Genomic DNA, 129499 nt, shown 5'->3' with positions numbered 1-129499 from the left:
ATAAATATAAGGGAATTAAGAAAGGATTCTTGGAGATATTTGAGCAGGGTTTTGGAAGATAATTAGGAGTTTGTTAAGTGGGAAAGAGAGGCAGGCGTTTCCAGACAAAGGGTGGAGTTTATAGAAATGCATGGAGATGTGAGGATTGATTTGTTAAGGAAATTCAAAAGAAGGACTAGTTCCAAATATCCAATGAGGCTGTTATGGGAATATTGTGTGAAATTGTCCAAGAAAAATATTATGCTAAACACCTTGGACCATTAAACAGGAGAAGGTTGTCCATTGCTCCAAGCCAGTGACATCAGCAGAGTTTCAATTTTAGAACATTTATTCTAACAAAAGCCTGGAAAGGTCTGAGACTAGAAGCGAGAACACCAGGTAAGAGAAGTGGGCAATGGGTGGAGCCCAAGGACACCCATTCAGTGACAAAGGGGAGATAAGGGCTTTGAAGAGGGAACAGAGGGGGGTAACTGAAGAGACCGAGTTTACAGGTTTTGTGATGGAGAAGAGGGAAAGACCTGTGCTACCCAAGGCTGCACAGAGGACAAGGGGAGCTGGAGGGGCCTGGAGAAAACTAGACCAGCTCTGGATGCATTGAAGTTGAAGGCCTGAGACATGCACCCATGGATTCCAGGAGCGAGGAGGAGACAAGAAATTAAAAAGTTAAGTTTCACCTATAGGTAGAAACTGAAATCTTGAAAAAGTCTTATAATTTATCTATCACCCAGGGACAGGTTTCTGGGGACAGAGGGACAATGGTGAAGAACGTGAAGGTATCAGTGAGGCCCAGAAAATGAGGAGATGCTGAGCGAGAGGAAGGGTGAGGAGGAAGAAGCTTGGTGGGATGGGAGACAGCCCAGGACGGGAAGCGGGGCTGAGACCGCATGAGAGGAGACTGGAGGAAAGAGCAGAACGCCGTCTGTCCCCACATCTCCTCAGCCATGTCTACCTGAGACTGGGCTTCAGAGAGCTCTGGGTCTAGATCAAGTTCATCAGCAGAACAGCCGTGGCTACTACACTTGAGGATGGCGGAGTCTCCTTCTAGGTGATGGGAACAAAAACTTACTAAAGGAGGTTTTCTGCTTGTCTTTGGGGTTTTTTTGTTTTGTTTTGTTTTTTTGGTGTAAGGGTTAAAATAGTGATGAACTATAAAACCCAAGTGGGGGGTTAATGTGTCTGTGAGGGGAGGATTTGAAAGAAAGCCCTAAGTTGAGGTGACAGAGAAAACCAGAGCCCTCCCTGCAAATACGTCACCCTTCTCCTTCAGTCCCACTAATGGTGACCTTGTTATCCTCCACTCATTCATTCCCTCATTCATTCCTCCAGTCCTTTATTCCACAAGTAGGCAGCAAGCACGCACAGGCTCCAGGTACTGTGCTAGAGACAGAGATCCAGTAATGAACCAAATCCCCCATCCTCAGGCAGCTCACACTTGAACTAGGGAGATGGATGATAAGCAAGATACGTAGTAAAATGTATGATATATTAGAAAGTGATCAATGATACAGGAAAAATGTTGAGGAGGGGATACGGATTGTCGGCAGAGGGCTGCATTTGGAGGCAGGAATTAGAGGAGGTCTCATCGAGAGGTGGTTGAGTCAAGACTTGAAGGAGGTGAGGGGTGGCCCTCCATGGTCTGTGTCTGGTGGGCAGTGACATTCCAGGGAGAGGAGAGGACACATGAAGAAGCAGCAAGAGGCACCAGTGTGGCTGCAGCAGCAGGAGCCCATGGCAGACAGAGGGGAGGGGAGGTCAGGGCATTCTATACTAGATGTAAGTTGCATCAAGAAAGTCGTACATTGAACAGAAGAAGGAACTTCCTGGGCATTAAGATGATAAAGCAGTAAAACAGTGCCCAGAGAGATTTTGGAACCTATTTTGGGATTCATAAGAAACAGGTAAAAAGGGTTTTTTTCTACCATTCCATGGTAATTTTGGCATCTCTGCTTGCATGAGCCTCGTGGGCTGTCCAGGTCAGGTCTGGGCCAGCAACTCCATTAGTTACCCCATGTTGCTCTTGGCTCAGGAGAGCATGACCCTGGGCTTTATGGACACCTGTCGTACTCCTGGTGGGAGGAGACCGTTGGGGCAACAGGTGGCTTCAGGTCATTGCAGAGCCAATGACATCTCTTTCTGCCCTCCAAGCCACCAGCCTCACAGGGTACACTGCGTTCCCACTGCCCCCAGGCGCCTTCAGGTGCTTTGATCCCTCTGACTCATCCACCCCCCAGAGCCTCCCTTCCCTCAGAAAGTCTGTTTCTCACAGCCTGACTTATTTCACTTAGCATACCATATGATCTCACCTTTAACGGGAACATAATCAACAAAAGAAAAAAGCAAACAAAATATAACCAGAGACATTGAAATTAAGAACATTGTAACAATAGCCACAGGGGGTGGGGAGGGGATAGTGAGGAGAGGGGTCTATAGGAGCTACTATAAAGGACACAAGGTCAAAATCAAGGGGGAGGGTAGAGGTGGGGGAGGGAGGTGGGACTGGCTGGGATGGGGTGGAGGGATGGGGAGAAAATGCAGACAATTGTAACTGAATAAAAATAAATTAATTAATTTTTTTTAAAAAAGAAAGTCTGATTCCTCCTCAGTGCCTAAGACCTGCTGGGGCAGCACAGGTGGGCAGGCTCAGTCAATCATATCCCCACTCTGCTCCTAGGACTTTAATAATGACCAGACCTATCCTTGTATTCCTGTGCACACAGGTGTAGTCCCTCCTGCAGGCCTGGCTTGCTCAGAGATAGTTCACCTGTCCCTCTCAGGTCATAGGAAGCAACCTGACTGGACCCAAGGGTCCCTTAGTAATAAGAACACAAATGAAAATTTATCTAACCAAATGAAGAGAGACTGAGGTTATTAACACACCATCTGTCCCTTTCTCAGTAGAGCAGGAAAATCCCCAGAGTCAGAGAGTGACATGAGGACATCAGGGATGGGGACTGAGCCTGGCCATGGGGAAACCAAGTGCAGCCGCAGGTGAGGCAGAGTCTGAGGTCCAGGTGTGAGTGCACAGCGTGTGCTGCAGTGGAGCACAGGGCCAGCTGTACGCGTTCAGGAGTGGGAAAGCACCCCTGCTCTCTCTTCCACCTGCTGTTCTCTCTCTTCCCCCCCTCCCCGCCTCCTGTGGGCTCCTGCCCTGACTTGCCCCCACTCTGCTTCTCCTTCCTCTGAGGCCTCCGAGAATGTCCTTGAAGAACTCTCATCGTTACCTCCTCCCTGTCTATATGGGCACCTGCCATGGGCCAGTTATAATCCCTCTTTCGCTGCAGGAAAAATTAAGGGCCAAGGGCCTAAGTCAGGGGGAGATCAGGTGATATATCCGGGACCCTGACCCAGCTCGCGTCAAGCCAGAGACTCAAGTGCGAGCTGCTTTTGGCTTGCACGACATCAGTATTTCTAAAAGAACACACGTTTGTTTGCAAAATGTTTCCCAGCAGCCCTTCCCGGAGCTAGGCACTGGACGAAACAGGGGTGACAAGCTCCCTGACAAGCTCTGGGAGAGGAGTTGTCCCCACAGGAAGGCAATGGCTCTGTACCCACAGGTGGCCCTGTATGTGAGTGTGTGAGCAGAGGGAGTCAATCTCCCTGCAAAAGCTGATACTTGGGTTCTGGTCCCAACCCAACAGTCACTGTGTTGGTGGTTCATGTAGCCCCGGAGGAGCACAGTGAACCAACATGTCCTCTAAACCCAAGCCCTGGGGATGATCCGTGAACTGTATTCATATGAATGAGGAGTTCACCCTGGGGAGCAAGCGGCAAGACCACAAATTAAACAGAGGTCTGCCCCCGAGAGTGTCACACGAGAACCTCAGCTGACAAAGGAAATGTGGTTGCAGAAGCCCGGTGACGCACCCTGTGAGGAGTTGTGGTGAGCCTGGAAAGGAAGGAAGACCCGTCACACAAACGAGACAAGAATCTGGGGTAGGACTCTGGGGAAGAGGTGAGCGGTTGCCCCAGCCTTCTCCCTGGCTGGGCCAAGGGTCTGGTGAGGAACGGTGAGCTGCCCTGGGGTTATGAACAGGGCTTCATTGGAAGGAATGAGTTGAGTTAGGACAGTGGGAAGAAAGGCCCGAAGCAGTTTCCAAGGCTGCAGGAAAGGAGGCTGGTAATGCTGATTAGTCAGTTTGGTCTTTATTTGAAGCTGCAGGAATAAAAACAAAAGACCCATGAGAAACAACCCGTGTGGATTCTCTAAGAGGAAGTCAGTGGGAAAATCTTTCAAAGGGATATTGTGGTGAGACTCCTTAGCCAAAGAAAAGAACGACTTCGCCCAGACAAAGTCAGGCGGTGGGGACCCAGTTCACTCTGCCACTTGGCCTAAATCCAAGGGCTGTGTTGTGTAATTCAAGGGGCTGGGGACCACTTGAAATAGACCACGGTGAGGTGAGAAGCGCCGCAGCGATGTGAAGAGCCGGTCTGGAGTGAGGAAATGTAAGTGTGGGGGTGAGGACAACTTTCAGAGGGGAAAGGTGAACTGAGTCACCTGCTCTGTGCTTTTCACCCGCAGGTATGACCTCAGAAAGCAGCACACTGGCGAAGCCAGAGTTTGGTGTTGAAGGGCACAGCCACGCTTTCTGTCCTCAGGACACACAGTGACCTTTGCGACAAGGACACCTGAAAACGGCTTTGAATGTGCCACACAGAGAGAAAATAGCACCTGGCGTTCCTTCTCTCAAACAAAAGGCAATCCACCCAGCATAGAAAAAAGTAAATTCTGTGATATTTCTGATGATGGCATTCGGATGAAATATTTTCTGGGTCCTTGCATATTTCCGAATGAATTTCTTTTTTACCCATGGAAGATAATCAGCCACAAAACCAAATCTTGCAACATAATTTTCCTCTCACAAACTCAAAGATGCAGTGTTCTTCTAGCATTGGGTGGAGGGTGAGAAATATGGAAGGCAGGGATGCTTTTGTTTTCTTATAAAATGCCTGTTTTTGTAGGTTTCTTTTTTCTTTTTGTTTATACCTCTAATATGTCACAAAGACATATTTAATTGCAATTCTCATTTTATTGGTTTTATCTGAAAATTAGTAAGCCTTATGAACTGGCTCATTCTGCTAATTTTCTAACTCATAAATGTTTTTAAAATTGCATTTCCCTTCATTTTTTTAAGGTTTAATTGTCGCGTGATAAGAACTCCAACGGTATCTGTCCTTGGAACAATTTTCAAGTGTGCACCGGGACTGTGGACTATGGTCCCAGCCCTGCACGGCCGATCTCTGCTGAGTCCCCCCCCCCCACCTCCCTCCAGCCCCCGGCAACCAGCACTCAACATTCTTTCTTCTCAGCAGATGGTCTGTTTGCAGCCCAGGAATTCCCCGGCCTTTGGGTGGACTGTCCTCCTTCTGACTTCCACATTCTCACGTGAGCTCTCAAGCCTGTGGCTTCCTTCTCCTTCGTCGGGAATATCAGCTCAAGTTTGACCCTGACATTAGTAATTCAGCTTCCAGAATATCAACCTCTCCTTGTTACCATAAACATTTCCTTTCTCTTCCAACTTGTTTTTTTTTTTAATCTTAGCCTGCTGTGGGTAAGATTATTTCACCTTGTTTTGTCCTTGCTTGCTTGCTTCTAATTAGTAGGTGCTGTTTTTTTAAAAGATGTGAGACAGAATGGTTTCCTGATTCCTGCAGGGTCTTCTTCACAGCTCAGGTCTTTTGCTCAGTCATCTCAATAACACTTCCTTATCTTTATTTTTTAGTATTTTCTCATGCACTCCAATATCGACTTGAGGTCTGTCTCTGCTGGAAAACATGGACTCGTTTTGCAGATTTTAGAGAGCACCTGTTATAAGACAAGCACTGCCCTAGCAGCTAAAGATACGGTAAAGAACCAAGCACACAAAATCCCTGGCTGCGTGGAGCTTACGTTCTAGTGGGATAAATAAATGAATGGAAGGGGCAAATGGCTCTGCACACCGATTCTTGGAGACCAGCAGAAGCTTGACTCTGAATGGCAGGTGTGTGGGAGCCCCAGCCCAGTTCTGTCTCCAGCCATTCGTTTACTGAAATGGTCAGACCGAAAGCGGGAATGAAAACTCGAGAACACATTGGGCAGCAGCCCTTCAGCCTCAGGCCCCCCCAGCGGACCCTAATGGAAAGTGGGCAAGACCTTCTCCCTCCTGGGCTGCAGAACGCCACCGCGCATCGGAGCCTGGAGGCTCCAGTGCTTTGCGGCTGTGTCCACCAGAAGAAGAACAGTGTCTTTCTTTCAGGAGACTGGCGTGAGGCTCCGATTCACCATGCTGTCCCCAATAGCTGCCTGTCATTTACCAAACACACGTCTTTGCAGATGTGGTGCTCAGAATTTCACTTACTGCATTTACTGACCCCAAACAACTTCCCGAGGCAACTCTTATTGTTTCTCTTGCCCAGATAAGGAACCGAGATGGACCTCAATGGCCAATTTAACATCTGGATTTTTAATGAATGGGAGTTCTCTTTTGAGGCCCCACAGCAATAGAAACAGGCCTGGACTGGGCTTGTTAAGAGCGGGCCAGTGGGGAGGCTGTCCTTTCCCACCGGGTTTTATACTGATTGTGCATCACGCCCTTCAAATGAAGTGCAGGATAGTGACATCAGCCAACTCGGGAGAGTTTCTCTGCCCAAGGAGCTCCCAGGTGCTCCACTGTTAATATTAAACGTCTGTGAGTTAAGTGACAGCTTAAGTAGCAAAATCATGACCGTACGTGACTAATACATATGAAAGAAGGTAGATTTGAAATTATGACCAAATATGGGGAAACAAAACCTCCTCCTACAAACTGGAGCTGTAGGGCTCCTCGAACCTGCCCCCCTATGCTCGGTTTCTTAACTATTAAACTGGAATCATGACCGACCTGCTTACATTCAGGAGTGGCTGAAGAAGAGACAAAATTTGTGAAAGTTAATTTTCAACTATAAAAAAATGCACAAAAGCAAGGTATTATGATTACTTGATTCTATGAAAAACAAATAAAGATTTTTCTATTTGATCATCATTATTTAACTTCTAAGTCACTGCCTCGTGTTTCCCACAAAGCCAAATAAAAAGCTCAGAAAAACTGTGGAAATACACACCATTTACTGTGTAAATCCACGGTACCATATTATTACGATGGGCTTTTTCCAATAGGAATTTTTCTGGCAGCTCAGTCATATGTCAATTTCATTGTTATTTATTACTATCAATACATTCTATACATTGAATCAAAGAACTGCATGACATTCTGCTTCTAAGGGACCTAAAACCACCATAATTTATTCTGCAGGTGGAAATGTCCCACCCCTAGAGAGATGAAGAATCTGGCCAGTGAGCCTATCAAGTTTATTAAGATTTTAGAGACTATTGCATTGGTTTTGATACATTCTCCACTTTTTAAGATTAGTGAAATATTTTTTATTTTGTTTGGAAATGTGGCTGACACCCAGGCCTTTTCTCTTTATGGATTTTTAAATAATGGTCTCAGGGAGGCATTTGTCCCAAGCCCAATAAGAATTGTGCATTGCCTGCCACCTATAGGCAGGAAGGTAAAAGTGACAGAGTTTTACCTTGGATTGCAGAACTCCCAGCAGAGTGTATTCTCTGGTCCGTGGTGGTGGGTATCTGTGTGTGCACGTGTGTGTCTGCATAGCATCACAACCCGTTACCTGAGAAACACCTTGCATCGGGGCAAAGGTCTGGTTCCTGTGTCTTCTGGTGCATCAATTTCTTTAACATGAGGAAGATCGTAACAGCTCCTTTCTGTTCTGATATTATACCATATCAAAAATCCTCAAGGTTTTTTCTTTTAGTTGTAGTAAAATACACATGTACACAATACAAAATTTACCATTTTAACCATTTTAAAGTGCACACCTCAGTGGCATTACGTACGTTCCCGACGTTGAGCAACCACCATCACTACCTAGTCCCACAACATTTTATCGCCCCCAAAGGAAACACCCAGTAATCAGACACTCCTGGTTCCCCCCACTCCCAGCCTTTGGCAACCACTCATCTACTGTCTGTCCTCATAGATTTGCCAGTTCTTCCCATTTCATATCAAAGGCATCACACGTGGGGCCTTTTGTGTCCCTCTTATTCCACTTAACAAAGTTTTCGAGGTCCATGCATGTGAGAACCTGTATCAGCACTTCATTCCGTACTGTTATTGAATGATGCCCCATTGTGTGTCTGTACCATGGCTGTTGATTTACTCATCCACTGATGGACACGTGGGTTACTCCCCCTTTCTGGCTTTTGTGAACAGGGCCGCTATGAACATCCAGGTACAAGTTTTTATTTGAATACTGTTGTCATTATGTATATGAACACATGCATATATTTGTAAATATTTGCTCGCTTATATGATAACTCTGTATTTAACTTGCTGAGGAAGCAGCAAACTTTTCTATGGTGGCTGCACCATTTGACATTCCCACCAGTGATGGATGAGGGTCCAATTTCTCCTCATCCTCGCATGCCTGCTATTTTCCAATCTGCTGCTGCTGTGGTTTGTGGCCACCCTCGTGCATACGAACTGGTATCTCTGTGGATTCAACCACATTTCCCTAAAGGCCATGGATGTTGTGCGTCTTCCTCTGTGTCTGTTGGCCATCTGTATTTCTTCTTTGAAGAAATGTCTATTCAGGTCCTTTGCTCACGTTATTTTTTAATCGGGTTGCTTGTCTAATAATTGTTGAATTGCATCAAGATTTTCTTTTAATATGTACGAATTTTTGCTGCTGCCACATGTTTGCAAACCCTAGTGTACCTTTTCTGTGTCCATATTTTGTCCCCTTTGATATGAATGTGATGCACCTTGGAACAATTACCTTCTATATTGGAACAAACAGAGCTGTAGCTCCTTCCAACCCTGCAATTATAGGAATTTATGAACCTATGACCAGATTAATGAGCTTACCCAATGGGCTTGAATTTCTAGTTTGTCATCCTTTGGAATGGCATGCCTGAGTCTCCAGAACTATTAATGAAAGCCTTCCTTAGCAGTTGCCTTTCGAGTCTGTGACTTGGAATTAAATTCATGTAAGATATTTATTGGTGATAAATCCTGATAGTATTAATTTATTTCTCCCCCAAATGAGCTGATTTTCCAACATAGCTTATAACACTTCCAAACGATACAGAAAACAATTTTCAAACTCTTATTTCACAACACTTGAGCAGTGGCTTTACTGCTAAAAAAAAATAATACCTTAAATCTTTTTGAAATCAGTATAAATAGAAAGAATGAATACAAAGTATAAAACACACTTTTTGTGACCTCATCTACCAAGGTGACTTTTAAAAATGGCCCGTGTATTTGGATATAAGCATTGTGTTATTTTATCAAACAATAACTCTCATTTCTGGTAGCTACGCGTTCTCCCTGCACAGGGGAACGTGCAGAGTCATAATTATTCGCTGGCACCCTTGAACATGGGCTGTCATCTCGCTGTGGAAGCCAGTTTTCCAAGGGTGGAATCTAACTGCTTATGCCCTTTTTACCAGGGGAGATTTCAGAGATGTATTGAGAACAAATGCTCCCTGGAAAAAGAATTTCATATTTTAACAGACTTACTATTTACTGTTTGGCTCTCATACACACACACACACTCGATATCTATTTTATAATTACTTAATTCATGGTTACATACAAGGTGACCTGTTGATTGCCAAAGAGAGAAAAGTAACTTTTAGTTCCCAAATTACTTCCTCTTAAGTCCAATTTTCATATATATTTTTTAACAAGGTAGAGAAAGGCCAGTGAATCAGGGTATTCTTTGTTAGGGCCCACCATCTTTGCTTAATCTTTTTTAATTTTAAAATTTCTTAGTCTGTAATCTCCAAACTGAACACCTGGCCCTCACCTCTTCTGGTTGGAACACAGCTCCCCTGAGTCCTTGCTCACCTGCAGAAGCTTAGGCCACGCCTGATATCTTTTTGTCAGTCAACATCCATGTTCTAGGTGAGCATCATGGGCAGGTATGCTTGTTCCAGACAGGACTGGTTAAACAAGGTGGGAGACCACCTGCACCTGCAATGAAGAATGAGGAAGCGCTCCAGGCACCTACTTCAAAAGAAAAAAGCAAACAAAATATAACCAGAGACATTGAACTTAAGAACATTGTAACAATAGCCACAGGGAAGTGGGGAGGGGATAGTGGGGAGAGGGGTCTATAGGAGCTACTATAAAGGACACAAGGTCAAAATCAAGGGGAAGGGTAAAGGTGGGGGAGGGAGGTGTGACTGGCTGGGGTGGGGTGGATGGATGGGGAGAAAATGCAGACAACTGTAACTGAATAACAATAAAAATAAATAAATTAATAAATTAATAAATATCTTTAGACAAAAGAAAAAAATCTCCAAGATATTTCAAGTAAAACAGGGCAAGTTGAGAATAATAAGTATAGCCTGTTACTGTTTATACAAAAAGGAGGCATAGACTCCTGTGTGCTTATGGGCACAGAGACAGCCTCTGGAAGGACTGGCAAGAACCTGGTGGCAGCCTTTGTGAAGGTCTGGGGTTGGGACAGGACGGGAGGGAGAGTTGGCTCTCCCTTCTGAGGAGTGAATTGCAACAGAAGTAAATCAGAGGGTCTCCAATCAAGTCGGGCGAGTGTGTAGCTACATCAGCTGGGCACCTCGGCATCCGTCGTGAACTAGACCTACGTGAAGCTGGCCTCCCAGACCCTGCTCTGATGCCAGCCCCCTTGAAAAGACCTGCCTCATGTCCCCTTCTCTGCAGGGCCCCACCCGGCGCCCCCCGCACCCTGCAGAGCTCTCCCCAGTGCCTGCCGACACAGCCCTCTGTCCCCCACTGCACCGCCACCCCGTGGGATCAGGAAAACCTGGTCGAATGAGAGAAGAGTCTACCCTCTTCCCCTGAAGAGACAACTTCCTGATTTTTAATACATAGATTTGGTTTGCCAAATTTTAGAAATAATGCTGTATGTTTTATCCAGCAGTTCCCCTCCTTTTAAAATACAGAATGTTTGTCAGGACCGTCCGCGGTGGTGTTCTGTGTCTGCTGCTGTGTGGGAATGTTATTGTCCCATACTCTCTTGTGACACACTTCTGTTCTGTTGACCGCTGTGAGGGAGGAAGCTCCGACAGATGGCCTTGAACCTGTCTCTTGGTGCCTGCGGGCCTCTGTCCGCTGGGAGGGCATGTGAGAGTGGGCCCGAGTGTTTAGCTTTTTGAAGGCAGAGACGACGTCTCTGCCCCTCTGTGTCTCTGTCCCCTGGCACAGAACTGGGGCTAAGTAGCCGTTCCCGGTGGCTGGTTCCTTCTCCACTTCAGCCTCAGTTTCCTGGGTTACTGGGCACATCCTGCTCCTCTGAGCAGAAAAGCCTGTCTATTTTTAGGCAGAAGAGTATTCAGAACCTTCTGCCCACAGCCTTACTCAGTAGACCAGATAAATGTGCTCATGCCTGATTAGTGTTCCCAAAACCCTATAAATGTCCCTTTTTCATGCTGTCTGCTCTCCACTCCACTGCACCCGCCGGCAGATCCGCTCTCCTGCCCAGGAGGACCGGGCGGGCCAAGGGAGACTGCACACATGAAGGTCCTCTTTCTGTTCGCGCTTCTCCACTGTTTGGTCCCAAAGACCTCAGGTAAGTGTGTCCCAGCCAGGGTGGGAGCCGCCTTTGGCCCAGAGAGAGGAACCGGGGAGGCAGGGGGAGGTGGTGCGGGAACTCAGGCACGTGCGTCAGTGCAGGGCTGCAGTGTGTCTGCGTGCTGTCGGGGTGCAGGGGACCCCTTGGGGCTCAGCTCCGGGCTGTTTACATCTCCCCCATGGATTATCAGGGTCCTAGTAAAGGCAAAGGGGTGCCTGTGCTCTGGGACCAATGGGAAGCGCTCTTGCAGTGTGAGGAGTCCTTAGAAGGGGATGGCAGTCACTGGGATGTCAGAACTGGAAGGGACTGGGGGCCTTCTGTGGCAGCTCCACACTCTGGAGGGAGAGGAGACCGCCCCGGGGAAACGCTTTGCTGGGCCAATGACAATCACAGTCCCCGGAGGTGGTCTCATAGAGCCCATTTGACAGGTGAGAAAACTGAGGCGTGGCCAGTGAAATGCATTGTCCAAGAAGGAATAACTCGTTACTGGAACAAGTGAGGCTATACCCCTCATCTCGAGATCACTAGGCCGGCAGCCCTCCCTCCTGCATCGCATGTGGGGCCGTCCCTTCGCCTCGCTGTCCTCCCCAAGCCTGAAAAGCTGCGGGATCCGACGGTGGCCTCATCTGTGGCTGAGATAGGGTGCACGGTTGTTAAACTCATGCAGGACCGACACTGTGGGTGTTTGGGGGCTAAAAAGCAAGGAGTTTTTGCTTTTTTTACTCACCACAGTTGGCATTTGCAGACCTGACATAAGACCTTTCTTTCAATTCTCTCATTCCCATATGACAAATTTTTTTTAATTGATGTATAATTGACAACCAACATTATATTAGTTTCAGGTGCACAATGTAACGATTTAACATCTATATGTATTACAAACTATTCATCACGTACATCTAGTTAACATCCATCAGTTCACGTAGCTATAATGTTTTTCTTGTAACAAATATAAAATATTCTCACAATATTTGGGTTCCCCAAAACCCTCCTGGCCTTCCCTAATGCCTTCACTCACATCTGCCCCCAGGAAGCTGGAGAGCCCTGACGTTGTGTAACAATGTAGATTATCATTCCTGATTTAGAGCTAGGGGACCAAAGCTCAGTTGCTCTTGAACTTGTCCAGAGAGAGTCAACACTGTAAGAACAGAGTCAACCCTTGGAGTTGGGCTGTGGGCTGGGCTTCACCTTGATTCTCTGCACAAAGGAAATATCAACTCTATTCTCTTGGACCCACAGGGGACATTCCGCCTGGAATCCGAAATACTATCTGCCTTTTGCGTCATGGGAACTGCAGGCTTTTTTTCTGCCGTTCTGGTGAGAAAAAGGGGGACATCTGCTCCGATCCGTGGAACAGGTGCTGCATATCACCGGAGGCGGCGACCTGAACCTCGGGCTTCTGGAAGGCACCGGGGCCTTCAAGGGCCCCCAGGGCTTAGCGGCATGTGTGGCTTACAGTAGGTGCTCAATAAACCTTTGTGGATTGAATCCAGCCCCAAGGGCGAAGGTCTAATGAAAGAATTTTCCTAACAGCTTGCTCATTTTGCCTTCCTCAGTTTTTTTTAAGAGTCTCAGAATTTTGTAATATTCTATTCTTTTCCCTGTTCCAAAGAGGATCTCTTACCTGCCCACAGATGAGGGTGAACTTGAAACCACGGCTAAGCTATCTCACCTTTGGAGGGACAGAATTACAGCCAGCCCCCTCGCCTCTCGTCCGCCCATTTCTGACACCTCATCAAAGCCAAACACCTGGCCTCATTCTACCTGTCCCCAGACCCCAGTGAGCTGGCCTCTTTCCCCCGGTCACCTCCAGTAATAACCCCAGTAGGCCACATGGTCACAGGATTTTATTGTTTTCAAACATTTACTCTTAGTAATTCCACTTGGTTAAGACAACAATCCCTTGTAGGGATGGAAGGAAAATGGAAGTCAGAAGGTTAAGTGCACTGCCCCGGGTTAGCAATTTGTAAGTGGGATTCTTGGCATGCCTCCTCAGTCAGGTGCTGGTTGTCCTGTGTCACCTCTAAAGGACACACTTCTGAACAATTAAAGCAAGGTAGGGCCCCTGTTCATAAGATGCCTTGAGCTATCCACCCTCCCCTTGTTTTCCTCTGGATCCCACCCAAACATGTTCTTCACACCGTACTTTGAGCCAGTCATCCCAAGAGCAGGGAATATCAATCCCAGGTAAGAAATGTGAAAAGGTAATAAAAGCAAACGTGCTAATGTATAAGACCACATGCCAGTTTTTCCCACACTCACAGCTGCATAAGACTCCTTGCTTCCATATTCCAGCTCACTGCCTGAACCCAGGGCTCATGAAGAAGCTGAGCTTATGGCCACAATCCCCTAGAATACATGCTAGGCTCACTGGTCTGAGTCCCAGCTCAAGTTCAGTGAGTGTTTAGAGTAGTATCTGGGGCCTTTGATTTTGTGAGTATATCTCAGACCAGCCCACAGGCTTTCGGGGAGCGGAGCCTCCCAGAGCCACCGGCCCAGCGAGGAGCCCTGTGCCATGATCCCGGAGGGCAGGGCAGAGGACCCGCTCCAGACCTGGTGTGCGGACCCAGCAGGAGCGCCTGCTCCCCAGGGAAGCGCAAGTCATGTCAGGTCAGGCAGACACAGACCCTGCCAAGAGTGCCAGCAGTCCGCATCCAACACCTCTGTCCACGCAGAGTGAAAAAACAAAACTGTGGGGAAGGGCAGGGGCCCGGGCTGGGAAGCAGGTCTGGTTCACATCACCCACTGCGCCTGCGCCGTGGGCTAGCTGGTCCTTTCTCTTGGCCTCATTTCCCTTCAAAACCAAAGGAGGGAGCTGGTACAGACGTGCGAGACCCCATCACGACCCACCAGGCTGCTGGCGTAGGCTTGGCGCTTCATCTGCAGCACTAGGTGGGGTCTCCACCAGGTGATGTCAGGGGTGGTGGGCAAGAGGCCCCCACAGCACCGTGCGGCACAGGGACACTGGATGAGGCTTGGGATGGGGGTGAAGGGCCAGGTAGGAAGGGCAGGGAATGAAGGCCAGGTGAGGGAGGGCCGTCTAGGTGTCTTCAGTGACCCTATACGATCTGATCCTTTGTTTATTCCATCCCGTGACAAAGCGTCCCCAAGACCTGAGTGCAGGGTTTTGCGCTGCCTCTCTGAAATATGGAACAAAATACTTCGTCTTCGCAGCATTCATCTCCCCATTTTTAAAAGCATCGCGTTGGACAGGGCCCTAAGGACCTTGGTATGGTCCTAAGAGAACGGGAAGCCCCGAAGGCAGACAGAGCAGTTTTCACAGCGAGCAACTACCTGGGCCACAGGCAGCTGCCGATCCCGACGGTGACCAGCAGAGGGCGCGCTGCCGCCTCCCACCGGTTTCCATAGTGACTTGTGGAGCCGGTCCAGGGGCTAAAGAAAGAAAAAGGGGGAGGGCTTGAGAGGTACAGATTGGTGCTCACAGGGCAGTCAGGGGGTGTACAGTACAGCACGGAGACTACAGCCAGTAGGATTGTAACACCGACCTAGGGCGTCAGATAAGTACTGGAAAATTTGGAGGAACCACTTGGTAAAGGATATGAAGGTCCAATCACTGTGCTGCACACCGGAAACGAATCTAACATTTTATGTCAAGCGTAAATTAAAAAGAAAGATGAAGAAAGCAGCCGCTGGGGGTCGCAGTCGGGTTGGGCCGAGGGAGCCTGCCTTTGCTGGCACGGGTCAGAGTGCAAGGTCTCAGACAGCCCCGCCCTGCCCGGAGTTCCAGCGCAGGTGTGTGGGGGGGTGAACTGAAGTCGCTGAGGACAGCGGGGTCAGGCTGCTTACAGAAGCATCACTGTGCATCTCTGCTCACTGGAGAGCCAGGCCAGGCCGGCAGCAGAGCTGTGCATAGTGAAGGCCCAGCCTGCCTGCTTCCTGCCCCTGCTGACTTCTGCAGTTTGGACACCCCTGGGGCCCAGCGCCAAGCACCCTCCCCTGCGGGGGCGGGGGGCGGTGGAATTCAGGCAGCAAGCAGAATAATACTCTGTTGTATGTAGGAGGGGACCCAAAATAACCCAGAATTATCTTCTGGAGGGCGGGCCCCTTGCAGTACAGACTTCCCCCGCTAGGTGAGTGTTCTAGGAACCCATCTGTAATCATTGTGAGAGGCTGCGCTGGGCTTCAGGGAAATTCTTTTTGAAGATCCAACGCATTTGCGCATTTCACGGTGGGTGATTTACGAGCGCACCTGCCTGCACCACGCACTGAGTGTTCAGCAGTTTTGAACCAGAAATGTCATGACCCCCATGCCCAGCCCCAGAGACAGCAGGTCCCAGTCCTGTCCGCCCTCAGCAGGGCTGGATGCCAGGGGAGCTGCGGTTTCCAGGTCTCCTCCCCGTGGGACGCTGGTGCAGGTGAGGTGAGGGCGCTGCAGATAGTCACATGTCTCCCCTGCAGGGGAACGTGCCTGTCCTGGATCAGTCTGAGAATTCATGCAGGGAGTGGCCCGCCCCACAGACAAGCTGGGGGGGGAGGGGCGCGGGGTAGCTTGCAGGTCCCCCAGGGCATCCAGATCCGAAGGAATTCTGGTGTCAACACCGAGGGACCCAGGGGGACGCTCTCAAGGTTTCCTTGCAGTGCTCCCTCTCCCCGCTGCCTGGTGCTCACAGAGCCTCCTCTGCCCCAGCGTCAGGCTGAGCACTTTGCCTGCATCCGGCTCAGTCAACTGCGAAGCAGCCACCAGTGTCCACGTCACGCACGAGACACCTGGGGCTCAGAGGTGTGAGGCTACTGGCCCAGAGCCACAAGCTCGGAGGGGGGGGGGGGGAATCTGTTCACGCCTGCCAGAGACTTTCTCCACGCCGATTTGAAGGTTGCAGAGGCCTGCCTGTGGTTGGGTAGCAAGTCCAGGGCGAGCCCAGGTAGGGCCCCAGAGTGGCCTGCAGCCTCCCACCTGGGAAATAACCAGGAAGCCATGTTTGCCCAATGTCCTTATAGCTCTCCGCACTTCGTAAGTGACCATGTGACAGTCAGCATGGTCACAGCTGTGTCAGGAGGAGACAATGGATTGCTTTTCCCATGACACCCTTGATCTGCAGTGGGGGACGGGGGGGCGGGTCAGTGTCTGGGCTCTAGAGACAGGTGAGGAAGCCAGCCCAGGCCCACGCAGCTCAAGGTGGGCAGGAGGGGCTGCAGCGGCTGTGTGAAGCGGTGGGGCCTTCTGCCAAGACTTCTGCAACCCTAGATTTGGGCAAGGAAGGAAGAGAGGTATGGGATTCCCACGGCCACAGCGCGCATGAGAGGAATCCCCTCGACATGGTGATGTGTCAGCCAAAGACTGAGCATCACTAAGAGATGAAGGACAACTGTCCTCCCGTGGGGGCAGGAGGCAGGCAGGCTGGAACAGGTGTCTGAGGATGTGGGGCCACCATGTCTGTGGCGCGTTAGGTGTGGGAACACCTGCCAGTCGGGAATTCTGTCTACAGCCCCACGTCCCTCTGTCCCTTGGTAGCGTGAACAGGTGGCAGCCCTTCTGCTGGGACACCAGGGAGAGGTTTGAATCTGCTGTTTGGATCTCTCTGCCTGAAAACCTGAGAGGAACTGGAGACACAGAAGCCTGGCTCACACCAGCCGCACAGGCCTTGGCCATGGTCTTATTGGGCCCTGGGACTCTGCAGGCTCCCGTGGAGCTGGGGGAGGGTCAGGCTCAGGAGCCAGATCTCCCAGAGGGCAAAGGGTGGGGCAAAGCACGCCTGACCCCACGGTGGGTCCACGTGGTGCAGGAGGTGGCAGCGGAAATGATAAACTTGATGTAGCCGGGGAGTGGCTCTGTGCCTCTCCCCCCCAAGAATGGGGCTTTGCACAACGAGTGGGTAGCTGGGGCCCCAAGCAGGTGAGATGCACTAGTGGGAAACAGGGAGGGCTGGCGGAGCCTGGGGTCTGCTGAGAGCCAGCCTGGCCTCAGCCCCTGGGTGCGGATTCATACCAGGTGAGGGTCTAAGAGCAGAATGGAGAAGCTGGGGCCAAGGCCAGCTGGCCCGGGGGACCAGCACCACCTCACCTTGCTTTCTGCAGTCAAACCAGATGTTGCGAAGCACCAGTCAGCACCCTCCACCGCAAACCTGCCTGAGGCTGCCCCTTGCCCCCATGGTGAGCCCTGAGCTCCCCAACATGGGATATGTTTTCTGAGATCCCTCACACCAAACTCCTGGGAAAGCCCCAGCTACAACTGTCTCCTCCTTGGCGCCAAGCAGCCCTCGCCATCTGGAATCCCCCAGCTCCCTGGGCTCTGTTTCCTGGACCCACCACACCACTGAACTTCTCACGGCGTCCACCCCTGCTGTCCTGTCTCAGGAGGTGGGAGTTGCCCCTGTGGGCTGGACATTTCCCCTGTGCTCCCTGCAGCTGGTGTCCATCACCTGCCCTGCACCTGCTGTCCCCTCATCCATCACCCTCACCTGCCTCCTTCACAGCCCTGAGCCTGTGTTGTGGGCATCACTAGTTCTTGAATGGTTAGCTCAATGTCTACTGCACAACTGTGGAAGGAGAGAGGGAGGAGGCAGGGAAGGAAGGAAGGAAAGGAAACAGGGATGAAGAAATGCAGGAAGTGAAGAGCAAGCCCAGTGTGTGGTGTCAGGAAGGGTGGCTTAGACCAGCCCTCCCAGGATGCAGTCAGGGCCCAGGACTCAGGCTGGCTCCACTCGGGAGCAGGGGTTGGGGCAGGGAAGGGAAGGGAGGACTGGCTTCGGTGAGACCCCCCTCTATGGGTGGTCCTGGGTGGGCACCAGCACCTGGAGGCAAGAGCATTAAAACTGAAGGAATCCCAGAAGGAAGGACCATGCTTCAGCACCCTCTGCCTTTCATGACGAGCTGTCTGTCCAATTCCTTTCATAAAACTCACATCTCTTCCTTCCACGTGAGCAAAGCAGGGCAGGAGCCAGAGTCCCTGGGAGAACAGGTGGGGGTGGTAGGGGCAGATGAGGCTCCAGGGAGGCCAGTTCCCACGGTCAGGCAGAGCAGGCGAGGCAGAGCAGGGGCCTTTCCCGGGGCTGCCTGCCCGAGCTCCCGGTTCCCGATCTCCTGAGCAGCTGACGGCCAAGAGCCACGGTGACTCACGGAACTGAGTGTTGGGGCGTGGAGCTCAGCACTAGGTGTGGAGCCCCGCACAGGGGAGCAGGGTGAAGGAGCCAGAAAAGCGGCACGTTTCGCTCGATTGCGTCACCGTGGTGCTGCCAGGAGAGACCCGTGGATCGCGGTCGGGGACCAGCCTCCGGGCTGGGCCTGCGTCTCTCAGCCAGGTGACTGCCCCCACCAGTAGGAGACCGGCTTCCTCTGGGCCCGTGGTCCTCCTTCCAATGTGGCAACTCTCAAAATCGCCTGTGATGCCCCAGACTCCCCCCACAGGGGTCTGACGGGCTGGTCTGGGTGGGCCCTCAGCTGTGTTGTCTACAATAGGAAGGACAGTATCTTCTACAGCAGGTGCCAGAGCTTAGATGCCTTCAGGCACCTGTCAGACACATAAATGCCGCAAAGCAGGGCAAATGGGATGAAGTGCTCCGCTGACGTTTAAACGTCAGGAAGGCCTGGCACGCTGACGAGACAGAATGTCTGCCTCCGTCTATGGTGCCAACTAAAGGCCTTCGGTGCGCCACCCTTCCGGGAGAAAAGGTAGTTCGTGGTTATAGTTGGGGAAAGCTTCTGTTTCTCCTGTTTCCTCACCTACATCATTTTTTTTAGAGACATAATTGAGCTCAAACAACAGTGACAAGTCAAAGAGCTAGGAGGCATCACACACACTGGTGCAGGCAAGTGCAAACCAGCACCTGAACAGGTTGGTAGCAACCAGCGGCTCCACGCCATCATCTCGAAGATCCTGCTTTAAGCTCCATCTTAAAGAAGCTGATGAAGAGTACAGGAGGACATGTGGAGCAATGCATTGTCCTAGCCATCGGCAGTACGGGTAAGTTACTGCAAGGGGAAGAATTCACACAACGTTAACATAGGGACGGCTGGTGTCCAGCCTGCAGGCCACATGTGGCCCAGGACGGCTACAAATGCGGCCCAACACAAACTCACAAATTTACTTAAAACCTTTTCTTTTGCTCACCAGTTTTTGATTGTGTTTGTGTATTTAATGTGTGGCCCAAAACAACTCTTCTTCTTCCGGTGTGGCCCAGAGACGCCAAAAGGTTGCACACCCCTGGTGTAGAACATGACCTTGCAAGACAGCAAAGGCCAGCAAGGGAAAGTGAAATAAATGTAAGAACCCCAAAATGGGGGGTGTTTAATGTAGACAATTGGCTTCCAGGTGATAGGAGAGTTGAGAAGCCAGGAGTATGGTGAGTCATCTCAGAACTGGTAACAGCAGGAAGGTATGACAATCCTCAGAGCCACAGGACAAAGAGGAGGGCAGCAATGGTCCCAGGGGGATGTGGGCCACTCCACAGATGCCAGGGTCATGCCAGACCTGCCTTGGGGCCACAGGGACCCTGAGCAAAGCGGCTTTTCTGGGAGGAAGTAGAGACACAGAGAAGATACCTCCTGAAGGGCAGGAAGAGAGACACCTGGCCTCTCACCAGTGCCTGCCTCCCCCTCTCCGGCCAGGGCGTCCCTTTGGCCAGGTCTCCACATATGGCAGCTGGAGGGCAGAGGTGCCTGGGAAATGTATGTAGATCCCTATCCCTACAGTTCAGCGGTGCCCCTTACTGTCTGGGTGGCCAAGGACAAAGCACCCAACCTCTCTCAGCCTCAGCCTCCTCACACATAAAGCTGAGATGATGCTCGCTGTGGCATGTGTAATGCATACACCAGGCTGGTGACACCGTGAAATGGCTGAGCCGTCCCCCCGACACTATGTGACGATGAAGAGCTGGAACCTGGGATTCCCTCACTGGGAGCCCAGGGTCACGATCTTTCAGCCACCTTGCAACTGCTGAGCAGCCCTCACGAGTCGTTCTTGCTGAGGACCCCTGGTTGCTGTGTGGGCCACATGGCAACTTGCGGTTCACAAGTCAACCTCGCTTCATAAACTCACAGGGCTTGCCCTGCGGGCTACACAAGGCACACAGCACCTTCTGCGCTTTACTGCTGAGAACAGACTCCATAAGTCTCCGGTCCTCTATCCCAGCAAACGCAGATAACACATGACAGAGCTGCAAGTGGATGTGGGGGAAGGTCCCACTCCAACCTGAGTCCTCTGCCCCCCACCCCCTGCGCAGAGCTAACCCCGACTGAGAACTGGGATCAGCCAAACCTCTGCTCCATGTTATGACAACCACCTTAAAAATTAGAGGAACGTCAGACAGGAACAAAGAAGTTAAGTCTCTCCTCTCAACCTAATGGACATAGAAAAACACCGACTCGGGCCTCTGTCCCAGGAGCTTGCCGGCCCGGCACGTAGGACACCCAGCGACTCCAGGGGGCTGGGAGTGGGCCAGCTCTGTTGCTGTCATCACGCTGTCCAGACACGGTTAATTCCCAGACAGCTACACGTGACTGCTATTACTTGAGAGGCTGGAAGTAGTTTTCATGTGGAAAGAAAGGTATACGGTGCTGAAACGAAGGCAAACCGGTTTCCAGGTTCCCCAAGGGAGAGGAGAAGCAGGGACACTGTCTCGTCCTTCTGTGGTTTGAAGTTTCACCACAAACCTGCATGACGTTTCAGTATTTTTGCAATACAGGCATGCTCCAGGGGGCTGTGCCACAGTGCTGTCTGCAGTCCCCAGCTCCCAAATTAGCTGACGTGGAAAAGGGGCTTTTCTTCCCAAAGATCCACTGGTGAAATAGGGGCATTGCCTTAGAAACGCCACCCAGTCTTGGAAGGAGCAGTTTAGAGCAAGGATTCCCCGGGAAGTCTGTTCTCCAGGTGGAAAGCAAATGCCCAGCAGGGGCCTGAGGCTCTGTGGACCGCAGCCCTGCACCCGGCCAGCAGCTGGTTCTGACGCTCCGCAGCACCCTCCCCACCCCCCTCATGTCTCCTGTGGAAGACGGGGGAGGACTTGCCCACAGTCAGAGCCCAGCCTACCCCATACTCACTTCCTTCCTAAACTTAGGAGGAAAGTTCTATTTCAGAAAGACAAAGGGTCTACAATTCCAAATTCTTAAATCTGCTGCCTGAATTCACCCTTCGGCATGAATTGCCTTCCTGCCACGTTTCCACAGCCCTGCGCGTGAACCCTCAGCACGACGCTCATCAAAATTCACCCCATGCGGTTCATTTGGCTGTGGGTCCACCTGCCTCTCCCTCCATGGGAGCTCCTCGAGGGAAAGAACCAGGCCTGGTCCCTCGTCAACCCCCATCGACCCCAAACACGGCACTTGTCTCTCTCTCCAGCAGGTGTTCAGAGTTTGCTTACAGACGCCGACCGGTGCGCCAGGCCCTGAGCACCCACTCCTGGGACCAAAACACCCTGGTACGGCTGGGGTGGCGGCGGGGCCCTTGGGGTTGCATTCACACAAGGCAGTGGCCAGGCAGCGTCAGGGTGGTTCAGCTCGCAGTGAGTCTGTCGACAAGATAACCCGTTGATTGGATTCCTTAATGTGTAAGTCTAATCATTAATGAAATAAAGAAAGCAGTTGGCCCACTAAACATTGACTCTGTGTCCTGCTTCCTGGTCTTCCTCGAATGGTCATGAGCCATGAGCTGTGAGTAACCAGACGTCTTCAGTGTGTCTTCTTATTTGCATAGGAAGTGTCACCCACAAGGAGGAGATGCCCCTCATTTGCATAGGAAGTGTCACCCACAAGGAGGAGATGCCAGGCCCTCCAATATATCATCCCAGCATTCTCTTTCTCTGATGAAGGAAAATGAGACACCTTCTTGACTCATGAATTTGGCAATTTCAGACAACGATGAAGGGGAAGCTGTGTTTCACCCACGTCACAGGACCCCGTGACGGCTAAGGGGCATCGGCTCAGGGCCTCGGGAATGCAGTCCATTTCTCCTCCCTTTCTTCATCACTCAAAAGTTGATCCTGTTTTACCTCAATTTCAGGTGTACCTGGGCAGCCTCAGGGTGTGACCCAGCCTGAGCTTACACATAGTTCTGAATATGTCCAGGGCTAGACCAATGAGGTTCCCAGGTGGCTGCAGACACTCCCGGGGCTTTAGAAAGAAGGCAGAAAGCTTGGAAGTACCGTAGCAGGGACCAGTCAGCTCCCAGAAACATTCCCCACCCGAGAGGAAGCAGGGCCTTCCCATCTATACCTGCCCCCAGATCAGTGTCAAACCTGGGCCAGCTCCCAAAGCCCAGAGGGCATGAGGACAGCTGTGTGCTCATGTCAAATTTTGCTTCACCCCTTAGGTTTGTGGTTAACCTCCGGCTTGGTGGGTGTGGCCTGTGAGGTAAGAGACATTGGCATGAAGCACCAGGAACTACGTCATGTTGTCATCACTGTGATATTACAGGAATTGCGGCCCTGGCTCACTCTGTGTACGGCTGTGGACCTGCAACCTCTATAAAGTCAGCAAGCACATCTTCCCAGCCAGTCTCCGTGTGCTGTGAAGCCGTCAGCCATGAGGATCTACTACCTGGTCTTTGCATTGCTGCTCTTGTGCCTGACACCTGTTCCAGGTAAGACAGGCTGGGAGGGAGAGGGTGGGAGGGATGGGTAGCGTGTCATTCAAGTCAGTCCCTCCTCATTCCTCAGGAAGGTGTAGACCAGGTGGGTTTGTTGCGTGGGAAGGAGACACCAGGCTTCTTCCTGGAAGGATCAAGAACCTGAAAGCAGGTTTCCCAACCTTTTTTGATCAACTTTTTTTTTCTGTTTTTTTTTTTTCCTTCATCTTTGTTTTGGTTTGATTTTAAGTGTACAAGACAATTATATACTCTACAAAGTGATCCCCTCGATATTTCCAGAACCCCCACTGGTACAACACATAGTTACTGCAATTATTTTTGACTTTATTTCCTATGCTTTACATACTTCCCCATGACTGTTTTGTAACTACCAGTTGGGGTTACCTCTTTCCCCCAGCACCCAACCCCTCCCCTTCTTAACAGACTAAGTAGTTCACAAAAGACACCTGTTTATGGAAAGACATACGTGTTAATGAAGCATGAAGGACATGACACTGACATTTTAATACCAACAGAAAAGCTCGACTTGATCTGAGGACAGAAGCACAGGCTTCTGTTTTAGTAGCTTAGTGGTTGGAGGCGGTGTCTTTGGGGCCCTGGAGATGTCCTGGTGACCAAGGCCGGCCCGGCCCTTCCAGGAGTCCCTTGCTGTGGGTGCTCCCCATGGGCACACTTGCCAGTGTAGGGGGCTTATGGCTGAGCTGTAGCCCTTAAGATTGACTTAGATTAACTTTGTTGATTGGATGCCTGGTGCTACCTACTACTTGACTCCTGATTTCATAGAACAAGGAAAAAAGAAATAAAAAGCATAATAAAAGAAAGACAAATCGGTTACTTGAGGAATTCCAGAAGTCCTGTATTTATACCCACAGCCTCCCTAGAACCTGCCCATATATTCCACTGTCTCTTTGCAGGTAATGCAGGATTCATAACTAGAGTGCAAAGGTATTTTTGCAAAGCCAGGAACGGCCGCTGCGCTGCGCTGAACTGCCTCCCGAAGGAGGAGCAGATAGGCACCTGCTCTCTCCGCGGCCGGAAGTGCTGCCGCAGAAGGAAGTGACAGACCCCTGGACATGAGGAGAACATCGTTGAGTGCGAAGATGCCTGCTTGAAGTTTGTCAAAGCCAAGTTCAATTAAATATTTTTTCAAAAAGAAAATCACAAGTTTGACTGTTTTTAAAGTCCTGGTTATTTTGGTGGTTGTGCCAAATCGGCTACGTAGAAAGTGTTCATGACTCACCTATAATCCAGGTCAAGTACAATCTCTTAGAAAAACCCCAAGGGGTCCTGAATGGGTTTCTAAGGGTTTCTCCTCTTTTGTTAATTTTATTCCCCAGGGAAATTAGACCACTTATTTGTCCTGAAATACTCTTTGCTGTTCTGCCACCCACGCCTTTGAGCTTTCCTGTTCCTCTACCTGACCCAGCATCTCCCCACCAGATCTGTCTCTAAGACATCACTGCATCCCTCGGGGGTCACCCCAAGTCCTTCAGAACACTTTACACCTCAGAGAAAGAGGGGCACCTGGCTCTTCCGCAAACGATCCTTCCATTTTCCTCTCACCCGTGCCTCCACTCTGGCCAACCTCATACCTGGTGTGGAATCTCTCTCCTAGCTTTTCTCCAAACGTTAACCTGCCCCTCAGAAGCCATCTCAAATCCTTCCTCCTTCTTGAAAACACAGCTCACTTTCCAAGGAAATATTGTCTCTCCTCTGATCCAGCGCACGGTCCTGACTTGAGTGCACTGTCCACGAACCTCCTTGACTTTTGCATCGTACACATCTGCCTCTTTCCAATCACAATATCCGACACATCGTAAAGGGCAAGGACCTCGTCTTCATCATTTCTGCCCCATCTAGCAAAGTGCCTTGCACCAAAAAATGGTTAACTTCTCTGCCTCCTTTCCCTCTCTCAAATAAATAAATGAATAAATAAATAAAATATTTTCTTTTTTAATGTATTTTGATTAAAGCTATTACAGTTGTCTCATTACCCCCCCCTTTATTCCCCTCCACCCTGCATCCCCTCCCTGCAGCATTCCTTCCCCCGTAGCTCATGTCCATGGGTCATACATATAAGTTCTTTGGCTTCTACATTTTCCATACTATTCTTAACCTCCCTGTCTATTTTCTACCTACCATTTATGCTTCTTATTCCCAGTACCTTTTCCCCCATCCCCCCCTCCTCTTCTGTGCTGATAACCCTCCATGTGATCTCCATTTCTGTGATTCTCTTCCTGTTCTAGTTGTTTGCTTAGTTCATTTTTGGGGTTTTTTTAGGTTCTGTTGTTGATAGTTGTGATTTTGTTGTCATTTTACTGTTCATATTTTTTATCTTTTTCTTAGATAAGTCCCTTTAACATTTCATATAATAAGGGCTTGGTGATGATGAACTCCTTTAGCTTTACCTAACCTGGGAAGCATTTTATCTGCCCTTCCATTCTAAATGATGTCTTTGCTGGATAGAGTAATCTTGGATGTAGGTCCTTACTTTTCATGACTTTGAATACTTCTTCCCAGTCCCTTCTTACCTGTAAGGTTTCTTTTGAGTCTTCACTTTTTCTTCTGTTTTGTGACCATTCTCAACCAATTCTGTGAGCATCCTGATTACGAGTGTTTTGAACTGTGCATATGATAGGTTAGCTATCTCTTCATTGCTTAGTTGTATTTTTTCTGGAGCTTTGACCTGTTCCTTCATTTGGGCCTTTTTTTTTTTTTTTGTCTCAGCGCACCTGTTACCTAATAAGGGGTGGAGCCTTAAGTGTTCACCAGGGTGGGGCAACCCACCTCGCAGCATTGTGATGCTGTACATGGGGGAGGGTCTGAGAGGGAACAGTGCCACTTGCTGGGCTCTCTGCCAGTTTTCAGTCACTTCCCCCTCTACCCACAAGCAAACTGGGCCCTTCTGGTGCTGATTCCCAGGTGGGTGGGCTTGTGTACATTCTGGGACCCTGTGGGTCTCTCCAATAAACTCTCCTGTGAGGCTGGGAGTTTCTCCCGCTGCCGCCTCAACCCCCACTGGTGTTTTCAGAGGTTTGAGGCTTTATTTCCACGCTGGAACCCTGGGTTGCTCAGTCTGTCTTGCTCCCCAGTTGTTCTTCCCAGTTTATCTGCACATGAATGTGGGACCACCTGCTCTGCCAGCCACTGCCTCCCCACCCCAACATCTGGCCACTGCCTTGCCCCAAGTCCTCTCCACCGGCTGCTCCTCTCCGCCCCTCCACCAGTCTGGATGAATGTTTCTACTTTAACTCCTTAGTTGTCAGACTTCCATACAGTTCAATTTTCTGTTAGTTCTGGTTGTTTTTTGTTTTTAAACTGAAAGGTCACCAGTTTGAGTCCCAGTCAGAGCACTCGGCTAGGTTTCAGGCCATGTCCCCAGTTAGGAGTGTGTGAGAGGCAACCAATCGATATTTCTCTCATACATCAATGTTTCTCTCCCTCTCTTTCTCCCTCCCTTCCCCTCTCTCTAAAAAAATATAAATAAAATAAATAAACAAAATCTTATAAAAGGAGTAACTGCTGTGGGAACTGCCCTCCCACAGTACGCAGCCAGAGAACCAGACACAGGTGTGAAGCAGTGTTTCAGACGCTGGGCAACAAGCAGGGCAGAGCTGTGATTGAAGAGACACCTACAACGTCTCCAGCCCACTAGGTTCCGGGCCAACAGACCAGCTATCTTCCAAGTCGAAGTGACAGAGGTCTCTGACAGCAGGAGGCACCCTCATTTCAAGGGCAGACAACCAGAAGGGGCGTCTGGCGGGTGGAGCTCCTGAGGGCTGCAGAGTGGGCCCTGTGAGCGCCGATGGGAGCACACTTAGGGTGAAAGTCCATGAGGAAAACACCACGCAGGGGCTAAAGGAACAATCCCAGGAGCACATACAAGGCTGGGAAAGATGTGTCTCCACCAGCAGAGCGGAGAGGCCACAAGAATGACCTCAGAAAGGAATTGCATGAGTCGGCGGGCCGTTGAGCTCTAGATTTAACTGTTCTGAAACTACTCTGACAAGTTTTTGTTTTAATTCCTGAAAGAATCGTACTGATCTACAAACAACTTAAACATGAGCCAGAATAAATCTAACATTCTTTAAAGGAAAACAACAAAGTCCATCACTCAAAAATATAAGCTTTATGATATACTGATGTATACTTGGTACACCTAGAAATAGTAGGTGCACCAAGAAGCAGGAGAATGTGGTCTATAACCAATAGAAAAATCAGTTAGTACAAACAGACCCTGTGATGACAACGATGATAGATTAGCCACAAGGGACTCATCAGAACTGTTACAAATCTTATAAATGTCTCCAAGTTTGAGGAAAAAAACGCATCATGATGAGGAGATGAGTGAAAACTATACAGAACCAAAAGGAATCTTCTACAGATGAAAAATAGTATCTGAGTAAAAAATATACCGAATTGGGTTAACGCACATGACATTACAGAAGAAAGGATAAGTAAGCCTCAGCCCGTGTTAACACAAACAAATGAAGAAATGAAGCAGAGAGAGGAAGGAAAGACTGAAAGCGTGGCCTGCAGGAAAACATCCAGCATCCATGGTACACGTGTTTGGAGTCAGAAGGAGGGTGGGTGAGGGAAGATGTAGTCGAAGAGAGAATGGCCTTCTATTTTCCAAATCTGGTGAAGCCATACACCAAAAAGTTTAGTGCTCAAAGAAATTAAGCCAAGTAAACATAAAGAAAACCACGCTAAGCACATCGCAACCAAATTAACCAGCGGATCAAGAGAAAACCTTAAAAAGCAGCCTAAGAGAAAGATACTTTAAATTCAGAGGAACAAAAAGAGAAATTACAGCAAATGTTTCACCAAAATCTATGAGAGCCAGAATGAAATGTGGCAATACTGATAAGTAACAAAAGAAAAAAAAGTGTCAACCTAGAATTCCATACCAGAAAAATGTATTTCAAAAATAATGGGTCCTGGCTGGTGTGGCTCAGTGGACTGAGTGCCAGCCTTCGAACCAAAGGGTCGCAGGTTCTATTCCCAGGCAGAGCACATGCCTGGGTTGTGGGCCAGGTCCCCAATGAGGGGGCATGCAAGAGGCAACCACATGTTGATGCTTCTCTCCCTCTCTTTCTTCTTCCCTTCCCCTCTGTCTAAAAATAAATAAATAAAATCTTTTTTAAAAAATGGTAAAATGGACTCTGGGTGATGATGATGCATCAGTTTTGGGTTGTGGGTTTTCACAAGTGTCCCTACCGTCTGGTGGGGACACTGGCTATGGGGGTCTGTGCAGGTGGGGGCAGAAGGTACATTGGGGATCTCTGCACCTTCCCTTCAATTTTGGTGTGAACCTAAAACTGATCTAAAAAAGTGAAGCCTATTCTTCAGAGAAGGTAAACCCTTTTAAACAGCAAAAAGAAATCTTAGAAAAATCCTCACTGGCAAAAACTGGCACTATTAAAAAAAGAAGGAGAAAATGGAGGAAGAGGAAGATGGAAGAAGGAAGAAGAAGGAGGAGGAGGAGGAGAAAGGGGAGAGGAGGAGGGGGAGAACAAGAAGAAGAAGGAGGAGGAAAAGAAGAATTACTATTCCTTTAGGCAGAAGAAAAAGTGAAGCCAGGTGGAAATGTGGCTCTACATGGAGAAATGCATTCAGCTGCTAAGAGCCTAGACACTCGATCTTAAAGGGAGAAATTGTAAAGTCAGTAAAAAATGAGACTCAGATGCATGCTATTTATTTTTTAAAAAATCACTTGAGATATCAAACATAAAGAGAGAGATAGATTAAAGATGAAAGAATAGAAATTGATAGGCTTTGGAAATATTAATGCAAAGAAAGAAAATACACTCTGGTGGCTAACAGACTATAAATCACGTAGATCTGGGGATGAAGAGTATTACCAGAGATAAACAGGTGGCGGGATGAGGAGCAGTTCCCAATGAGAAAGTGGTTCATTCACCAGGAGCACACACTAATACTAATTCAGAATGCACCTGATAACAGAATTTCAAATATTTTAAAGAAACACTGATAGGAATGAGAGAAGAAACAAATTAATAATTACAAGTGGATATTTCAACATTTATCTGCATGTAAGGAAAAATAGAGCAGACAAAATATCAGTATATCTGTAAAGATGTAGAAGATTTGAACAACCCTATCAGCCACTGTGACCCAAGGGGAAGTAACATTAAAATGTTGCACAATATAGCCCGTACTGAGCTATAAAGCAGGTCCCAAAAATCAAAGCAATTTAAAATCTTCCAGTGTATGTCAGTATCTACAGAAGAATTTAAAAGATATCAGTAACAGAAAAATATCTGGGAAATCTCCAACTTTGTGGAATTTAACCAACATGTTTCTGATGGGCCAGGGGACAAATCACATGAGAAATTAGAAAATATCGTAAACGAATCAGAAATGAAAACACAACATAGAAAAATCTGTGGCCACACCGCTTACGCAGCGCTCAGAGAAAGATTTATATCAAATGCTTGTATGGTGGAAGAGAGAAACGCTCACAAATCAACAGGCTGACTTTCTACCATCGACAAACCAGAACTGAAGGAGATAAACCCACAGTAGACACGGGTGAAAAGAAAACACACACACACCGCAGGGAAAGAAAAGCAAGCGCTGAGTCTTTGAGAGGATCGATACCACTAGTAAGGGCCCTCACTGGGTCACTGAGGAGAAAGAAAGAACTCACAGGATGCCTTGGGTGTTGCCCAAGCTTTGGGGAAGCAAGACAGCAGCTCTGTACCTTAGGGGACATAGACAAAGAGCTGCCACAAGGTGGCACTCATCGGCACCCTCATTCCTGACCTCCCGCAAGGTCAGGCCACGCTTTTTTAATTAATTTATTTTTTTAAGTTAATTTACAATTTTTTAATTTTTTTAAAATTATTTTATTGTTGTTCAGTTACAGTTGTCTGCATTTTCTCCCCACCCCTCTTTGCGACAGCATGGATGGAACTGGAGAGCGTTATGCTAAGTGAAATAGGCCACACTTTTTTTAAAGAAATTTGAGGTGTACTACCAGAAGCAACTATGAATTCAGGGCAATCGCTATCAGAAAGTCCAGTGACCACGGGTATGTCTTCTTTGGCAAAATGTCTCTTCAGGTCCTCTGCGCGTTTATCAGGGTTTTTTTGTTGTTGTTGTTATTGAGTTTGATGAGTTCCTTTATATTTCAGATATTAACCCCTTGTCAGATACAGGGTTTGCAAATATTTCTCCCATTCCGTAAATTGCCTTCTCCCGTGGATGACGGTTTCCTTTGCCGCGCATGGCCGACAGGTGTGTGCAAAGATGGTCAATGTTGCTGATCACCACGGCAATACAAATCAAAACCTCAACATCACCTCACACCTGTTAGGACAGCTGCTAAAGAAAACAGAAGATCGAAGATGTGGAGAAAAGGAAGCGTTTTGCATGTTTGGTGGGACTGTAAATTGGCACAGCCACTGTGTCCCTGGCACAGCCAAGGACAGCATGGCGGTTCCTCCAAAACCTAAACATACAACTACCATACGATTCGGCAATCCCCCCTCCCGAACACGCACCTAGAGGCAAAGAAATCAGGGCCTCGAAAAGGTATCTGTACTCCCCTGGCCGCTAGAGAATTATTCACAATAGCTAAGATACGAAACCAACTTACATGTTCACTGACAGACAAGTAAATAACGATCGTGTGACTTGTACGTGGAGAGGGGGCGGGTCTAAGAGGTACCCAAAATCACTCCCGTCTGGAGGAACGAGAACACTGCCCACGAAAGGTATCTGTGCCCTATGCCCCCCGCGGCACATGGGGACGACGGGTTTTCCCCCACGGATGAGTAAAGAAAAACAGGCACCTGCGCGTAGAACATGACTCAGCCAGGAAAAGGGAAACCTTGCCCTTTGCGACACCCTGGAGGCAACCGGAAGACACTGTGCTCAGTGGCGTAGGTCAGGCAGAGAAAGACACATTTGTATGTGGACTCTTAAAAAACTGACTCAGGTGCAGAGAACAGACTGGTGGCTGCTGGGGGTGGGGGTTCGGGGTCTGAGACAGTACAAACTTCCAGTTATACGGGCAACAAGCCAGGGCATGCGAGGCACAGCACCGTGAGTACGATTAATAATACCGTGTGTGTGTCTGAAACTTGCTAACAGAGTAGATCTGCCAAGTCCTCATTACAAGGAAAAATAGTTCGACTGCTTGTGGTAATGGATGTTAATGAGACTTACTGTGAAAGTCATTTTACAAAATATAAATGTAGGAGATCTTTATGTGGTAACCTGGGACTCACATACTGTGATATGCCAAGGATATCTCAATAAAAATTCATTTAAAATGCTCTTTCTGGTTCTCTGGCATTGGAATATGGTTGCAGGAGAACTTTCCCCTCTTCCACAGTGGACTTCTAAATAACAATATACCAGTATTCCTTTTATAATAAAAATTGTAAGCAGTAGGAGTCGGAATTGATACCAAACACGAAAAGTCTGAAAACCTCTAACTCCCTTCAACTTCCTCAAAGGCCCTGAGCGGCGTGTGGAATTTCCTGAAGGAAGCTTCCTTAAAGCAAGGCAGACAGGGCCCAGCTTCCTTCCCTGTGGGTCCAGATCAAAAATGGACCAGGAATGAAACCGACAGCTGTAAAGCTAATTCCTGGAACCCCTGGGGAAATGAGACTGTTCCCTACACCCTAAATGACATTCAGTCTCACTTGGTAAAAACGACTGTCATTATTGGGTGTGTGTAAATGGCACTGGGACTTCGCGGGGATCGTCCTCACTCTTCAGAGGCGCACGATGCGATCACCAGGGCGATGTGCATGGTGTTGGCCGCATCCCTTCACGAGATCAGAGAAATATCTTTGAAACGTGATGAGTCCAGGCAGAGCGCACGGAGGCCCCCTTGCACGCCCAGCTTTGCTGGAAGCTCGCCTGGCCTGGAAGGGACAGCGCTAGGGTCAGCATGGCAGGGACGGGGTTCCAGGGCAAACCTGGTCACCACGTGGGGAACGAAGGGACCGCCGGTAACAGGAACGTCCTTCACGACGTCCTTCCATGCCTGTCCAAGACATTTGCCACAGCCCACCAGAAACTCCCCTGTGAAGGCCACCCTCGCCCTGACACCTGATGGCACCCACAGCTTCCCTGTGAGTGCATCTCCGCCCAGCCGTCACCTTGGGCCTCCGAAGCTCGGCATTTTAAGGAGCACACAGAGTGGACCGTGACAGATTCCACATCTCTCCAGCATCTCCTTAGAGCACTGGTCAAAAATGACCCTGGATTATGGATGTTTTCCCACCACATCTGAAATAAATTCATCGATATATTCTCTATAGAGGATTATAATCTATGTAAGTACGTGTTTATCTCTCTCAAACATCGGACTGGAGAGAAAGGAATCACGATGGATGCGCCTTCCTTGGTCTCTGAAAAAGCTATCCTCAGGGCATGGGGCATGGGGCATGGGGCTATTCCAGTCCTGGGGCCACCGTTTACTCGGCTGGGTCTCAGAGCAATGGGGGGATTCTGGGTGACACCCGCAGACCTTGCAGTGCCTGAGATCATGGGTGCCTTCAGAACCAGGTCCCCTTGATGACAGAGAGGGTGTGGAGCACCTGCCATTCCCTCAGAGAGCCCCCATGGGATCCAAGTGACAGGGAGAGCCCAGCTTTGACATGTCTGAGGACAGGACAAGTCACTGGCTCTCAAGCACTGATGTTAGGTACAGCAGGATGTCACCTGAGTGTCTGAATGACCCTAAGCTGCAAGGGCTGCCCTTGCTTTATGATACGGAGACTCCGAGCAGACAGGCTGGGTCATCATTTCACCCTCCATTTTTTCTCTGAGGGAGAGAAACAGAGCGTGCACCTGTTTCATCACCTGCCACGTGGGCTGATGGTAAATTTTAGGGGATTTTCCACATGAGTGTCACCATCCATGGGAATCTGCAGAGGCTCAGACCCACCTGTCTCTTGTCCCTCACAATTACTATAGAAAGACCTGGTTCCCAGTGTGACCTGAGACTGCACAGGGAACAGCATTGGCAGATTCAAAGTCCCACGGCCAAGCAGATGACTCCAGAAAGTCTATTCCCGCACGGAAACAGCCCTGTCCTGGTTCTGCCCAGGCCCCACCTGAACTGTGCAAGAAAGGAAGTCTGTTCCCACAAGGAGACAACCCCGCCCTGGTTTTGTCCTTGCCCCACCTGAAGGTTTTCCGGGTGTTTCCCCATGATGCACAGGTGAGATGAACAATTTAATTACTCTGAAGTCACCCAAGTTGCAGTCCCTGCTGATTCTGCTGGAACCTGGAACCTCATATAAGGAGCAAAGCTCAGCTTCCCTTCCAGTCATCTGTTCAGCTTCCCAGCCGCCAGCATGAGGTTCCTTCACCTTCTGTTTGCATTCCTCTTCGTGTTCCTGCTGTCTGTGCCAGGTGAGAGGGGCAGAGCCAGGGGCCCACACAGGTGGGAAGGGCAGGGCAGTCCCTCTCTGTGCCCTAATCTCTCTCCCTTGCCTTCTCTCTCTCCTTCTCCTCTCTCTCCACACTCCTCACTCTTCTTCTGTTTCCGTCCCCCCCAACCCCCACCTTCTCTGTCTTTTCTCTTCTACTCATACTTTGAGACCAAAGAGAGCATCTGACTTGTTCCTCAGATCCAGGCACCCTGCCCATTGCCGCCGCGGAGGGAGGTTCAGAGCCTTTCCTCTCAGCCTCCCCGAAGGGGTCCACCGGCTGTAAACACCATCTACTCACCGTGCTCCACGGTCACATGCTCCCAACAGAGGAAGCCTCTTTTGGGTAGCTTTTCTCTTTTCAAAAAAGAAAGAAATTTGATTTTGTCCAAGAACAGAAGTGTAGTGTCACTTTCTAAGTCTTATATTGAAGGGTGGAGTCTCTAGTAACCTAGAGAATAACAAAGGCCATCCTGGACATGGGCAGCCACTTTTTTGGGGGAGACATTTGTGCCTTTGCCTTCTCAACTTGAAGGTCTCTGAGGACACAGCCCTGACAGAGCTGCTCGTGGCTCAGGCCTGGGAGCTCTGACAGCTGGGTGCCCACATCTTTGTCTTCAGGGTCACAGAAATGGACGAGGAGGAGGAAGGAGGAAAGGAGTGAGGAGGGAGAGAGAGCGTGAGGCAGAGACGTGAGGTCACCGATTACGTATCAGAAACTATGTTGGAAAGTTGTCGTTTTATTGGTTTTGACCATGGTTGTATCCCAACACAGAACAGTATCCAGGAGGGAGGCGGGAAGGGCAGGAAGATGGGAAGGAAGGCAGGAAGGCTGCAGGTGCCCTGAAGAGAGGGTCGAGGAAGCGTGAGGACTGAGATGCTTCCCAGAGATTAGAAGCGCTGCTACAAAAGTAGTCCCAAAAGCACTTTATTTTCAATTGTCCGTTACTTAGCTATTAGGTTCTCCTTAAACAATCTCTACTCTTTAAGCTGCATCTCAGCTCCAATACTTCACTGAGGAAGTGATTTGGAAAACAAAGATCAAAAATAGACACCTGCTGGCTGTTTCTGATTCTGAAACCACTGGCCTGTATGTGGCCCTGACCTCACAGGGCTTCCCGGTGACTTTCTGTTGGAGGACCTGAACTGGCACAGGCTCTGTCTAGTCCCGCCCGTCCCTCGGCCACAGCTCAGATCCTTTAATGAGCTGGTTCTAGAAACATAAGGAACCTCTTGAACCTCAGCAGTTCTCATCTGTCTGGAAAGTGGATCCTAACATTACAGACTCATCTCTTATTATCATAACGGAGAGACCACGACCTTGAGGGTTCACTCAAGGACACACAGATGCAGATTGCTTCCGGAAATGGTGCTTTGATATCTGACACTCTTCTTCCCTTTTATTTTCCTTGTAGGTTTTTCTGCGCTTGAAACTCCTAGTACATGCAGGAGGAAAGGAGGTAAATGCTTTCCATTAGGTTGCCCTAGAGGCAGATCAATAGGAAACTGTGTCGTGCCGGGAATAAAATGCTGCAAATAGAAGGAATTTGAAAGCGAAGAACCAGTTGTCACAGAGGAGGAGTCAGAAATGTGCCATTTGCGAAGACATCGAATTTAAATAAAACTGAACCTCTTGGTTCAAAAACCAAGGATCTTGCCCTTTGGTCATGGTGGTTATTGTGCAGAGATGGATCATACAGGCCAATCCCAAAATCCCTTGAGGACCCCTTTGAAGCCCCCCTACTAACCTTCAGGGACCCCATGCTGGTATCTTTCTCTGCTTTTCAGGTTTAGGGGCCCCTTTGGGTTACCTGAGCTCCCCAGTGACCCCCGGGCTTTCCTAGTATGCGCACTTCGCTCTTGCTTCCTCCAGCCTGTGCGCCCTCACCTGCCCCATGTCACCCCTCCGATAGGTGCCTCCTTCACCCAGTCCCCACAGAGCTCCCACTCCTCAGGGGCCCCTCCGCTGCTCCCCACAGGAAGGGACCCCTCCCTCTTTTATGCTTCCCAAGTCCTCCCTTCTTTTTGGGTTCTGCAGGTCAACCTCTAACTCTCCCTTTGGCTATAAAACCTCTATGGGAGTGGACTGGGTCCTCTTCATCTATGAACTGGTCTTTGAGGGGAACATGGCTTCATGGATTGTGACCCGTTCAGTGGCAATGCGGAGTCGGACACAGTGTGTCTCTCCAGGGGGACGTAACATGAGGCAGGTCAGAGGTGCAGCAAAGCAGTGCTTTTGAACGTACACGTACAGGAAGAGAACCGAGCATGGGACACAGAAGAGGGGACCAAACACCACAAGGAAGACAACAGAGATGGCAGGGGGAGCACCGAGATGCCAATCTCTTCTTCCTCTTGTCTTCACTTTGTTGTTTGAGCAACACTCTTTGGAGGGAGTGTCTACAGTCCTCACCTCTCACCCTCCTCTCGGGGGTGGGGGGTGGTTGACATCACTCTAGTCTGGCCCATTCCCACCTCTCCACCAAACTGACTGCTGTCAGGAAGGAATCATAATGCATGCTGACCTCACTCAGCCCTTTACCTGCGCACTGTGACCTGACCCCACCCCTAATTGTGTGGCAATGGGCAGCTGCTCTTAGGTGTCCCTGCCCAAAAGGACAGCAGCAGACAGCCTATGAAGGGTGAAGGAACCTATTGCAAGGTGGGTGCACAGAAGACAGCCATATGTGGTAGAAGAAGAGGTAGGAATAAATCATCATATTTAGGGAGTCAATAAAAATGACTGCTTTCAGTATACAAGCATAGGAGGTAGGAATGTAGACAAAAGCTTTCAGTCTATACTTTCTGTTCTATTATTATTATTATGTTATTATTATTTTGCTAGGGTCAAGGAAGTAAAACCCTCAGAGCTACTATGTAGAATTAAGTGTGACTTATTTAAACAGATTACTACACTTACCCTATTTTTAAGTGAATATCACCCAACTAAAATAGGTCTCTACTTAGTGAGAAATTCAAATGCTGATGCAAAGATTCAAAACTCTCCTTTAACCTTTGCTCCAGCAAGAAAGAAAGGAACAAATTACGTGAACATATTAATCTGTGGTGCCATTTAATAAGTGAAATGCAGAAGAGAATTGTGTGAACTTACCTACAATTCTAGTTTCTTTTGAAGATCATCTTTCTTCCATCCCGGAAATGACAGAAGTTTCACTACCAGCTTCTAACTTCATGGGCTCAAAAAACAACAACAACAACATACAATTTAATCAAATTCCAGTTTTAAATTTCAGTGTTTCTCTGAGACATTCCAGCCCTTGATGGAAGAAACCAACAGCTTATGTGATTTCTGAAACCCAGAGGTTGCCTTCGAAGCCTGCTTGCATTGGGTTGGTTCCCTAGCAGGGACATCAGCTACAGCACAACTCTGCATAGAGAGGTACCAGCCAGCCGCTCACTCCTCCCATGTCCCTGTTTCTAAGATAGGACACAGGAGCGTGGGTCTTGATTCCTCATCAAAGGTACAGGTAGAACTGGAGCTTCAAAAGGCTATTTCAAAATCACTGAGCTAATAAGTGGCACATGAAGGGCTGTGAACCAAGGTCAATCTGACCCCAAAGCTCGTTAACTATTAAGTGAAATTCCTTCTGTTTTTATTCCCCCAAAGGTTACTGCTTACTTCATGGATTGAATGAGTTCTTTGATATCTGTATGTTAGTCATAATGTACCTTTCTCCTCCTTAATATTAGTGCTTATTTTTAGTTAAGTAGGGAAATCAGGTTCCCTCTGTCCCCTTCTTTCCCTTCCTTCCTTCCTTTCTTCTTCCCTCCATCCTTCCTTTTTCCCCTTCCTCCCCTCCCTCATTTATTTCCTCCATGCATCCATTTTTTGATTCACTCACAAATCAGTTCTTCTATACTAGTACTAATTCATTTAAACATATATTTGACTACTTTCTCTATGCTGGGCACACTGTTCAAGGTGCTGAGAATGTGAGATAATAACAGGACTTGTTATTTTAGAAATTCATGGCATAGTGAAAAAGGGAGATATATAAGCAACAACAGTAGAACTGAGATGGAGAGGCAGAGATGGAGGAGAATTTCAGTGCACTTCCTTGGATTCTACCATGCTTTATCACAATAATGCATTGATGTAAAACCTGCATTAAAAAATACTGTCACTTGTGACGACATGGATGGATCTTGAGAGTGTCGTGCTAAGTGAAATAAGTGAGGTGGGAAAGGACAAGAACCATAAGACTGCACTCACATGTGGGACATAAAACATAAAGCACAAACAAACAAACTCACAGACACAGACAACAGCATGGTGGGTACCAGAGGGAAACGGGGTTGCACGGAGGTTGAAGAGGGCAGAGGGGGTCAAACATGTAGTGACGAAGGGACACTGCCCTCTGGGTGGTGAGCACACAGTGTAGCATACAGATGGTTTATTACAGACTTCTATGCTTGATGTGATCTTATTTAACCAATGTCACCCCAATAAATTTAATTGTTTAAAAATTAAGAAAGAAGAAGAAGAAGAAATACTGTGTTCCCCAAAGTCTCACCTGGTTGTGACATCTGTGAGAGTTTGGCATGGTAAGAGCCTGTCTAGGATGCATCAGTGCTCTTTTAAATAGGTAGCCAAAACAAAAAAGACTAAGAGTAAAAAAGAAGAGATTATTTTCATTTACAAAATTTCACCTCATTTGCCTCCTAAAAAGGGACATGGTCTTCATATTCCTAAACAAGAAACTAACTTGCAATAAAGGGTTATAGACATCTGCAATAAAGATGAATGAATGACTGGGTAATTTGCCAAAACAACTCAGTTTTTAAATTATTTTTTTCTCAAGCAGAAAAAGTACCAAACCTCAAAGTCATAAGCAGAAGTGAGAATCAACGAGGAAATGCTAACTTACTCTAAAGGTCTTCCTTTTTGTCAGGCAGCAACTTGGATCTGTACCCATGTGTCTATAGAAGAAACTCCTCAAATTGCAGCCGAGCCTCAACTGAACATCTTCATTAGGAAGACAGGCTTTTTCTCTCCGGCCAAACGTTTCAAACTCTTTTGCAGATCACCTGCCTGTGCCGATGTGCACTGAAGAAGGAGCCACCACCAGACACTGCCAGTTCTTCCTGTAATCCAAGAATTCTCTTCCCATGATGCGGCTCCTGTTCCTTCTCTTCCTCCTCCTTGTATGTTTTACGCAGATGGCATCAGGTAAGCTGTAGATCCCACTGGTAGGATGAGCCAGTGGCGGACCTAGGACTCCAGACTGGAGGGGGCTGAAGTGTCTCGTAATCCACTGAGGCACTGAAATATGTAACAAGCAATCAGCATCATAGCTGAAAAAGACATAGTGTGCACAGGACGAATAAGGAAGGAGAAGCGTGAAGAAATTAAAAAGGTTTTCCCAAGACTGCCCACCAGCAGTAATGACGATAGATTAACATTTTCCCAGAAAAACAAGTTTATTTATTAAATTACATGTAAGCCCTGGCTGGTGTGGCTCAGTGGATTGAGCATTGGCCTGCGAACCTAAGCATTGCCGGTTCGATTCCCAGTCAGGGCACAGGCCTGGATTGCGGGCCAGCTCCCCAGTAGGGGGCGCATGAGAGACAACCACACATTGACGTTTCTCTCCCTCTCTTTCTCCTTCCCTTCCTCTCTCTGTAAAAATAAATAAATAAAACATTTAAAATTTTTTTAAAATAAATTACATGTAAAACAATGAACACTTTTTAGTATGACTATGATCCATGCAATACTTTTTGGAACATACTTATTATACTAAAACACTTTTTCTTGTGTATCTGAAATTCAAGCTTAAATGGGTGTCCTGCATTTCTATTATTTATTTGTATTACAACTGTAAACCTACTTTTGCCCACCTCTATATATGAATGTATATTCATATTTATATTATAATAGAAATTATATCAATTATAAATACATCTCCATAGTTATAATATGAATATAAATACATGTGAATTACATATATAATCAACAATTATTTTTACCTTACGAAAAATTTTTTCCTTATGAAAAATGAGGAGAATCTGCGGCTTCCAAAGGAAAGCGCTAGTTAAGGGGGATCCAGAATTAGAAGCCGGGAACCCTAATCCCTGGCAGAGTTTGCTTTCCATCCTAACACGGGGCCTTTCCACAGCTATGAACTCCAACAGAAACACTCCTTACCAGTGGCTTCCTTGCGCCTGCCAGTCGGCCTCTCTCGTGCTCTCTTTAGACAGGACTCCGACTCTGTTCCCTCCCACGATGCCTTCCGAACTGCCAGGGTCCCCCCCCCCAGATCCCCTGTCGTTTCAGCTGGCACAGGAGCCTGAGCACACATGCGCACCACGGGCCGCGACTGCGGCCTCAGGGTACCCAGGAGTGAGGATACACATTTCCTGTCACGCTCACCTGGGCTCCGTGCTTGTGGCATTTTGCCCTTTGGACGAAGAAGAAGGCACTTTAGGAAGCTTTTTAGACAAACGTGGAAAATATACCTCTGATCTAAAGTTTCTTCATCTGAAAAGGAAAGACCCCTCCTGGCAGAGGTGGGCCAGCTGTTTGTGTGAAGGGCCAGGTGTAACACACACCCTGGGCCTTGTGGGCCATAGGTCACTGCCACGACAACTCGCCTCCACCTCCGTGGCCCTAGACGGAAGGCAACCACTGGTGATGTGGAAACGAAGGAGACACTTGTCTTCCTATAAAATTAAATTAGTTACAGGCACTAAAATTTGAATTTCATACCATTTTCATAAATCATCCGATATTTCTCTTCTTCCGTTTATTTTCCTACCACTTAAAAAATGTGAAAGCCATTTTCTCAGCTCCCAGGTCACACCCAAGCAGGGAGAGGATTAATTTTGTCCCATGAGTAATGATTTTCAGATTCTTCCTGCACAAGACGACCTCGTAGTTTGGGTTAAACATGCCTTGATTTCTTTTTGTGGGTTTTTTTTCACCTCCCCTTCCTTTGCAGGACACAAAAAAGAAAATAAAAAGCAATGTGAAAATATGGGCGGCGTCTGCAAACACCAGAAAACGCACGGCTGCTCCATCCTGCCGGCCGAGTGCAGGAGTCGGAACAGGCACTGCTGCCGAGTCTAGCGTCGGCCGGGCGACTCCCCGCAGCACCAGCGATGCCGCCACCGCCCTCTAATAAAATCCCCCCCCTCACGTGGGGCCTGTCCAGGGTCTTTCTGAGAGCATGCTTATTACAGGGGCAGGTCATGGAACTGGAGGGGAACTCATAAGTTCAAAGTTTGCTCACACCGCTAATGAGCTGATTGACTTCAGACAAGACCTCTCCTTTTCTAAGTCTGAGGTCCCGTACCTGAACTATTGAAACCTGTTCTCCATGCCACCTGTAATCCGCTCACGTCTGTCTATAAACCTCTGGCCTGAGGAAAAGAGCTTTGCGGGGTGGAGGGGAATGTGGATTGCATGTGGAAAGGTTGCTGAGATTTTGTCCTCATTTTTATGTCCCTTAAAGGCTCTTGGGTATCAAGCAATACTGAAGAGCCGGGGGAACAAGTTAGTCGGAAGGCCCCAAGGAGCAGAAGGATTTCAGTAGGCACTTAGGCGTCAGCCCCTAGAACCAGAACTCGGAGACTGCAGAAGTGACTGGAAGTCTGAACGAGGAGAAATTTGGCCCCGACACCCCCTTCCCTAGCTTGTTACGCTCTCTCCCCACCTCAGTTGCAGGTGGAGAGTTTACTTTTTGGAAATGCTGAACCAGAAAGGTAGTGGACTTAGAACCCTGGGCAAGGCAAAGAGGTGGATGAGGGTGTGAGCTGAAAACAGATGAATTAAAGGAAAACGTGCAAACACTAAGGTGAAATCACCAGCTTCCTTCCTCCACTCAGCCCTCAGGACCCCGGCACCTGCTCCTGTGCCACCCGGCCGAGCAGAGTCAGAGACACGGACAACTTCTCCTCCTGCCATCACAGAAGGTCTTCACTCACTCTTGTAGTAACAGAGTGTGTCTCCGAAACATCAACCCAACAAGGAATAGGAGAGACCGCTGACTGACAAGCCAAGTGCTATTTGGAGCCCTACCAAGTCTCACACGAAAAACATGGAGCTTATCACGGAGGAGGGGACTGAAGTTGGGATGGGGGCATTTGGGTAGATTCTGATCCTTACAATACCTTGAACTCCCAGATCTTAGCATCCCTTGCTGAGGGAAGCCTCCCCCTCCTCGAGCTAAGGATGTGAGCCTCCTGTCACCCAAAGTCTCTGCGGTGACCTCACCCGATGGAGAGGCCTCCAGGCCGCTTCTGCAGACACACCTTGTCGATGTCTCATTGCTTCTAGGTCCCAGCTGGACAGCAATCTGAAAGACTGCGGAAGGTCTGTGCACATCAAAAGAACTGCAAGGTTTTGCAAATGTTGACCCAACTATCACATTTCTGAATGCAGCCCAAGGGTACTGGAACAGAAAGGAGACATGAGGTCGCTGGATCAGGCCAGTGTATGGGCACGGGCACATGTAATCAGTGATTCTGGGCTAAGTAATTTCGCTCGAGCTGCTAGGAGTGCCTTGAAGAGATGCTCGGTTGGCTTCAACACTGATTTAGTGACACACGAAAGAGAGGTGAGGTGTCAGGGTATCTGAAACAAGGACAAATGTCAGAATTGGTTTATGACGTGTGACCACAGAGGTACGTTCTGACTGACCCCTGCCAGGACCCAGAGGACATTCCCCTCACAGACAGAGGCATGACGCCACTCATCAGGGAGGGGAGCCCCAAGTGTGTGAAAAGTTGTATAATGCTTGTCCTCTGCAATCCGGGGACAACAGGGAAACCCCACCATCAAAGTCATTGCAGAAGTTACACTATCAGAGGACAAATAGTAGTATTTAGTGACCCGGATAATGTATTACTCTAATAAGTCGACTTAATTCATTATTGAGTTAATAGGTATAACAAATCTAATTAGTTATTAAGTTAGACGTGACCTTGCCATAGACATTAGAGCTGGAGTGGTCCTCAGGATAGGTTTAACCCCAGAGATCTCAGGCGACTTTGAGTTGATGGTGGTGTTGCTGGAATGGAAATAGGAGCATATTTTCCCAGAATGGCTGCAGGTGCAGCCCCTCCAGGTTGCGTCTCAACCTGCCGGCCTCCTCGGCCTCTCCACCTTCTAATCCTCTCTCCTCTATTGCCCACCAGTCCCTGCTGGAAGCCTGGCCTGGGGGCTTCCGCCATGGCCCGTGCCAGTCCTACTGTCAGGAATCACCATTTCTCTCCCAAACTCTAGACCAGCCCCACTGTGGGAACTCCCCATCACCCCGTGAGTCCCACAAAGTGGCAGCCTTCTTCCTCCTCACTCCCCACCTCCCGGGACCAACTCCTCCTGCTGCTCCTCCCAAGGAGCTTTTCAGTAACTGACCTCCAAGTCCTGTCTCTGGTAGTGTCTTCATTCCTGCCCTTTCACCTCCCACTCTGACACTTCCGTTCTTGCATAATATCCTAAATGGCATTTAAAATTCTTCAATGTCTCCCTGTAGCTTAAACAATAAAGTAAAATTCTCTGGAGAGTCGCAAGTCCTCCATCCACAGGCCGTGCCCCTGAGTCATGTCTGTGGCCAGGGACCCTGGTCTCTTTTGTTCTCTTCCTATTGGCACCCTAACGCTTGTCTCCTTCAGCTTTCCCTGGCTAATTCTCTCTCATTGTTTTTTAAGATTCAGCTCATATTCACTGGGCACCCAACTTGGAGAAGATGCCCGTGTCTGTGTGCACCTTCAAAGGGACCTCGAACCCGTACCCCAGCCACCCCTACAGTTCCTAGCCCAGAGCAGGTGGCCAGTCGGTGTTGACGAAAGAAATGAGTCAGTGAATGAAGAATTAACTCAGAGTAGACACGTTAACCATGAGCTCTGCAGTTTACTGAACACAGGACCAGGCCATGAAATGTGGATTCTCGGGTTCACTTGATTCTCATACAACAGAAACTCCTTCCAGGGCACAGGCCAGGCATGCGCTTGGTGCAGTTTATTTTCCTCCTCAGGCACACACTTACATTCGAGTCACACCAAGCACCGTGCCCATAAGCTGTAGAAAGAACAAAAACACTTGTTTGGGGGAAGGAAGGCCCAAGCTCCCTGTTCAGGGGAAGAAATACTTCAGTCCAGCCAGGAATCCCCAAACTTCACTGCTCATTGCTCATGAGGGAATTTGGTCCTAGGCACCTGCTTGTCCCCACCTTGTCCCTTCTTGTTCATTCTACAGGAGGACCATGCCAGTCTTTGAGAGCTGGTTATGGACAGAAAAGCTTGTGCTGCTGTTTGGAGGCTGGGATGAGACACTTCAAATGTTCCTCTTGGGTTGATATGCCACAGACCCTGAGTGTCCCCACAGGTGTCATTCCAGAGTTGTCAGATACTGTCCTTTAGAAGCAGACACTGAAATCGAGGAGCTACATATGTGTTTATTCAAACATGCAAACATACATGATGTCCCCAAGGACTTTGAGGAGTGTCAGCAACCCTCTGAAGTTTACCCACATTCCCCAGGTGCAGAAGCCCTGCCCCCCAGGTTTAACAGCTGTCTTAAAAGTAAAATCAAAGATCTAAATTCAAGACTCTGAAGAAAAAGACCCAGAATAATCAGGGGCACCAGCTGAGGTGCTTACCTGACTCAAGGCCAGGCTTGAAAAAGACTCCCCTTCCTGCCTCTTTAAAGGTGAGAGTCTGCACTCAGCCCCAAGAAGGAAGGGTCTCTGCAGTCCCCCTCATCCAACCTGTCTGTCCCCCAGGGTCATTAACAGATGTCACTGACTTTGGAGCCCAGGTACCAGAGCCCCCAGAGGCTGGCTGGCTGTCACTGACCCCAGACTGGCCGTAGAGCCATGCCCACCCCTGAGGAATCAACGCCAGGGCTGCTGGGGGCAAGCTCATAGCCCCCTACTCCACCAACCCATGGAGCTCAGCCCTGTGTCCACTTTATTCAACCGGCCCTTCCCAGCCACACCGTGCCAGAGAAGTGGGAGGATTGGGCTTCCTGCAGAGAGCTTTCCCAGACTCACTGGCAAAGGCTTCTTGTGGCCCATCCTCACACCAGATGCCAAGGCTCTCAGGAGAGGGCCACCCCCCTTGTCCTGGGCTTCATCAGAGCCACTGTGCCCAAGGAGCTCGGACAGGTGGGCCACCTGTTGCTGGGAATCACTCCAATCCCTGTGCCCTGGGGATGTGACCAGCAGGGTGTCCTGGGAGGGTCCTGCCAGCCCTCTCCCTGTGCTTCTCCATAGCCCCCCATGATCTGCCCTTCCCTCTCTCTGATAGAAAAGCAGCCCAGGGAGGGAATCGGTGGGGGCCACCACTCTGAGTGTTGCAACCAAACAGTCCTGACTCCTAGCGAGTCATAGTGAGCAGGCTCTTGTGAAGCCAAAGCAGAGAGGACAGTGCTGGGGGCATACCTCTCGGTCCAGCTGCTGTCCCCTTAGCACCTGTCTGTCAGTTTGTGAAGTGGCACAAGGAGCCCTGAGCCAGGAGACATGGGAGGGAAATGTCTGACTAGGTGAGTGGATTTAACGCAGCATATCAGAGGAGGGAAAGAGTTGGGATGAGGGGACAAAGACTAAGATGGGTGAGCACAAAGCACAGCATGGCAGACAGGAGAGTCACTGTCTGCAGGGTGACAGGTCTGGCCCCCTCGGTGCCCTGCCAGACCCCATGGGGCTCATCCATACAAGCCACCTTTTCTCGCCCCAATCCAGGTGTAAACCCTGAGCTGCTCTATGACACTTGGCCCTTCCACCACATAGGGAGAAGAATATACCTCTACTTTTCTTCCAAACACCATGGTTCTAAGTGTATGCATTGCTGGCTCCTATGAAACCTGTAAGCTTCTTCTTTTCCTGCTCCTAGAGCCAGCCAGGAAACACAGCATACGCAGAATGAGGGAAAGGGTGAACTAGAAATTGCCACACGTAGGTGGAAGCTTTAAGAGAGGAGAGCACGTTTGTCAGAGCATCATCTGGTAGACAAGAAAGCAGGTCAGTTTTTCCCATTCCTGCTCACAGATCAGTGGGGGCTTCTCCATGCTTCAGATGCACACCTGAAGGGGCTAACCCAGGGACCCACTCAAGAAATTTCCCTTGTCTCGTCATTCCTGGATGAACATTCCTACATGGGCCCTGGAGAACCGGGGGTCCTTGGGGGAGTGCAGGAGATGGACGAAGGAAATAGCATTCAGAGAGGAAAAGGAGATGCCAACGAGGAGAGCATACCTGGCATCACTTGAGACGTGAGGAAGACAACGAAGATGAGAATGTACAACAGCTTCATGGGGCCGGTTCCGTGGAGACCTCTTTTGAAACTTCTGGAAGGGAGAAAATAAATAGCTTAAGAATGTTGTTGAATGAAAAGTAGTTTCAAGCGTCACCTGATAGGTCTCTTCAGGGTGACTACCTGTGGAAGAGAATGTCCAAGGGTGACGAGTTCTAGTTAAATGATATACTGAACAATGAATGTGCAGGAAGTGAGCAAGAACAATGGTGCAGAGATGGAGGAGTTTCTTTAGTTAACCCTGAAGACTCTGGGAAGAACAGTGGTGGTAAAATAGTAAAAGTAAGACTGACTACACTTGATGGACACTCGATCTATGAAGAAAACCAAGACGAGTTTATATGACTTTTTTCCTCATTTACTCTCATACAACTTGTATTATGACCTGCTGTTTGAACTCGGGTACACTCACAGTTACAAAATAACCTTTTGTTTTTCCACTCATCGCTCTAGTGCTGTGTAGAATGAAACCTAGTAGAGTGGAAACCATCACCTACCTCTTAGGGCTCACCTCCCCAGGCTCTGTTCTGTCTCCAGATGTCCGGAATGCTTCCGAAACCTCTTAAATGCACGGCCGTGGCTGTGTCACCAGGTCATGCGCTCTTACTGGGGACAGGTCCTGTCTGGTCTGACCAGTGAGATTTGCCTTCGGTCCCAGGGTGACCCTGCTGATTCAAGTTCCCGTCCAGGTCACGGTGCTGTCTCATGACTGATAAAAGCCTCAAGTTCTCAGCTCCACTGCGGGTTCACCCAACTGAGCTCTGGTAGGTGAAGCTGAGGGGCTTTCCTCCTTGGCCAAAGCTTGAACAAAAACAAGTCTTCCTCCAAAGTCAGGTCTGGTCTTCAGTCAGGGGCTTAACCTGCTGTTTCTGTCCTCTGTCACAGGGGCACGGCCCGCTGACCCTAACTTAGGGTCCCAGAGAGCCCGGGGGGGGGGGGGGGAGGTTGCTGGTTTTCCTCACCCATCTGCATAATCTCGGGCTCCTGTGAAAAATGATGCCCTTCGTACTGAATGAACCATGAACTTGTGTACAACAAGCAGCTTCCGAAGAGGCCAGTGCAGGGATTTTTGTGCCTTTCCCTCTTGCCTCTAGATGACAGTTGTGTCCGTTTTGGTAATTAAGCAGGACCTACCGAGAAGAGCACACAGGGGTGATTTGTCCGGCCTTCCTTCAGCCAGAAGCAGATTAGTCTTACTTTACGCAGGCCCTAACATTATTCCTAAATGCACACATGAGGAAAACAAGACAAGAGCCATTCGGCATGGTGATCAAGTTCGCACATGGTAAAACCCAGATTAGAATTAGGAATCTGGAACTTAAGAGTTCTTTTCTCTTGTGGAATATCCTGCCAGTCTCTGTACACGGGCAGAGACTGTGTACATTGGCTGTTAGAATTCAGTGACTATCATTTTACATTTAAAGAGAGTAGTACTTTGGCTAATAACATTCCACAGATTAGCGAGAATTCAGAAAATTCAGGTTCAAAATACAGGTTTTTTGTGATATCCACTAGCTGATTTAAACACTTACTGTAGAGGGAAAACGTGCAAGAGTCAACAAGTTGTATAAGAGCAGCCAGCGTGACATCCTCTGCCAGTTATTATAATTTACAACGATGCTGAGGCTTGAACTGTGTGGCACTGGCCCAGGAAGAGAAAAAGTATCGGGTGCCCAAACAGGCTCCTGCAGAACTACCGGTAATCTGGCCCCTGGGGAGAGTCCCCTCCCTGGGCTGTTTCTTTCTGGGTACACGTGTCCATGGGCAGGCCCTGGGGCAGGACTGGAGCATTCCTGTGGCAGAAGGCAGGTTCCCATAACTATTCCTCATTGTCCTGCCTGTCCTGTGCCCCAGGCACTAGTGACTTCGGTCCTTGCACGTCAGCTTGCTTCTGGTATCACTAAGAGGAGTCACATAAGTACACAGGTGGATTTGGCATTACCAAAAGTGGTGAATACCTGTGAACCAGAGGCCAGCGAATGGGTGGTCGGTCTACCTCCTTAAACAGTTTCTTACTGGAGTGCAAGAGCTCCCTGCCTGGGCTGCTGGGCCTCTGTCCCCGGATGCCAGCAGCTAGTATTTCTGCACAGGTGGCTGCCCCCACTACACGATGGCAGTTGAGGAATCCCCTGCGTCATCTGTGGCGTAGTAGAGAATTTAGCGTACATCCTTCTGAGTGGCTCAGAATGTCGGTGGGTCCCAGCAGATTCCAGAATCTATGAAATGCAGGAATAGAGGGAAGGTGAAACTGGAATGCTGGGAGTAGGGCTTTAGTGAATTATTTGAAGCAATTGCCTCTGAGACTAAAAATGGCTCCAACTATTGCAGCAGGAGGCTGTACTGGAGAGCGAGCTATTGGGCAAGTTTCCACTTAGAGAGGTAAGTGCACTTAGTAGGTGGGAGGGGAAGGAGTGGCATCTAACGCGGAAGATGGGACCAGGCAAGACCACAGGTAGGTGTGCCCCAGAAGCAGGCGCTTGTTGTGAACGCCCCAGTAAGTACCAGACACTCCAGGGTGAGCACAGTAGGAGGTTCAGAACAACAAAATATGAACACCCTGCAGTCAGAGTTAGAGTATGCCTTGTGCCTACCCCAGGAAGCCTTCCCGGGACACCCCACCCCATCCCACTCAAGGCTTCACACCCCTCTTCTCCAGCCTGTTCTCTTCAAATGTTTTAAGTTTTATTAAATTTATTGGGTGACACTGGTTAATAAGATTGTATAAGTTTCAAGTGTACAATTCTTTTTTTAATATATTTTATTGATTATGCTGTTACAGTTGTTCCATTTTTTCTCTCCTTTATTCCCCTAAGCCTTGCACCCCCCTCCCACCATCATTCCTCCACCTTAGCTCATGTCCATGGATCATGCATATAAGTTCTTTGGCTTCTACATTTCCCACACTGTTCTTAACCTCCCCCTATTTTCTACCTGCCACTTATGCTACTTATTCCCTGTACCTTTCCCCCCTTTTTCCCCCGCTCTGCCTCCTTGCTGATAACCCTCCCTGTGATCTTTATTTCTGAGCCTGTTCCTGTTCTAGTTATTTGCTTAGTTTGTGTTTGATTTTGTTTTATTTTTAGGTTCAGTTGTTGATAGTTTTGAGTTTGTTGTCATTTTACTGTTCATATTTTTAATCATCTTCTTTTTCTTAGATAAGTCCCTTTAGCATTTCAGACAATAAGGGCTTCGTGATGATGAACTCCTTTAGCTTACCTAGCCTGGGAAGCACTTTATCTGCCCTTCCATTCTAAGTGATAGCTTTGCTGGATAGAGTAATCCTGGATGTAGGTCCTTGTCTTCCATGACTTTTAGTACTTTTCTCCAGCCCCTTCTTGCCTGTAAGGTTTCTTTTGAGAAATCAGCTGATAGCCTTATGGGAACTCTTTCATTGGTAACTGTCTCCTTTTCTCTTGCTGCTTCTAAGATTCTCTCCTTATCTTTAATCTTGGCTAATGTAATTATGATGTGCCTTGGTGTGTGCTCCCTTGGGTCCAGCTTCTCTGGGACTCTCTGAGCTTGCTGGACTTCCTGGAAGTCTATTTCCTTGGTCAGATTGGGAAAGTTCTCCATTATGTTTTCAACAAAGTTTTCAATTTCTTGCTATTCCTCTTCTTCTGGCACCCCTATGAGTCAGATATTGGAATGTTGAAAGGTGTTCTGGAGGTTCCTAAGCCTCCCCTCATTTTTTTGAATTCTTGTTTCTTCATTCTGTTCTGGTTGAATGTTTATTTCTTCCTCTGGTCCAAACTGTTCATTTGAGTCCTTGTTTCCTTCCTGTCACTGTTGGTTCCCTGTACATTTTCCTTTATTTCACTTTTCATAGCCTTCACTTTTTCCTCTATTTTGGGACCATACTCAGCCATTTCTGCAAGCATCCTCACGGCCAGTGTTTTGAACTGTGCATCTGATAGGTTGGCTATCTCTTTATTGTTTAGTTGTATTTTTTTTGGAGCTTTGAACTGTTCTTTCATCTGGGCCATATATTTTTTTTTTGTCTTGGCGCACCTGTTATGTAGTAAGGGGCACAACCTTAGGTGTTCACCAGGGCAGGGCAACCCACATAGCTGCGTTATGGTGCTGTATGTGGGGGAGGGATCTGAGAGGGAACAGTGACACTTGCTCGGCTCTCAGCTGGCTTTAAGTCACTTCCTCCACTACCCACAAGCAAATTGGGCCCTTCTGGTGCTGATTCCTGGGTGGGTGGGTTTGTGTACTTTCTAGGACCCTGTTCGTCTCTCCAACAAACTCCCCTGTGAGGCTGGGAGTTTCCCCTGCCATAACCCCCACAGGTTTTTTCACTCAGAGGTTTTGAGGCTTTATTTCCCCACACTGGAACCCTGGGTTGTGCGATCTGTCCCACTCCCCAGTTCTTCTCTGCTCATCTGCACGAGAATGTGGGACCACCTGCTCTGCAAGCCAGGTGGCTTGCCCACCCTGGTCCTACAGCTGCTGCCTTGCCACACATCCTCTCCACCTCAGCTGCCCATCTCCACCCCTCCTACTGGTCTGGGTGAATGTTTCTTCTTTAACTCCTTGGTTGTCAGACTTCTATACAGTTCAACTTTCTGTCAGTTCTGGGTAATTTTTGTTTTTTAAATTTGTTGTTGTCCTTCTTTTGGTTGTGTGAGGAGGCACAGTGTGTCTACCTATGCCTTCATCTTGGCCAGAAGTCCTCAAGTGTACAATTCTATAATACATCACCCACATATTGCTTTTTGCACTTAATGTGTTTTGCATGTAATGTATTAAGTGTTACTTATTTATATTTTCTCCTCCATTAGAATATATGCACCATGAAGTGAATTATTCCCTATTGGCTCATAGCTCGATACATAATTTATTGAGAAAAAATGAATGAAAGAAAGTTGACATAATTGGTGAATGTTCTCAGAGTCAAGCAACACAGGCAGTCAAATCAGAGGGACATGTCACTCTACTGATTCACCATGACAAAGAGCATCAGAGCTGGGACCACAGCACCAGCCACGCCTTTGCTCAGTGTCTCCACCTCTCCTCTGTCTTCACCCCTGACCACCAGGGCTCCTTCCCCTCCCTGCCTCCCCTCTGAGGTTCACTCTGCTCATCACAAGTCAGACCCCCATGTTTGGATCAGGAAGAAAAGGGAGGAAGAGGAAGACCTAGAGGCGTGGGGCTGGAGCTGGGGTTTTCCAGAGACTTTAGAAGAGAGAAGTGTCAGCGAATCTGTAAATGCTGGGAGAATTGTATGGGAGAGCAAAGAAGGTTTTTACTTTGTGGTGAAGAAATGCAAATGAGAAAATGAACTATGTTTAAATTACTCACTGGTTCCTAAGTTCACCTGGTGTGGGGGGTGGACTGTGTCACCAAAGGACAGGGCCCACAGATACCAGGAAGAGGCAAAACCCTGCGAGGATGCCCATACCCAGATTCTGGAAGATGACAGTGCTGATGAGGGACAGTGGAGAACTGGACACTTGTGTCTGTGTCCAGATGGGAGCACCCATTGTCCTTTAGTTAGTGACAGGGACCCAGTCACACAGTTGGCCCTCATTGTCCCTCATGACAATGCCAGCCAAGCTCTGTTCTCTTCCACGGGTTTCTTTAGGTTGTAGAAGCATGTAAGCATACGTTACCCTTTCTCTTTGTCTCCCACCTTCCTGGCCACCTTGGACTACTTTCTGCCACCTCCCTCCCCTCCCCTGACATGCATTGTAAATCACAGGAAGCAACGCTGATCTCTAGGCTGGCTCCTCCCCCAAGGCAGGACAGTGACAGAGTAGAGACCACTTGCTGAGGAGACTCCAGTGGGTGGCATGCCTGGACAGGAAAAGTGAATGAGGAAGACACAATGGTCACAGGACTCCAGCCTCATACGTAAGCCTTCCGACCTGCAACTGCAGTTCCCTTCTGGATACTCTCCAGACAAGTGTGCTTTCGTCCCGCACGTCCCCAACACCACCCTCCTTAGCCCTGTGCCGCCCCCACAGCTCCTTCCCACTCGCACTTGACCCACAATGGTGGCAGGACCCAGGGCCACACCCTGTCCTCACGGTGCCTCGCCCTCTGTAGTGAATTCCTTCCTGTCCAGATGCCTGAGACGGTGAAGGGAACCTTAACTTCCTGTCTGTACAGAGAATTCTGGAACAGAACGAAGCCTTACATTATACTCCTTCTTCTATGACTGCATCATCTTGGGGGAGTGGCTGAATCTGGCTGAGTTTTGGTTTCTACATCTGTGAAATGGGGTTGATGACAGTGTGATGTGCATGAACATGATTTGCAAAATTTAAAGCATAATACAAATTTAATTCTTATAATTGTTCCCATCCCCCTACTACCCCTTCATGTGGCAGGTCCCTGAGCTGGGATTCCTCCCCTGGGTGCCTTCATCAGCTCCTCTTTATTCGGCAGCAAATAGTGAATGCTCGGCAGGGTCCTCGGTAGGGCTCACAGTATGGTGTCCCTTGCTTCAGGCAGACTCCACCCCGAAGGTAGCAGGGTCTTTCAAAACTGAGTACCCTAGTGCTGTCTGCAAAAAGGAAGAGATGTTTGTTTGAGCTGGACGTCCATGAGGACAGCTGGAGACCTCAGCATCTGGACGGGACCCCATCTTTCCCAGCTAAACACCAACAGCAAAGTGGGTTTGATTCCCAGACTTCACCCTCCCTTCTCTTCACCCTCTTGTCCTGCCCTAAGATGTCATTGCTGCTGATTCAACCTCTGGCCAAATTGTCCTTCCTGCCATGGGAACCACTGGGCATTCACTGGAGGGTGAGGGGTGCACTATCAGTAACTATTGCCCAGTGTGTCTCCCCATGTCCCACCTGTCTCCCCAATGTCCCACCTGTCTCCCCAATGCCCCACCCATCTCCCCAATGTCCCACCTGTCTCCCCAATGTCCCACCTGTCTCCCCAATGCCCCATCTGTCTCACCAACGTCCCACCTGTCTCACCAATGTCCCACCTGTCTCAATGTCCCACCCGTATCCCCAATGCCCCACCTGTCTCCCCAATGTCCCACCTGTCTCCCCAATGTCCCACCTGTCTCCCCAATGCCCCACCTGTCTCACCAATGTCCCACCTGTCTCCCCAATGCCCCACCTGTCTCACCAATTGCCCCCCCACCACCACACAAGACCCATCCCAACTCTCAGTCTCAAGAGATGGAAGCCTTGCCCATCTAAACTCTTGGCTACTCCTGTGACATGACTGGCAAGAGGTCTCTGGCCAGGTCTCCATAACCTTTGTCTTCACTCCAGGTTACACTAACCAGGTGATTCGACTGACTTGGTTCTCAAATCATCCAGTTCACTTGTGGGAAAGGGAAGCGAGTAGAAGATCACTATGCAACAAGACTTGTAACGACACAGCACACACCACCACCAGCTTTCAAAGGCACTTTCAACTTTCCCTTTGTGAAGCTGGGGTGTGGGGGGGACCCCTGAGTAGCTCTCTCATGCTGTGCTTTTCAGCTATGGTTGACTTCGGGGAAGGAAATCCAAGGCAGCGATAAGGGCAGCACGGTTGGTATTTACCAGGCAGTGCCTGGCAGATGATGAAGAGGGCGGTAAGGAAGATGTGGAGGAGTCTCATTGCGCCGCGGCAGAGGTTCAGGAGGCCTGGGGAAGAGTCAGAGGACAGAGTCAGAGTAGCCTGAGGTGCTCGGTCAGAGGACCTCATCACTGCACCGGGATGGGGATAGAGGCTAATATCTCCCTGCCAGAGGCCCTGCCCTTCTGTCCCCGTGGGAGGAGCCCTAAAAGCCCTGTGCTCTCCCAGCCGCTCCCCCACCCCCAGCCTTGCCCTGCAGCCCCTTATGTGACCACCTCACACAGAGATGGCGTCAGGTGTAGCAGAGTCATCTGCAGGTGAGTGGGAGGCCCAGAGTCAGCTGTCTCAAAAGGAGGCAAGGACAGTCCCTCACAGGTGAGGAAAAGACTCTGAGGCAAGTTGATTGAAATTCCAGGGCTCCTTACAAGGAAGTTCAGGAAGGTGGTGGGTTAGTTATAATCTTCCTACAGAATCCATCTTAAAGAGAGAAAAGGTGCACAGTGGTTAAAAATTAGTGGAAAAACTGACCTAGTTATCTGCAGCATTTGAATTTTCCCATTTACTTACATTTAAATCTATTGTTTTTCAATATTTACACATTGGAAAATGCCAAATAATGAAGAAATGTAAGAGACAGAAGGTTAAAAAAAAACCAAACTCTTCAGTTACAGCCACAATTCAGAGTAGTTCAGTTCTATTTCTTTACAAATAAAATTACATAAATATTTCTTTTAAATTTAAAATATAGAATCATACTTTACAGCCAGCTCCATTGCGTGTTTTTTTTTCCACCTAAACATTATCTTGGGAATTTTTAAATACCTGTTCAAATATACTTGCCTTGGATGTTTGTATGACTCTTCGCCTATGCTTAGAAATTTCTATAGCTATACTTTCACATAAATTCCTAGAAATGAAATGTCAGAAGACATGCAGGTCGGAGTGGGTGCTGCCCAGCTACCCACTGCAGAAACCGCTGGGCTGCTCGTGATCTTCGTGTCGATGTGCAAAAGTACCTACTGACTGTCCATGTTCTCGTCAGCACCGATTATTGTCAGTTGGCTGAATCTTTGACAATTATATTAGGGAAGAATAATATTTCCTGTTTGCTTTAATATATCTTTTTGAAATTATTTCCGAGGCTGGACATTTTTTCAATTGTTCGTTGGTTATTTTTGTCTCTTCCCTGTTCATGCACTTCAACCATTTTTCTATTTCCCTGTTCATCCTTTCTTATTGATTTCTAAGAACACCACGCACATTTAAGGTCAGTACAAAAACTGTCTCCGGCTGGCTTTTCACCTTGTGCTTGCTCATCTAATAGATGAGATTGATCGTCACTCGCGGTGATTACGTTTTACTCAGCTCATGCGTAGTTTTCCTTAAAGATAACGTGTTTTGTCTGTGTTTACCTAATAATGTCTGTATTCCAGGTCAGTTTTGCCCTTAATTCTTTCCATGCCGGGGTGGAGTCTGCTCTGAAAAGTGGTGACAGATCTGAGTTCCCAGCAGTGACTCGAAAATGGTTTCTTGCTCCACCCGGAAATCTGCGTTCGCTGAGTCCACAGAAATGCCATCACTCTCTATGCCTATGGTCTTTAAAAACAGGCACATGACTGAGTTCATGTCTTTGTTCTCTTAAAAAAAATTATCTTACACAAGAGAGAAACAAAGTCATTCGTGCCAGAAGGAACCGGAAGGTGATCAGGCTTATCCTGATGTTTTGAGTACAGTAGAACGAGTGGAAAGAACAGAAGGGGCACTCTGCACACTCATCACAGCACCTAAGACCCAACCTGTCAGGTGTGAAGGGCCCGGGTAGTTGTAGGTCATGGCGTGGATTCTCGTGCGCACGCTCTGAGCCAGCACCACCGGGTTTGAGCACACCCAGGTCCTACCCTCAGGGAGGGCAAAGCTTCTTCAGTGGCCTTTCTCCGAATTCACTCATGATCCACTCTTACAAAAGAACTTGAAGTGACTCCATTGAGTTAAAAATGATTGCACTGCTTGGTGAACTAACACTGCATAGACATTTCAGGTTTTATTTAAGAGGAAAAAAATGACGTGTGGATGATTAAGTCTTTCTAAAAATAAGATTTTACTTTACATGTTTTTGTTCTCTTGTAACATCATGTTTTGTGTCCTTTAAGAAGTTTCATCCTATAAATCCAGAACGTGGTTTGTAACCATGTTCCTAGATATTTTGTGATTTTCTTTCTATTTTCTTTCTTTCTATTCTTCTTTCATTGTGTTTTACAATTGGCTACTGTTTGCAGAGAGATTTTCTATAACCTATGTCACTCACCCACGAATTAAACTCTTGTACACATTTTTTTGTGCTTACTTCTCAATGGTTTTTCTATCATAATAATGCTAAATCTGTAATAATTATTATTTAACCTCCTTTATTCTGGCATAGAGGCCTGTAATTTTCTTCTCTCATCAAACTGCATTGACTAATAATCACTGGCTCATTCAGAGATCATATAACCCAACCTTTTCACTTTACAGAGGAAGAAATTACGGCCAAACCAGAAAGGTCAAAAAGTGTCACGAGATAAGCCTGCAGCAGAGGCCCCAGATCTTGCAGAACTCTGTTACCACAATGCAAAAATTCCCTTATTTCTCTCCATGTCCCCTAGTTTCTTCTTCCTTGTTTCTCTTGTTCCTCTCGCTTCCTGTCAAAGATTGACTTCCTTAATATCCTCAAAAACCCCAAGGTTTTTCAAAAATAGTTTTAAAAAATAAAGTGTGTTGTTTTTTTAACAAACGCTTCAGTGGTTTTTCCTTAATGTGATTCCTTCCATAAAAACCTTTGATTTTTCTTCCAGGGCATGATGAAGGCGTTCAGCTCATGCATTAAGCACAGGCTGTAGCTTCAGCCCTGATGTCTTTGGGGCTCGGCAGTGAGTTTCTGTCCAGTGAAGGACTTGAGAGAATTTTAATGACAACCCACAACCCCAGTGCCTCTGTGACCCTGGCATTGAGTCAGCCACTCTTTTTGGGCCCCAAATCCACCCAACTGAATTCCAGTTAAGATTTTTGATTGGCAAGGTAGAGCCAGAGAAAACCCACTTTAGGTCTAGGAATTGTGGCTACTACTGTTCAGAAGCCCTGAAAGAAAGTTCTGGAAGATGTAGGGAAGGTGAGAAAAATTGCCAAATGTAAGGATGGTTGTGAGTAAGGATGGTTGATATTTTTAAGGAGAGAAAACAGTAATGAAGGGAGGAAGGGAAGCAGGAAGAGAGAGAGAGTGTGTGTGTGTGAAACTTTTATAAAAAGTCTCCCCACTTTTTGGAGCAATAAAGACCCTGATGCCTGCTCCCCTGTCAGGGCACCAGAAAGGCAGCCACCCCCGAGCAGGTGGCCAGATGGCCCTGGGTTAGCACATCATTTCTCTTCTTCCCAAAGAGGCTGCTCTGTCCGCACCCACTCTTTGGCCTACAGAGGGCTCACTAACCCCATCTCTGACAAGATAGATGACGTGTACAGAATGAATCCTCGTCCTCCGACTAGGAAAACAGAATCGACCCCTTGCCATCATGACCAGTCGGATGCTCTGGCACCTGTCAACCCATCTCTCACCTAAGAGATGGCAAGGTCTTTAGAACCCAAGGCTGGGTTTGTTTATGCTTTGTCTCCTCAGCATTGAGCCCTTTGGTATGAACAACTTTAGCCTAAAAATAGGAAGCACCTTTCAGAAAACCACAGAAACCTGGAATTCTGAAGACACCGACTGAAGAGCCTCTGAGCTGCACTTCACAGACAGAACTCTGAGTCCCTCAGACACGATTGTCCACATCTGACCCCAGTGCCACCGTCCGGCTTCCAGCGAGGACCCACATAGCACTCCTTCAGACTCTCAGTGTTTTACTTCAGGTCAGTTTAGGTGAACTACATCCTCTGACGTGTGCAGACACATGGCGTTCGGTCTTCTGCAGCACCCAACAATCAACCCCCAGTGTTCCTGAGGGGATGGGTCGGGCTCCAAGCCCTCCCCATGTGCACTGCATGGTGCCAAGTGCCCTGCATGGTCACTTCAGTTCATCCCCCAAAACGGACAGGTTCACTCTGAGGAGCACTCTGCTCTGTGGGTGAGGCCACAGGGCCACCCGGTGGTCAAGCAGGAGCTGAACGCCAGTGGAGTCACACCCTAGGCTCACAGCCACCCCGCAACTTCGCCTCCTGAGCTTTGGCTCTCCCCCAGAAATAGTATCAGGGAGCTCAAGGAGATTACGTAGAAAAAAATAAAGAGTGCATTAAGATTTTGGGTTGCTAGGTTCTAGCTCTGCCCCTGACTTACAAGTCATGTCACCTGTCTGGGCCTCAGACCCCTCATCTGCAAAATGATAGGATGGGGTCAGGTGACATCCTAAAGTCCCCTCCTCAGTTCCGAGGTTTGTGGTTCGAGGAGCTTCTGAAAGGGTGCCTGTGACAAAGAGCAGAGGCAGGAAAGAGGAGTGGGAGTAAAGGGACTCAAAGCAGCTGGCCTTGACATCCAGCCAGCCCCAAACCAACCCCCGTCTGCGTGCTGCCTAGTACTCACCTCCGCTCCGTCCTATGGGCAGCAGGCCACTCACTCAGCCAATTCTTCATTCTCAGTCCTCGTTCCTGGAGGTGACGCTGACAGCCTGACCGTGTTCTGCTCATACCGCAGCTACTGAACCATAGAAACCACTGAGTGGGCAATTCAGACGAGCAGCATGCTCCTGGCAGCCACCCAAGGGCAAGGACCGGCACCCCACCATCATTGGGAAATGGGCTTGGCTAATAAGTAGAGATCTTAAGGGGCAAGAGCCCACTGAGATGCCGGAGTGCAGAGCATGGCCCTGCCCCCCTGGGAAAGACATGGAAAGTGACTCTCCCACCAAGAATGTGTCAGAGAATCAGGTGTTGCCTTATAGCACACCCGGGTCAGCATGGCTTCATGCCCCCAGGGCAGGGGCCTGAGACCATGAGAACTGGAAGACATGGCAAAGATGAGAAGAATGGAAAAATGGGTTGAACTAGTAAACTATGAAACTGTGGGACTTTGTTGGGGCCGAGATGGTAAACAAACGAGAACTGTGAGATCCCTGTGCAGAAGGAAGTAAAGCAGAAGGAAGTAGTCTAACAGCCTAGGAACAAAAAGAAACAGGATGTGTGCAGGGAACAAACACAAAGAAAGCCTGGGGTGGTGGCTGGACCTGGGCTTTCACCACGGACCCAGCAGCACGTTCAGAGGGTGGGGGAGAGGGCGGCGGGCCCTCCTGCTGGGAAGAGGGGCAGAGCCCTGAGGTCTTGCCCCAGTGGACAGACCCGGGAGGGTCCTCCACCAGAGTGCCTTTGAAATCAGTGGCTCGGGTCGAAAACCCCAAGTCTCATTTGGGAATGTGATTAAACAGTGCTCACAAAAGGAAATAGCACACTATTCCCTAACTTCACATTTGTATCTTCTATTTTCTAATTTTTCTTCTCATTTTTAACCAGACCTCTAGGAAAGAGGATGCTGGTTAAAGTCCCTGCCCCCCCCCCATCATGAAAACATAGACCCACAGAAAAGGTACGTCTAAGAAAGCTGCCTGCAGCCCCGTGGGCCTCGGAGCCTGATGGTGAGAACTGAGGGCTCTGCCCCCCGAGACTGCTTCTAACGGCCACGGGGCCATTCAGGAGTTTCTCAGCCACCCCTTGCTGCACCATCTTCATTTCTAAAGTGCAGGATGGAACCTACTTCACCAGGTCGATGCAAAGATTAAAGGAGTTAAGCCAATAGAGACATGCTGGAAAAAGGAGGTGTTTAAAATCGTTAATTAGACTGATGGTGCTAGTGGTGGAGGCCAGGCCGGGGTGCTGGGCCGTGCGTGGGAGGGGAGGTCGGGGATGGGGTGCTTGGGCAACCACTGTGCCCTGTGGTGTTCTCCATGTGCACTGCCACCATGCTCGATTCAAGTCCATGCCAAAGACATCTGACAAGGCACTTCCTATTGCCCTCAGCTTTAGGAAGACAACAGGGTCCCAGCCCTGACCAGTGTGGCCTAGTGGGTTGGAGCGTTGTCCCACCAAGCGAAAGGCTGTTGGTTTGATTCTGGGTCAGGGCACGTGCCTGAGTTGCAGGTTTGGCCCTTGGTCGGGTGCGTGCAAGAGGCAACCGATCCATGTTTCTCTGTCACATTGATGTTTCTCTCCCTCTCTCTCTCCCTCCCTTCCCGAGATATATATACACACACACATATATATATATGTATGTATATATGTATATACATATGTATGTGTGTGTATATGTATATATTGGGGTCCTAGCATCCCTCTTTCTTGGGACTACCCCCAGCTAGTCAGAAGGTAGTCAGAAGGTAGAGTGCCAACCACTCTATGAAAGCAGCCACAATGCAAACTAGCCATGTCATACAAAAAGTAAGGCAAAAAAGAGGAAAAACGGAAAGGAAAGGAGAAGGGAAATGCCCAGACACATGGAGTTTATGGTGGAAGCGTGATCCTGCAGATGGAAGATAAGGCCTGAGGTACACAGAGGGAAACGCTTGTTCCAGGTCTTCCAGTTGACTCTTGCCCTGAGTCTCCTACTGGGCTTCATGGAAGACAGGGTCCCTGAGTGACACTGAGGCACCCAGTATCTGAAGTCTGAGCTGCAGGAGCAGGTAGATCTCACCTGAAGGCCCAGGGAAAGGTGGGGAGTGTCAGGGAATGTAGGGCAGAGGTAGCAGGAGGCAGCGTCAGCAGCATGGAGTTGCCCAGAGGAGGAAAGTGTCTTCTCACAGGTCCATCAGAGCAGAGAAAAGAAATGTTAACCGGCCACATCGGGCCACTCAGCATCCCTGAAGAGAGGCAGCCCCAGCCCGGCCCTTGGCCCCCAGGCTGCGGCAGGGCTGGAAGCCAGTCGGCTCTTCCTCTGAGTGGCCTAGAGATGAAGGCAGCCAGGGGGGCATGGGCGTTCGTGAGGGCCAGACTCCTGGGGGTCAGCCCATGGTGGACAGCAAGGGCCTGGGTGTCTTCTGAGATGGAGGAGACCCTAGCTTTGTGTGGGTGAGAGTTTGAGAGATGCAGATTTGGAGTTGATGAGCTTTGGGAGAAGGGGGTGCCCTCAGGTGGGATGTGTGTATGTGTGTGTGTGCCGTGTGTGTGCATCCCGTGTGTGTGTGTGTGTGTGTGTGTGTGTGTATAGGGGTGGGGTTTGATAGTTCAGGCCTGTGAGGATTCTGAGATCCAGCCGCTTCACTCAAATGCCTGCTCTTCACGATGACAGAGGCCCGCCAGTATGGCTCTCCCTGCTTCCCATCTGCCGGCCCATCATTACCAGCAATACTCCAGGCACCTCTCCGCATCATCTGTTCTCTGGAACAACCTGCAATAAGAACTGCTTGTCCAAAACCACATCTGTCGACACCCTAAGATACCCAGTGTTCTCTTTGGGCTGATTCCCTGGCACCACACTTTTCAGCATGGTCAAGTTCATTCCCATGTTAAATTCTTAAGTCCTAGCTCAGGGGAATCATGCCCCTCTCAGTGGAGTCCATGTTTCGGATGTCTGCGTTTTGTCTGTCCTGGTCGCCAAGAGAGCAGAGGCTGGACCAGACTCAGAGGGAAGGACAAGGAAAATGTTTCCTCGGGTTGTACTGTAAACACCAGCAGGTTTGATGTCAAGAAAATACCAGATAACACATGACTTGCTAGAGTAAAAAAAAAAGGGAAAAGACATTTTATTCTAAATTACCATTTACAAACACATTAGAAAATTACAATTGCCTTCCATAATGTCAGTAGAAATTTCTAGAAACAGGCTGAGCAATGAGCTGGTTGAGCAGGGCCAGGCTGGGAGCACACAAATGGGCTTCCCGGCATGTTCTGGTTCGCGGGCAAAGCCAAGCTGAGTCTGTCTCACCAGGGCCTGGCTGGTGATCTTTTAAACCATGCACTTCTCTCCAGATATTCCACTCCACTCACCCAACAAGGCCCAACAAGGGTGAAGAGAGGCTGAAGATAAAATTTTCTCCAATAAGTGGGGACTCTGGGTGATCAAGCACACGACAGAATCCATGGGGAAAGGCTAAACCTGGAACAAACCTTTCCTCAAATACCCCGCAATCATCATCTCTAGATGCCAAGAGAAGACACCAGACCTGAGAACTGGGAAGTGGTGGCAGGACTCCAGGAACAAAGCTCGGTGAGGGACCATGGGTAGGGCAGGTAGAGAAGGTATAAATCCCTGAGAGCTGACATCAGCAACGCAGCAAATTGAGCCCCGGGTCGCCCTGCTCCTTTGCCAATTCAAACAGGGATTATTGCAAACCTGCCTCTAGCACTTCCATTGCAGCAACCACTCTTCCCAGTGCTTGGGTCGTGGTCACGAGCCTGAAAATAATGAAGTAACCACAATACCACTGCCTGCGGCTTCACCACATGCCAGGCATCACTCTAAGCATGTGATGTGGTTCTGGTCCTTGTTTCCTCACAACACGACAATGAAGATGAAGAAAACGAGGGACAGAAAGGGGACTTCTGTCCCCAGTGAGAACGGACAGGATGGGAAGAAGCCAGTCAGGCTAATGGCCTTCCTACATTTTGGTGGCATTTCCTGTTTGTTATGATTCCTGACTTTGTCTTTCTCACTTAAGAATAAATTTCCTTCCTTCTCTTTTTCCTTCTACTGTGTCTGTTTTGTTTAGTGGTCTATGTATTCATCATCCACTGGTAAACACACCTATTAAGCACATACTTAAACAAGTATTTCTTTATTAATACGAAGAGTTAGTATTTGTTCATGATCCCTCTTTCTTTCTTGATCACTTCCCATGTTTTGTTGAATTCATTGGGAATTTTGATTCCAAATCGCAACTCATGTATTTTTTACTTTACTTTGTTCAGTAATCTTTTCTTAAAAACAGCCTTAAGATGTATAGCCTTATGAAAAATTAATGAAAATAATATAAATGTTTCCCTAACTTCCTTCCCAACTGTCTTTTTGATCTCATGTCTTCTTATTTGGATCATTTTTTTATTTTGTTGGCATGAAGGTGTGAGCAATATTTTTCAAAAGGGATTCATGCAGATCAAATTTTCTGAGCTCATGAACATCTGAAAGCAGACCATTTGTCCCTAAAAATGTGAATTATAGAAAACAGCTCAGCATTCAAACGATTTCCTTCCAAAGTGTCAGTCATGCCATCCAGTAATCGGAGCCGGGTGACACGTGTCATGGCCATATGACTGCAGCCCTGTTCGCCCTAGTTTCACAAGTTCACAGCCATGTCTGATGTCTTTGATGCACTCTGGCACCTGCACACACACTTTCACAGGTAAACATCCAGGCAGACGAGAGACAGGGAAAGTCGCCATTTGCCGAATATGCCTCCGTCATCACTGATGAAAACCAGCATGAGCACCATACAAACAGAGGCGAGATGTGGGAGAGAACAGCCAGGTCAGAACATCAAAGAAGCTCTGAGCCACAGGTGGAAGTGGGACAGGCCATCTGCCAGCACCTGTTCACACACTGAGTGCACGCCTTCTTTTCTCCAACTCGTCCATAAATACAGGCTGCCTGAGCCCTCCTCAGGACTCCATTCTGCCCTGCCACATGACCCGGACTTCCAGGGACCCTTAGCCATGAGGACCCTCACTCTCCTTGCTGCCCTTCTCCTCTTGGCCTTCCAGGCCCAGGCTCAGACCCTGCAAGAGACAGCTGACCAGGTTCCCACCCAGGACCAGCCTGGGGCCGAGGACCAGGACCTGTTTGGGGATGAGGAGCAGGATGTAGCTGTCTCCTTCCCAGAAAGGGAACTCCTCACTCGACAACTTACAGGTGAGACACCGCCCACGTGCCATTGTGGTCTGCACCCATTACAGCGCCTTGTTAGAGGCCACGTAGACTCTGGGCTCAAAATTGGGTGTGTGCATGAGGTAGGGTGAGCAGCAGGAACCCGGAGTTAAAAAGGAGAGTCGTAGAGCATGGGGAAGGAAACAACCAAGGATGTGATAGTCAAGAATCAGAGAAATAGTGTGATCCTGCATGAGCACAGAGAGCCATTAAGATTTCTTGGGATTTATGACAAACATTGAATGCTTTCACCTGAACCAGGCAGGTACTGTCCACATTGAGTAGACTCATTGCCTCTCAGAAGATCTCCATGAGGTCAGGTGAGCCTCTCCTCCCTGGCCCCTCCGCCCCTGAGCCTGACCCTTCCCTTCCCTTCCCTCTGCAGGATTTCAGGAGTTAGCCACATGCAAGTGCCGAAAGAGGCTTGCCTGTAAGTCCTTTGAGCGTTACATTGGGAGATGTGGGAAACTGCACCTATTCAGGCTCTGCTGTCGCTGAGCTTTGTGGACCGAGACCCAGAGTATGGCAAGATTCCACTGAAGACCTGGACAAGCGTTTAGTCTTTCTACCTGTGCCTTTTCTTCTTTTTCTGTCCATAATAAACTTCAAGCATTAAACTTATTGTTCGGATTTTTTTTTTCGCCATTCCGTAAGGCTTATTTGCGTGGTTCACTTGTATAGAGAATTCTGTCCTGAACAGTCTACACTAAACTGACTGGCCTTTGCGTCCCACAATTTGAGCATCACACAGAAACAACAAACAAGAGAAAATGATTATTAATTAATACAGTTTTAACCTACAAAATTTAACTCATTCATAATAAAACAAAGAGGGAAGTTTCTATGGAGTGTCCAAAATGTTTTGTGGATTCCAGGAAAGGAGGGTCTAATGGACCATGGTACTTGTTCCTTGATTTTAAGACATGGGTGGGCATCCATATGTATTGATAGTTTCTCATGATAAGCAGGGGTTTCAGTTACATATATATTTCTCCTAGCTGGATCAACAAGATAGGGGGAACTGATGCTTCACTGTGCCACCAACAGAAAAAAGGAAGAACTACAAGGTCTGCCAAGGTTCCCCGGCATGTAATATGAAAAATAGAGACATTTATTGAAGAAGACAAGAGATACAAGAAGCATTGTACATAGGACAGTGATACCTCAGTCCCCTCCAAAGGAGGCACCTTGGGACCTCACACAGTTCTCCCAATTGAGATCAGCTGCCCTGTTCTATTTTCCTGAATCTCATCAAAAGTCTGAAATCTCATCTCTTTCAAAGGTGATTTTAGTGTTGGGAAAGCCAGAAGTCACAGGGCACCAAATCTGGGCTGTAGGGGGGCTGAGTCACCTGGGTGATTTGATGTTTCATCAAAAAACTCTGCACAACAAGTGATGCATGAGCAGGCACGTTGTCATGGTGAAGTTGCCAGTCACCAGTGGCCCACAGCTGTGGCCTTCTGAATCATGAAAATAGTTTCAACAGAGGAGTGTTCAAGCTTAACGTAAAATTGGATGCAGATTCATTGCTCTACTCGCTCAGTCCTTTTGAATGTGATGGCCACACACTACACATGCTCACTCAATGGCCTCTACTGCCCACACTGACTAGTACAATGAAGTCATCATTGCTCATGCATGCACATTCCAGTCCACTCTGCTGGGCTGCTAGGTTACATCAATGTCATACAAACCATTCTCCTTATATTAACAATGGCTGAACTTTTTCCAGACACACATTGTACACCAAAAACAAAATACACTGACCAGTGTCTGTGGCCTCAAATAACTACCAGACAAAAGGAGTTTCCAGAAGCTGGTCAGTACAGGTGGTCATGCCCACTGACCAGTGAAATAAATGGCCCCCTCTGGACCCCAAAAGGCAGACTACTCCAATGTCCAATGAAATATTTTGGTCTCAACTTTCTCTCTTTAAAGAGACTGAGTCTACTAGTTATAATAAACAGGTACTAATTTAAATAGAATTCTAGGAAGAAATGATATGTTTTTAATAATGCCAGTAACAGGCCTTTCACTCCTGAGTGGAAGGGAGTGTGCTGTGAATCAAATGAGATTTATAGGAACCTGATGTCCAGAGGACAAGCGTCCCTCCATGCTCCTTCCCAGCCTCACGGTGGCCACAGACAGCCTTACGCCCGCAACCTTGGGTCCTGCCCTGCAATGATGTTGTACTGAGAGTGCCTTAGATGTGACCTTTGTCCTGTGGCCACTTCTATTTTGAGAATTTTTCCCTGAAATACAAAGAATGACCAACAGTTTTATTTAAAGCTTTACTATCAACCTCTCTGAGACTCTCAGCTGTATCACCAAGATACATGAGCACTAACCTTCCCAAACTTTAGTGGGAAAGAACATACAACTCAGAAATTACCCCGCAAAATTTTACACTACATAAAAATCCAAAGTATCTGTGTAAACAAGAAAAAGAACCGAAACAGAAATGACAAATTGTGGAAATGATTTGTAGTACTTGGACAAGAGGCTGATTTCCTGGGTTTAAAATGTTTACAGGAACAATTACAAAGGACACATGGACAATAACAAGGGGGGGGTTTGTAACAGAGGAGGGGGATAGGGAGGACTTGAGTGTTGGGCTGGGGTGGGGGAAAAAGGCAGACAACTACTCAAACAACAGCAAAAAAGTGTTATAAAGATTTAAATTCAGAGAGTCATGTAAAAAATAATAAAATTAAATTAAACCTTACTAATCAATAGAAAAAAATCAGCCAACACTTTAATTTCCCACAGGGGTGCTAAAACAGACAGGACACTCAGAGAGGGTGCACATGAGTGCATGTTAGCAATGAACACACGTTGCCCCTGACACTTGAGATCAATGGAGCCCAGACTCCACCGCGGCTGGATTTCTAACCTGTCAGGTTGGGAAAGACCCAAACCATCAAAGTCTAGGTCTCAGACTGCTTCCAGCCACCATCAGGACCCAGGGCCACCAGTGGCTGTAGAAAGTCAGGAGCACGGGAAACCCAGAAGCTGGGTAACATGGCTCAGCCTTGACCTCAAGGGCAGAACGAGTCATGGACCTTCCAGCTCCACCATCTACATCAAGTCACTCTCCTCTTCACAGTCAGAATACAATGGACCACGTTGCCAACCGCTCCAAACCTCCAAGTACAAATGGAGAGGAAATATATAACAGAATAGCATAGCACAAATGCGAGCAACAGTAAATCATTTTATTATTTAAAAATGCTGCCCTTCCCAGGGCTTCCATTTCATTAGAACTCTGCTTATTGGCCACACTCAGCTGCAAGAAAGTCTGAGGCATCAAGTCTTATTTCAAGAAAGCACACTGCTGCCCACACCCCAGGCAGGAAGGAAGGATGAAGGAAGCTGGGGACAATCACAGGGCCGTTTAGCACCTTCCACTGTCCATTGGACACACTTGAGCTCATGTATTCTGGTGAGTGATGTGGGAATGACCTCTACAGGGAATAATACATTAATGCCTTTTACATGTATGAGATGTTTTCTTCATCACCACAATCCACATCTAGAAATTTATGTAAAAGACAGTCACAAATATGCAAGATGCTGCAGGTAAAAAGATACACATCGCTATTATGCTTCTAACAGTAAAACTTCATAAAGAAAGAAATTGTAAAAATTTAGTGATGCTTTATCAATAGGAAAAAATTAAATGATGGCATACAAGATACTGAGATGTAAAACACTGTAACCACAGCGGAGCCGTCCAGTACGTGCGTGTGACAGTGTTCTAGTGAGAGCCCGGGCTGAGTGAGGAGACACAGCACACAGGGACTTCATTGTGTTTCCTGTTTCCCCACAAGGACACAAGGACTGCTGAGCGGGGTACGCGATGTGCACACGTCCCACTGACGTCCTGAAACAAGTCTGTCCTTCGCTTTGCTCTGACCAGCTCCTTCCCTCTGTCCCACCTCACCTGAACCCAAGTCACCATCCCCTCCCCTGAAGAAGCCACCACTCAGGACCTGAAAGGCTCCCTCACAGGGCAGTGATACCCCTGAACCTACAGGGGTAGTCCCCCACTCCATGGGATAGTCTGAGCCCAGGGTCAGGCCTCAGATGAGCAGGGCCCAGCAGCAGGAAGAAGGGGCCTTTGTCCCCTGACGCACTCACCGAGAACAAGGCTCCTTGTCCTCTTTGACCATCAGAAGGTAAACACCCAGGCAGATGGGAAACAGACACCACACCAGGGCCCTTATCACCTCTACCAACTTGAAACAAGTGTGGACACTAGGCACACACAAAGTGTGCTCTGATGAAGGGGCAGGAGCAAGAGCATCAAAGGGGCTTTGAGGGCCATGGCGGCCTTGGCCACAGGCCAGCCAAAGGCACAGCCTCTCCCTCACTGCCTGGGAGTCTCTGAGCCTCCCTCCAACCCACCTATAAGTACAGGCTGCCTGGGCCCTCCCCACCACTCCATTCTTTCCTCCCACCAGACCCAGACCTCCAGTGACCCTCAGCCATGAGGACCTTCGCTCTCCTTGCTGCCCTTCTCCTCCTGGCCTTCCAGGCCAAGGCTCAGACCCTGCAAGAGACAGCTGACCAGGTTCTCACCCAGGACCAACCTGGGGTCGAGGACCAGGACCAGCCTGGGGATAAGGACCAGGACGTGGCCATCTCCTTCACAAGAGAGGGACGCTTCGCTCCAGGGGCTGCAGGTGAGACACCTGCCTACATGCAATTGGGGCAGCAGCACATTACAGGGGCTTGTTGGTGGGGAATAGGGACAGAGGCACAGAATGGACTACTTGGATGAAGTGGGGGGGGGTAATAAGTACCCCAAGTTCAGGAGAAGCTTGAGGCACAAGACACAGGATAGAAACAGGGTGGTCATAGACCAGGATCACAGAAAAATCGCGATCCTGCCTGACCACACACAGTCAGTGAGATTTCCTGGGATTTATGACAGACTTGTGAATCCCTTCACCCTTCACAGGCAGGTACTGTCTACAGCAAGTAGACCTGTCACCTCTCAAAAGGTCTCCATCAAGCTGGCTGAGCCTCTGCCCCCTGTGTCCTTCCCCCATGGGCCTGACCCTTCCCCTTCCTCTTCCCTCCACAGGCCCTCGGAAGACAATATACTGCTCCTGTCGCCTTGGGGGCTGCCAGTTCCCTGACCGTCCCTCTGGAACCTGTCAGATCTCTGGCATCCTATACACACTCTGCTGTCACTGAGCTTCGTGGACCAAGACCCAGAGTATGGCAAGATTCCACTGAAGACCTGGACAAGCATTTAGTCTTTCTACCTGTGCCTTTTCTTCTTTCTCTCTCCATAATAAACTTCAAGCATTAAACTCAGTCTTTGGCCTTTTCCTTTCGTTCCATAAGACTAACCGCGTGGTTCACTTGGACAGAGAATTCTGTCCTCAGTGGTCAACATGAAGGTGACCGGTCTTTGCATCTCAGGGATGCAACAACCAGGCATCTCACAGCAACAACAAACCAGCAATGAGGAACATCATTCTTAAGACAATTTTAACGGGCAAAGCTCAACCCATTCTTAGTGAAACTCAAAAGAGGGAAGTTTCCTTGGAGAGTCCAACACGTTTCATTGAAAGTTGGGAAGGTGCATCCAATGAGCTATGGTCTTGCACTTTGATTCTAGGTTATGCATGGGCATTGATATTCGGGATATTTTCTCATGTTATGTAAGTATTACAGCTACCTGTATATTTTCCCTAGCTACATCAAGAAGTTACTCTTTTTATTAACGGTGCTGAAGCAATTAGACAGATATGTGCAAGAGAATGAAACCAGACCAGCTTCTTAATGCTACACACAAGAAAAAGCTCAAAATGGATTAAAGACTTACATGTTAGACCCAAAACCTGACATTCCTACAAGAAAACATAGGCAGTAGAATCTCAGACATTGCTCATAGTAATATTTTTTCTAGTATATCTCCCCAGGCAAGGGAAACAAAAGGAAAAAATAACCAAAAAATTTTAATATTTTGTTAAAAACAACAAAAATATCCAACTAGAAATGTTTTGCACAGTAAAGAAAACCATCTACAAAATACAAAGATGACCCACTGAACAGGAACATTATTTCCTGATAAGTCCTGCTAAGAGTTTGATATCCAAAGTAAATAAAGAATTTATAAAGCTCAACAGCAAAAACACAACCAATTAACAAAGAAACCAATGGAAAATGGGCAAAGGACCTGAGTAGACACTTCTCCAAACAGGACATACAGATGGCCAACAGACACTTGCAAAGATGCTCAACATCACTAATCTTCAGAGAGATGCATATTAAAACTACAATCAAGTTCATGGGTTGGTCATACATGTAAGTTCTGTGGCTTCGACTTTTCCTATACTATTCTTAACCTCCCCTGTCTATTTTCTACCTACCATTTACGCTTCTTATTCCCTGTACCTTTCCCCAGTTCTCCCCTCTCCACCTCCCTGCTAACACCCCTCCATGTGATCTCCATTTCTGTGATTCTGTTCCCGTTCTAGTTGGTTGCTTAGTCTGTTTTAGTTCTTGATTTTTAGGTTTGGTTGTTGAAAGTTGTGAGTTGGTGTCATTTTACTGTTCATATTTTTGATCATCATTTTTGAACTAAGGGTGTGGATTGCTGGTGGGAGGGGGGATGCAGGGTAGAGGGTCGTAAGGGGTGGTGGGGAGGCAGGCAATGGGGCAACTGTAATAGCTCCGGCTGAGTGAAGAAACATAGGACACCGGAATCTGGTGGTTCCTGCCAAATAGATGGGGGACAGGGACAGGGACAGGAGGGAGACTGGTATTTCTACTCTTCTCTCCTCTACATTTTGAATTCTGTGCTACGGGCATGAGTCATTTCCATTTTTAAAAATGAACACTTTCAGAAGGGAGCTGCAGGATTGTGGTTGTGTTGGCTGTTTCCCCACAAGGACACAAGGACTGCTGAGCGGGGTACGCGATGTGCACACGTCCCACTGACAACCTGAAACAAGTCTGTCCTTCACTTTGCTCTGACCAGCTCCTTCCCTCTGTCCCACCTCACCTGAGCCAAAGTCACCATCCCCTCCCCTGAAGAAGCCACCACTCAGGACCTGAAAGCTCCCTCACAGGGCAGTGATACCCCTGAACATGCAGGGGTGGTCCCCCCACTCCATGGGATGATCTGAGCCCAGGGTCAGGCCTCAGATGAGCAGGGCCCAGCAGCAGGAAGAAGGGGCCTTTGTCCCCTACTCACTCACCGAGAACAAGGCTCCTTGTCCTCTGACCATCAGAAGGTAAACACCCAGGCAGATGGGAACAGATGTCACACCAGGGCCCTTATCACCACTATCAACTTGAAACAAGTGTGGACACTAGGCACACACAAGTGTGCTCTGATGAAGGTCAGGAGCAGGAGCATCAAAGGGGCTTTGAGGGCCATGGCGGCCTTCGCCACAGGCCAGCCAAAGGCACACCCTCTCCCTCTTACTGCCTGGGAGTCTCTGAGCCTCCCTCTAACCCACCTATAAGTACAGCCTGCCTGGGCCCTCCCCACCACTCCATTCTTTCCTCCCACCAGACCCGGACCTCCAGTGACCCTCAGCCATGAGGACCCTTGCTCTCCTTGCTGCCCTTCTCCTCCTGGCCTTCCAGGCCAGGGCTCAGACCCTGCAAGAGACAGCTGACCAGGTTCCCACCCAGGACCAACCTGGGGTCGAGGACCAGGACCAGTCTGGCAATGAGGACCAGGATGTGGCCGTCTCCTTCACAGAAGAGGAACGCATCACTAAGGGGGCTGCAGGTGAGACACCCACCCATGTGTTATTGGGGTATCTGGCCCATTGGAGAGGCTTGTTGGAGGAGACATGGATTCTGGGTTCAAAATAGACTGTGTGATGAATTGGAGTGAGTAGTAAGTACTCCGTGTTCTGGAGGAGCTTGTTGGGAAAGGCAGAAGGTACAAGAATGTACATGATACCCTAGGGTCAGAGAAAGTCATTATTCTGCATGACCACACGAAGCCAGTAGGAAGTCCTTGTGATTCATGACAGACACTGAATCTATTCACCCGAACAGGCAGGTACCGTGTACAGTGAGTAGGTTCATCGCCTCCCAGAAGATCTCCGAGAGGCCAGCTAAGCCTCCCCTCCCTGTTCCCTTCCACCTTGAACCTGACCCTTCTCTTCCCTTTCCAGGACTTCCGGCACTAAAAATCTGCAGATGCCAACGGGGGCTCTCCTGCAAGCCTACAGAGCGTCCCTCTGGAAAGTGTTCAATCCCTCAGCGTAGATATATCCGATGCTGTCGCTGAGCTTTTTGGAGTGGGACCCAAAATACTGCATTGTTCACTGAAGACCTTTAGTCTTTGTACCTGTACCTTTTCTTTCTCCTAGCTCCAAAATAAACCTCAAGCATTAAACTGTTTGGGGTTGTTATTTTTTTTTCCATGAGGGTTGTGTGGTTCACTTGTAAAGAGAATTCTGTCCTGAATGGTCTACACAAAGGTGACCGGCCTTTGTGTCTCAGGGATGCAACACGTGAGCATCTCACAGCAACAACAAACCAGCAAAAATGAACATCATTCTTTCTTAGGACAATTTTAACCTGCAAAGTTACATCCATTCATAATGAAACTCAAAAAAGAAAGGTTTCAATGAAGTGTCCAAAATGAATTGTTGATGCCCTGAAAGGGGGATCCGGTGGCCAATGTCATTTGTTCTTTGATTCGAAGATAAAGTGTGGGCATTGATACAAATGGATATTTTCTCATGACAAGCAGGCCTTAGAGTTACCTAGTTGCATTAACAAGATAAAGTGAACTAATGCTTTAGTATGCCCACCAACAAGGAAAACATAAGAACTACCCCCAAAACAGAATATTCTGTCCGGCACCAGTGGTCTCAAAAAATGACCAGAGAAAGGGGAGTCCAGAAGCTGTTCCATATAGATGGTCATACAAAATGACCAGTGAAAATTGAGTCCCTGATTGTCCTTAAAAGATTAATGCAATGTCAAATAAAAAAGAAGTTGTTCTCAACTCTCTCTCTCTCTCTCCTTCTCAAGAGATTGAATCTACTAGTTACAACAAACAACTACTAATTTTAACAAAATTTGAGCAAGAAATAGTATGTTTTTCCTAGCAAAGGTCTTTACATCCTTGGTTAAATTTTTTCTTAGGTATTTTATTCTTTTTGAAATTATGATTGGGATTGTTTTCTTAGTTTCCCTTTCTGAGAGTTCCTCATTGGTGTATAATAATGCAACTGATTTCTAGACCTTTATCCCTATCCTGCTGCTTCATTGACTTCATGTTCCAGTCCTAGTAATATTTTGTTGTAATCTTTGGGGTTTTCTATACAGAGTATCAGGTCATCAGCAAATAATGCCAGTGTTACTCCTTCTTTTCCAAACTGGTTGCCTTGTATCACTTTCTTCTTGGCTGATTGCTGTGGTGAGCACTTCCAGCACTGTATTGAATAAGAGAGGTGAAAGTGGACATCCTGTGTGTTCTCATTCTTAAGGGGATCGCTTGTGGTTTTGGCCCACAGAGTATGATGAGGGCTGTGGGTTTCTCATATGTGGCCTTTATTGCATTGAGGCACGTTCCCGCTATTTCCACTTGGGTGAGAGTTTTTATCAGAAATGGGTGCTGGATTTTATCAAATGCTTTTTCTGCATCTATTGATATGATCAAGTGGTTTTCATCCTTCATTTGGTTTGTATGGTGCATCAAATTGATTGATTTGTGGATATTGTACCGACTTAGCATCCCTGGAATAAATCCCACTTAATCACGGTGCATATTCTTTTTAATGTATCACTGGATTCTGTTGCTAGTATTTAGTTCAGGTTTTAGCATCTATGTTCATCAGAAATACTGGCCTATAATTTTCTTTCTTTGTAGTGTCTTTATCTGTTTTGGAATTAGGATAGTGCTGGCCTCATAAAATGAGCATGGGAGTCTTCCTTCCTCTTGAATCTTTGCAAGAGTTTGAGAAGGATAGGGGTTAGTTCTTCTTTGAATATTTGGTAAAATTCACCTGTGAAGTATTCTGGCCCAGGGCTTTTGTTTGTTGCTAGTTTTTTGATTACTGCTTCAGTTTCACTAGTTGTAATCTTTCTATGCAGATTCTGTGATTCTTCCTGATTTAGTTTTGGCAGACTGTATGTCTCTAGGAATTATCCATTTCATCCAGATTGCCCAATTTGTTGGCATGTAGCTCTTGATAATATTTTCTTACAATCCTTTGTATTCCTTTGGTGTCATGTATCACTTCTTCTCTTTCATTGCTGATTTTATTTATTTGGGTCCTCTCTCTTTTCTTTATGAATCTGGTGAAATGTATTGTCAGCCTTGTTTATATTAAGACACTGAAGAATATACAAGTATGTGGAAGCACGTACAGTGTTCATGGATAGGAAGAATTAACATCACTAAAATGTCCATACTAACCAAAGCCATCTACAGATTCAAGCAGGTTCTATCAATATACCACTGGCATATTTGACAGAACTAGAACAAATATTTGATAAATTTACATGGAATCATAAAAGACCCTGAATCACAACAGCAATCTTTAGAAAGAACAAAGTTGGAAGAATCACACTACCAATATCAAACTATACCGCAAGACAATAGTAATCAAAATGGCATACTGGCATACAGACAGACCTAAAGATGAATAAAATAGAATACAGAGCCCAGAGATACACCCAGATATTATAGTCAATTAATATTGGACAAAGGAAGCAAAAACATGAATGGACTCAACATAGTCTATTCAATAAACCATGTTGGGAACATTGGAAAGATATGTGCAAAAAAAATGAATGAAACCACCTTCTATGGACACAAAAAATAAACTCAGAATGGATTAAAGACTTAAATGTTGACTCAAAATTATAAAAATCCTAGAAGGAAACATAGGTAGTACAATCTTAGACACTTCTCATAGTAATATTTTTTCTGGTGAACCTCCTTGGCCAAGGGAAACAAAAGAAAAAATAACAAAGGGGACAAGATCCAACTAGAAATGTTTTGCACAGAAAAGGAAACCATCTACGAAATACAAATGCAACCTACTGGATGGGAGCACATATTTTCCCAATAACATCTGATAAGAGATTGATATCCAAAATTTATAAAGAACTTATGAAGCTCAACACCAAAACCACAAACAATCCAATTACAAATAGGCAAAGGGCCTAAATAGACACTTCTCCAAAGAGGACACACAGATGGCCAACAGACATATGAAAAGATGCTCACCATCACTAATCATCAGAGAGATGCACATTAAAACCACGATGAGCTATCACCTCACACCTGTCAGAATGTCTGTCACTAGTAAATCAACAAACATCAAGTGCTGGTGAGGCTGTGGAGAAAAGGGAGCCTTAGTGAAACGTTGGTATGAATAAATAAAGACTGGTGCCACCACTCCAGAAAGCAGAATGGAGTTTTCCAAAAATAATTAAAAATGGAATTGCCTATTGACTCAGTAATCCCACTTCTGGGAATATAATCAAAGAAATCCAAAACACCAGCTCGAAAGAATATATACACCCCATGTTCATAGAAGCATTATTTACAATAACCAAGATATGGAAACATCCTAAGTGCTCATCAGTAGATGAGTAGATTAAACAACAACAAAAAAACCCCTGTGGTACATTTACACAATGAAATAGAACAGAGCAGTAGAAAGAAGGAATATTAGCTTTTTTGACACCATGGATGGAACTGAACTAGATTAGCCTAAATTAAAAAAGCCACTCAATGGAAGACAAATACCACATGATCTCACTTACAAGCGGAATCTAACGAACAAAATAAACTAACGACCAAAGTAGAATCAGAGGCACAGAACGTGGTACAAGCTGATAGCTGTGAAAGAGGGCGAGGCGGAAAGGAAAGGGGAGACAGTGAAAGAACGGGTGTACATGTCCCACGGACAGGAACAGCACTGGGGGATTGAAGTGAGGGGTGGGCAGTGTGGAGGGGAGTAATGGGGGAAATACTGCGGTAACTATAATAGCACAAACAATAAAATATTTAAAGAAAAAAAAATAACCAAATGTTAGGATTTCATGAGCAACACAAATAGTTCAATGATGACATATATAAAACACCACAATATGTAATGCTAACAAAATGGAGAAGAGGTTCTGTACGTGCTGGTGTGACAGCGTTCGAGTCAGAGCCCGGGCTGATGAGGACACACAGCACACGGGGACCCGCTGGTTCCTGCAGAAAGGAAGGCGGGCAGGGACACGAGATGAGACTGGTGTTTCCACTCTTCTCTCTTCTAAATTTGAATTTAATCTTTTGTGCATGAATTAATTTTTTATTTTAGAAGATGAGAAATTTCAGAAGGGAGCTGCGGGAATGTGGTTGTGTTGGCTGTTTCCCCACAAGGACACAAGGGACTGCTGAGCAGGGTACGCGATGTGCACACGTCCCACTGATGACCTCAGACAAGCCTGTCCTCAGCTTTGCTCCAACCAGCTCCTTCCCTCTGACCCACCTCACCTGAGCCCAAGTCACCATCCCTCCCCTGCAGAAGCCACCACCCAGGACCAAAAAGGCTCCTTCACAGGGCACTGATGCACCCAAACATACAGGGGACCACCTATCTCCACGGGATACCCTGGGCCCAGGGTCAGGCCTCAGGTGAGCAGGGCCCAGCAGCAGGGAAAAGGGGCCTTTGTCCCCTGACTCACTCACCGAGAACAAGGCTCCTTGTCCTTCAGAAGGTAAACACCCAGGCATATGGGAAACAGATGCCTCACCAGGGTCCTTATCACCACTATCAACTTGAAACAAGTGTGGACACTAGGCACACACAAATGTGCTCTGATGAAGGGGCAGGAGCAGGAGCATCAAAGGGGCTTTGAGGGCCATGGTGGCTTTGGCCACAGGCCACCCAAAGGCACAGCCTCTCCCACTCACTGCCTGGGAGTCTCTGAGCCTCCTCCCATCCCACCTATAAGTTCGGGCTGCCTGGGCCCTCCCCTCCACTCCATTCTTTCCTCCCACCCAACCCGGACCTCCAGGGACCCTCAGCCATGAGGACCCTCACTCTCCTTGCTGCCATTCTCCTCTTGGCCTTCCAGGCCCAGGCTCAGACCCTGCAAGAGACAGCTGACCAGCTTCCTGCCCAGGACCAGCCTGGGGATGAGGACCAGGACCTGCTTGGGGATGAGGACCAGGACGTGGCCGTGTCCTTCACAGGAGAAGAACGCACCACTCGACAACTTACAGGTGCGACACCCGTCCACATGCTATGGGGTCTGCACCCATTAGAGGGGCTCTTGGAGGCTGCATGGAGTCTGGGCTCAAAAATGGAGTATGTGGGTGAGGAGGGTGAGAAGAACGTACCCCCGAATCGGGAAGATGTCTGGGACAAGGCACAGGATACAAGCACGTGTGCCATCACTAGGACCCGGGAAAATCACGACCCTGCATGAGCAGACCCAGTAAGAGTTCTTGGGATTTATGACAAAAACAGTCCTTTCACCCAAACCAGGCAGGGATTGTCTACATTAAGTCAACTCATCGCCTCTCAGAAGGTCTCCCTGAGGCCGGCTGAGCCTCTCCTCTCTGTCTGCATCCCCCCTAAGCCTGACCCTTCTCTTACCTCTGCAGGATTTGGCATAACAAAGGAGGTAATAAAGAGATGCCGCTGCCGACAAGGCCGGTGCCGTCGCAACAAGGTCAACAAGACACTGGAGCTCCTCTATGGGACCTGTAAAGTCTTTGGTCGTCGGTACAAGCTTTGCTGTAAATGAGCTTCTGGACTGAGACCCCAAAGCACTGCAGGATTCCACTGAAGACCTGGACAAGCAGTAATCTCTGTACCTGTACCTTTTCTTCTTCTAGATCCAAAATAAACCCAAGCATTAAACTCACTGGGTTTTTTTTCCCCCCCATGAGGGCTATATGTGCAGTTGAATTGTGTAGGGAATTCTGTCCTGAATGGTCTACATTAAAGGGGGCAGCCTTTGCATTCCACAATTTGAACATCACAGGGCAACAACAAGCAAGAAAAGTGAACGTAATTCTTAATTAAGGTGATTTTCACCTGCAAAATCTAATCTGTTGATAATGAAACTAAAAAGAGAGAAGTTTCTATGGCATGTTGAAATGTTTTGTTGCTGCCAGGAAAGGTGGATCCGATGAACTATAATACCTGTTCTTTCAATTTAAGACATGGCTGGGCATCCATATGTACAGATAGTTTCTCATGATAAGCAGGGGTTTCAGTTACATACATATTTCTCCTAGATGGGTCAATAAGACAGGGGGAACTGATGCTTCACTGTGCCGCCAACGGAGAAAAGGAAGACCTCCCCCCAAAATGAACACACTGACCAGCACCAGTGGTCTCAAATCACAACCAGAGGAAAGGGGAGGTGAGAACCCAGTTGGTATAGGGTCATGCCCAATGACCCATGCAATAAATGCTCCCCCTTCAGACCCCTAAAAGGTAGATTACACCCATATCCGATGAAAGATTTGGTCTCAAGTTTCTCCCTCTTTAAAGAAATTGAGCCTACTAGTTATAATAAACCTGTACTGATTTTTAAAATATTCTACTAAGAAATATACTATGCAACAGAAAGAAAGAAGGAGCTCCTACCTTTTGCAACAATATGAATGGATCTGGAGAGCATTATGCTAAGTGAAGTAAGCCAGGTGGTGAGAGACAAATACCATGTGATCTCACCTATAAGTGGAACCTAATCAACAAAACAAACAAGTATGTAAAATATAACCAGAGACATTGACGTAAAGAACAAACAGATAGTAACAAGAGGGCAGTGGGTAGAGGGATAATGGGGGAAAATAGAGGAAGGGCCATCAACAAACATGCATAAAGGACACATAGACTAAGCCAAAGAGGGCAGGTTCAAGGGTGGGAGGCAGAGATGCGTGGGGTGGTGGGATGTGGTCGGGTGAAAATGGAGACAACTGTACTTGAAAAACAAAAAAACATAAATTAAAAAAAGAAATATGCTTTTCATAAGGCCAATGACAGGCCCTTCACTCCTGGGCTGAAAGGTAGGCTCCCATCTATCAGCTGAGATGCATGGGAGCCTGATCTCCAGAACACAGGCATCTCTCTACCCTCCCTCTCCCATGTCCACGGCGGCCACCAGCATCCTTACAGCCACGACCCCGAGTTCTACCCTGACACTGTGCTGTGCTAATAATAACATTGACTTAATCTTTGCCTTGTGGCCACTTCTATTTTGAAAATTTTTCCTTGAAAAGACAAAGAACAACAGTTTTATTTTAATCTTTACAATCAATCTCCAAAAGGCCCTCTAAGATCCTACCACCAAGAGACAAGGACTAACTTTTACAAACTGAGAGAGAAAAAAACACACAGAATCAAAAAGTGACTAAAAAGGAATTTTAAAACTACATAGAAATCCAAAGTATCTCTGTAGAAAAGAGAAAAAGCCAAAAGTGGAATGATAAAATCTGGAAATGATTTGAAGTACTTGGGACAAAGAGCTAACATCCAAAACTTATATCTTAGCAATCAGTATGAATAAATCAGCCAACTATTACATTTCCCAAACAAATGCCAAGTGGAAAGGACACTCAGAGAGAATACGGGTACATCTTAGATATGAAGACATGGTATTCCTGACTCATGATGGAAACAGAGCCAGGACTCAACTAAGGTTCAATTCGTACCTGTCAGATTGGGAAAAATCCAAGCCCTCAAAGTCTCGGCCTGCTTCCAGCCACCACCAGGACCCAGGGCCACCAGTGGCTGTAGAAAGTCAGGAGCACAGGAAACCCAGAAGCTGGGTAACATGGCTCAGCCTTGACCTCAAGGGCAGAATGAGTCATGGACCTTCCAGCTCCACCATCCACATCAAGTCACTCTCCTCTTCACAGTCAGAATACAATGGACCACGTTGCCAACCGCTCCAAACCTCCAAGTACAAATGGAGAGGAAATATATAACAGAATAGCATAGCACAAATGCGAGCAACAGTAAATCATTTTATTATTTAAAAATGCTGCCCTTCCCAGGGCTTCCATTTCATTAGAACTCTGCTTATTGGCCACACTCAGCTGCAAGAAAGTCTGAGGCATCAAGTCTTATTTCAAGAAAGCACACTGCTGCCCACACCCCAGGCAGGAAGGAAGGATGAAGGAAGCTGGGGACAATCACAGGGCCGTTTAGCACCTTCCACTGTCCATTGGACACACTTGAGCTCATGTATTCTGGTGAGTGATGTGGGAATGACCTCTACAGGGAATAATACATTAATGCCTTTTACATGTATGAGATGTTTTCTTCATCACCAAAATCCACATCTAGAAGTTTATCTAAAAGACAGTCACAAATATGCAAGATGCTCTAGGTAAAAAGATACACATTGCTATTATGCTTCTAACAGTAAAACTTCATAAAGAAAGAAATTACAAAAATTTAATGATGCTTTATCAATAAGAAAAAGTTAAATGATGGCATACAAGATACTGAGATGTAAAACACTGTAACGACAGTGGAGCCGTCCTGTGCATGCTGGTGTGACAGCGTTCGAGTGAGAGCCCGTGCTGAGTGAGGAGACACAGCACACGGGGACCTGGTGGTTCCTGCAGCAAGGATGGGGGGCTGGAGCAGGAAGATGAGACACTTATTTTTCACTCTTCTCTCTTCCACCTGTTGAATTATGGCCTTTGTGCTTGAATTATTTTTTAAAGACTGCAAACCTCGGAAGGGAGCTGCAGGAACATGGTTGTGTTGGCTGTTTCCCCACAAGGACACAAGGGACTGCTGAGCAGGGTACACGACGTGCCCACATCCCACTGACGTCCTGAAACAAGTCTGTCCTTCGCTTTGCTCTGACCAGCTCCTTCCCTCTGTCCCACCTCACCTGAGCCCAAGTCACTGTCCCCTCCCCTATAGGAGCCACCACCCAGGATCTAAAATCTCCTTCAAAAGGCAGTGGTGCTCTCGAATATGCACGTGGACCCCCCACTCCATGGGATGGGATGGGCTCTGGGTCGGGCCTCAGACGAGCAGGGCCCAGCAGCAGGAAGAAGGGGCCTTTGTCCCCTGACTCACTCACTGAGAGCACAGCTCCTTGCCCTCCTTGACCATCACAAGGTAAACACCCAGGCAGATGGGAAACAGGAAACACACCTGGGTCCTTATCACCACCATCAATTTGAAACAAGTGTGGACACTCAGCACACGCACACATGCTCTGATGAAGGGGCAGGAGCAGGAGCATCAAAGGGGCTTTGAGGGCCATGGCAGCCTTGGCCACAGGCCAGCCAAAGGCACAGCCTCTCCCTCTCACTGCTGCGAGTCTGCGAGCCTCCTCCCAACCGACCTATAAATACAGACTGCCTGGGCCCTCTCCTCCACTCCATTCCTTCCTCCCACCCAACCGGGACCTCGAGGGACCCTCAGCCATGAGGACCCTCACTCTCCTTGCTGCCCTTTTCCTCCTGGCCTTCCAGGCCCAGGCTCAGACCCTGCAAGAGACAGTTGACCAGCTTCCTGCCCAGGACCAGCCTGGGGATAAGGACCAGGACCAGCCTGGGGATAAGGACCAGGACCAGCCTGGGGATGAGGACCAGGATGTGGCCATCTACTTCACAGGAGACGGACGCATCACTCGAAATGCTGCAGGTGAGACACCCACCCATGTGTTGTTGGGGTCTGCGGCCCATTACAGAGGCTTGTTGGAGAGCACACAGAGTCTGGTCTCAAAGTTGAGGGTGTGGATGAGGTGGGGTGAGGAGGACATAACCCAAGTTGCGGGGGCCCATAGGGCACAGGACAGGAAATAACCAAGCACATGATAGACTAGATTCAGAGAAAAATCATGACCCTACATGAGCACACAGAGCCTGTAAGTTTTCTTGGGATTTATGACAAACACTGAGTCTTTTCACCCGAACCAGGCAGGGACTGTCACAGGGCTGTCCGACCTTGTGGCATCTCTGGGCCACACTGAAAGAAGAAGAGCTGTCTTAGGCCACACGTTAAATACACTGTGACACATAATCTCAAAAAAATCTCATACTGTTTTAAGTAAATTTACGATTTTGTGTTGGGCCCCATTCATTGCCATCCTGGGCCACATGCAGCCTGAGGGACACCCCTGGTATGGTGAGTAACCTCTCGCCTCTCCGAAGATCTCCTTGAGGTCAGATGAGCCTCTCCTCCCTACCCCGTCTGCCCGAGCCTGACCCTTCCCTTCCCTCCACAGGCCTTCGGAGAATAAGGTGCCAGTGCCGACGTACCACTTTCTGCAATTTCTTTGAGCGTTATGGTGGGAGATGCAGACTCTCTGGCCGTGGGTACAAGCTTTGCTGCCACTGAGCTTTGTGCACAGAGGCCCAAAGCACTGCAGGGTTCCGCAGAAGACCTGGAAAACTGTTTAGTCTTAGTGTCTCTACCTCTTCTTCATTCCTTCCTGCTCCATAATAAACCTCAAGCATTAAACTCACTGTTTAGGGTTTTTTTCCATAAGACTAATTGTGTGGTTCACTTGGACAGAGAATTCTGTCCTGAATGGTCTACACGAAGGTGACCGGCCTTTGTGTCTCAGGAATGCAACGCACGAGCATCTCACGACAACAACAAACCAGCTGCAATGAACATCATTCTTTTCAAGATGATATTAACCTACAAAATTCAATCCATTCACAATGGAAAAGAGAAGTTTCTATAGAGTGTCCAAAATGTGTTGTTCATACCAGGAAAGGTGGATCCAATGGACTAAGTTACTTCTTATTTTATTTTAAGTAGAAGGGCAGTCCCATTTAATGACCAGAGAAAAGGGGAGTCTAGAAGCTGGTCATTTGGGGTGGTTATGCCCAATGACCTGTGAAATAAATGGTCTCCTTTGGACCCTAAAAGGTCAATTACTCTAATGACCAGTAAAAGATTTGGTCTCAAACATCTTGCTTTAAAGAAATTGAGTTTTCTATTGTAGTTACAATAAACCCGCCCTCATTTCCATAATATTTGGGCAGGGAATGCTGTGTGTATAATAATGCCCACGACAGGCCCTTCACTCCTGGGCTGAAAGGTATGCAGTTGTGGATCAGCTGAGATGCACCCATCAGGTTGGGAAAGATCCAAACCCTCACAGTCCAGGGCTCAGACTGCTTCCAGCCACCACCAGGACCCCAGGGCCCCAGCGATGCACAGGAGCACGTGGTTTCCGGGACCCAGGCATCTCTCCACACTCCCTTTCGCTTGTCCAAGGAGGCCCCCGGCCTCCCTACAGCCATGACCCCATGTTCTACCCTGAAATTGTATTGCACTGATAGTACTTTTGAGTTTATATTTCCCCTGTGGCCACTTCAGTTTTGAGAAAATTTTCCCTGAAGATACTGAGAATGAGAAACAGTTTCATGGAACTTTGACTGTCAATCTCTCTGAGATTCTCATCTTTGACCCCAAGACACTAAAGCAGTAACTTGTACAAACTTTAGTGAGAAAGACACAAAACTCAGATATTACCAAAAGGAAAATTTGACACAACATAAAAACCCAAAGTATCTCTGTAAACAAGAAAAAGAACCTAAAGAGAAATGACAAATTCTGGAAATTCTTTGCAATATTTGGGACAAGGAGCTAATTTCCTGAAATTAAAATTAAACCTTACTAATCAATAGAAATAAATGAGCCGATGCTTTCATTTCCTATCAGATGCCCAAACAGAAAGGGCACTCAGAGAAAGTAAATACAGTACATCTTAGATATGAAGACACAGTGTACCTGACACCTCAGAGAAGCACAGCCAGGACTCCACTGGGGTGCAATGCTTACCCATCAGGTTGGGAAAGATCCAAACCCTCACAGTCCAGGGCTCAGACTGCTTCCAGCCACCACCAGGACCCCAGGGCCCCAGCGATCAGTGGCCATAGAAAGTCAGGAGCCTGTTTTCCCCACGTCACAACAACCTGAGCCCAGGCAGCCCGGGAGGAACATAACATGGCTCAGCCTTGACCTCAAGTGTGGGCATCTTGCATCTTCCTGGTCCACCGTCCACATGGAGTCACTGTTCTCTTCACGGTCACAGTACAGCCGCACATTTCAACGGCTCCCGTCCTCCAGGCAAAAATGGGGAGAGAAAAGTAAAACATTAGCATAGTACAAATGGGAGGCAGGGCAAAGTAATCGATTGCATTATTTAAATACAGTGCCCTTCCCAGGGGCTCTGCTGTATGAGGACTCCATGCATTGGCCGCTCTCAGCTGCACGGGACACAGGGGCATCAAGGGCTTTGTAACACAGCACATTGCTGCCCACACCCCAGAGAGGGAGTAAGGCGGACAACATTGGACATTCACAGGGCCTTTTAAACACCTTCCACTGTGCGTGGGATGCATCGGGCTCCTATATTCTTGTGAGTGACGTCAAAAGAGCATCCACAGAGAATAATAAGTTAGTGTTCGTCAGATATATACAAGGTGGTCTTCGTTCTTTCAACCTAATTCTAGAAATCTATCTGAAACAGTCACAAATAAACAAGGTGATGTAGGTAAAAAGGTACTCTTTGCCGTCACGCTGCTAACTGCAAACATTGAGAAATAAGCAAATTTTAAGCATTTAATGAAAAATAGTTAAATGATGGCATAGAAAACACCAGGAGAGGATAACCCTACAGAAACATGAGGCCGTTCTGCACGTGCTGGTGTGACAGCGTTTGAGTCAGAGCCCGGGCTGATGAGGAGACACAGCACACGGGGACCTGGTGGTTCCTGCAGAAAGGATGGGGGGCAGGGACAGGAGGACACTGCTGTTTCCACTCTTCTCTCTTCTACATTTTGAATTCAATCTTTTATGCATGAATTTATTTTTTTATTTTAAAAGATGAGAAATTTCAGAAGGGAGCTGCGGGAATGTGGTTGTGTTGGCTGTTTCCCCACAAGGACACAAGGGACTGCTGAGCAGGGTACGCGATGTGCACACGTCCCACTGATGACCTCAGACAAGCCTGTCCTCAGCTTTGCTCCAACCAGCTCCTTCCCTCTGTCCCACTTCACCTGAGCCCAACTCTCTGTCCCCTCCCCCACAAGAGCCAGCACTCAGGACCTGAAAGGCTCCCTCATAGGGTGGTGATGCTCCCGACAATGCAGGGGAACCCCCAACCCAAGAGATAGTCTGGGCTCCGGGTCAGGCCTCAGACGAGCAGTGCCCAGCAGCAGGAAGAAGGGGCCTTTGTCCCCTGACACACTCACCGCGAGCACAGCTCCTCACCCTCCTTGACCATCAGAAGGTAAACACCCAGATAGATGGGAAACAGGAAACACACCTGGGTCCTTATCACCACCATCAACTTGAAACAAGTGTGGACACTCAGCACACTCACATGTGCTCTGATGAAGGGGCAGGAGCATCAAAGGGCTTTGAGGGTGACAGGGGCCTTGGCCACAGGCCACCCAAAGGCACAGCCTCTCCCTGTCACTGCCCGGGAGTCTCGGAGCCTCCTCCCAAGCGACCTATAAGTTCAGGCTGCCTGGGCCCTCCCCACCACTCCGTTCTTTCCTCCCACACAACACGGACCTCCAGTGACCCTCAGCCATGAGGACCCTCACTCTTCTTGCTGCCTTTCTCCTCTTGGCTGTCCTGGCTCAGGCTCAGACAAAGCTTAGAATGGGTCAACAGGGCCTTGAGCAATACCAGCCTATGGCCAAGGGCCAGGACCAGGGTCGGACTGAGGACCAGGACGTGGTCATCACCCTCAAAGGAGAGGATCACCACTCTAAAGGGGTTGCAGGTGAGACTCCAGCCGACGTGCAGTTGGGGTTGGCAGAACATTACAGAGGATGTGGAGGGGATGTGGAATCAAGGCTTATATAATGGGTTGTGTAACCAGGGGGGTTTGAGTGGGTGCCCCAAGTTCAGGAGAGGCAGGTTGGGCAAGGCACAGCATATAAGCAGGTACATCACAGACTAGGATCAGAGAAAATCACAGTCCTGCTGAACACACGCAGCCAGTAAGATTCCTGGGAAGTTATGACAGACTTGTGAATCCCTTCACCCGAACCAGGCAGGTTCTGTCTGCTGTGAGTAGGCAAGTCTCCTCTCAGGAGATCTGCATGAGGCCGGCTGAGCCTCTGCTCCCTGCCCCCATTCCCCCTGAGCTTGACCCTCCCCATCTCTCCCCAGGCTATTACAGAAAAAAGATTTGCACATGCCGAACAGGGCACTTCTGCAGGATCCATGAGAGTCACTCTGGGAGCTGTAAGTTGTATGGCACTAAGTCCAAGCTTTGCTGTCACTGACCTTTGTGGACCAAGACCTGGGGCACTGCGAGATTCCACTGAAGACCAGCCTTGTCTTTTACCAGCACCTTTCCTTCTTTCCCTCTCCATAATAAACTGTAAGCATTAGCCTCACTGTTGGGCCTTTTTTCTTCTGTTTTATATGGTTTGTTTGTGTGGTTCACTTGTACAGAGAATTCTGTCCTGAATGGTCTACACGAAGGTGACTGGTCTTTGCATCTCAGGGATGCAACGTGGGAGCCTCTCACGGCAATAACAAACCACCAAAAAGGAACGTCATTCTTAATTAAGACGATTTAATCTTCAAAATGCAACCCACTCATAATGAAACTCAAAAGAGAAAAGTGTCCACCGAGTGTCTAAAATGTTTTGTTGTTAGGAAGAAAGGTGGGTCCCTAGGACTATGTTATTCTCTCCTTAATGTTCTGTGGAAGAATGTTGAATGTATAGACACATTGTATCATAACCGGGGGTTTTAGTGACCTATAGCTATTTCCTAGCTGTATGGACAAAATAAACTAATGCTTCACTATGCCACCATTAAGAAAAAAAAAAAAGAACTACAACAAAAACAGAATACACTGACCAGCATCAATGAACTCCTAAAATGGCCAGAGAAAAGGGGGAGTCCAGAAGCTAGTCACTATAGGTGGTCATGCCCAGTGGTCCCTGTTTTGACCATTTCATGTGCAATGAAAGATTTGGTATCAACCTTCTCTCTTTAAAGAGATTGATTCTACTAATTACAATTAACCTGTACCAAATTTAGTAATATTCTAGTAAGAAATATGCTTTTCATAAGGCCAATGACAGGCCCTTCACTCCTGGGCTGAAAGGTAGGCTCCCATCTATCAGCTGAGATGCACGGGAGCCTGATCTCCAGAACACAGGCATCTCTCTACCCTCCCTCTCCCATGTCCACGGCGGCCACCAGCATCCTTACAGCCACGACCCCATGTTCTACCCTGACACTGTGCTGTGCTAATAATAACATTGACTTGATCTTTGCCTTGTGGCCACTTCTATTTTGAACATTTTTTCCTTGAAAAGACAAAGAACAGCAGTTTTATTTAAATCTTTACAATCAATCTCCAAGAGGCCCTCTAAGATCCTACCACCAAGAGACAAGGACTAACTTTTACAAACTGAGAGAGAAAAAAACACACAGAATCAAAAAGTGACTAAAAAGGAATTTTAAAACTACATAGAAATCCAAAGTATCTCTGTAGAAAAGAGAAAAAGCCAAAAGAGGAATGATAAAATCTGGAAATGATTTGAAGTACTTGGGACAAAGAGCTAACATCCCAAATTTATAATTATGTCTTAGCAATCAGTATGAATAAATCAGCCAACTATTACATTTCCCAAACAAATGCCAAGTGGAAAGGACACTCAGAGAGAATAAATACAGGAACATCTTAGCAATGAACACAGACTGCCCCTGACACCTGAGAGAAACAGAGCCAGGACTCCAGTGGGGAGCAATGCTTACCTGCCCAATTGGGAAAGAACCAAATCCTCATGGTCCAGGGCTCGGCCTGCTTCCAGCCACCACCAGGACCCAGGGCCCAAGCCACCAGGGGCTATAGAAAGTCAGCAGCACTTTCTTTCCCACGTCACAACAATATCAATGTGGGTGGCCTGGGAGGTGGGTGATATGGCTCAGCCTTGACCTCGAGGGCAGGCATCTGGCATCTTCCTGCTTGACGGTCCACCTCCAGTCACTGTGCTTTTCATGGTCAAAGTACAGCTGCACATTTCAACTCCTCCTGTCCTCCAGGCAAAAATGGGGAGAAAAATGTAAAATGATAGCGTAGCACAATTGTGAGGCAGTGGCAGTAATTGATTTAATTATTTAAATATGGTGCCCTTCCCAGGGGTTACATTGCATCAGAACTCTATTGGCCACACTCAGCTGAAAGAGAGTCTGAGAGATCTAGTGTGTTTTTTTTTTTTAAGATTTTATGTATTTATTTTTAGACAGAGGGGAAGGGAGGGAGAAAGAGAAGGAGAGAAACATCAGGGTGTGGTTGTCTCTTACACTGCCCCTACTGGGGACCTGGCCCACAACCCAGGAAGGTGCCCTGACTAGGGATCGAACCAGCGACCCTTTGGTTTGCAGGCCGTCAATCAATCCACTGAGTCACACCAGCCAGGCCTCAAGTGTGTTTTTAACAAAGCACATTGCTGCCCAGATCCTAGTCCGTTAAAAAGAGTGACGAATTTGGAAAATCATCCAGTCTTTTAAGCACCTTTGGCCATGCATGGGACACAGTTGGGCTCATTTTATTTTGATGAGCAATGGGGAAGGCAACCTCTGCAAGGGACAATAAATTAATGTCTGTTAAATGTATAAGATGTGTTCTTTATCACCACAATCTATGTCTAGAAATTTATCTAAATAACTGTCACAAATAATAAAGATGATGTTGGTAAAAAGATACTCCTTTCCATTATGCTAGTTACTGTAAACGTTCAGAATAACTAAATCTTAAGAATTTAACGAGCAACACAAAATAGTTAAATGAGGGCACATGAAGTACTAGGACAGTGCGATGCTCTACAAACAGTGAGGCCGTTCTGCACGTGCTGGTGTGACAGTGCTGGAGATGAAGCCCGGGCTGAGTGAGGAAACACAGCACACGGGGACCTGGGGGTCCTGCAGAAATGATGGGGGGCTGGCGCTGGGAAGGAAGACTGTTATTTCCACTCTTCTCTCTTTTACATTTTGAATTTAGTCTTTTCTGCACGATTCCTTTTTTAAGATGAGAAATTTCGGAAGGGAGCTGCAGGAACACGGTTGTTTGTGTTGGCTGTTTCCCCACAAGGACACAAGTGACTGCTGAGCAGGGTACACGATGTGCACACGTCCCACTGACGTCCTGCACAAGCCTGTCCTTCGCTTTGCTCTGACCAGCTCCTTCCCTCTGTCCCACCTCACCTGAGCCCAAGTCACTGTCCCCTCCCCTGCAGAAGCCACCACTCAGGACCTGAAAAGCTCCCTCACAGGGTGGTGCTGTCCCTGAACATGCAGGGGGACCCCCGCTCCATTGGGAAGGTCTGAGCCCAGGGTCAGGCCTCAGAAGAGCAGGGCCCAGCAGCAGGAAGAAGGGGCCTTTGTCCCCTGACTCACTCAATGAGAGCACAGTTCCTTGTCCTCTTTGACCACCAGAAGGTAAACACCCAGCAGACGGGAGACAGGAAACACACCTGGGTCCTTATCACCACCATCAACTTGAATCAATGGTGGACACTCAGCTCAGGCCCTTCTGCTAGGATGAAGGGGCAGGAGAGCGAGGCTCTAGAGACGCTGATGGTGACAACGGCTTTGGCTCCTGGCCAGCCAGAGGCACAGCCACTCCCTCTCTCACTGCACGGGGAAGCTCCCAGCCTCCTCCCATCCAACGTATAAGTGCAGGCTGCCTGGGCCCTCCCCTCCACTCCGTTCTTTCCTCCCACACGTCACGGACCTCCAGTGACCCTCAGCCATGAGGACCCTCACTCTCCTCACTGCCCTTCTCTTGGCCTTCCTGGCCCAGGCTCAGACCATGGAAAAGAGAGCTGACATGGACTCCACTGAGGACCAGCCTGGGGATGATGAGGAGGAGGACATGGCCGTCTCCTTCACAGGAGAGGAACGCTTTGCTCGGGAGGCTGCAGGTGAGACACCAGCCCCCGTGCTATTGGTCAGGACCTTAAAGGAGATTGTTAGAGAGGACATGGAGTTGGGATTCAAAATGGAGTATGTAGATGAGCTGGGGTGAAGAGTAGGTACCCCAAGTTTGGGAGGAAGTTATGTGGCAAGGCTAAAGATGTCAGCATATGAGTCACAGGCCAGGCTCAGAGAAAGTCACAATCCTGCATGACCATGCAGAACCAGTCAGTGGCCTTGTGATTTATGACCAACATGGGAATTCCTTCACCTTCACCAGGCAGGTACTGCCTACTGTTAGTAGACAGGTGGGTCACCTTCAGAAGATCTCCTTGAGGTCGGGTGTGCCTCTCCCCTGTCCCCTTGCCCCGGAGCCTGACCCTCCTCTTCCCTCTGCAGGACCAAGGGGGAAAAAAATCTGCAGGTGCTCCCGGGGTCTCTACTGCAGGTTCCGAGAGCGTGAGGCGGGAAGCTGTACTCTCAATAGCCGAATATTCAGGCTTTGCTGTAAATGAGCTTGGTGAGCTGAGACTCCAAACACGGCAACATTGGCTGAAGACCTGGACAAGGGTTTGGACTTCGCAACAGTACCTTTTCTTCTTTCTCTTTCATAATAAACTTTAGGTTTGAAACTTCTTGTTCAGATATTTTTCTTTCATTTCATAAGGCTTATTTGTTTGGTTCACTTTTATAGGGAATTCGGTGCTGAATGTTGTACCTTAAGTTCTCAGGGATACAACCTGGGAGCATCGCATAGCAAAAACAGCAAAAAGGAACATAATTCTTAATGAAGATCGTGTTCACCTACAAAATTCAATCCATTCATAATGTAACTCAAAGGAGGGGAGTTTCTAAGGAGTGTCCAAAATGTTTTGTTGATAGTTGGGAAGGTGAATCCAAGGGACTGTGGTCCTTGTTCTTTGATTTAGAGACATGGGTGGGCATTGATATGAATGGATATTTTCTCATGGTGAGTAGACATTGCAGTTGCCTATGGATCTTTCCTAGCTGTACCAACAAGCTAAGGGAGCCAATGCTTCAGTGGGCCGACAGCAAGGAAAATGTGTAACTACCCCCAAAACAGAATATTCTCTCCATTATTTGAGACTACTGGCCAGAGAAAAGGAGAGTCCAGAAGCTGTTCGGTGAAGGTGGTCATGCACAGTGACCAGTGAAATACATGGGGCCCCCTTTGGGCCCCAAAAGATAGATTACTCTGAATCTTTACGATTTTCTATATACAATATCAGGTCATCTTCAAATAATGCCAGTTTTACTCCTTTTCCAAACTGGTTGCCTTGTATCACTTTCTTCTTGGCTGATTGCTGTGGTGAGCACTTCCAGCACTGTATTGAATAAGAGAGGTGAAAGTGGACATCCTGTGTGTTCCCATTCTTAAGGGGATCGCTTGTAGTTTTGGCCCATAGAGTATGATGTGGGCTGTGGGTTTGTCATATGTGGCCTTTATTGCAATGAGGTATGTTCCCTTTACTCTCATTTTGCTGAGAGTTTTCATCATAAATGGGCACTGGGTTTTATCAAATGCTTTTTCTGCATCTATTGATATGATCATGTGGTTTTATTCTTCATTTGGTTTATTGGTGTACCAAGTTTATTGACTTGCAGATATGGTATCCACCTTGCATCTCTGGAATAAATCCCACTTGACCGTGGTGTATAATCTTTTTCATGTATCGCTGGATTCAGTTTGCAAATATTTTGTTCTGGATTTGTGTATGTATGTTCATTAGGGATATTGGCCTACAACTTTCTTTCTTTGAAGGGTCTCATCTGGTTTCAGAATTGGGATAGTGCTGGCCTCATAAAATGAGCAGGGAGTCTTCCTTCCTCTTGAATTGTTGGAATTGTTTGAGAAGGATAGGGCTTAGTTCTCCTCTGAATATTTGGTAAAATTCACCCATGAAGCATTCTGGCCCAGGGCTTTTGATTGCTGTGAGTTTTTTGAGTACTGCTTCAATTTCACTAGCTGCACTCTACTCAGATTCTCTGGTTCTTCCTGGTGTAGGTTTGGAAGACAGTGTGTTTTGGGGGATGTGCCCATTTCATCCAGATTGCCCAATTTGTTGTTGGCATGTGGGTGTTGATAATATTTTCTTTCAATCCTTTGTATTTCTTTGGTGTCAGTGGTTACTTCTCCTCTTTCACCTATGACTTTTTAAAAACATTTTACTTACTTATATTTAGAGAGATGGGGAGGGGGAAGAAATAGAGGAAAGAAACATCAATGTGCAAGAGATACGTTGATCCACCAATCACAAGCCCCCTTTCAGGGACCTGGCCCTCAACACAGGCGTGTGCCCTGACTGGTAATCACACCGGCGACCTCTCATTTCACAGGCTGGTGTCATTCACTGAGCCACACAGGTCGGTGCTCTTTCCATTATGATTGAATTTATTTGGGCCCTCTCCCCTTTTTCCTTGATGAGTCTGGTAAAAGTTTTGTCAATCGTGTGTATCTTTAAGACACTTAAGAATGAAAGTGGACAAGATGCAACTAAGTGGAAGCACATGCCGTGCTCATGGATAGGGAGAATTAACATCATTAAAGGTCCACGCTGACCAAAGCCATCTCCACATTCAATGCAGCTGCTATCAAGATACCAACGGCATATTGCACGGGACTAGAACACAGAGTCCATAAATGTATATGGAATCACACAAGGCCCTGAAGAGCAACAGCAACCATGACAGAGAAGAACAAAGTTGGAGGAATCACACTACCTGATGTCAAACTACACTATAAGACCATAGTAACCAAAAAAGCATGGTGCCAGCATAAAAACAGACACCCAGATCAATGGCACAGAATAGAGAGCCCTAAAATAAGCCAACACCTTTACAGCCAATTAATATTTCATAAAAGATGCAAAAACATACAATGAGCTAAAGATAGTCTGTTCCATAATAGGTCTGGGGGAATTTGGATAGATATGTGCAAAACAAAGGAACCTAAACTACCTTCTGATGTCACACACAAGAATAAACTCAAAATGGGTTAAAGACTTAAATGTTAGGCTTGAAACCATAAAAGTCCTAGAAGAAAACATAGGCAGTAAAATCTCAGGCATTTCTCATAGTAACATTTTTCTGGTATGTCTCCTCAGGCAAGGAAAACAAAGGAAAAATAAACACATGAGACTACGTCAAACTAGAATGATTAACACAGCAAAGGAAATCATAAACAAAATACAAAACAATGCAGGGTGTGGGGGAACATATTTGCCAATAGCACCTGATAAGGGGTTAATATCCAAAATGTATAAAGAACTTAAAAAGCTCAACACACGCACAAAACAACCCAATTAAACATGGGCAAAGGACCTGAATAGTCAGTTCTCAAAAAGACACACAGATGGCCAACAGCCATGTGAAAAGATGCTCACCATCACTAATCATCAGAGAGATGCACATTAAATCCACAATGAGATGACACGTCCCACCTGTCGGAATGGCTATTATCCTCAGTAAACCAATGAACAAGTGGAGGCAAGGACGTGGAGAAACGGAACAACGCGTGCTCTGCTGGTGGGAATGCAGACTGGTGCAGCCGCTCTGGAAATCAGCGTGGAGGTTCCTCAAAAAGTTGAACATGGAACTGCCTTAGGACTCAGCAATTCCACTTTGGGGAATTCATCCAAAGAAACCCCAAACACTAACTGGAAAGAATATATGCACCCCTGTGTTCATTGCAGCCTTATTTACAATCACCATGATTTGGAAGCAGCCCACATGTCCATTAGGAGAGGAGTGGATAAAACAAATAGGACATTTATATAGTGGAATAGTACTCAGCTGTAAAAAAGAAGAAAATTTTACCCTTTGCAATAGCATGTATGGACCTGGAAAACATTATGCTGAGATTAGCCAGTCAGAGAAAGACAAGTACCATATGATCTCACTCCTATGTGGACTCTAATGAACAAACCAAACTAACAAGCAGAACAGAGGCAGATGCACAGATGGAGAGCAGGCGGGCAGCTCTGGGGGACGGTTGCAGGTAGAGGGATCCAGCACAGAGGAAAAAGGGCTCACGGTCGTGGACAATGGTGTGGTAATTGTGGGGGCTGGGTGTCTCTCTTACTACCAATCTCCTTGGGCCCCACTCCACTTCCACATCCAGGACACAAAAGCACTAACATGTGGAAGACGGAGCTTCACACACTTCAGTGGGAAAGACACCACACTCAGAAATTACCAAGAAAGTTTGTAAAACTACATAAACCTCCAAAGGATCGATGTACAGAAGAGAAACAGCCAAAAAAAAGTGACAAACTTCTAATAATTTGCAGTACATGGGACAAAAAACTAATTTCCTGAATTCATAAATTATAGGAACAACTTAGCAATGAGCACACATTGCCCCTGACACCTGAAACAGAGCCAGGACTCCATTGGGGTTACAATTCTTACCTGTCAGGTTGGGAAAGACCCAAACGCTCACAGTCCAGGGCTCAGATGGCTTTTAGCCACCACCAGGACCCCAGGGCTCTGACCACCAGTGGCTGTAGAAAGTCAGGGGCATGAGCAGCCTGGGAGGTGGGTGGCATGGCTCAGCCTTGACCTCAAGGACAGGCATCTGCACCTTCGTGCTCCACCATCCACCATGAGTCACTCTCCTCTTCACGGTTAAAATATAATGAGCTACATCACCAACTGGTCCAAACCTCCAAGCAAAAATAGGGAAAATCTATAAAATAATATCATAGCGCAAATGTGAAAGAGTAACAAAAATTCATTTTATTATTTAATACTGTGGCCTTCCCTGGGCTTACATATTATGCTCAGAACTCTGTTTATTTGCCACTCTGAGGTGCAAGAGACTCAGAGAGCAAGTGTTTTTTGTTTTTTGGGTTTTTTTTTTAACAAAGCACATTGCTGCCCAGATCCCAGGCAGGGAGTAAGGATGATGAAATTGGGGATAATCACCGGGCCTTTTAAACACCTTCCACTGCATGTGGACAGCAGGTGGGTGCGTATATTTTGGTGAGTGAGGTGGAAACATCTGCAGAGGACCATAAATTCACGTCTGTTACAATGATAAGACATGGTCTTCAATCCCACAGTCCACATCTAGACATTAATTGTAAAACACCCAAATATATGCAAGACTTTAGGTAAAAAGATACTCATTCCCATTATGCTTTTAACTGCAAACATTTAGAAAAACACAAAATGTAAAACTTTAATGAACAATAAAAATCATTAAATGATGGCATAGAAAACACTGGGAGAGGATAACCCTACAGAAACACGAGGCCGTTCTGCATGTGCTGGTGTGACAGCGTTTGAGTCAGAGCCCGGGCTGATGAGGAGACACAGCACACGGGGATCTGGTGGTTCCTGCAGAAAGGATGGGGGGCAGGGACAGGGGCACACTGGTGTTTCTACTCTTCTCTCTTCTACATTTAGAATTTAATCTTTTGTGCATGATTTGTTTCTAAGATGAGAAATTTCAGAAGGGAGCTGCGGGAACGTGGTTGTGTTTGTTGTGTTTCCTGTTTCCCCACAAGGACACAAGGACTGCTGAGAGGGGTACACGACGTGCATACGTCCCACAGACGACCTCAGACAAGCCTGTCCTTCGCTTTGCTCTGACCAGCTCCTTCCCTCTGTCCCACCTCACCTGAGCCCAAGTCACCATCCCCTCCCCTGAAGAAGCCACCACTCAGGACCTGAAAGGCTCCCTCACAGGGTAGTGATACCCCTGAACCTACAGGGGTGGACCCCCCACTCCATGGGATGGTGTGGGCCCAGGCTCAGGCCTCAGATGAGCAGGGCCCAGCAGCAGGAAGAAGGGGCCTTTGTCCCCTGACGCACTCACCAAGAACACAGCTCCTTGTCCTCTTTGACCATCAGAAGGTAAACACCCAGGCAGATGGGAAACAGACACCACACCAGGGCCCTTATCACCACTATCAACTTGAAACAAGTGTGGACACTAGGCACACACAAGTGTGCTCTGATGAAGGGGCAGGAGCAGGAGCATCAAAGGGGCTTTGAGGGCCATGGCGGCCTTGGCCACAGGCCAGCCAAAGGCACAGCCTCTCCCTCACTGCCTGGGAGTCTCTGAGCCTCCCTCCAACCCACCTATAAGTACAGGCTGCCTGGGCCCTCCCCACTACTCCATTCTTTCCTCCCAACCAGCCTGGACCTCCAGGGACCCTCAGCCATGAGGACTCTCACTCTCCTCGCTGCCCTTCTCTTGTTGGTCTTCCAGGCCCGGTCTCAGACCCTGCAAGAGACAACTGAGCAGGTTCCCGCCCAGGACCAGCCTGGGGATGAGGACCAGGACCAGCCTGGGGATGAGGACCAGGACCAGCTTGGGGTTGAGGACCTGAACCTGCTTGTGGATGAGATCCGGGACCTAATTGAGGCTGAGGACACGGTCAACTCCGCCACAGGAGAGGAACGTCTCACTCGAGCGATTTCCGGTGAGACACCCACCATGAGCTGTTGGGGTTGGCAGCCCATTGGAGGGGCTTGTAGAGGAGCCATGGAGTCTGGGCTCAAAACCGAGTGTGTGGTTGAGGTGGGGTGAGGAGTAGGCACGCTGACTTGGAGAGGAGGGTTGTTAGGCGGGGGCCCGGGGTTAAGCATGCACATCATACACTAGGGTCGGAGAGCAGTCCTGAAGCTGCTTAACCACACAGAGCCAGCAGGGTTTCTGGTCATTCACGACAGGCTTGTGAACCCCTTCGCCCGAACCAGGCAGGTACTGTCGGCAGTGAGTCGACACAACTCCTCTCTGAAGACCTCCTTGAGGCCCGCTGGGCCTCTCGTCCCTGTCCTCTTCCCCCAGTGCCTGACCCTCATCTTCCCTCAACAGGACGTCTTACAAAAAAATTTTGCAGATGTCAACGCTTCTACTGCAAGATCCTAAAGATTGCCGTGTGGAGTCTGGGTTTGCCATTCAAGATTTGTGGCCGCTGAGCTTTGTGGACGGAGACCCAGAGCATGGAAAAATTCCACTGCAGACTTCGACAAGAGTTTAGTCTTCACACTTGCACCTTTTCTTCTTTCTCTCTCCATAATAAACTTCAGGCATTAAACTCACTGTTTGGGTTTTTTTTTTCCCCCATAAAGCTAATTGTGTGGTTCACTTGTACAGAGAATTCTCTCCTGAATGGTCTACACGAAGGTGACTGGCCTTTGCATCTCAGGGATACAACATGCGAGTATCTCACGGCAACAACAAACCAGCAAAAATGAACATCATTCTTTTCAAGATGATGTTAACCTACAAAATTTAATCCATTCACAATGAAACTCAAAATAGAAAAATGTTGATGTGGTGTCCAAATGCCTTGTTGACTCCAGGAAAGGTGGGTCCAATGGACTATGTCACTTGTTCTTCAATTTTAAGTGGAAGGCCATTGATAAATACGGTAATTTTTCTTGATAAGCAGGGGCTTTAGTTACCTAAAGATTTTTCCTAGCTGTATGAACAAGACAGAGTGAACTCTGCCACCACTAAGAAAAGCACCAGAAACAGAATACACTGACCAGCATCAATGGTCTCAAATAACAACCAGAGAATAGGGGAGCCCAGAAGCTGGTCACTTTAGGTGGTCATGCATAGTGACCAGTGAAATAAATGGTCCCCCTTTGGACACTCGAACGGCCAGTGGAAGATTTAATATCAACTCTCTCTCTCTAAAGAGATTTGAGTCTATAAGTTAAAGTAAACCCATAGTGATATTAACAACATTCTACTAAGAAATATGCATTTAATAATGCCCATGATAGATGCTTCATCGTAAGCTGAAAGGTAGGCTGCTACCTATCAGCTGGGATGCACAGGAGCCTGATTTCCAGAACACAGTCATTTCTCTACCCTCCCTCTCCTATGTCCACAGGGGCCACCGGCATCCGTACAGCCACTACCCCATGTTCTATGCTGCAACTCTTCTGTACTCATAGCACCTTTGAATTTATCTTTACCCTGTGGCCATTTCTATTTTGAGAATTTTTCCCTAAAATAGACTGAGAATGCCAGTTTTATTTTACACCTTTACAATCAATCTCCTTGGGCCCCACTCCACTTCCACATCCAGGACACCAAAGCTCCAGCACATGGAAGACGGAGCTTTACACACTTCAGTGGGAAAGACACAATACTCAGAAATTACAAAAAAAAAAAGCTTTAAAAACTACATAATACTCCAAAGTCTCTGTGTAGACAAGAGAAAAAGCCAAAAAAATGACAAACTCTGCAAATAACTGGCACTGACTATATGGAACAAAAAGCCAATGTCCTAAATTGATAAATGAAACTTATAGAAATAAATCAGCCAAGAAAATGCTGTTCCTGACATGAAGGAAGGCACAGCCAGGACTCCACAGGGTTGGCAATGCTTACCTGTCAGGTTGGGAGGGATCTATAATCTCACAGTCCAGGGCTCAGACTGCTTTCAGCCACCACCAGAATCCCGGGGCCCCGGCCACCAGCGGCTGTAGAAAGTCAGGAGTGCATTTTTCCCACGCCACAACCATCTGAATGCGGGCAGCCCAGAAGGTGGATGACATGCCTCAGCCTTGACCTCAAGGGCTGGCATCTCGCACCTTCCTGCTCCCCCATCCACACTGAGTCACGTTACTTGTTACAGTCAGAATACAGCAGTACATTCCAACTGATCATGTCCTCCAAGCAGAAATAGGGAGAAAAATACAAAACAACAGCATAGCAAAATGAGACCCAATAGCAATAATTGATTCAATTATCTAAATACAGTGTCTTTTCCAGGTTACATTGTATTAGACCTCCATTTATTGGCCATTCTCAGCTGCAAGTGGAATCAAGTGTGTGTGGTTTTTTTTTTAACAAAGCAGAATGCTATCCGGATCCTGGGAAGGAAGACAGGATGATGAAATTGGGGGATAATCACAAAACTTTTTAACTACCTTCAACTGTGCATGGGGCACAGTTGGGCTCATATATTTTAGTGAGTGACAATAAATATATGTTAAATGTATATGATGTGGTTTTTGTCCCTATAGTCTATGCCTAGAAATTTATCTAAAAGACACTCATATATAAGCAAGATAATGTAGGTAAAAAGAGACTCGTTGCCATTACGCTTATAACTGCAAATCTTTAGAAACAACCCAAGTTGTAAAAATTTAATGAGCAAAAACAAATAGTTGAAGGAAGACACATACAGCCCTGGGGTAGTGTGATGCTATAAAAATAGTGGAGCTGTTCTGTGCAACTTGGTATAATAGTGTTCAAGTTAGAGCCTGGGCTGAGTAGAGCAAACAGAATACGGAGACCATGGTAGTTCCCCCAGAAAGTACGGGGGGGCTGGCACAGGGAGCATGTTGTTATCTTTCATTCATCACATAGCTACCTTTTGTATTTTCTCCTTTGTACATGAATTAATTTCTTTATTTTAAAGAAGACAAATTTCAGAAGGCAGCAGCATGAACTTGGCTTATTATCACCAAACCAGTATGGCAAGAAATGTTAAAGGGCCAGCTTGAAGAAGGAGGAGGGGTAGGAAGTAGATGAGGAGGAGGAAAGGGAGGAACAGAGGAACATAGTTAAAAGAATAAGCAATAATAAATACATATCTATAAATAATCACTTTAAATATAAAAAGCTTAATGCTCCAATCAAAAGACATAGGGTGGCTGAATGGATAAGAAAACAAACCCGTATGCATGCTGTCTACAACAGACCCACCTCAGAACATAAGAAACACACAGACTAAAAGTAAAGGGATGGAGAAAGATATTTCATGACAATAGAAATAAAGAGAGAAGCTGGAAACACAATACTTACAGCTGAAAAAATAGACTTCAAAACAAAGGCTACAGTAACAGACAAAGAAGGATACTACACAATGATAAAAGGAGCAATCCAACAAAAGGGTATAACCCTTGTAAACATTTATGCATCCTACATAGGAGCACCTAAATATTTAAAACAAATCTCAATGTACATAGACGGAGAGACCAACAGAAACACAGTCTTGGTAGAGGATTTTTCACATCCCATTGACATCAATGGACGAAGCTTTCAGATAGAAAATCAGCTAGGAAAAGACAGCCTTACATGACACATGGGGTCACATGGTAACTTCACCGCATTTCACCCCAAAGCAGCAGAACACGCATTCTTCTAGATTTCACATGGAACATTTTCTGGGATGAACCACATGGTAGGTCACAAAACTAGACTTAAAAAATTGAAGAAGGTTGAAATCGTATCAAGTATCTTCTCTGGCCATAATGATACCAAAATAGAAATCAACCACAGGAAAAAAATTAAAAGACAGGAGACTAAATAACATATTATTTAAAAATGAATGAGTTAACAGGAAGATCAAGAAAGAAATCAAAAGACACCTGAAACAAATGAAAATAAGAACACAACAACCCAAAATCTGTGGGGTACTGCAAAAGCAGTTCTAAGAGGGAAATTCATAGCATTGCAGGCCTCTCTCAAGAAACAAGAAAACACTCAAACAATCCAACTTCACACTTAAAGGAACCATGAAAAAAACAACAAACAAAGCCCAAAGTGAGTAGAAGGAAGAAAATAATAAATATCAGAGCCGAAATAAATGAAATTGAGCCTAAAAAAACAAAAAAGATTAATGAAACCAAAAGCTGGTTCTTTGAAAAAATAAAAAAAAGACTGACAAACCTTTAACCAGACTCATCAGAACCAAAGAGAGAGGACCCAAATAAATAAAATCAGAAATGGAACAGGAGAAGTAACAATTAACACCAAAAAGTATAAAGGCTTGTAAGAAAATCATATGAACAAGTTATGCCAATGAATTGGACAATCTGGGAGAAATGGATAAAGTCCTAGGAACATACAACCTTCCAAAACTAATTCAAGAAAAATCAGAGAATCTGAATAGAAAGATTACAACTAGTGAAACTAAAACAGTAATCAAAACTCCCACCAAAAAAAGTTCTACACCAGATGGCTTCAAGGGGAATTTTACCAAATATTCAGAGAAGAACTAACACCAATCTTCCTCAAACTATTCCAAAAAATTCAAGAGAAGGAAACTCTCCCAAGCTCATTTTGTGAAGGCAACATTATCCTAATTCTGAAACCAGATAGAGACACTGAAAAGAAAGAAAATTATAAGCCAATATCCCTCATGAACATAGATGCTAATATCTTCAACAAGATGTTAGGAAACCAGATCCAGCAATACATTAAAAAGATCATACATCAGGATCAAGTGGGATTTATTCCAAGGATGCAAGATTGGTACAATATCTGCAAATCAATAAATGTGATTCACCACATAAAAAAAAATGAAGGATGAAAACCACATGATCATACCAATAGACTCAGAAAAAGCATTTGATAAAACCAGCACCCATTTACTGGAAAAATTCTCAGCAAAGCGGAAATAAGAGAGAACGAACCTCAATGTAATAAAGGCCACATATGACAAACCCACACCCAACATCATACTCAATGGGCAAAAACTAGAAGTGTTTCCCTTAAACTAGGAACTAGACAGGGGTGTCCACTTTCACCACTCTTACTCAGTATAGTACTGGAAGTCCTAGCCACAGCGATCAGACAGAAGAGGAAATGAAAGGCATACGAATTGGAAAGGAAGAAATAAAGCTCTCATTATTGGCAGATGACATGATACTGTATATATAGAAGCCTAAAGATTTCACACACAAAAATATAGGAACTGATAAATGAATTTAGTAAAGTAGCAGGATTCAAAATAAATATTCAGAAATCAGTTGCACTTCTATATACCAATAATGAACTATCAGAAGAGAAACTAAGAAAACAATCCCACTCACAATTGCTTCAAAAAGAATAAAAGATCTAGGAATAAATATAACAAAGAATGTAAAACACCTATCTACAGAAAATTGTAAGACACTGAAGAAAGAAATTGAAGATAAAATTAGTGGGAGTGCATACCATGTTCATGGATAGGAAGGACTAACATCATTAAAATATCCATACAACCCAAAGCAATCTGTACATTCAACACAATTCCCATCAATATACCAATGGCTTATTTCACTGAACTAGAACAAATATTTCAAAAAATTGTGGAACCACATACACACACAAAAAAAACCCAAATAGCAACAGCCATCTTGAGAAAGAAGAATAAAATGGGAGGAGTAACACTACCCGGTATCACACTATACTACAAGGCCATTGTAATCAAAACTGCCTGGTACTGGTAAAAGACATAGAGATCAGTAGAACAGAATAGACCTCAGAAATAAACCCATGCCTTAATGGTCAAATAATAATTGACAAAAAAGGCAAAAAACATAAAACAGGGTAAATATAGTTTATTCAATAATGGTGTTGGGAAAGTTGAACAGATAGGTGTAAAAAAATGACATTATACAACCTTCTTACACCATACATAGATTAAAGACTTAAATGTTAGACTCGAAACAATAAAAACCCCACAAGAAAACATAGGCAGTAAAATCTCGAACATTTCTCATAGTCATATTTTTTATGTAACTCTTCAAGCAATGGAGTCAGAAGAAAAAATAAACAAATGGAACTACATCAAACTAAAAAGTTTTTGCACAGCAAGTAATCAATCAACAAAATGGAAAGAGAACACACTGAATGGGAGAACATATTTGCCAATCATACATCTGATAAGGGGTTAATGTCCAAAATTTATAAAGAACTTGTAAAGCTCAACACAAAAACAAACAAACAAACAATCCTATTTAAAAATGGACAAAGGACCTGAATAGACACTTCTCCAGAGAGGACATTCAGATGGCCAACAGACACAGGAAAAGATGCTCACCATCACTAATCATCAGAGAGATGCAAATTAAAACCACAAGGAGATATCATCTCACACCTGTCAGAATAGCTATCATCAATAAATCCACAAACAAGTGCTGGCGAGGATGTGGAGAAAAGGGAACTCTCATGCACTGCTGGTGGGGATGCAGACTGGTGCAGCCACTGTGGAAAGCAGTATAGGTGCCCTGGCCGGTGTGGCTCAGTTGCTTGGGCATCGGACTGAAACTAAAATGTCGACAGTTTGATTACTGGTCAGGCCACGAACCCGGATGGCAGATTCTATGCTCTGCACATGTCGGAACCCTTTTAGAAGGCGGAAGGCAAGCAATTGATGTTTCTCTTTCACATCCATCTTTCTCTCCCTCTCTTTCTCCCTCCCTTTCCCGTCTCTGTAAAATAAAATAAAAATGTAAGAGAAAACAGTATAGAGTTTCCTCAAAAATTAGAAATGAAGCTGCCTATGACCCAGTGATTCCCTTCTGGGAATACAACCAAAGAAACCCATATCACTAACCTGAAAAAATGTAACACCCCTGTGTTCATTGCAGCGTTACTTACAATCACCAAGATTTGGAAACAGCCCGAGTGCCCATCAGTAGAGGCGTGGATAAAAAACCTGTGGTGCACTCACTAGGTGAAATGCTACTTGGCCATAAAAAAGAAGGAAATCTCGCCTTTTGCAAAAGCATGGACAGCCCTAGAGAACATCATGCCAAGTGAAATAAGCTCGTCAGAGAAAGACAAGTACCACGTGATTTCACTCATGTGGAATCTAATGAACAAACTGAAGTAACAAGCAAAACAGAGACAGACTCGTAGATGGAGAGCAGGCTGACAGCTCTGGGCAGGGGAGTCTCGTGAGTAGAGGGAAAAGGGAAAAGGACTCGTAGACATGGACAACAGTGAGGTGACTGCAGAAAGGAGGGGGGTATAAGAGGGCTAAATAGCAATGGAAAAGAAATACAGTAACAATCAATAAATGAATAAATAAAATAAAATTTATAGTCATTTAAGAGCAAGAAGATATATCTAAATTATACTCATTGCATTATGCTTGTATCTGCAAATATTTGGAAATGACCAAATTGTAGCAATTCAACCTGGTTTTGTCAATGACAATCATTGTTGAAGGACGACATATAAAGCACTGAGACGGCGTGATGCTATAAAACACTGACGCCGTTCCGCATGCGCTGACGTGACAGTGTTCGGGGTGAAGCCCACGCAGAGTGAGGAAACACAGCACATGGGACCTGGTGGTTCCTGCAGAAAAGATGGGGGGCTGGGACGGGAGACACTGGTGTTTCCACTCTTCTGTCTTCTGCGTTTTGAAGTTTGTCCTTTGTGCATGACTAAACTGTTTTTATTGTAAAAGGTGAGTGATTTCGGAAGGGAGCTGCGGGAATGTGGCTGTGTTTCCTTTTTCCCCACAAGGACACAAGGGACTGCTGAGCGGGGTACGCGATGTACATATGTCCCACTGACGTCCTGAAACAAGCCTGTCCTTCATTTTGCTCTAACCAGCTCCTTCCCTCTGTCCACCTCACCTGAGCCCAACTCACTGTCCCCTCCCCTGCAGAAGCCACCACTCAGGACCTGAAAGGCTCCCTCACAGGGCAGTGATACCCCCGAACATGCAGGAGTGGTCCCCCCACTCCATGGGATGGTCTGAGCCCAGGGTCAGGCCTCAGATGAGCAGGGCCCAGCAGCAGGAAAAAGGGGCCTTTGTCCCCTGACGCACTCACTGAGAACAAGGCTCCTTGTCCTCTTTGACCATCAGAAGGTAAACACCCAGCAGACGGGAAACAGATGCCACACCAGGGCCCTTATCACCACTATCAACTTGAAACAAGTGTGGACACTAGGCACACACAAGTGTGCTCTGATGAAGGGGCAGGAGCAGGAGCATCAAAGGGGCTTTGAGGGTCATGGTGGCCTTGGCCACAGGCTACCCAAAGGCACAGCCTCTCCCTCACTGCCTGGGAGTCTCTGAGCCTCCCTCCAACCCACCTATAAGTACAGGCTGCCTGGGCCCTCCCCACCACTCCATTCTTTCCTCCCACCCAACCCAGATCTCCAGGGACCCTCAGCCATGAGGACCCTCACTCTCCTTGCTGCCCTTCTCCTCCTGGCCTTCCAGGCCCGGGCTCAGACCCTGCAAGAGACAGCTGACCAGGTTCCCGCCCAGGACCAGCCTGGGGTCAAGGACAAGGAACTGCTTGGGGATGAGGACCAGGACCAGCCTGAGGATGAGGACCAGGAACTGCTTGGGGATGAGGACCAGGACCAGCCTGAGGATGAGGACCAGGACGTGGCCATCTCCTTCACAGGAGAAGAACGCACCACTCGACAACTTACAGGTGCGACACCCGCCCACGTGCTATTGGGGTCTGCACCCATTAGAGGGGCTTTTTGGAGGCTGCATGGAGTCTGGGCTCAAAAATGGAATATGTGTGTGAGGAGGGTGAGAAGAATGTACCCCCAAATTGGGAAGATGTCTGGGACAAGGCACAGGACACAAGCACGTGATCCATAACTAGGACCAGGGAAAATCACGACCCTGCATGAGCAGAACCAGTAAGAGTTCTTGGGATTTATGACAAACACTGAGTCCTTTCACCCGAACCAGGCAGGGACTGTCTACATTACATCGACTCATCACCTCTCAGAAGGTCTCCCTGGATTACAGGAACTAGTATAAAGGACACATGGACAAAATCAAGGGGGAGGGTGGAGGTGGGGGAGGGAGGTGGGTTCAGCTGGGGTGGGGTGGAGGGATGGGGAGAAAAGGCATACAACTGTAATTGAATAACAATAAAAATTTAAAAATTAAAAAAAAAAAAAGAAGGTCTCCCTGAGGCCAGCTGAGCCCCCCAGAGCCTGGCCCTTCTCTTCCCTCTGCAGGACTTGACATAGCAAAGGAGGTAATAAAGAGATGCCGCTGCCGACGACGACGCCGGTGCCGACACAACAAGGTCAACAAGACTCTGGAGCGTCTCTCTGGGACCTGTAAAGTCTTTGGCCGTCGGTACAGGCTTTGCTGTAAATGAGCTTTGTGGACTGAGACCCCAAAGCACTGCGGGATTCCACTGAAGACCTGGACAAGCAGTAATCTCTGTACCTGTACCTTTTCTTCTTCTAGATCCAAAATAAACCCAAGCATTAAACTCACTGGGTTTGGTTTTTTTTTTCCCATGAGGGCTATATGTGCAGTTGAATTGTGTAGGGAATTCTGTCCTGAATGGTCTACATGAAGGGGAGCAGCCTTTGCATTCCACAATTTGAACATCACAGGGCAACAACAAGCAAGAAAAGTGAACGTAATTCTTAATTAAGGTGATTTTCACCTGCAAAATCTAATCTGTTGATAATGAAACTAAAAAGAGAGAAGTTTCTATGGCGTGTTGAAATGTTTTGTTGCTGCCAGGAAAGGTGGATCCGATGAACTATAATACCTGTTCTTTCAATTTAAGACATGGGTGGGCATCCATATGTACAGATAGTTTCTCATGATAAGCAGGGGTTTCAGTTACATACATATTTCTCCTAGATGGGTCAATAAGACAGGGGGAACTGATGCTTCACTGTGCCGCCAACAGAGAAAAGGAAGACCTCCTCCCAAAATGAACACACTGACCAGCACCAGTGGTCTCAAATCACAACCAGAGGAAAGGGGAGGTGAGAACCCAGTTGGTATAGGGTCATGCCCAATGACCCGTGCAATAAATGCTCCCCCTTCAGACCCCTAAAAGGTAGATTACACCCATATCCGATGAAAGATTTGGTCTCAAGTTTCTCCCTCTTTAAAGAAATTGAGCCTACTAGTTATAATAAACCTGTACTGATTTTTAAAATATTCTACTAAGAAATATACTATGCAACAGAAAGAAAGAAGGAGCTCCTACCCTTTGCAACAGCATGGATGGATCTGGAGAGCATTATGCTAAGTGAAGTAAGCCAGGCAGTGAGAGACAAATACCATGTGATCTCACCTGTAAGTGGAACCTAATCAACAAAACAAACAAGTATGCAAAATATAACCAGAGACATTGAAGTAAAGCACAAACAGATAGTAACAAGAGGGCAGTGGGTAGAGGGATAATGGGGGAAAATAGAGGAAGGGCCATCAACAAACATGTATAAAGGACACATAGACTAAGCCAAAGAGGGCAGGTTCAAGGGTGGGAGGCAGGGATGCGTGGGATGGTGGGATGTGGTCGGGTGAAAATGGAGACAACTGTACTTGAAAAACAAAAAAACATAAATTAAAAAAAGAAATATGCTTTTCATAAGGCCAATGACAGGCCCTTCACTCCTGGGCTGAAAGGTAGTCTCCCATCTATCAGCTGAGATGCACGGGAGCCTGATCTCCAGAACACAGGCATCTCTCTACCCTCCCTCTCCCATGTCCACGGCGGCCACCAGCATCCGTACGGCCACGACCCCGAGTTCTACCCTGAAACTGTGCTGTACTCATAGCACCTTTGAATTTATCTTTGCCCTGTGGCCACTTCTATTATGAGAATTTTTTACCCTGAAAAGACTGAGGATGCAAAACAGTTTTATTTTATTCCTTTACGATCGATCTCCTTGGGCCCCACTGCGCTTCCACGTCCAGGACGCAACAGAACTAACACGTGAAAAACAGGGCTTTACAAACTTTCACAGAACAGACACAAAACTCAGAAATTAGCAAAAAATGTTTTAAAAACTACATAAAACTCCAAAGTCTCTGTGTAGACAGAGGAAAAAAAGAGAAATTACAAACTCTGGAATTGATTTGCAGCTCTTGGGAAAAGGAGCAAATTTTCTGAATTTAAATATAAATCTGAAAATCCACAGAACTGAATCAGCCAACTTTCTATTTCCCAAAACAGATGCCAAGTGGAAAGGACTCTCAGAGAGAACAAATAAAAGTACATGGTAGCGATGAACACACGCTGCCCCGACACCTGAGAGAAACAGAGCCAGGACTCCACTGGAGTTCAATTCTTACCTGTCAGGTTGGGAAAGACCCAAACCACAGCAGCCCTGGCTCAGACTGCCTCAAGCCACCAGGGCCCCGGCCACCAGTGGCTGTAGAAAGTCAGAAGCGTGGTTTTCCCACGTCACAACAATCTGAACGCAGGCAGCCCGGGAGGTGGGTGATGTGGCTCAGCCTTGACCTCGAGGGCAGGCATCTGGCATCTTCCTGCTGCACCATCCACCTCCAGTCACTGTTCTCTTCATGGTCACAGTACAGCCCCACGTTCCAACGGCTCCCATCCTCCAGGCAAAAATGGGGAGAAAAATGTAAAACAATTATGTACCACACCTGTGAGGCGGGGGCAGTAATCGATTTAAGTATTTAAACATGGTGCCCTTCCCAGGTTTTATCGGAACTCCCTTCATTGGCCTCTCTCAGCTGCAAGAAAGTCTGGGACATCAAGTGTTGTCATAACGAAATAAATCGGTGCCCGGATCATAAGCAGGAAGGAAGGACGATGAAATTGGGGATAATCATGGGGCCTTTTAAACACCTCCCACTGTGCATCGGACATATCGGGCTCACGTGTTTCAGTGAGTGATGTGAGAACAGCAACTGCAGCGAATAATAAATTAGTGTTTGTTAAATATATAAAATGAGGTCTTCGTCCCCACAATCTAATTCTAGAAGTGTATCTGAAACACAGTCACAAGTAAGCAAGGTGATGAAGGTGAAAGAATACTCATTACATTTATGATTGGAACTGCCAACGTTTAGAAATAACCAAACTGTCACAAGTTAACGATGTTTTATTAATGAGGACAAGTTCGATGATGGCATAGAAAACACTGGGACAATGTAACACTGCACAGTGAGGCTGTTCCGCACGCGCTGGTGTGACAGTGTTGGAGGTGAAGCCCACGCAGAGCAAGGAAACCCAGGACACAGGGACCCGGTGGTTCCTGCAGAAAAGATGGGGGACAGGAACACTGGTGTTTCCACTCTTCTGTCTTCTGCGTTTTGAAGTTTGTCCTTTGTGCATGACTGAACTGATTTTATTGTAAAAGGTGAGCGATTTCGGAAGGGAGCTGCGGGAATGTGGTTGTGTTTCCTGTTTCCCCACAAGGACACAAGGGACTGCTGAGCAGGGTACGCGATGTACATATGTCCCACTGACGTCCTGAAACAAGCCTGTCCTTCGCTTTGCTCTGACCAGCTCCTTCCCTCTGTCCACCTCACCTGAGCCCAACTCACTGTCCCCTCCCCTGCAGAAGCCACCACTCAGGACCTGAAAGACTCCCTCACAGGGCAGTGATACCCCTGAACATGCAGGGGTGGTCCCCCCACTCCATGGGATGGTCTGAGCCCAGGGTCAGGCCTCAGATGAGCAGGGCCCAACAGCAGGAAGAAGGGGCCTTTGTCCCCTGAAGCACTCACCGAGAACAAGGCTCCTTGTCCTCTTTGACCATCAGAAGGTAAACACCAGCAGACGGGAAACAGATGCCACACCAGGGCCCTTATCACCACTATCAACTTGAAACAAGTGTGGACACTAGGCACACACAAGTGTGCTCTGATGAAGGGGCAGGAGCAGGAGCATCAAAGGGGCTTTGAGGGCATGGCAGTCTTGGCCACAGGCTACCCAAAGGCACAGCCTCTCCCTCTCACTGTCTGGGAATCTGCGAGCCTCCTCCCATCCCTATAAGTACAGGCTGCCTGGGCCCTCCCCACCACTCCATTCTTTCCTCTCACCCAACCCGGACCTCCAGTGACCCTCAGCCATGAGGACCCTTGCTCTCCGTACTGCCCTTCTCCTCCTGGCCTTCCCGGCCTGGGCTCAGACCCTGCAGGAGACAGCTGACCAGGTTCCCGCCCAGGACCAGCCTGGGGATGAGGACCAGGACCAGCCTGGGGTCAAGGACCAGGATCAGCCTGGGAAGGAGGACCAGGACGTGGCCATCTCCTTCACAAGAGAGGAACACTTCGCTCAAGGGGCTGGAGGTGAGACACCTGCCTACATGCAATTGGGGCGGCAGCACATTACAGGGGCTTGTTGGAAGGGACGTGGAGTCGAGGCTCAGAATGGAATCGCACCTCAGTGACAGGAGAAATAAGCACCCCAAGTTCAGGAGGAGCTTGACAGACAAGACACAGATATAAGCATGTGAGTCATAGACCAGGATCACAGAACAATCGAGATCCTGCCTGACCACACAGAGCCAATAAGATCACTTGTAACTTATGACAGACTTGTCAATCCCTTCACCCTGACCAGGCAGGTGCTGTCTGCAGTGCGTAGACCTGTGGCCTCTCAGAAGGTCTCCATCAGGCTGGCTGAGCCCCTTCCCTGTCCCCTCCCTGCTGAGCCTGACCCTACACTTCCCTCCCCAGGCCTTCAGAGAGCAACGAAAGAGGTCTGCTACTGCCGAGTCAAGTGCAGACTTACCATCTTCAGCAAGTTTTTTGAGCGTCCCTCTGGAAGGTGTAAGGTCCACGGCCATCAATACAAGCTTTGCTGTAAATGAGCTCTGTGAGCCGAGACCCAGAGCCCCCCACCAGATCCCACTGAAGACTCGGACAAGTGTCTAATATTCACACCTGCATCTTTTCTCCGTTCTCTGTCCCCAATACACCTCAAGCACTCACCTCGTTGTTGGGCATTTTTCTTTTGCCTTTTTATATGTGTGTGGTTCCCTTTCTAAAGAATTCTGCCCTGAACGTCCTGTAGGAGCTGCACCCTACTATGGTTTTCCCTGAGCACCCTGCTCCTCTGACAGTGGAGTACAAGAAATTCGCTGTGCGTTTCCCTTGAAAACCGGGGGAAAGGAGCTCTTGCTCCTGGTACCTTGGGGCTCATTTCCTTTCACGTCCCCAATGCGGTCTTCGCAGCCTGGTCTCTGCATTGGCGCTGCCCTGGCATTTGACATGTCAGGACTCTTCCAAGGCCAAAATAACAACCCAAGTCTTATTTCAAAACGCAGACTCCCACCCGTGACCGCGTGAGGGCACAACCCTACACTCAGGCTCAGTTTGAGTCAAAAGCTCAGACGACACATCCAATCCGCCTCCTATTTCCTCCCTCTGCCTGGGTTCATGTCTGTGTCTGGTTCATTCATGCTCACCCCGCGTGACTGGGTTGGCAGCCCTGGGCTAGCATAGGTCTAGCTTTAGTGGTCCCTGAGAAAAGGCCAGCCTTTTTGTGAAATTTCGTCAAACTTCCAAGTGTGGGCACAGGTTCATTGGGACTTGGGTCCAACCCTCAAGTGGTCAGTGTGACCATAGGCTCAAAATGTCCTGCGTGCTGAGCAGAGTCCCCACCTTCCGGTTATTGCTAGTGGCCGAGTCAGACCCACCGGGCTTGGCAGACAAGAGGGCCGCTCGGCTGAGATGCGCTGGGTGCGCGGCACAGAGGCCTCGTTAGTTTTCCTCTGCGGATTAACATGGAACCACGGATCCGCCTCTCATCACAATGGGAAAACGTAGCCTTGTTTACTAACTTGTTTACTACTAACCCGGGGAGGGCCAGTCCCTCCAGGGTCAGCAAGGCCTCTAAGGCAAGCCTCAGACGCAGAGAGGAGAAAACGGGGTGATCACAGTCCATTTCAAATGCTTGTGGGGGCGTACGTTCCTCCTTCATTCCACCTTCTGCAGCGGTGACCCCCTCACGGGAGCCGCCGCCTCTCCTCAGTGCCAGAGCCCACACTTGCTGTGCAGGAGACCCGGGGCCCGGCTCACACCTCCAGAGAGGTGACACGCACACTCTGACCCAGCCGATGACACACGCTCCTTTGTTCTTCACGTTGACTCTTTGGTCACTGACTCAGCACAAGTGATCGTGTCCCTGCTCTGGGCCAAGCCCCAGCGCAGTCACTGGCCCGGTCCCCTCGCCCTGTGAGCATCAGCAGAAAAGTATTGCATCCTCCAGGGGCCTGATGCCCACTGTTCAGCCGGAGCTCACGGGGAAGTGTGCCTTTAAAAGAAACTACAGTGAAAGGCTGTGAGTTGAACTGTTAGAATGCAAAGCCTGGGTCCTTCCCCTGCTAGGACCGTGTCGTGACCTTGCCCCCGGGTTGGGAGCAGAGCTGTGCCGGGATGGGGGGCGGGAAGGGCTGGGGGAGTGGAGAGGGGAGCAGGTAACGCAGGAGCGGGAGGAAGCATCTCACATCTTGATGGGGACGTGGGTCCATCAGGTGAACGTGTTTGTCAATACTCGTCCACGTGGACGCTCAGGATCAGGGCTCCTCACGCTACCCAGGCTACGCTTCAGTGAAAAATTGTCAGTATACCCAGTGTGAGCTTTGTGAACAGTCCACTAGGGCTAGGAATGAAAACTGAATAAGCAAACAGGCCAAACCAGGGAGGAGGGAGTGGAGAGGACCTGTGTTTGGCCGGTCACCTAGTGCTTCCGGGAGTCACGTGACATTCTGAAGTGCGCCACGAACTCGAGGTCCGTGACTGCTCTGCTTTGCCTGGCAGGACTCGCCCGTCGCCACACACCTGCTCCACGCAGGCTGGGGCCATTTGGGCATCTTCGCTTCAGCCTTCTCTTCTGGGTCTCTCCTCAGGAGGACCATCGAGCATGTGCTCCTTCCTGCTCACCTGGGGCATGAACTCAGACCAGTGACGGCGTCAGGTGTCAGCTCCAGAACCCGGGGACACCCTGAAAGCAGAAATGGAGGAGAGAGTGGCGCTGGTCTCCACTTGCCTGCCGGCCACAGCTAAAGGGGGTGGCCTGCAGGGCGCCCAGGACTCCAGGGCGAGTGGGCAGGACCGAGGCCGCAGCAAAGGCACAGGCTGCAGCCTGCCCCATGACGCCCCTGAGGCCAACAAACCTGAATAAACACAGGGGCGCCCTCTGCACCCCACCATGCTTCACCACTTCCCCTGTGTGTGATCGCAAGCTTGTGAGAGAAGTGTCACTCTTCCTGGTTCACACCCAGGGCTTCAGAGAGCGAAATGCTTTCCTCATGCGGCAAAGTCGCTGAGTGTGAATAGGGCACCGGTGCCCAGACTTGAGACCAGAGCCCCCGGGACTGCAGAGCACCAGGGTATGACTGACGTTCCCGAAAGACCTCAAACGCTGTCCATCTTGGGGCTTCAAATTGCTGGAAACCCACACGTGAAGGCAAAGCAGAGCGCGGCTTTCGGTGGAGGGGCGTCGAATGACAAAGAACACCTAAACCCAAGAAACACCTTGTGACGGTTAATCTTATGTGTCCACTTGGCTGGGCTACACGCCCAGGTATTTCATCAGGCATCATTCTGAACGTTTCTGTGGGAGTGTTTTGTGGATGAGGCTGACCTTTATATCAGTGAACTTTGAGTGAATCAGATTACCCTCCATAGTGTGGTTGGGCCTCGTCCAATCAGCTGAAGGCCTGACTAGAACACAGAGTGACCGCACGGAGCAGGAAGGAGTCTGCCAGCCATTGGCCCCTGGACTGGAAACACAATATCGGCTCTTCCTTGAGTCTCCAGCCTGCTGGTCTGCCCCCTCAGGGTTTTTTTGGACTTGCCAAGGCTCCATAGTCGCATGAGCCAATTCCTGAAAATAAAGAAATTGGTTCTGTTTCTCTGGGGAATGCCAACTGATAAACACGCAGATCTGAGCAAGTGCTGGGGAGGAGGCCAGGGCACCCCCACTCACCCCCACGGGGTTGGGCTGCGGTTGTGTAAGCCCTGGAGCACCTCTGTCGGGGTTCCTGACCCTCTGACAGGGCCCCCCATGCAAGGCAGTTCTGGACCCAGCCCCTTCCTGGAATTCGGCCACCAGCTGTTGCCGAGGACCAGCTGGCGTGACATGGACCATGTGGCCCAGGACCCTGCACACAACTGACTAAGCCACAGACACACAGACACGAGGAGAAACTCATAGAAGCGATGAAAACACTGGGAGAAGGCAGCGGCCCAGGCTGCATCAGGGAAGCGGGGGTGGCCCGAGGGGAGGGACTCGGCCGAGGAGGCAGAGAGGACTGAGTGGCACCTCGTGAGGCAGGACTCCTGGGCACTGCAGGTGACCCAGGGAAGAGCCCCACAGGCCTCCTGAGGACTAGGGGACCCGGCCGTGAATGCCAGGGTCACCCTGAGGCTTGGCTGGCCAGAGGCTGCGTGGTTCCCTGTGCCCCCTTCAAAGACCTGTCATCAGAAAGATCCATCCCCTGAGCTCACCTGAGCTCAGCTGAGCAGAGTGAATGACCTCCCTTCTCTGAGAATTTACCTCCTGCCTGAGGTAGAGGAGTGAAATGACTGAGGTGACACAAGTAACTTGCCTGTGCAAACCTTGAAAAAAAAATAAAAAGAAAGAGAGACCTACAAAGAAAAGCTCCTGGTTGCTAAATGGGAGGGTGGGGGAAGCAGAGCCCAGCAACCATTTCTGCACAGGGGCCTCTCACACAAACCGCACTTCACAGCGAGGCTGGCACTGGACTGCCTGCCTGCACTGTGTTCCTGCCGGCTGAACAACCCTTATAAGGGGGTTCCTGGGATCCTACTTCAACCAGGAGGACTGAGGCTTCCCCCTCCAATCAGAGCTGCACAGCTCTGACCAATTAGAGCAACTCCATTCTGACCAATCAGGACAATGCCTTTGGGATCAATCAAACTTCAAGGATTTGGAGTCCTCATTTGCATGAAAATGAACTAATTGGGAAGCAGGGGTACTTCTGTTTGTTTGAGGGTTTTTAAAGATTTTATTTACTCTTTTTTTTTTTTTACAGAGAGAGGGGAAGGGAGGGAGAAAGAGAGGGAGAAAAACATCAATGTCTGGTTGCCTCTCACGCAGCCCCGACTGGGGACCTGGCCTACAACCCAGGCATGTGCCCTGACTGGGAATTGAACTGGGGACCCTTTGGTTTGCAGGCCAGCACTCAATCCACTGAGCCACACCAGCCAGAGCAGGACTTCTGTTCTTATAAACCAGCTCCCTTCTGGCTCAGGGAGCACTCTTGCCCATTCTACCAAAGCCTGAGGACGGCATCTCCCGAGCGGGAGCTGAAACCCAATCCAAACATGTCTCTCCAGAGCTGTGCTGGTTTCCCAGCCCTGCTGTGTCACCAGAGAGTTGTCTGCACCAAATAAAGTTTCCTTCTCCACCACACCCCTCACTGGGGATTCCTGCTGGCATTGAAGTGGCACCAGCCACCACTGGTTGGCACCGGGAACCAGTCCACCCACGGGCAGGGCTGGATTGCCACCGTTCGTACCGTTTCCCTGCACAGACGAAATAGGCCGAGGAGAGGACGTAGAAGGAGAGGTGGGGGGCAGGGAGGGGCGTGGGAGACGCTGGCTTTGAGAACCCACTCACCACCTTGCTTTTGAGGAACATGCAATTTATAATTATGAGAGAACTTCAAGGAATCTTCAAGGGATCTTCAGCTTGAGCTGAAGTTCCGATCATCAAATTGAAGGTTTGTCCTCCACGGGAGCAAGAGAACCTCCCAGAGGTGAGGGTAATTGTTCACACAGGCACGTTCAAGCTATAGCAGACCAATGGAAAAACAAAACAGCTTTGTTTACAAACTTCAAGAGAGATTGGGCCAAGTCTCAGCTGATGAAAATGTGGAACAAATTCAGTGATTCCCAAGCAGGCACCCTTAAGAATCTCTGGTTGGTGGAGGGGGAGGGTCAGTGTGGGATTTTCATGTTAATCAAAGGGCCTGGAGGTTTTAAAGGCTGGAGAACAGTGAGAGCTGGCGGGGCTCCCAGGTGGACGAGTGTGGGCAGCTGTCCGTCCCGCCACCAGAGGGCGACAGTGTGTCTCCGCCTGTGTCCAGGCCCTGTCTGGGCCAGGACAGCTTGCTTGCTGCGGAAGTTGTTCCCTCTGTGCACCATGCCAGGAGTGCTGGGTTCTTTACCACCATGCCCACTAAAAAGAAAACAGTTTAGGAGAAAACCAGGGAATGCAAGTCCTTAGGAAAACTGAAGCCAAATGGCACTACCACATGGACCAAGCTACACCACCCCATCTCCCTTGCCAACAGGACCCCTGCTCTGCCCACCACCCGCCCCTGGCAACCACATCCCCAGAGTAAAGCTTCCCCAGCGTCCTGTGGTGAAAAACGTTTCGTGTGTGTGTGTGTGCGCGCGCGTGCGCCCGCCCACCAATTTAAAGACTTACACATAATCTCCTTTTAATTAGATTCAACACACATGAAATTACTTTTCAATAAGCAGAAGCAGGACAAACATGCCACAGAAGAGGAAGGAGAGCACCTCTACCCACCGTGCTCATCAGAAGTGTGTTTGCAGGCATTGGATGCTGACCACCGTTGCTGCGTTTGGAACGGCTGTCCTTCCTCGGCCGGTGTCACACGGAAAGTGCGGGTGAAACAGTGATTGGCCGGAAGCGAGGCCTGCAGCCGACCTAGAATGACCACCGACTCGCTCCAGAGAGAACGTTTCCTTTTTGCTGGGTCACGTGTCCCAGTCGGACTGACCAGGGTGTCGCAGGCAGGGGACACTACGTGTCTTCTATGCTTTGTCTCCATAACACGTGTAGGTCAGCCTCACAGGGGCCAGAGGAAGCGTTAAATAAGAGCAAACCCATAGGGGGGCAACGGGGGAAGGAAGGGGAAGGGTCACATCAAGGAACATGTGTAAAGGACCCGTTGGAAAGGACAATGGAGGGTGGGGGAGGATTGAACCTGGGGGTGGGCAGGGCAGGGGAGAGTAGTAGGGAAAAACGGGGACAATTGTAATTGAACAATAAAATTTTTTTAAAAATATTAGCAAACCCCTCGCAAACTCAGCGACTTTCGTGCAAAAGGAAGAAGGTGAGGCTGTGTGTTTAGGGTTTGTCTTCAGCCCTTCCTCAGGTCCCACAAGTGGCGGTTCAATTCCGACTCCCTGTCCACGAAAGACTCCGACCCTGGGCCTGCGTTTCCGACCACAGGTCCCACGTGAAGGAACTTCCCATCCGAAGGCCAGCCCTCCGCCCCGGGCCACTCAGGGACAGCTCTGTGGTGATGCACCGTTAATTCTCGAAACGCCTCGTCACCGTCTGGACAGCTCAGCTCTCCCAGCCTTCAGCTTTCCTCTGGCCTCTGTTCTCACGACTTCCTGCCTGAGAGCGTCACTACCATTGAAGGCACTGCCCACCCCAGGAAAGTGAACCATTCTGGCTGGTCCCTCAGAAGTCCTAAAAGAGGGTGACCAAATTTGTTTTTTAACCTGCAGAAAAGTCCGGCGCGTGTGGGTTAAACATTTCTGAGACTTCCCCTCGAGGACCACTGCCCTTCACACGCTGGAACAGCTGTGTGGGGCCAACGTTGAGAGTCTCACATGGTCCATGTGGCAATGTGGCGGCGCCCACGTCAGCCCTGCAGCCGCTGCACCACCAGGGAGGCGGCCTACGTTTCCCGAAGGGTGGGGCCACGTTTCCTTTCTGGTGGAAAGAACAGAGATTTCTGCCCCTTCAGAGAGGACAATGTTTCATCTCAGAGACTGAAAAGGAAGGCTGCGACAGTCTCCCACGAAGACAAAATTAGTTTAATTTTTAAAATACAACATTCTTCACTCTGAAAAATGGTATCAAGTTGGTGCTTTTCTCGGATGGGTCTGAGGTAAAAACCACATACCTGATAGTCACGATTCCAGAACTCGGGGCTGTTTCTTCATTAAATAACGTTTCTTGGGAGTTTCCCAGGCTGGTGGTCTGGGGTTTTTTTCTCTTCAATAACAAGAAAATTTTGAACCATAATCACCATTTTGCTTTTCTATCATCCTGCATGAAATCCAGCAGACATTTTTATTCACTAAGCCGAGCTTTCTAAATTGCTCTTAAGTTTATTTGCACAGAAACACGAGCAGTGAGCTTCACCATGGTCTCTTAGTTGTACTGAACGCCTGGCCCCGGGGCCAAAAAACGTGCATCCCTGAACAGGGACCACGGGCCACAGACAACCAAACATGAGTCCGTGAGCATGGATCACAGAACACGGACCATCAAACATGGGAGTTCGCTGGGGCTGGACTGGTGCAGATGGGGGGGCACTGAAGGGGTGTCCCCTGCATGGCTCAGCCCAGATCACAGAACACTCCCCTCTCCCCATAGTCACAGCCTCCACATTGCCACCACTTCCCAAACCTCACATGGGCTCCCCACATTGACAAAGTCCCACTCAGGCTCACACATGAAGGGCACGGGTGTGGTGGTGCAGGGGCCCCCTGATGGCCAGCGCCTCCTGCTCACGTGGAGCAGATTAAAAGCTGTGGCTGGCTTTTTAAGAGGAATGTAGGGCACGTTCCTAAAAACAGAAAAGCCTGCGCATTGTCCCAGCTGCACGGCCGACCTCCCTCGGCACAACTCGCGGTGGGGTTAGCGTGTGGAACCCGGCTGTGGACCTGAACTTACAGGGAACATCATGCACCTCACCTCCCGGGGACTTATCTTGCTTGGAGGCTACTAGACCTTGTTTACCGCCCCTGCCACCTGCAAGGTTCGGCTGTCCCATGGCTGAAAGCCCAGCTGCAGCACAGCCTGGCAGCACGAAGGGCTCAGTGACTGTTTGCAGAATGAGTCAGAGGAAAGAAATCCAAGTGCAGCCAGCTCCAGGACCAGGCCCTCTGATAAGATCTGCCCACACCACACCCCTCGGCTCCCACGGATTGTTGGTGAGCGCACGGTCCTGGAACCAAGGTGTACCATTCTCAGACAGCAGACGATACAGCCCTATCACGTGGGACAGGAGAGTAAATTACATTATTTTCCCCCAGGGTTTTTCGGCCTCAGCACTGTTTTCACCTTGGGCTGGGCGGGCCTTTGTCCCAGGGGCTGGTCTGTTCCCTGCAGGACTATGAGCAGCACCCGTGGCCTCTGGGTACTGGCTGCTGGTAACACCTCCAGAAGTGGTAACAAAAATGTCTCCAGAACTGGCCAGATGTCCCCTAGGAGGCACAACAGACCCCAGCTGAAACTGCTGTGCCAACCCAGCAGGAGAAGGCAGAGTCAGCATATTCAGAAGGGAATGCTGGAAGCGGACAATAGAATACCGCTCCAGCAGGACACATCCCAGGGAACGAGAACAGCCACGTTCCGGGGGAGCTCAGGGCAGGTCCCGCAGGAAGGGCTTTGCAAGCGTTAGCTGGTTACTCTGTCTGCCACCCATACCATGGCTTCTCATCTTCAAGATGAGGAGGCTGAGGGATAGCCAGCCCCAGGGTATAGACCTGGGGGGGCGCTGGGCAGCCGGCTCCTGCTTTCCTTCCTGCCCCCTGCTCTGTGCCCGCAGATTCCTGTAATCAGCGCGCTTCTGCAGCTAAACCAGAAAAGCGCCCAGCGATGCATCCAAATGAATGGAGAGAAGTCCCCTCCACCGGCCCTTCTGAAAACTCAGAGCTCTTCCCTTCGGCATGAGGAGCATTTTCTACCCTCCCCCTCACGGAAGGCCCCACTTCCTCCATGGGCTGCTGAAATGATGACAGTTCCTGCTCTGATCAAAACTGGGAAATAAATAAATGTTCGCCAGCAAGAGGGACTTCCCATCCACTGATGTGATGACCGCCCAAGCCGATGGCCCATCCCAGGGCCTCAAATGTTTCATTAGGTGAGACCCCCAGTTTCACTACTATAATTTACACTAATGTTTATGGATAATTTAGAACCTGTTGGTCCAATAAAAATATAGTCTTGCAGGATAAAGGGAGCGTGGACTTTGTAGTCAGAGAGACTCAGCCCAAGTCCTAGCCCCACTGTGGTCCTAGGGGCCCCAGAAAGACTGCTTCACAGCTCCCGACCATCCAGGTGTAGCTGGGCAGTACCACGTGCTCTGCTGGGTTGTTGTAAGGTGTCTGCAAAAGCAGGTGGAATAGTATTGGGGGGATATGGAGAAACCAGGACCCTTGTGCACTGCTGGTGGTGAACCTGAGCGTCCTTATGACTTCAGATTTGGTTTTAAATACTAGCTCTGGAAATCATCTTTCTCTGTCTATTCTCCCCAGAGACCCAGCCTTTCTCTCCAACACCAGCAACCCCCGAGCAGGAGACAGTCCCCCGACCTGGCTAACAGTCACAGGGTCTGGACCTCTGGCAGACTAAAGGTCACATCTTGACCTAAGTGATGCATCAGCTCCTGAGCCTTAAGGTGGAATGACCCCCAGCTACGTGCCCAGGAGACGGGACAGAGAGACACCAGAGCAGACCTCAGCACTGTCCTGGAGACCTGAAGAAATGATTCCTCACCCTTACCTCACCTCCAGCCCATCAGCCCCAGCAGGACCCCCAGCCCCCGACCCACAGTGTCTGTGATTTTGTCCCATGTAATCTGTAACCTACAGGCCATCGGGGAGTTCGGGTTTTTGAGCATTAGCAGTGGGAACATAAAGTGGCTCAGCCACTGTGGAAAACAGTGTGAAAGTCCCTCAAAAAATTACATGCAGAGTTACTGCACAGTCCAGCAGTTCCACTTCTGGACAGATACCCAAAATCACTGGCAGCAGGCTCAGGAACAAATATTTACATACCCATGTAAATAGCAACGTTAGTCCCAAAGTCAGAAGCAACCCAAGTCTCCATCAGTGGATGAGTGGGTAAACTTGAGGCTTTTTCTGAAACTTCCTCAGCCAATGGGTAAGAACGAGATCTCCTAGGAGAGGACACAGGCATAAATTCCACAAACCTGTTGTCCACCCTGCGCCCCACAAGTTGACCAGCTGTGGATTTCATCAGAGCAGCGTCTCCTTAAACAGGCTACCCGGGGCCTTTGAGGAATGTCTCTTTGTCGTTTTGTCTGGCTGTGGCAGCTTTCCGGGGACTTTGTCGTTAGCGTGGGCTCTTTGTCCCCTAAAAGTTCCCAGGTTGGTAGCTAGTTGTGCAACGCAGGAATTGCTCGTCGCGTCGTCTCTGACCTTCAGGCTGGCGGCCCCTGCTGCAGACATGGCCATTACAGCAATGCCAGTTGGGGCTTGAGTTTTGGCAAGAATGGACCCTTGTCAGAAGGTGCCTCTCCCGAAGAAGTGGGGAACTGTGAACAAGCTACCGACTGTTCATCAAAGACGTGCTGGGCCCGCAAAACCGGGTGCAGATTGGCACCGCGAGAAAAGAGGGACTGGCCCAAATCTGTATTGAGTGGATTGCAGGGAAAGTCTGACAGCAAGTCCTTGCCTTGGTTTCTCTGGCCTCAAGAGGCCTTTGAAAAACTTAGCCTGGAGATTCCATATGAAAAATTCCAACAAAACAGATTTGAAAGAGCCTATATGGTTAGTTACTGTTCTTGCTGCTCCTGTGTAAATAGCATGCCAAGTTCCTTGAAACTAGAATTACTTTGTAAATTAATTTGGCTATTTTTGGTAAAAAGTGAAAGTTATTATAGAGGGGAAAGTGAAGCTTCAATAGTCTGAGTACACCTTTGTGGACCTTAGATTCTAGTGCTGTTGGTTGTCTTGTTTTGCTCCTCCTTGTACCGGACTGGATCCTGATTCTTCTAATTCCTCACCCCCACCCCGCTCTCAGGCTATTGCTCTCCAAACCAGCATGTCCAGTTTCACGCCCATCCGTTGACCGGGAGTCCTTGGAAACTGAAGCTGCCTTTCCCCAAAGCCACACAAGCTAACAGGGGACAACTTGATGGAAACCTCAGAGGAGTCGCCGCACGACTCATCTGCAGGCTATCTTCAGGCCTGCTGCAGAAAAACTGGGGGCGCACCGGCCGTGCACCAGGAGGGTCCACCCCCAGCAGCCCTCTCTGTGCCTGAGGAGGCTGCAAGCCAGGCATCCGGAGCTCTCCCTGCCCACCTGGCTGCAGGACTCAGCAATGGGACCAGGATCTGCTCCAGCCATTAGCTGCCGCATCTCGTCCCTGTAGAGGTAGATGCCTCTTCCCGAGTACCTGATGGCTTGCTCCAAGGCCTCACTCTGGGGGCTGCCTGCACCCCCGAGAGACAGCAGTTTAAATGCACTGACTAATCCTCAGGACCGAGCCTGGGTCTGAAACAGATACACAGTAATAAGGCTTTAATTGTTCCTTTCCTGGTGTTTCTACTGAAAGATGAGCACAAATACGGAGCTGGTTGTCAGACCATAGATGGCAAGTGTGCCCCTAACCTGTGTCCCCCCTCCCAGGGACGTGCGGGACCCAGGAGAGGCTCTGCCCCAACCCCGGCAATGAGGGACATTAAAATGTTTGATTTGATCTGTGATGTTTCCCAAAAGACAAATCCTGATCGAAGGGGGGAGGGGGAAAGTAAAGACAGGGCACACACAATGCGAACCCACTCCGTCCGCGCTCCTGTAATCACTGGCATTATGAAGGTGGAGGATGAGGAAGCGATCCTGTTCTTGCTGTAACTGGCCTGGGAACTCAAAGGCTGGAACGATCCCGTCCTGCGTCAGCACCCAGATAACATATCAGTTTGTTGTGGGACATACACCAGACCTCCAGATGACCCTCGGATTGCCCCCAGAGGACTCACATTGCCAGGCCACCCGACACCCGTCATCCAGGTCATTGAGCGTGACCAAACCTCCTGGCGTCCACCACCCGGACTCTTTTCAAGTTCATGCTACAGTGCAAAATGCCAGAAAGGCTGCCTGGGAAAGGTGCAGAGCCCTGCCTTAGAGAGAAAGGCTTCATGTCCCAGCAGTGGCCCCAGAACCCTCCTTTGGCCACGTCCCTCTGGGCCAACCCCTCCCCTGCACTGGCAGTGCCCTCGCAGGTGTGGGCCGACCAGGACCACGGGCTTGGCCTCGCTGGAGGTGACAAGACCGGGGGTAGGAGCAGGGTGACCCAAGGGAGTGGGGTCCTACCAGTCTGTCTAGCTTTTTCTGGAAGCACACAAGCTGAGGACTGACAGAAAACAGGAGGGCCACCTGGAGAAAGATACAGCAGACTCGGCTCACCTTAATCTGGAAAAATATGCCTGGACAAAAACCCTCCCGGAGGCAGCTCCCCCCCGCCCCCGGACACGGGCCCTTCCTTGTGCCCCGCGTGGGGAAGGCTGGGCACAACCGCTGGGTGAGCTGCAGAGGGAGCCCACCCTCAGTGCGTGCAGGCGTGGCCCACTGCCTAGGAAATGCTCCACGACATGGTGTCAAGTGACGAAGCCACTCACTGGTGAGGTGTTGCCAGAGAATGGAAACGTGTTTGCACATTCACATGTGTAATGTGCCCAAAACCTAAAAAGAAAGTTACTAAACATGAACAGTATTTACCTCTGGGGAAAAGAAAGGGGCCCGGGGGGAGGGCAGTGAATAAAATCCCACCTGTGCTTACTCTGTACAGGTGTATTCTGTTTGATTTTTGTCTACGCGTAGCATCACGTGTTATTCTATAATTTTAACGCACAAAAATGACTTTAGATGCACCAGGCTCAGCTGTTTAACTGCATGTTCATGGTAGGAAATTCCACGATTGTACACAAACGAAGAAAATCTGTGGTAGCTTCTGCATTCGATACGTAACCACATTTGTTTGTGCAATGAGAGCGAAGTTATCTGAAGCCAGGAATGGGATCGGACAACTTCCTGAGATCCACTCCCGCTCCCGTCTCCCATCCCAGGGGGCAGAGCCTTTCATCCTGAAATGGGGGAGCTCAGAGCCTGGAGTAGAACAGGAGCATGCAGGTGGTAGGAGCCAAAGTCGAGTCCGGTGCAGTCCCCCCCTTCCAGGGGCATGAGGAGGCCAGGTACCTGCACAAGCAACAAAAACACCCTCAGCACTCGCTGGGTGCCAAGCTGTGCTCTAATTCTGAAAGAACACATAAGTCTCCCAGCAATCTGAGACGGTGGACTCAGTCATTATGGCCATTTTACAATTGGGGAAATGGAGCCACAGGAAGTAAGTTGCCCCAGGCTGGTTCCTTGGGGTGGTAACAGGATTGTAACCTCCAAAGCCTGCAGGTGCGAACGCTGTACCCTGCTGCCAGTCCCGTTACCCAGTCAGGCTGGGCGAAGACCGTGCTCGGTCCCTTGTGGAGAGCCCAGCTTGGTTTCCCAGAATGCGGTTTGCTTGGGGCAGCAGCTGCGTGTGTGGACTCACAGGGAGGACACAGCAGCTTCCTGTGATTAGAAAGCCTGGCTTGGAGCCAGCGTCCACACTGCAGTAGAAATGATTCGCTGAGGGGCAGACACCCAGACATAGTGTTCAGCACCCAGCCAGGCCTTCCACGGGCTTGACAAACAGCAGGGAAGCTGTGGGGGAGGATGGGGGTACCCAGGGAGGGAGTGAATCCCCCCTTTTCCTGCTAACACAGCTGTTCCTACACCATCCTGAACATTTCACTCTTGATCCTGTTAAAAATAAAACCAGCCTCGGCGCCAAACACTATTCAAGAAAGTTGGATGTTGAAGTCCACAGGTGGAGGTGGGGCGGGATTGTGGGGAAGCAGGTGGTCCGGCCTGGTCCTGGTGCCCAGCACGGAGAGGCTGGCCAGCTCAGAAGCCGTCTGTGGCAGCATGAGCTCCGTGAGTCGAGAGCAAACCCCACCTTCACATTGCCACCCAGGTGGGACTGCAGAAGCCACAGGTACGTAAGGTGCAGGAGAGCTCAGATCACATGGCCTACGGTGAGTTGCAGTCCTCCCAGGAACGTGTTGAAAAGACAGATCCCAGAGCCCCTGTCTCGGCGATTGTGATCGAGATGCCCAGCGATTCTGAAGGTGCCCACTTTGAAAACTGGTCCTTTGACAAAAGCAAACCAGGAGGCTCTTCAAAAACAGCAAAGGCATGACAGACTAAACAGGCTGGGAAATACTTTTAAAGACCAAAGAGAGGCTACAGTCATGGGCGTGAACCCTACAAATCCTGAACCCTGTTTGGATTTGGGGCTTTTGAAAGTTGTAAAGAAAGTTGGGGATAAGTAGGCAAAGCTGAATTTGAGCTGCATGATGTTATTCTGTCACTGCTCAACATCTTAGATGCAACGACAGTTGATTGTTTTTGGGGGTACAGGTGATGGGGCTGTTCTACGTTCTGGTGGTGGTGGTGGTCCCCCAAATCTATACGTCTATTCACATTACAGGACTGTACACCAAGATGTTAATTTTACTGGATGACAGCTGTTAAATAAAATTTAAAGTTACTTTTAAAAACCTGTAAAACTCCCCGTTCTTTTACTAGACAGGAAGCCGAAGGTGGCCGGGAGCCCATGACTTTGTCTGAGGTTTCACACTGCCAGGGCCCCTGAGTCAGCCCTGGCCTCTCTGCCCGTCCCGGGCTTCCCGTCTCCCTGGGCACTGCCCAGGCTTTCCCAGACCCAGATGACTGACAGACAGCTCCAGACTCCCGAAGTGTGAGGTGCCCTCCTTTCTGGAAGGTCGCTGGGTGGAGCAGGTTACAGCAAGAAGGGGTTGGGGGCATCGCTGATGGGAATAGAGGGGAGCCCACAGGAAACTGGTTTTTCTTCTTTAGGGTCTAACCTCTCTCCTGCTCCACACCCAAAAGAGATTGAGTGAATGAATCACCTTGCCCTTGAGTTTCTGAAATGTTTCCAGCTGCCTTTGTTTTCAATGCTGCAAACACTAAAAATCACCCTGTCAGGCATTTAGCGTGGGGCAGAGAGACGCAGGTCCCATAAATCCAGTAGCTCAGAGAGCCCCACACAAGCTCGGATTCTGAGATTCTGGGAAACGAAGGCCAAGCGCTGGGCAGCACGGCTGCCCCTGGGCACAAGGGAGAGTCCAGGCCCCGGTGCTGGGCGAGATGCCAACCGGCCCGGGGACCCCAGTTGTCCCCTTTCACCTTTCGTCCTGTGACTCTGAACACCTCCCTTCACCCTCCACAGTTAGTTTCTGCGCCTGGTGTTTCTGTAGAACGTCTGACCATGTGGGGCTGGGGGAGGGGCGGGGAGGAAGTGTTTGATGGGCACGAGGTTTCGCCTTGGAGAGAGGACGAGTTCTGGAGAGGGGTGAGCTCAACCGCGCTACACTGCGCATCGAAGACAGTGGTGAAGTTGGGGATTTGGGTTATTTCTGTGTATCTTACCGCAGCTCCCCAAAATAAATCTTTTTTTCAAAAGCATTCCACTGTAGCTGGAGTCCAGACATACCCCAAATGCATTGTTTAAGGGAAGTGGGTCCAAAGAGACTGAAGGGTGCCCAAAAGCACAGGAGGGGAGGGAGCGGGCTGCTGGCCCACCGCTCACGCCCCACTCCATGTGCTCTGCCCGTCCAGGCCCATCGCCAGGGAGACAGGGACAGTGGTGCTCTTGCGGTTACACACATAACCAAATGAGAGTGGCAGAAAGGACCCGTCCTGGGCTCCCGCCGTCTGTCAGCCACTTCCGAGGCATAACCGTACTAAATCAATGAATGCTCTGGCTTTGTGACCACTTCTCTTCCCTACTTAACAGAAGGGCAGCCAAATGCCAGGTCCAAGTTGACCCTTCCAGGTGAAGCACAGGACTGAAATCCAGTCTCCCTAACTCAGGGGTGGATTCAGCTCCCTGGGTGGCCTCTCTGAGTTCTGGGGACTGGACGTGTGCACAGGTGTGAAAGTCCCCGCGCGGTACCCGGCATGAAGGGGTGCTCAATCGGCCTGTGCTCCTCATTCTCCTCCGTCCTGGCATGGAGGAGCCAGCCCCAACATACAGAACTGAGACGGACTCTTAGGAGAGCACCTGACTGGGGCCTGGAACTGGCTCAGTCCCGCCACGAAAGGAATGCGTCTCCTTTGAACATCAGCAGGTAGGGCCCCATGACAGGTGCTGCCAGCCCTGCCCACCCTGCCCCCTCTCCCCTCCCCACTGCATCCACATCTCTCTCGCCCCAGTGAACACCCAACCCAAGCAGCTCTTGCCTCTGGGCAGCACCAGCCATGTGCGCAGGGAGACGTGACCTAGAGACCAGCCAGCCAAGGACGCGACCTAGACGGACGGACGTCAAGGTCTGGTGCAAGCGAGAGCACAAGGAGAAGTGTTGGAAATCATGCCCGCTGCTGTCAGGCCTCACAACCAAGCATGAACCTAGCAATCGCATAGAGTGAAAACGTACCGCGTGGATGCAGGTGAGATTCCCTCACTGAATGCCTGCCCCTCTGGGCCCCCTGCCCTTTCCCAGCGGCAAATGCCATTCACACAGGGTGCTTTTCTCTTTAGCCCCTCAGCTTTTCTCTGCACCGCATATGTGAGGGTGCATACACGCTTAGCCTGTGACAAGGGACTGACCCCTGCTGTCCCATCGTGAAATGTGTCACTGGTCGCCGCTCTCCAGAAAGCGACTCAGCATTGGGGGGCTGCCCTCCAGGTGGGCCCTGCGGCCTGGCATCTGCTCTCAGACACAGCAGCGCAGTGTGGACACAGATGGGAGCGGCAACCTCCTAGAGTGGGGACGTCACCCAGCTGTGGGGAGGGGGTGGCAGGAGCGGTAGCTGCCAGGTTGCAGGCCCAGCAGCAATGGCATCCACGAGGACACGAAGGGTCACCCCAACCTGCAAGCAGCACGGGTCTCGGTCGGCTGCGGCCGCTGTAACCAGCACCACAGCCTGGTGGCTTTCCGGGCAGTGGGATTTCTCACAGCTCTGGAGGCTAGAAGCCCCAGCACGGTGCCAGGGAACTCAGGGTGGGGTAAGAGCTTCCTCCTTGTGTGCAGACGGCACCTCCTCCCACGGCTGAGAAGCCTTCTCTCTTCCCTTCTCGAGCTCCAAGGGCTCAGGTCCCACCCTTAGGACCTCAGGAAGGTTTAATCACCTCCTCTCGGGCCCCATCTCCAAATCCAGGCACATCTGGCAGTCGACAGTGGAAAGAATGAGATTCTGACCCCAAGGCTCAGGGAAGCTCGGTCCAGGTCGGAACACAGGCCTCCTGCCTTCTAGGGGCCACGCTCGGAGCCCAGGCTCTGGGATACCAGTTGGGAACTTCCTGGGAACAGAGGACTAGTAGGAGAAAAGAAAGGCTGGATATGAAAAGATGCCCCAGGTCACCGGTCACCCAGGAAGTACAAATCAAAACAGCGACAAAACGCACCACTGTGCACCAATCAGAGTGGCCAAAATCCAGGCCTAGACAGCCCCACGTGCTGACGAGGACGGGGAACAATGAGAATTCTCATTCACTGCTGGTGGGAATGCAAAATGGTGCAGCCACTTTGGAAGACAGCTTGGCAGTTTCTTCCAAAAGTAAATGTACTGTTTGCGTGTGATCCAACAACTGTGCTCCTTGGCGTTTGCCCGAAGGAGTTGAGAACCATGTCCACACGAACACCTGCAGGTGGGTGTTCACAGCAGCTTTATCTTAATTGCCACAATTGGGAAACAACGAAGATGCCCTTCAGTAGCCGAATGGGTAGACCAGCTGTGGTTTATCCACACGACGGGTTGTTTTCAGAGCTACCGTGTCATGGAAAGCGAAGAAGGAACCTTAAATGCACATTACTGAGCGAAAGAAGACAAACTGAAAAGGCAGTGTGATTCCAGCTCTGTGATGTCCTGGAAAAGGTGAAGCTGTGGACACAGGAATGGATCAGTGGTTGCTGAGGGGCTTGGGGGACAGGGAGGGGTGAGCAGTCAGAGCACAGAGGATTTTGAGGACAGTGAATCTGCTCTGTGTGATGCTGTAATGATGGACACATGTCACTATATGTTTATCCAAACCCACAGAACGTGCAACACAAGAGTGACCCTGATGTCAGCTGTGGGCTATGAGTGGCGATGCCGTGTCAGTGCAGGTTCATCGGTTGTGACAAATGTCCCATCTGGTGGGGGATGTTGATGGTGGGAGGCTGTGGATGGGGGTGGGGACAGGAGGTATATGGAAAATCTCAGTAGCTTCCCCTAAATTTTGCTGCGCATCTAAAACGGCCTTTAAAAAAATGAAGGCTTGATAAAGTTTAAGTGATACAAGTGGCTCGTAGTTTAACACTGACTTGAGAGACATAGTAATTAAGAAGGAAGGGAAGGAGGAAAGGAGAGGAAAAGAGAGATGGGAAGGCAGGCGGGCAGGCTGGCGCTGGCCGCTCCAGGAGAAAGTCCCACAGCAGCAGGGATGGAGGAAGCAGACTCAGCGAGGAGAGCCTCTTCCCTTAGATTAAAGGAAGCCGCTGGCTGTCTGGAAGAGGTGAAGTGTGAGCCCGGGAAACACAGTTCAGCCAGACAGGCTGACTCGGGCTTCCAGGTGAGCGGCCCCTGGCTGTTGACTGCCCCGAGGCCACTTCTTCGGCTCTTCGGGCCTTTCCACCAAGGGGGCCTCCGCAGGGGCCGCCCTTTCCAGGAACCCGACAGAGCGGCCCAGCAGGGGGAAGAAAGAAAGAGCTGCAGGATGAGCCAGCTCCAGGTTAGCAGACTGCAAGCTAAATCCAGCAGAAGGAGTTGGGGGCTGGGTGGGGGTGATGAAAGACAGTGAAAGGATTAACCGAAGAACATTTATGCACAACCTGTGGACACCAACAAGGATCAGCTTGGGATGGGGAGAGAGTGGGGCTGGGTGAGGGAGGGGAAGGGAGGGGAGAAAACTGGGAAGGACTGTCACAGTTTAAACAATCATAAAAAATAAATAAATCCAGCTGCAGCTGGTGGGGACTCGCAGACTGCAGGGGGGGCCGGGGGAAGGACGCAGGGTCACTTATCAGAGTTTCCCTCTGAGGATTGCAACAGCGGCCCCGTGATTGTGCAACCCTCTAGCCCTATAAATACAGAGGCGCTGCAGCCTCGGGAAGCTGTCAGCTCAGCCTCCAAGGAGCCGCACCTCCTCCTGCCTCCCCGGCCCAGCCACCATGAAGGTGTTGTACTTGCTGTTGCTGTCTCTCTACCTCCTCTTCTCCCTGATAGCCCCAGGTGAGCTTGGGGACAGGGGCTCCAGGGCTACCAGGGCTGTGAGGACTGCTGGCTTGTGCACCCTGAGGGTGGAGCAGCCAGACAGCATCCCCAAGGTTGAGGTGGGCAGACAGCAGGAAGCCTGCTGAGCCTCGGGTCTGGGTCTGCACCATCCCCCCGCAGACAGGCTAGGAAGGAGCCTCTGGGGAGCATAGGCTGGCTTATTGTCCTGGCGCCCTGGGGCCACCCAGCTGCAGGACTGACAGGCTCATGCCTTGCTGCCCGACCTTCCCGATGGCTCCATGCCCTCTGCACTTGACAGGGACATGGGGCCAGGCCCAGGCAGCTGCCAGCACCTCCCAGCCCCATCAGGTCTTGGGCATCTAGCAAAGACACCCTGTTGGGGGGTCACCTACTCCATCTGCAAGACGGTCCCTCACATAGGGCGGCCAGCTTCCTATTCAGCTGACAAGGTGTAGGCTGCCAGCCCTGGGTCACTGGGTGGGGCCTCCCAGGTGCCCTGCTGCCAGCAGGTGCCGCCTGCCCCTCCCACAGGGCCAGCTCACTGGTGCCTTTGACTCACCTGGGTGCAGGTGGTCAAGACCCACGGGAGGGCGGTCTGAGACCCTCCTTGAGGAGCCCGTTCACATTCTCCCAGCTGGGACATCTTCCCAGTGTGCGCTCTTGGTCCAGCCAGACGCCTCCAGCTCCTCTGGGTCAAAGCAGACAAGTCCCTGATGTAAGAAAAGGCGGGGCCTTCGGGAGGAATCAGGAACGCGCTTCATCCCAGCCCTGGCGCTCGCTCCCCCGGGGCCCTGAGCAAGTCCCACTTTCTGGGCACCAGGTTCCTCCCCTGCAGAAGAGCTGCGAGTGCCTCCCATGCGCCCCAGCTCTGAAGTGCTCCCGAAGGTCCAAATACGCTCTTCTCCAGGCCGTTGCTTGATCAGACAGATGAGCCTCATTCGCTCCCATTATGCCTCAG

The 129499-nt window shown here is 48.5% G+C and overlaps 7 protein-coding genes, 5 long non-coding RNA genes and 1 other non-coding gene across 13 annotated transcripts in view; 11 read left to right on the top strand and 2 right to left on the bottom strand.

Moving 5' to 3' along the window:
• Window positions 1–11540: 11540 nt before the first annotated feature.
• Window positions 11541–12986, top strand: LOC112321305 (sperm-associated antigen 11A-like). The gene is made up of 2 exons (XM_024578710.2): window positions 11541–11595; window positions 12838–12986. Exons 1-2 carry the CDS (start codon window positions 11541–11543, stop codon window positions 12984–12986), a joined length of 204 nt encoding a protein of 67 aa, XP_024434478.2.
• A 9945-nt stretch (window positions 12987–22931) lies between these two features.
• Window positions 22932–24301, top strand: LOC112321316 (beta-defensin 103A-like). The gene is made up of 2 exons (XM_024578725.3): window positions 22932–23131; window positions 24052–24301. Exons 1-2 carry the CDS (start codon window positions 23074–23076, stop codon window positions 24195–24197), a joined length of 204 nt encoding a protein of 67 aa, XP_024434493.1. The 5' UTR covers window positions 22932–23073; the 3' UTR covers window positions 24198–24301.
• Window positions 24302–33401: 9100 nt separating this feature from the next.
• On the top strand, window positions 33402–35204 carry LOC123478533 (uncharacterized). Its single transcript, XR_006653747.2, has 2 exons — window positions 33402–33538; window positions 34971–35204. It is a non-coding gene; the product is annotated as an uncharacterized lncRNA (long non-coding RNA).
• An 8207-nt stretch (window positions 35205–43411) lies between these two features.
• Window positions 43412–46450, bottom strand: LOC123478524 (uncharacterized). The gene is made up of 3 exons (XR_006653739.3): window positions 46329–46450; window positions 45774–45865; window positions 43412–43597 (listed from the first exon to the last, which is right to left on the bottom strand). It is a non-coding gene; the product is annotated as an uncharacterized lncRNA (long non-coding RNA).
• A 5530-nt stretch (window positions 46451–51980) lies between these two features.
• Window positions 51981–58328, bottom strand: LOC128779868 (uncharacterized). Its single transcript, XR_008425938.1, has 3 exons — window positions 57911–58328; window positions 53349–53432; window positions 51981–52342 (listed from the first exon to the last, which is right to left on the bottom strand). It is a non-coding gene; the product is annotated as an uncharacterized lncRNA (long non-coding RNA).
• A 4440-nt stretch (window positions 58329–62768) lies between these two features.
• LOC112321304 (uncharacterized) lies at window positions 62769–63793 on the top strand. Its single transcript, XR_011650728.1, has 2 exons — window positions 62769–63157; window positions 63558–63793. It is a non-coding gene; the product is annotated as an uncharacterized lncRNA (long non-coding RNA).
• A 3868-nt stretch (window positions 63794–67661) lies between these two features.
• LOC112321303 (defensin alpha 5-like) lies at window positions 67662–68374 on the top strand. Its single transcript, XM_024578708.4, has 2 exons — window positions 67662–67857; window positions 68262–68374. Exons 1-2 carry the CDS (start codon window positions 67662–67664, stop codon window positions 68372–68374), a joined length of 309 nt encoding a protein of 102 aa, XP_024434476.1.
• Window positions 68375–76198: 7824 nt separating this feature from the next.
• LOC123478529 (defensin alpha 5-like) lies at window positions 76199–77037 on the top strand. The gene is made up of 2 exons (XM_045186541.2): window positions 76199–76394; window positions 76779–77037. The coding sequence occupies exons 1-2, from the start codon at window positions 76199–76201 to the stop codon at window positions 76919–76921; spliced, it is 339 nt and encodes a 112-aa protein (XP_045042476.1). The 3' UTR covers window positions 76922–77037.
• A 3485-nt stretch (window positions 77038–80522) lies between these two features.
• On the top strand, window positions 80523–81622 carry LOC123478531 (uncharacterized). The gene is made up of 2 exons (XR_011650731.1): window positions 80523–80799; window positions 81383–81622. It is a non-coding gene; the product is annotated as an uncharacterized lncRNA (long non-coding RNA).
• A 13577-nt stretch (window positions 81623–95199) lies between these two features.
• On the top strand, window positions 95200–96141 carry LOC139440486 (alpha-defensin 24-like). Its single transcript, XM_071220137.1, has 2 exons — window positions 95200–95519; window positions 95915–96141. Exons 1-2 carry the CDS (start codon window positions 95258–95260, stop codon window positions 96016–96018), a joined length of 366 nt encoding a protein of 121 aa, XP_071076238.1. The 5' UTR covers window positions 95200–95257; the 3' UTR covers window positions 96019–96141.
• Window positions 96142–103905: 7764 nt separating this feature from the next.
• LOC128779850 (alpha-defensin 1-like) lies at window positions 103906–105046 on the top strand. The gene is made up of 2 exons (XM_053916682.1): window positions 103906–104235; window positions 104780–105046. The coding sequence occupies exons 1-2, from the start codon at window positions 103968–103970 to the stop codon at window positions 104923–104925; spliced, it is 414 nt and encodes a 137-aa protein (XP_053772657.1). The 5' UTR covers window positions 103906–103967; the 3' UTR covers window positions 104926–105046.
• Window positions 105047–108579: 3533 nt separating this feature from the next.
• Window positions 108580–109486, top strand: LOC123478532 (uncharacterized). Its single transcript, XR_011650730.1, has 2 exons — window positions 108580–108842; window positions 109233–109486. It is a non-coding gene; the product is annotated as an uncharacterized protein (transcript).
• Window positions 109487–128382: 18896 nt separating this feature from the next.
• DEFB1 (defensin beta 1) overlaps window positions 128383–129499 on the top strand; it is a 9621-nt gene continuing 8504 nt past the window's right edge. The window contains exon 1 of the mRNA XM_071220162.1: window positions 128383–128538. Within this exon, the coding sequence (XP_071076263.1) occupies window positions 128478–128538 (61 nt within the window). The 5' untranslated portion in view covers window positions 128383–128477. The remainder of the gene's footprint in view (window positions 128539–129499) is intronic.

Source organism: Desmodus rotundus, chromosome 13 (assembly GCF_022682495.2).
Source record: "Desmodus rotundus isolate HL8 chromosome 13, HLdesRot8A.1, whole genome shotgun sequence".
NCBI lineage: Eukaryota > Metazoa > Chordata > Mammalia > Chiroptera > Phyllostomidae > Desmodus > Desmodus rotundus.
Note: the sequence above shows the minus strand (reverse complement) of the source record. Positions and strands in the feature narration are given on the sequence as shown.

Bases quoted from the DNA above. Each gene is read 5' to 3' on its own strand.
- LOC112321305 (XM_024578710.2), top strand. From the start codon at position 11,541: ATGAAGGTCCTCTTTCTGTTCGCGCTTCTCCACTGTTTGGTCCCAAAG. The intron at 11,596-12,837 runs GTAAGTGTGTCC...TTGGACCCACAG, and splicing joins TTTGGTCCCAAAGACCTCAG to GGGACATTCCGCCTGGAATC.
- LOC112321303 (XM_024578708.4), top strand. From the start codon at position 67,662: ATGAGGACCTTCGCTCTCCTTGCTGCCCTTCTCCTCCTGGCCTTCCAG. The intron at 67,858-68,261 runs GTGAGACACCTG...TTCCCTCCACAG, and splicing joins CTTCGCTCCAGGGGCTGCAG to GCCCTCGGAAGACAATATAC.
- LOC123478529 (XM_045186541.2), top strand. From the start codon at position 76,199: ATGAGGACCCTCACTCTCCTTGCTGCCATTCTCCTCTTGGCCTTCCAG. The intron at 76,395-76,778 runs GTGCGACACCCG...TTACCTCTGCAG, and splicing joins CACCACTCGACAACTTACAG to GATTTGGCATAACAAAGGAG.
- LOC139440486 (XM_071220137.1), top strand. From the start codon at position 95,258: ATGAGGACTCTCACTCTCCTCGCTGCCCTTCTCTTGTTGGTCTTCCAG. The intron at 95,520-95,914 runs GTGAGACACCCA...TTCCCTCAACAG, and splicing joins TCTCACTCGAGCGATTTCCG to GACGTCTTACAAAAAAATTT.
- LOC128779850 (XM_053916682.1), top strand. From the start codon at position 103,968: ATGAGGACCCTCACTCTCCTTGCTGCCCTTCTCCTCCTGGCCTTCCAG. The intron at 104,236-104,779 runs GTGCGACACCCG...TTCCCTCTGCAG, and splicing joins CACCACTCGACAACTTACAG to GACTTGACATAGCAAAGGAG.
- LOC112321316 (XM_024578725.3), top strand. From the start codon at position 23,074: ATGAGGATCTACTACCTGGTCTTTGCATTGCTGCTCTTGTGCCTGACA. The intron at 23,132-24,051 runs GTAAGACAGGCT...GTCTCTTTGCAG, and splicing joins GTGCCTGACACCTGTTCCAG to GTAATGCAGGATTCATAACT.